At 36.1% G+C, this 143,813-nt stretch overlaps 2 protein-coding genes across 5 annotated transcripts in view; both read right to left on the bottom strand.

The window, feature by feature from the left end:
* Positions 1-23,523: 23,523 nt before the first annotated feature.
* LOC107283778 (integrin alpha-9) lies at positions 23,524-91,572 on the bottom strand. Its single transcript, XM_029283294.1, has 16 exons — positions 91,181-91,572; positions 81,627-81,754; positions 80,675-80,781; positions 76,660-76,783; positions 70,549-70,616; positions 65,051-65,180; positions 62,996-63,081; positions 56,809-56,877; positions 51,894-52,031; positions 46,248-46,353; positions 45,399-45,493; positions 41,493-41,583; positions 40,764-40,809; positions 32,806-32,960; positions 23,756-23,916; positions 23,524-23,529 (listed from the first exon to the last, which is right to left on the bottom strand). The coding sequence occupies exons 1-16, from the start codon at positions 91,357-91,359 to the stop codon at positions 23,524-23,526; spliced, it is 1,689 nt and encodes a 562-aa protein (XP_029139127.1). The 5' UTR covers positions 91,360-91,572.
* A 20,150-nt stretch (positions 91,573-111,722) lies between these two features.
* The window catches only part of GOLGA4 (golgin A4), a 76,061-nt gene continuing 43,970 nt past the window's right edge, over positions 111,723-143,813 (bottom strand). The window contains exons 10-21 of one of the 4 annotated variants that reach the window (XM_015811739.1): positions 142,832-142,987; positions 138,154-142,286; positions 137,330-137,451; positions 133,283-133,413; positions 128,583-128,696; positions 126,852-126,872; positions 126,476-126,544; positions 125,845-125,920; positions 123,388-123,491; positions 117,145-117,231; positions 115,430-115,493; positions 111,723-112,331 (exon numbers count right to left, since the gene is read on the bottom strand). In XM_015811739.1, the coding sequence (XP_015667225.1) occupies positions 115,461-115,493; positions 117,145-117,231; positions 123,388-123,491; positions 125,845-125,920; positions 126,476-126,544; positions 126,852-126,872; positions 128,583-128,696; positions 133,283-133,413; positions 137,330-137,451; positions 138,154-142,286; positions 142,832-142,987 (5,046 nt within the window). In that variant the 3' untranslated portion in view covers positions 111,723-112,331; positions 115,430-115,460. The remainder of the gene's footprint in view (positions 112,332-115,429; positions 115,494-117,144; positions 117,232-123,387; positions 123,492-125,844; positions 125,921-126,475; positions 126,545-126,851; positions 126,873-128,582; positions 128,697-133,282; positions 133,414-137,329; positions 137,452-138,153; positions 142,287-142,831; positions 142,988-143,813) is intronic. The other 3 variants (XM_015811740.1, XM_015811741.1, XR_001548800.1) reach the window with 3 other exon arrangements.

The following is a 143,813-nucleotide window of genomic DNA, read 5'->3' as shown; positions in this document are numbered from 1 at the left end:
ATGACGCGATGAGCGAGGAATAGTAGTTAGCCCTAGCCACCCTCATCGCCACTAGGTAGGATCTAACATGTATCCTAACCCGTGTTCGGTCGGGTTCGGTTCGGCTGGCCCTCCAACATCTCTCTAGGCATCTTTTCCGACGTTTCATCTCTCTCAGCTCCTCGGCAAACCAGGGAGCCAATCGAGATCTACGTCGGGTTAAAGAGGAAGGGGGGAAATTAAGATGGATACTATTGATAGAAGGGTGAAAGTTATAATTCAATTTTTTTTATTTTCTTCTCTTTTTCTTGTTTTACTTTCTTCTGTTAACAACTTTATTTTATTTAACAGTTCTAATAAAAATAGAAAATATAGAAGCTGGACAGAGGAAAGCATTGTCAATAATGTACTACCAGTTTATTTCTGAATCTCATATTTATTTCTTCTTAAAACAGTACTTAATTCTATAGAATTAATCAATTGCCAGGTTTAAAGACAAGCATATTAGTGCAAAAGTATTCCCCGTGCTACATTAACATACCAATGAATGTGCACATTTATCATATAGGTATCCTGATAGCTTGATGATGAGCTTATGTAGATGACCCATAAAAATACTTTCTGAATGTCAGGGGAACTTACAGCAATGGGTCAAAGAAAAAGACTGGAACATTTCTGAGGCCCACAACAGAGAGACAATAAAAGTCTAGAGAAATTAAGACAGAATTATTTAACCCTCTAAAAATGTGAAAAAGTGGCCTAGACACATGTTGCCCATTACGAGCATGGTGTAATGTAATCCCTTATGGTTACTGCAATTCTGCAAAGGAACATGATAAGTTCTCAAAATACAGCACATTACCACCCCTGAAATTCATATCCTTAGTAAAATTTATAGAGTAGCATAGGCAGACCATGAATGAAGACTGAGTAATTTCCCCAGAGAATTTGTTTGCTTTGAAAAATGATTCATGAAATGTTGCTTTTGCAGCTGTAAAGAAAAGTGGATCCACTACAAAGTTATGACTGTGTGAGTGAAATGCCTCTGTCATTTGTTTGTTTATTGATCTGAAATATATAAGATCTCTTCAAGGAAATCCTGCCAAGATGGTATAAAGGTGTTTTTTTAAAACACACACACACACACACGTACCCTAAAACGTTAAAAAAAAATAAAAAAAAATAGCCCTGGTATCTGTAGGTACCAAAATAAAATACTAAGCCTTTGAGTCACCTTTAAGGTATATAACTGATAGGACCCAAAAAATATCAACTGGGACAGAGTTCATTAAGCAAAGAAAATTCCCAAGAAAGATTCATACCTAACTACACAAAAAAGGCAGGCATTTACATAGGACATATGATGCTAATCTCTGAGTAGGTATTCAGGAAGATAATCTGACTTGGATTCAGAAATAAGTGGAATTATAATATGCTTATTATGTAGAAAAAGACAGAACCAAATTAGTGACTTCAGATTGGACTCTATAAAATACTACTATTTAAGTCATGGTCCATTATTTTTTTAATATTATTGAAATTAATATATTAGTATTACTAGATGCTGCTACTATCCAAACATTTTCAATTAGTGTCAAATCTAAGAAAATAATTATTTATTCTGTATGTTGCAAACTGACTGGTAGTCAACATTCGAAGAAATTGAGTTCTCTACATATAGAATTTTACTCTTTTACTCTCATTAGTTCCATGATTGATCCCAAGCATTTGTTATAACATTTCTATGCTCTCCCAGGGATTATAAAATGGAAATGAAAGGTAGAACCAAATGTCATTTACATGTTATGATCAGGCCACTAATATAATTGACATATGTATTAAACCTAAGATTGTCTAGCATTCTATGATAGCAATAGCAGTAGCATTTAGACTTATATACTGCTTCACAATGCTTTACAGCCCTTTCTAAGCAGTTTACAGAGTCAGCATATTGCCCCCAACAATCTGGGTCCTCATTTTACCGATCTCAGAAGGATGGAAGACTGAGTCAACCTTGAGCGGGTGAGAATTGAACTGCCAAACCGCAGGCAGTCAGCAGAAGTAGCCTGCAGTGCTGCATTCTAATCACTGCACCACCACAGCTCATAAGCTAATGGCTACAATTAAAGGAATTATTACTCAGAACCTCCCTTCTAAGATTGATACTTCAGGAAGACCTTAAACTACTATTACCTTTAAATCCAAATTAAGATGAAAATTCCTGGAAGTTACTATGCTTGGGAATACAGAAAAAAAGATTCATTCTATATAAACTTTATGTTCCAGATGAGATCATGGCCAGGACAAGCAAGCAAATTCCTGGGTCATTTCCTCCTGATTACTGGTGTCTGTATACTGGATCGATTTTTGGTATTTTCTGTATATAACAGAAACTCATCCTATATTTTCTGCAAATATTCCTTTTTTCTCATACAAAGTCTGATAGAATCAGAATATAGTACAATAGATTTTAAAATAATCAAATAGGATGACAGAAGGGATTCCAAAGAATATATTTAAAAAAAGGACTCTGCAAAAGCATTCACTGAAAGATGTGGGAAAATCCCCTGAATTTGGGGACACAAACACAGGGATTATGTGGATCTTGTACACATCTTTGCAGAGAGAATAAAAACTGTGTTGAAAGCCAGAGGTACTTTCTAGCATTAACCAAAAAGAAACAGCATTTAAAAGTCTGTTTCCAGTTCAAATGGTATATTAATACACCTTTTTCATCTGATTATCAGGTAGGTGGCTGCTTCTTGAAAATTGAGACTGGATAAGTATAATGCAAATGCAAGTAAATAAGCTTATAAATGTGAAAGCCTGGATAAACACAGCTGCTACTAAGCCAACTCAATCCTTTCCAAAGAAAATGTCACCAAGGCAGTATTCCCCAGGCACTTTCTAACATTAAGGGAAAAATGTGAGCTATGCATTCTTGAAAAAGTTTTGGACCACAGAGGATGAAAATGACATGTTTCTGTACACATATGCTTATCTTGCTGGGAATATAGCAGTCCTTGGATAACATATTACAGTAAAGCTGGGGGTGGGATTGGGGAACAACTCCAATTTTCTAATACGCAAAACAATGTACAGGAGTAGACTTGGTCTGGGAAAACAAGTGATCTTCAAATACTAGGAAGAATAATATGAGCCATCACAAATATTTAAATTGGTTATGTAAAATTTAAAAATAGACCCTGGTTTTCATCCAAGTTCCTAAAACAACAAATCTAAACCAGCCGTTCTTTCCCCCACCCTTTGGAAATACTTGCAATGATTATTGGGTCAAAGGACCTGTAAATGTTATATATCTATTGCTTTGGAAAATATTCCAGCATATTCTGGCATGTCTGGTGGGCAGAGCATTATAGAAATAAACAATGTGGGCACAGGAGTGCCTTCTTATTATCTATCCTGAAATTCAGTAAAGATTCCCAAATTCCATAAATTACATAACGTATTTTCAAGAGCCACCTCCTTTCCTGTTCTGCTGAAACACTCCACTCACCACAGGCATTCATGCTGGATTTTAACTTTCAAGCCTAGTTTTACCAAGCCCCCCCTGAAAGGAGATTCATATTTCCCTCTCAAGAGTCCTCTCTGTGCCTTTAATAATCACACAACAGACAGCCTGTGAAAGAACCTTGCAATTTTAAAGAGGTAGACACCCACTCCAGACTGGCAAATTACTGTAACAGCAGGAGTCAAACACCTCCCATCATCCATAAGAAGACATTTGTAGCATCTACTGTAGACAGGGAATTTGAGTCATTTAACAAATTTTTAAGCCTAATCATGTCTCTGGCTCCTTCTGGCTGCAGATAGTTCCTTCTTCTGACATAATTAGCAAACTCTTATTATAAGGGAAGTGAGAATATTTTCACACAATTTCCAACGGTGGAAGCCTAATAGCAGATGCAGCATTCCATGGGTGACAAAAGTCAAGTAACCAACTTCAATTGTTTTTGTAATCAAAGATATGATAGTACACTTTGATTGATGCATAATTCCAAAGAATAAACCACAAGGCAGTCTACTAACTTCTAATGAACATGTTTCATAAGAGATTAGTTTATCACTATGAAAATCACCTGTTTTCATTCCACTTAAAATGTGGAAAGTATTTTAAAATCACCATAGTAATATTACTTCAGTAATTTGAGTGTTTCTTCTTGCAAGACAGCATTAAAGTGTTCTTTTTATGAATCAGAAAAAGAGTAGCAAAAACATGCATTAGACTGCAAAATTGGGAATACAATACATAAAAATATCATCTCTCAATCACAGAACTTTATTGTTATTAGTTCAGAAACTTGATTCTCATTTCAAGCAAAAAGTTTCTAGTACACATATGACCCAGAAAATATATGGATAAATAGTACAAGATTGATGATCCAATTCTCACCATATAAAGTTAAAAATCCGTAATATAAACTACCTTTATCCTTGACACTTATACACGTTTGTATAAGCACACACAAGCTATGTTCAAATATTTGCTAGTTGTTCATATAACCTTAACCACAATTGGTTGAACTGTGAGCTACTGACTAAACCACACTTGTCTGGGAATACATAGTATGCTAATTTATATCAAGGTGTATAATTCATAACGGCCAAGGGATAGAATTAGGGAGGAAAATGTAAACATCATCACAATATCACAATGCAAACTCTGCCTTTTGCATACTTGAAGGCAGTGTCACAATGCACCATGAAAAGGAAGAGCTTGTGACAACATCACAGAGCACATTTCACCATTTTGGTATCACTGTGGCTAACTTAATCCTCTGATCCAACTTGGTAAACTGAAAGCTAAAAGCTGTGGCTCTATAGTATGTTACGCCAATCACTTTGCTTCTGAATACTCAGTGAATGAAAAAAGGATGCTCATATGCTGAAGTGGACTTGATTTGTTAACAACAGGCCAGTCACGGAAATCAGGGGAAAAGAGGGAAAAGCCATACTTTTTTATGTCTAGAAAAACAAACCTATCATGTTCTGATCCTTTCTCTTTCCTTATTTTCTTATGGACCCAAGTTAATCAAGAGAATGTGTCCTTTTTGTGCAATTTGAGCTACCCTACTCAGAATCAAACTGCAGCCCTTGTACTTGCCCTGCTCCTGGTTACTTTCCAGTTGGTTGCTTGTGGTAGGTGATCATCAGATAAAGCAGGGGTGTCAAACTGCCGGCCCACGGACCGGTTTCATCATACCGGAGCCATGCCCACCCCATTTCCGGCAATGGCAAAAAAGCTCAGATACGTTGCGCGACATCACATGACATCGCGGGTTTGACATGTCTGAGATAAAGGAACTTTCTTCTAGATACCCTAAGCTAAAGCATAGCTGATTTAGTTATCACTTCCTAATATGCTATACTGACCCAGCCACTATGGCTTAATCCACTTAATCCATGGCTCTTTATGACACGTTGCACAAAAATCAGCTTAGTGACTTAGCCTCATATGTGAACCCAGTTTGTCATCAATAGTATTGCTGAGTTCCTCAGCAAACAAAATGTTGTTGCACTAGAGTTTGAAGCTTTAGCTGGAAATAAATTCAGAGTAAGAATTTATACCATATGAGAGCCAGCAAGTCTACCTTTTCCCAGCTTTCAACTAGACTCTAGTTTAGGAAGATGTCTGTAGTTTTTTTAACATTTATATAGCTGAATAATTATCAATGAACTGAGTTTTTAACTGTCCTGGAGATTACAATGGTAACACTCAAGAATTAACTTGAGAACAAGGTGGCGAGGGAAAAAGGCTAGGATTTCTAATCCAATAGGTGCCATATTTGGGTCTGAAGGCTCTTCTGAATTATTAGAGTTCAGGAATCTCTGTGAAGGATCCTGGTTTTCTTTCAGGAGCTTCCAGATTTCAGGCTTCCTATAGCAGACATTGCTATAGAACAAGGGTCTCCAAGCTTGGCAACTTTATGACTTGTAGACTTCAACTCCCAGAATTCCTCAACCAGCATAGGAGCTGAAGTCTTAAAACTGCCAAGTTTAGAGAATCTACTATAGAATGTTGTCCAAACAAAATCAATTGCCTATTTTCATTTGATTATAAATTAGTTGCTCTATGTCTAGCAGAATCAGAACTACTGTATGAAAAATACAAAACTAGCAAAATAGAAAAAATGCATACTTTATATGATCTTTTTTTTTCTGTGATGAATTTCATTCCTAGCTTGATTAAAGGAAAATTAAGCAGGCATGGATACCATCCTTCAGTTTAAGATCATTGCCAATTGCATCAGAACTGTGATAAACTAGATTTTCAATCCCGAAAGAATTTAGAAAAACAAAGGTTTGGCAAGATACTGATAGTATTGGATAGTGCTTAGGATCAGGAGTTTTGATTGTTTGCAGTAGGTCAGCCAAGAAATAGACAGTCCAAAAGTAACTCATCAGTGCATCAGAAAATGTATATCATTCATGCCAAGTCCATCAGAACAATCAAGCCAAACTCTCTTTATAGCTTTCACTAAGTCGTCTTTGCAGGTTCTTTGGGGGTCTTAGAAATGTCTTCCTTTCTTCTCAATCTTTGTGGCCAAAGATTGATTCTGACTTCAAAGTAATTACCTACAGACAATGTTTAAAAAGCCTTTCATTGTTTGAGAAGAAAAAGAGACATTGAACTTATTAAGTCAAGAGAACAAAAACAGAACGTGAACACCAAGCAATCTGTATATGACCCAAAGCATGAAATGATGTTGAAGACAGGCTCTATAAGTGAAGGACACTCTCACTGGCATCTCCTGGCTAGCACATCCCTTTGCACCCAAGAATGAAGCAGATGCTGTCTTCTCACCACAACTGAAGGAAGAGTCCGGGATTTATGTAACCAGAAGACCAGAGTAATATTTTAATAATAAATTAATTAAACCCTGCAAGTTCATTGCTGATTCTGCAGCTGGAATTGAAGGGGGAGAATCATCTTGTCCGATTTAGACAAAGACGAAAGTTTCTTCAGTTGATCTTGGCTGTATTCATAAATGCAAATTCTGCTTAGCCAGAAACATATTGGTAGACTAATAAAATTTTCTTTTTGGAAGTGAGCCAGAAACCACATCCTTTACCAACTAATTGTTTTCTTTTTAAGCAGAAAAAAAAGCCCTCCCTTGCCTGAGGTGCCTCTAGCATTTCCTGCTGATATGTGCTTGTTACAATTTTGCAAACACATGCAAAAAGGAAAATGTGATAATTTTAGACAATTTTGGACAGGAAAAACTAATTGAATTTGTGCACTGGTGTCTGGGATCATCACCCCTATTATATTTCTACATCATTATAAACAGGAAAACTAGCAGCAATAAGATGTAGAGAGAAGCAGCTGTAAGTTTTCTTCTCCTTCCATATGTATTGAGATTACACCTCCAATAATTCTCACCAGCCATGGTCAATAGAATATAGGAAGAAATTGCTTGAGTGCAGATAATTATATATTAAAACCAAGTGAAAATAAGCCAACTGTGAACACAGAAAAGGTATATAAATGGAAACTATCTTGTTTTATTTCATTTTTATGTATTGGGTTTTTATGATGTTTTATATTGTGAGCCAGCTGGAATTAGGCAATTCCTAACTGAATCAAATAAATAAAATCTAATTGCTTCTTAGCATGCTAGGAAGATTGTATATTAATAATTATTGGCACAACCAATAGTTTTCCATAATATCATTTTGACATTATTCTTCATGTCCATGGAAGAGTTGTACTAGGCCAGTGTATGAATTCTGGGACATTTTTACCTTTAAAACCTAATAACAAGACCATTCAGCATAAGCAAAGAATATGCCTACATATGTTCAGAATCAGTCTTCCATTTTTCAGTGCCAGAGAGATTTATAATCAACTAGTCTAGAGACCAGGATGCTGCAGTCATTTTCTGCTATTTTTTGGAAAGATGCAATTCTCAGAAACTGTGCAGTTTGGAGAAGGAGGAGTTGGAGGTTTGTGTGCACATTTGTAACTCTCTCTAAACCAAGAAACTTAGCTCATCACTATCAGAAAAAAACAAGTAATAGCTTCCCAAATTTGCTTCTAAATTTTTTTTTTAGTGAAACCTGTAGTATTAAAAACATAGGAAATAAGCAAAAGAATTCATTCCAGCTACTTAAATTAATCTAAATTTAATTAAAACCCCATGTAGCATTCATTCTGTCCCTGTCCATTGTTTTTGGCTTCCTCTCCCTCTCTACCCTGGCATGCCACACAAAGGTTGAATGACTGGGGAACTGCTGATCTGGGTTTTTAAGGGAATAACTTTCATCCTGCTGATAGCATTTGCCCTCTTCCATTTGAAGATTATTCTAAATCCAAGTGCATTCCTTGGGGCTCTAAAATTCTTGGGTAAGGGTGGAATTGGCATATGGTTTCAATTATTACTTCTGATAAGAAAAGAAATGGAAATGCTTCTTGTCCCAAACAGACCTGGCAGCTGTGTTACAAATTTCCATAACCTGCTAGTAAAATATATTCTATGGGCAAAGCAGCCCCCCCCCAACTGAAAAAGAAACTTGGTTGCCTGAACTGCTTCTTAGACTGACTCAGCCCTGTTCTAAAGGAAATATAAGATTAGTTTCTAAGATGCATGTTCACATTGCAGTTAATGTTACGAAAGCTCAACAATGAATCTCCAAGCGTTTTTAAACTCTATACAACAGTTAAAAATGGAACAAAGCATAAACAGTTACACATATAAGCAATCACTAGCACAATCCCAACTGGTAGATTTGCATTAGTAACTAACCCATAAACACATACGCCACTGTAATGGCGTATATTTTCTCTTAACCTTGACATTTTAACCTCAAAAATTGAAGAGTGCTATAAAAGCAGTGAAAAGGGTTCTGCTGCTAAGAAGATACATTATTTGATTAACTTAATTCAACCTGGCACTCTCCAAACAGGTTAGGTTACAGCTTCCATGTTGGGTGAGAATACATAACATATATTCATAGTACCAAGATGGCAAAGATATCAGTTAATCAGCTTTTAATAGTAGTGTGAACCCTAGGTTTAATCCAAGGATTGCCCCTGAGGTTTTCTAGCTAGTCCCTGATCATTGCTACAAGTTACTTTAAGCCAAAATTTAGAGATATGCAATCACAATACAATATCCAGTACTCAATCTGCAATATACTCCCTCTTTTATGGAAGCAGATATACAAAGACATTTTAGCAGGAGAGCTGAACTGAGACTTATAGTTAATTGTACCACCCATATCATAATCCACTTTAAACTAACTTTAAATCTTGACTTGTTTAGGCAAAACCTTAAAGCCATTCTATTCCAACTCCACTAAGTTTGTTTGCACAAAGCAACTGTAAATAGACTATGCAGACCAGCGCAAGCATGTTCATATTGCGATTCAATGACACGGGTTTTCAGGCTTGAACTGATAGGTCCATTATTTCTCAGCTCCACCCTAGATCCTTAGCCCAGCTCTGGGGACACTGTGAAAATAACAGTAGATACCCAGAACAAATTTCTTGGATATAAATTGAACTTATGGACAAAGACATTAAATAATATCAGAATATCAGGGAAACGTATGTTTTAGAAGTGGCCCATGGAAATGGGTATACATTTTCACACAAACGTTTGTACAGTGGTACCTTGGTACTCAACTGCTTTGAAACTCACCAAATTTAGTACTCAGTGCATTTTGATGTGAAAATTTTAACTAGGTGCTGGTCATTTGTTTGGTACTCAATGCACAAGCTAGAACTTTTCTGTGTTGACTCCCTTGTGACTTACTACATTACTCCTTATGGGAAAAATCTGTTTGGTACTCAGTGTTTTTGGTACTCAGCGTATCTCCTAGAACCAATTAACAATAAGTACCGAGATACCACTGTCTCACATTACAAAGAATTTTAAAATATATATTTTATACAATTAAGGTAGCAGGACAAAACTAATGCTAGATTGTCCTTTTTTCCCTAAGATTACAATATTTGGTTATGTTGCTATTAATAAACCTAATCAATAAACATAGCTAATTCATTTGTCACTGATTTACCATCTAATTTGATTAAATAAATTTGACATAGTGTAGTATTAATTTGGTTAATGCTATTCTAGTTATTTGTCAAACTTAAATACAGAATCACATTATAAATCATAAAAAGAGGAGAATAAAATATGGTTATAAATATATTCATGTTCTAAAGCCCATTCCTAAACTTCCCTCTGCTCATGACCAAAAAATTAATTACTACAATGTTGTTATCAGACAATTGTGATTTTTCTACTGGAATGGCAAATGTTGAACTTCTCAAGCCAATTATAGAGACAGGAACCTAAAATTATATAATAGCTCCACAGAAAAGTAAATTTAAGAAATAAACTTAAAATATCCACAAAATTAAAAAGAGTGACAGAAGCAATAATTTTTTTAAGTCATACTTTTTGGGTTTAATGATTTACAAGGATTTTAAGAGTTTTAAGCATTGATACTATTAAGGAAGCATATAGAAAGACACTTAACTATTCTCAATATAATGAATTTAGGCTGACTTTAGCTAACATCCCCAAAAATCCAAACCGATCATAATAAATAGAGATCATGATTTTAGGCTAACCTGCTAGTTATGTGTCAAACTAAGGAAAAATGGAAGAGTCTATTTACAGGGCAGGTAGAAACTGAAAGGAAAAAGTCGACCTATAAAATGAAGTGTACAACAGTATTACTGCCAGCAGGATTCTCAAATCTTTTCTCTCACCTACAGAAGAAGCAAAATAACAGTGTAAGAGCAGATACTGTAGGAGATACAGCTATATCTAATGTATTATGGCTACAAAATCTGTAATACAAACTTTTTATACTAGATAATTTTCTTCTTCTTTTTACCAAGCATAGTGGGTACGGCAAAGTTAAACAAAAACTTGGATTCTACCTTTTTACAGCAGTCATAGAAAACTTTCCCTATATGTGATAACAATACATTATTACAGCAAAAGCCTGTGTAATCCACCATTCTATTACCATGATGGTCAATGAAATGTACATAAGGGGGGGGGGGGTGAGTGCAACAGTGTCTTCCAATTTACCTTCTCCAGCAACTGGGACTATAATTGTTAGGCTACTGAGCACCTTCTTTCTGCAATATCTTCCTCTCTTGAAAATATGATACTTTAAAAATGAAGTAGGAGGTAAATGAAAAGGCTGAAGAGGAATGACAAACAGCTTAAGATCTAACAGCCCACAAAAATTCATTGGCATCGCTGAGCACTTTAGCCATAGTCATTAGTGCTTCCACTGCTTTTAAAACTTGGGCTAACCAAAGTGTCACTTTCTATCCTGCTTCAGATATATTAGCCAAAGCATGGTTTGGCTTTCATAGACGGTATTTCATGGAGAGCATAGCCCCTCCCTACTCTTACAGACATTAATTGGTTATTTCAATTCAGAGATTATGGCAAAAGATGTTTATTCAAAACCTGATGGGTATTTCTTGGACACAAAAAGAGAAAAGGAAAAGCATGCAAAGCTTAAAACAACACTAATGGCCAAACTTCAGCTTCATGATATCTGAGCCAGACACTTTCATGTAACAGACAAGAGACATGATTTTAAAGTTGCTGAGGTTGAGAAGTACAGGACTGACTATTCTAATACAGAAAGGCAGCTCTCTCCCCACCCCTTGGCTCTCAATCCTTAATCAAGGGAAAGAATCCAGCTTCACACTCACTGACTGCACAGTCATTCCTGGCTAACTTACCTCTCTAGAGAGAGCTGAACTCTTCACATCATTCTGAGGGGATGGAAAATGCCATGTTTGTTTAGTTAAGTTTTATAGCCGCTCAGGCCCAGCTAAGTGGGACATTAGATGAAATGAACTCCCAGCACGTTCTGCACACTGATCTGAGAGCAGAGACATCCAAGATGTACCAAAATAGCATTTGTGTAAATTAAGCTGCTCAGAAAGAAAAATAACAGAGTACTCCCAGCATTTCCTGAAGCACATACAAAATGTTTATTGGACATTGAAATAAAAATGTTCGAAAGATTAAACCAAAAACAAAACAATCTCATCCTCCAAAACTTGAGTTGCCACTCCTGGCAAGACCATTCTGTGGCTTTGATGTTTGAGACTGCATTTTTTGAAATTTAGCTCAGATTTAGTAGATTCTTCTACTCCTCCCTGGATGCTTCATAATCTCAAATATTACAATAGTTTTGATATTCTTGACTGGACCAAGAAGGAAAGTCAAAGAAATAGGTACTGTTCAAATTCCTTTATGGCTGAACTACCAAAAGAACAGCTGGCCTACTTTAGTAGGATTGTTCTCCTCTGAGAATTATCAAATAATTATAATAGATGACTGCTCTGGGCTAAGTATGTACAATGGCCCAAGTGCCTTCCAGATTTAACTCTCAGAATAGTCAGCAATAGCAATGTTTTCTGGGAAATTCTTTTATGTAAATGGAGGACATCAAGCAAAAAAAGCTGACATGACAGGAATCCAAATACTAACTCATACAGAGACTTGCTGGCTGAATTCTCACACAAAGCTGTGCCACTGTGCATAGTATCATGGATTATGCATAGTAAATAAAACAGTGGTTTAATTTTCCTCTGAACCACAAAGCAGCAGAAATTTACACTGCTGATGCTCAGATATTCTAATTTGTTAACAATCCCATTTCTTAGTGGGCAGAAAAGGGTGCTGCTGAAAAGCCATAATAAGTTTGAAGCCCTGACCAGTTCAGATGTGTGCATTTCAGTTTATTAATCTGAGTATAGATGTGTTCCTTCCTTCCTTGATGCATTTCTGAATTGTTTCATCATAATTTCTTTCCAGGAAAGCCATAATCATGGATTATAAATTACAATGTCTAGATTTATCCAATACTATAATCTACAAACCAAATCAATTTTGATCACACATGGAACACCATATGATATGATCACTGTTTCTAAATCTTGGGAAATTTAAGATGTGTGGACTTCAAGTCCCAGAATTCCCCAGTCAGCATGTCCACACATCTTAAAATTCCCTAGGATGAGAAACACTGATTCAGATTCATACATCCTTCTTCCTTTAGATTGATATATCCTTTACTGAACACCTGGGCTTTATCTGATTGCCCTGATCAAATGCTAACAAGTCTCTTGGTTCTCCTTCTCTGTCATGCAGGCCTCTTCCTCACCCACAGTTACTCTTGGCCAGTCACCTATTTCAGTCAAAAGCAACAGAAATTAAAGCCATATCATTTATTACATGTACTTGAAAACCTGGTGTCTTAACATTCTAGTTTGTATTTGAAATATTTTGTGACCTGCCCCGGAACTGAAATTAAGAATAGAACAGAATACAGGGTTGGAAGGGACCTTGGAGATCTTCTTGTCCAACCCTCTGCTCAAGCAGGAGACTATATAATTTCAGGCAAATGGCTGTCCAATCGCTTCTTAAAAACCTCCGGTGTTGGAGCATCCAAATTTCTGGAGACAACTCGTTCCATTGATTAGTTGCTCTAACTGTCAGAAAATTTCTCCTTAGTTTTAGGTTGGTTCTCTCCTTGATTAGTTTCCATCTACTATTTCTTTCCCTGCTTTCTGGTGCTTTGGAAAATAGGTTGACACCCCCCCTCAAATGCTGGAAACGTCGCAACCCCTCAAATATTGAAATATTGCTATCCTTCTTTTCACTACACTAGACCTACTTAATTCCTACAACTATTCTTCATGTTTTAGCCCTCGACCTCTTTGTTGCTCTTCTCTATAATCTTTTCAGTATTCCAAGTGTGCATTATTCCAAGTGTGGCATTACCAAGGCATTGTAAAGCGGTATTAACACTTCATGTGATCTTGATTATATCCCTCTGTTAAGGCAGCCTATGATTGTGTTGCAGTATTCCAAGTGTGGCATTACCAAGGCATTGTAAAGCGGTACTAACACTTCATGTGATCTTGATTATATCCCTCTGTTAAGGCAGCCTATGATTGTGTTGGCTTTTTTGGCAGCTGCAGCACACTGCTGGCTCATATTTAAGTGATTGTCCACTAGGACTCCAACATTCCTTTCTCAGTCGCTGCTGTTGAACCAGGTACCTGTACATTTGGTTTTCTTGTCTAAGTGTAAAACCTTTTCTAACTATTGAATTTCATTTTGTTAAGACCCCGTGTCAAGATCTTGAGCCTATCTTTTGGGGGTTTAGTTATTTCTGCCAGCTTGATGTCATCTGCAAATTTGATAGAGTCTTTTTATATTAATACTAAATACATGGCTACAAGAAACACAGACAGCAGCCCATGAGCTCGATGCGTCATACACAGGCCACGCCCACCCTGGCTCCACAAAGGCAAAAAACATCATGATATGTCACAATACACTACGTGACATGATCGAGTGACACACATGGTTTAGCACATCTATATAGCTGTTAGTTGTTGTTTGCACATTTTATTTTTATTTGTTAAATTTATTTGGTGCCTATCTCACCATGAGACTACTCTAGACGGTTTACAATAATGTGGCTTTTAGAGAACACAGAACAGCTGGTTCTGTTTCTTTAAATTCTAGCAAGTATAATGACAGTGATAAAACCAAAAATGCACATTCTTGGTTTTATCCCACTACTGGTAAAAGGAAAAAAAGATATAGCTCAGATTTACTCACCCCACTCTCAAAACTCTCCATTGCAAAATGCAAAGAGGTAATTTTAGCAGAATTCAATTGGCTGTATTTAAGCACATACCAACTCTTGCATTACCTAGATGACATGTTTCTGATTTCAATGACAATTTGTTTCAAAGCTGCAATCCACTCTGGGACTGCCTTTATTTATTTGTATTTCACATTTTTGAATCACCCATCTTCCTCAGCAAACTACTTCTTACCTTGAAAAAAGTGGTAACAATATCATCAGACAACTGGATTGGAAGAACATATGCTCACTAAATTGGAACTGCATCGTTGCCACTAAATACTTCCACCTCTTTTCTCTTGTGCCTGAACATAATTTCCAAATGCGCAATGCCAACCAAACAGACCTTGCCTTTTACTGGGCATACAGCCTGCATCCCAATTCCAATGTAACCAAGTTTGGCAAGTGCCACAAAAAACATTTTCAACATTTATATTCCTCTGAGTTAGAACTAATTGCCTTAATTGCCTTTTAATTCCAAGCTATTTACAAGGCCTAGTGCTAAAAGTGACTAATAAGAAAGAGAAAAATGACAAACTATTATAAAGAGAGAAACCAATCAGAAATGTCTTCTTAAAGTAGACTACAAACACGATCAGTGTATTTAGCAGGCATCCCTAAAGGTCTGGTTATCTATCATATTATCTTTCCCCTACAATTTTTCTATAAGTTTAAACCAACTGCCAATGGAAAGAGGCAAATTACCCTCATTTCATGTACTTCCTTCTCCAGAATTTGGATCTGAATGTTGCCAAAAAATCAGATTATTATATTTGAAGTGCAAAAACAAAAATGTTATTAGATGTCAACAAAGAGATGTATATTCAGTCTTTGCAGCTTAGATGTTGTAGTCCTATCACAGAATCTCTTAAAAAATGATCAAAGGCCTGGAGACTAAAACATATGAAGAATGGCTGCAGGACTTGGGTTTGGCTAGTCTAAAGAAAAGAAGAAATAGGGGTGACATGATAGCAGTATTCCAGTATCTGAGAAGCTGCCACAAGAAGAGGGTGTCAAACTATTCTCCAAAGCACCAGAGGGTAAGACAAGAAACAATGGTTGGAAACTGATCAAAGAGAGAAGCAACCCGGAATTAAGGAGAAACTTCCTAATAGTGAGGACAATTAACCAGTGGAACAGCTTGCCTTCAAAAATCGTGAGTGCTCCATCACTGGAGATTTTTAAGAAGAGACTGGACAATCACTTGTCTGAGATGGTATAGGTTCTCCTGATTGAGCAGGGGGCTGGACTAGAAGACCTCCAAGGTCCCTTCCAGCTCTATTCTATTCTATTCTATTATATTCTATTCTATATTCTAAAAATGGGCTCTTCTAAGAGGCCCCCAAGCTTTGGAGAGAGATGGGTTGAAATATACCAACAGTAGACTTTTGACATTTGCTTATTACTGTGTTTCCCCCAAAGTAAGACCTATCCCAAAAATAAGCCCTAGTTTGATTTTTAGGGGGTGGGCCTAATATAAGCCCTAACCCAAAAATAAGTCCTAATTTTGGGGTGAGGACCAATCAAGTTAGGGCAGGGGTGGGGGGATGGAGCTGCCCACGTGCCCTGCAGCTGCTTCCAGCTGTAGCCAGGCCTCCCATGCCCTAACACCTGCCTCGCCTCACCAGCCCACGTCTTCTGTGGCTGCTGGCTGCCGCTCGCACACGTCACCCCCAACCTCCATTTCACCATCAGAGGCCTTCAGGAAATGCCTCTCAGCTGAGAATGGAGCTCCAGATTAATACGTGTGGCACCCCCCAGCCTGCATTTTGCCATCAGAGGCCTTGCGGAAAGCTCTCTGCAGCAGAGAACCAAGCTACAGATTGAATCCGTATTCAATTGAGTGAATACAGATTGAATGCATGAAGCCTCAGGATCTGTATTTTTTTCATCCTTAGTTCTGGATGGGGTTGCACTATCCTGCATGCTTCATCACCAAGAACACTGCACAGAAGTATCCATGAATTCAGCAGAGTTGACTCCAGCTCCAAAGAGACTTTACTTAAATATTTAACACATAGATAAATAAGCTTATATCACAAATACTTTCTTCTGCAAAATCCCCTATATTGGCTCAAAGTTGACATGAAGAGGTGCTGTGGTCTCATGTCCAAATTTGTCTGGTCAGAGTTCTACAAGTCACATAGGGATTTTGGTGGGGGACAACAGATTTCGAGTAGATCCTGGCAAGACTAAGTGGCTTTGGCTGCATGAAGCCTCAGGATCTGTATTTTTGTCATCCTTAGTCCTGGATGGGGTTGCATTATCCTGTTCAGACCCTAGGAGAACTTTTGCACATCTTGTACACCAGATGAGACTTTTCCTGAATCATGACTCCCTGTGCTCAGTTATTCAAGCCTTAGCCTTCTGGACTACTGCAATGCCCTCTACATGGTGCTACCTTGAAATCTGTTCGAAAGAGATGCAGCAGTGGGAGCAGTCTTTGGGGTTCCTAGGATGTCCCATATTACACCTCCACAAATTTTACTGCTACAGGTCTGCTTCCGAGTGCAATTCAAGGTGTTAGTTATAACTTTTAAAGCCCTCGATGGCATAAGTCCGGGCTACCTGATGAACCGTCTCATCTTGCCGGGACAAGCCCATCCTATTTGGGATCCAGAAGAAAAGCTTTCTCAGCCTCAGCAGCCTCCTTTTGGAACGTCCTACCCTCCATGGTAAGACCTGCCCCCACCTTCCTATTCTTCCACAAGAACCTGAAGACCTGGCTCTGCAGACCAAATGGGGGAGTTCCACCCTGGAGGTGGCTGCTGGACTGATGGCAGACTCCATCTTCCCCTTTGCTTCCTGATCTCCATCTTTTTGTTATTGTATTGATGTATTTCATTGTTTTCTTTTTCATGTTTTCTTTTATTGTTCTATTATTTTTCTTCTGTTTTGTTTACATTCTTTTCATTTCTTCCTTTTTATTGTTGTAAGTCACCTAGATAGCCTCATGGTGATATAGGTGGCAAATAAATTAACAATCAAATAAATAAAAATAAATATTGCATTCTCAGTCAAAGGATAATCCATATAAAGAGGAGCCATGCACAATCATGCTTACTCCAGAAGACAGGATGGTTTATGATGCCAATGTTTAGAACTAAGTATATCTGATTGGTTAAGTTATTTATTTTATGTTCCCAGCAGCTGTGAGCAGCATCAAGAGAGAGTGAACATTAACGATATCACAGGCTTATATAACACAAACTACAGAGATAAACATATGTGGAAAACATAAGGAGGGGCCTGACTTAACTGCAGATATGCAGATAAAGCTGTTACAAAGGCCTGGCATTCAACAATCACAAGTTACAGTGATAATTTACGTATAACAAATCCAGGATTACATTGTCATTAAAAGATGATAATCTACCTTGTGTTTGAAAGAAAAAGGACTATCTATAAATTCAGTAAAACAACTATTCATTCTATTCCTAATTTAATTCATAACTGGCATTATAATTAACATGATAATGCAAAGAGAAATAAGCTTTATTTTCCTCTGCTATTTTCAATTTAAAACAATTTACACTTTACTACCTTCACTTAGGAATAAGCAACTGTAACTTTCATAGTTGAAAACAAATTACAAATATATATATATGTATTTCTGTGTTCCGAATCTATGAAACAGAATCTTTTGTTCCCCAACTTCTAAAAGACCTAACAATTATTTTGTTTTTGTAACGCTTTTAAAATTAATTCACTCTTAATGTTAGATATATAAAAGTTTGAGAAGAACCAGAACTGTTTGTGTAGGGGAGATCAAAGCAAAAAGAAAATCACAATGCTTGTCATGACCAGGTGATCAAAGCCACACTGTTGTTTTTTTTACGTGATCCAAGCCCCCGTTTCTATAATAGAATTCTCAGTGCTACCTAAAGTTCTTTTTTTTCCCCCAAAGGAAAAAAAACTGGCTTCTTTCCTAATAAGTTGAAATGACCACTTGTTATTTTTATACTTGCTAGTAATGCCATTGCAAATTATTGAAAAACTAGAAGATGTTTATTAGTAAACATCTTAACTCTTTTGAGCACATGGAGTTGGCTAGAAAAATAGCAATAGGTCTGAATTTTGCTTTGGATTGAAATATCAATGAAAAATATATTAACACTGTATGCTTCTGAAAGCGAGTCTATGCTGCACTGCAATACCTTGTAATTATAAAGTATTGCAATTGTCTATTGCTTACATTTATATCCCACTCTTACTTTGTACTATTTAAAGCACTGTATTTAATACTCCATGTTTAATCATTGATGATTTTATACATCAAAGGCAAATAAAGGTTTATGCACAAACAAACAAGGCAATCTAGCCTAAAAATTATATAATACAGAAGGAAAAAGAATGGTGTGAGAACAAGGGACAAGCAAACTCAGTCACCAGCTTTTAAACTTACAAAAGTCATTGTATATGTACTGAAAAGAAAGCTGATATCATATCAAGTCTTACAGCCCCCTCCCCCCCCCACCGGCCCTATAACTACCCCTTATTCAGAGGGAATTAGGGAGATCCACACTCATGAAACAATGCAGCAACTGGAACAGAGCCAAAATCATCTTTGAAAGTCTACTCTTGGGAGCAAGTAAATGTGCAAAGAAGCAGCTGTTGTATTCTTGCTACTGACTTAAAACAGTTTGGAAAGTAAAGAGACAGAACCACCATCTTAAAATGATTTTAATTAGAAAGAAAAATGCCTTGTTTGGAGATAAGATTGTAAAAACTTGGACATAATATTTTTTTTAAAAAAAAACACAATAATCTGCTAAGGGAATGGCTAGCTATTTGTTAAACTTATAACTGTTTTTCAGTAATAGTTGAAATGTATTATATTGCTTCTGAGTGGCTAAATATTGTTCAAGCCCCCAAAATTAACAGTTCAGCAACAACTTTATTACTCTACCCTTATTGTGTCTGTGGAATGTCGCCTGGCAACCCTGTTGTGGACCAGTTCAGATTCAGACTCCGTTATGGGACAGAAACAGCATTGGTCTCCCTTGTAGACAATCTCCGGAAAAAGCGGGATGGGGGTACAATCAGGGAGTAGCCCATTCCACTCATGCCAACAGAGGAGGCATGCTGCGGAGCCCATTGGTTAGGGAATTCCAGCTGGCAGGGTCCAGGAGAAGAGCCTACTCTGCCCTTGCCCTCTGGAATGTCTTGCTCCGAGAATGAGACTGGTTCCCACCCTCCTGACTTTCCAGAAAAGCCTTAAGACCTGGCTTTCCCAGATGGCTTGAGGCCCCAAAGGAGTACTACTACACTGGAGGTAGTTGACGGACCAATAGCAGATCCCAGCTCCCTCCTGGTCATCTTACTCCTTCCCTCCCCATCTTTTAATCATAATTTGTAATTTGTATTTGTACTGCAGTTAAATATTTGTGTTTCCACGGTTTTACTACTGATAGCAGCAAAATGAATGACAAGTATATTTAATAAATAAATAAATAAATAAACAACTACACAATAGGATTCTCATGTTTGATTCCCAGACCCATTTCTTCAATATAGGGCTTGACACATGATAGACCCTTGTGACATCTGCAAGACTAACTAACGAATATTGTTAGAAATGATTTCCTATAGCACCCAGAGATAAGACTAATTTTTGAAAATTTAAAACATAAGAAGATTGTAAGATTGTTTAAAGGACTTAAGGTTGTTCTTCTTTTATGTAGTATGATGACTACTCTTCTGCATCTTAATATCAAGTTCCTATTTGACCTTGGAATTCCTTAGATGACTTTAAACTACTCTTTCATCTAAAACTTTCTCAGAGGCTTACTGTTTGGATTATAATATAAAGATGGATCCTTCTCTTCTCTTTCCATTTACTGCACTTTCAGGCCCCAAAATAAAGGCCAGGTATGACTTTAATAAATAAATAACTTGGACAACATTCCTCAGAAAAGCCCAATGATTATTCTTTTGTCTTGCAAAGAGTCCTGTCCCAGTTAGCATGATGAATGGGAATTTTAGGAACTGCAGTTTTAGCAAATTTAGAAAGTACTAGAAAGGCTAGGCTGAATTAGAGTATGAAGTCACAAAAAAGCTCCTAAGTGAAAAGGAAAAAAAATATTAGTTTTTTTAGAGTTTTAGATTTCCCAGTTCCAAGTACAGTCTTGTTTTCATAAAACCTGTTTTTTTTCTTATAGAATTAGAACTGATGTTTGATATTATCCAATAAAAATACATATAAGCTGATTAGAAGAAAACCCTTTTTAAAGAATTAAGTAGCAGCAGTCCCAGATATTTAAAACATTAGAAAATGGAAAAATGTTGATCATTTTTTTCCAGAATAGCAATTACTACACAATCAGTGATGGCTATACGAAATCTGAACAAAAGTTCTGTGACTCAGAAGTTACCTTATAGATTGAAAATACCATTAAAGAATCAGGAAAATAATGAACCTAATAAAATTATTAGATCTAACAACAAAAATGTGAAGGAAATAAAATGTATTATATTTTGAAATTGTAACATTTGTAATACCCTCTCTTAAAACAATTGGTTTTATGTTGAAGCTCAAATCTTAGAAAAGTCAGATTTCTAATTTTGCTAAATAATCACTCATTAAAGAGTTGGTAGAATATTATCCACATTTACATATATTACTGATAGGTCAATTTACTTATTTAAATATAATAGAAAATATTAAGTTAAGAAAATATAATACAAGTAGTACTGGATGAAATTTGTGCTGTTAAACAAGAAACTTGTTTAGTGAGTTTGCCCCATTTTACAACCTTTCTTGCCACAGTTGTTGAGTGAATCACTGCAGTTGTTAAGTTAGTAACATGGTTTTAAGCGAATCTGGTTTCCCCAGACTTCACTTGTGAGAAGGTCGCAAAAGATGAACACATGACCCTGGGAACCAGCATTTGTCATAAATATGAGCCAGCTGCCAAGCATCCAAACTTTAATCCTGTGACCATGAAGATGCTACAATGGTCATAATGTGAAAATGGTCACAACACACTTTTTTCAGTGCTGTTGTAACTTTGAACAGTCACTAAACAAATGGTTGTAAGTTGAGGACTATCTGTAGCTGGATTCAAAGGAGGTTATTTTCCTTTATTGCCTACAATCTCTTAATCTACTTTAGCAGAGAAAATTCATTAAAAAAATCCCAGTTCTTTGGCCTCTACTGCAATCTGGTTCTGCTTGGAAAATATGTAGTCCAAAGATATATTTTCAACAAAGATAGTAATGTCAAAATTTTTTTTTTTGCTAATATATCTTAAACCAACGGAGATTGTTGCAGATATGCATAAAAAAGAAGCTAAACTTCATGCTGAAAATGCTTCAAAGAGGAGAGAACAGTAGAGGGAATTTAAAGAATACAAGATACTTGGGAGAACCTTTATCGAATCTGAGCTTCTACTCTTCTGAGCTTTCGGACTCATGCTGGAGCCCATCTTCAGGGAACCTCTCTCTACTGGAATACGTGCTTTGGGCTATTTATGAGTTGTGTTTATGTGGTGCCTTCCTACTGGCTGATTGGTGTATTGACAGTTGGTGTGTTGACACCAATCAGCCAATAGGAGGACGCTACATAAATACAAATAGTCAGACTAGCCCAAAGCACATATTCCAATAGAGAATAGAATCCGACCCAGTTTCAATCTTGCAACTTTTATTGTCTTTGAAAAATCAAAATAGATGTTCCACAAATATTTATCTCTTTGACTTATTAAAAACATACCCAGAGAAATATCTTTTTCATCTCACTCATTTGCATTTTCAAGAATACTTCCATGCTTCCTACATTGGTTCCTTTCACTGATACACAGACTAAGCAAAATGCCCATCCCTATCATTTTACCAGTTGCCTACCATACCATTTTAATCACAAGAGAAAAAATAAAGCTAATGCTCTGTAAGAAAAGCACCATGCACAGCTCCCCCCACAAATGATATGAAAATGCATCCTCTTTGCTTTCTGGTATAATTGATGATTCCCTTCTTGAAATAGATACTCATTAACTAATGCAGGGCGTATAACCTATGGCCCTCAGTTCACATCATGCAGTCCCAAACTTTATGTAAAACATCATCTAAACTTGGCAGAGAAGCTGACAGCCAGCAGATGGATTCTTTTCTCTTTCTGCATCTTGGAAAATCCCTTCTTGAAAGAGTTGGATTGTCTGCAATTGTCCCCATGAAGTGATTATGTTTGTATTTCTGATCCTGCCATATAAGATGCCAAATATTTGAAAGTGAATTAAAGCCAGGATATTTGTTGAGCAAAATCAGCCAAGAATAGCCAAAAGCAGAACTGAATCATGTCATCGTCTTTCAGGATACCTTCTTTTATATAAAGGAATGCTCTAGTCCAGTGATGGCGAACCTTTTAGACACCGAGTGCCCCAAAACTGCCCTGTCCCCTGCCCAACCAACTGCAGGGCCACCTACCGCCTCCATGGCCTGCCTCAGACCACTCACGTGGCCCTGCACCATGGTGGCCATGTACTCTGCCTGTGCCCCACAGCATCATCTGCATGCGACAGGGCACAAGGGTGGGGTCTTTTCCCTGCTGCCCGGCTGCCATGTCCTTCGCTGCACTGCTCTGTGTGGACCGCGCCCGGGGATGACTCTCTTCCGGGGGGACTGCTGGTGAGGAGGGAGCTGCGGGAGGAGGCGGGACTGGGGCGATGGCACGCGTTCCCAGAGAGAGGGCTCTGCGTGCTGCCTCTGGCACGCGTGCCATAGGTTCGCCACCATTGCTCTAGCCTTTTGAGAGAATCCAAAATCTTTTGGGCTTCTTTTAGTTCATCTACATTCTACATTTCCAGGGTAGAGACAAACTTTTTTCTTTCTTATCACAAGAATACCTGATGTGGAGACATTCCTTTATCCCTATACCTGTAAAATATTTTAAATAACCATACAGAAACTTCCATATTTTTAAAAACACAATCTTACACCTTTTCGTGTATTCAGAGGTATTTGTCCTTAGCCTTACTAATGTTTCAGAAATAGAAAGCTGAATGCATTCCACATCCATTTTCATCCAAGGATAATCTCAGGCCTAGTTTAGAGTAAGTGACAATATAAAAGTATATATAACATGAGTCAAACATGGACCAACCTTTACAAACGCTAAGTAGTTTGAGCATTTCTTCTGCATATAGGAGAGCTGCAATTGTTCTGTGATCTGGCCCGCTGCTTCTCCAGAAGAGATGAAGTAAACCCTGATTGGGTATCCTTTTTCTTTCTTTGCCACATCTGCTGTCAAATTATAATTCAAATCTAGGCAAAAAAAAAGAGATTATTTTCCGCTGCTAACATATCACAGGTTTTTCACGATCATTATTGTGATTTAGGATTACTGTATTTTAATATATTTAGAGGTAGGTCACTTCTGCACTATGTTCACCTCTACCTTCTAGCAACAAATCTCAATTTCAGAAAGAAGATTTGCAAATGTGGATAAATGCCAACGTTCTAGAGCAAACTAGCACAACTGTGAAGGCAGCTAATCAGCCATATAAGAGGTCCTCCTTAGTGCTTCAGTTTCCTGGTTCTATAGATCATAAGAACTGAGAAATGCAAGTTATATTCCATTTACTCAATATTAACTTCTACGGGCTCATTCTACAACAAAAAGACAGACAGACAGACTATAATTTCTCTATATCCATTAGTAGGACTGCCTAAACAAACAAACATCACCTAGCTTTTTTTTCACACTAATCTTAAATACTCAATGTCACTGATTCTATTCTATCACCTCCAGACACATCAGCAAAGCTGATACAGGGAACACCATTTAATATGAAGCAGATTTCTAGGGTTCCCTACGTTCCCCAAAACCTGAATTGAATAATATAAAATCTAGCACTTCACTATCACAGTTCCATTATGACCAACAAAGGGAGACAGGAAAGTTCCAGTAGTAAGAATAAAATTAAATTGTACAACTGGTAACAGTAGCAACAGTTTCTCATGCCACTGACATAAATAACATAATCAGAATGCATTCTGGATGATGCAGATGTATTTTAATTAACTGTTCCACTGGTCTATTTTGTCTCATTTTGTTTTCCCATTTTAGTCAAGTTCTCATATCATCTAGCCCAGGCATGTCAAACTTGCGATGCGATGTATCAGGACTTTTTCCCCATTGCCAGCAATGTGGTGGGCATGGTTTCGGCGCGAAATGGTGTAGGGTTCCTGCCTGGGCAGGGGGTTGGACTCGATGACCTCCAAGGTCCCTTCCAACTTTATTATTATTATTATTATTATTATTATTATTATTATTATTATTATTATTATTATTATTATTATTATTATTATTATTATTATTATATAAACAACTAATACATACTAGTTTTAAACTCAGCTCTTTCAGGTTAGAGGAGAGGTCAGACACCAGATGCAGAAAGAATATAGAAAAGGTAGAGAAATATCCTGAGTGATACTGTACTTGACAGGTGAAATAATAACATATATATAACTGTTTGAGACAGGAGCTGAGACGCTCTTCATTAGGTCATCATTATATACTTGAACAATAGGAATTACAGGGCAGTGTCACAGGAGTGTCTAACTGGGATCTGATTTCAAAACTCTTCTCAACATAAAGCACTTGTTTAGTTACCTTCATCCAGTCCTTATTTCTAAGTTTATTCTGCTTTATTTACTACTATGAGAATTAAAGGCTTATTTGGCTATACAAATAAATATATCCCCTTAAACAAAAACATATTCCAAGCCCTTCTGGAGGTTGATTGCCATACCATTGTGCTATCTGCAGCTTCAGATTTTTATAATGTATTATTTATTAGTAAACTATTTTAATAGAATACTCAAGATAAAATCTGGGTGGCTACAAAGTAAAATTCAAGCATCCTCAAAACTGTATCTTCCCTCCATGAAATCAGCAGAAGAAATAACCTTAAGGATTACATGGAAAAGCCACAACCAAAACTACAGCAGGTAAAAACTGCCCAATGTCACCTCGCAACAAGATGGATGGGAAACAAAATTAATTAATAAATAAAAGAAATCTGAGTCTGAGATAGAACTGTAATCTAAATATCTCAAACAAAACCCTTCCTCCCTTTATCTTAATTAGAACTAGGAGGGTCTTGTTTGAGATGCTTACCTGAGTTACAGTTCTGGCCCAGACTCAGATTTCTTTTATATGCCATTGCCTTGGTTGCAGCTCTTTCTCCTGCTCCTCAAAGTTATTCATTTTCCCCTCACATTATCCACTGGAAAAAAAGAAGCATTTTCAGCAAAAAAAAGTGTGATGCACCTTTACACATGGAACATTCTACAATGCCTTCTAGCCCATACTATTGTCACCTTTCAAGAGGACAGAGCCTTAACAGGCCCTTGCTAGATGGTTTCACAGGAGATGCAAAATCTTTCTGAGTAAGAAGGTTCTTAATAAACTCAGTGTTCACCATTGGCTTTATAGATAATAATCAGCAATTTGAATGGCTGGGAAGCTTGCTGCGAAGCAATGCAGTTGCTGCAGAATAGATATATGGGCTTAACTACAACAATGTAATTGCTATGCTCTGGAGTAGTTGTAGCTCTTAAAAGGCAGCTTCACATGAGAGTGAGATGCAATGATCAAGACCTGTGGCATTCAGAGAACAAGGCAACATCACCAAGGCTTCCAGTATTTGAAACAGCATCTCTTGCCACTTCATCTTGCTCTTGTATACCCAAGACTGATTCAACACACTCATTTGGACTTCTGGTCCTTAGATTGTTCCTTGATGACACTTGACATACAGTCCTGTGGACATTAGGGACATCCTCTGTTATCATGACTTTTGCTCTGGATAGTAATGAAACTCTAGTCCAAAAATCATTGTAACAAATGATGTTATTTGACTATATTCCTCTTATCATTAATATCATACTTGATGACCTATTTGATGTGCTCCTTGGCTAGGACAGCTGGGACAGAATACCTTGATACAATATACTTCTGATTTTGCTGGCTCTTTAGAACTGCATAAATAAAGGACTCCTAAAATGACAAGCAAACCATGACAGTCAACTCCGTAAGTAATAAATTGTGCATTACAGGCACTTTACAGGGGGTTATATCATTTAGCTCCCTCCACATGGTAGCGGTCATCATGCAGTGAGCTGTCAACATGTGCTGTGGTTCACCATGCAAACACGGCCACTTGCAAAAAAAACATACAGAATCCATCCAATGTGTGAGGCAACTGGCTATATACAAAATGACTTGGAAAATCGTGACCACAGCCCTCTTATGCAGCAAGTCAAAACATCCCTATGCAACTGTCATAACATGTGCACTAACCCTCAAAAAGAACAGAAAATTATCCCGAAACCACTCCTCTGTAGTCATGGCCACGTTCTTTCTGAGCAATAGTTGACATTTCTGAATAGGTTCAGTAGTATATTAAACATCTTTCTCCACTTTGCTTTTGGCATGCATGACTAAAAATGTAGAATTACATTCTGACTCACGTTATTCAGGGAGGTCTAGGTCAGATCTGTTCCTATTAGAATATCTGAGACTAAGCATCCATATGTTTAGGCTATCCAAGTCTGATTTTCATATAAATGCAAGCACATTTATTTTATTAAAATGTTAAAATTTATTTTTCTGTCTAAAGAGTGGTCAATGTAACACATCCTTTCTACAGCAAGTATAAAGTTGTTTGCTGTTTGCCCATCTTCTTGATAAAAAAAATGCTAATCTTTACTATGAGAAGGCAGTTCAATATTTAAGTTTTAGCATATTTCCATTAAGTACACGGAATCTGTAATGCACTCTACAAACTATGCTACCTAACTAAGCAAAGATACATATATCACAGTTTAAAAAATGCAAACTATTTGCATGAGCACTACCAATGGCCCATTTATTAGCACAGCAATAATAATAATCCATGTCTCAATTTAAATTTACCAAAACAAAATGACAGTTTAAAGGGAGATATGCCTTTCATAACTTAGAATTGAAAGACATTGCTATTTTAAATCATGAAATAAATAGCCATTTATCAAAATTGATCCCAAATTCTTTCTGGTTTATGGAAGAAGAGGAGAAAGCTTTGTACATTCCAAATTTTCCTTCTAAACATGCAGTTTTCAATGACACAATTGTGCAAGTAGCTTACCATAATTTACCATAACAAGCTCATTATAACAAGGCCATTTTGAACTTCTAAATGTTGCAGCAAAAAACTAACATTTTTCAGCCAGAGTGAAAAATGATAGATATATTTGTTTAATTTGCATTTGTATATAAATGCAATACTTGGAATGTTTGTTATTTGAAAAAGAACTTAAGATAAAGACAAGAGAACAATTAGTAAGTGAAGGTGTTGTTTGTTACTGGTTTAATTATTATAGAATTTTTGAAGATTTAAACTGGATAAAAAAGTTTTAGTTTCACAAGAGTTAAATCTGAATTGGATATCAATTTATGTTCTGGAGATGACCACTTGATTGCTAATGTATATAAAATGTTACTCAAGATGAACCTGGAAGACCAATATGTAGAAGATTGCGTGGTAAAATGGGCAAAAAAAAATGGGTATAATACTAGATAAATGGGAGAATGTATGGACTGATGGATTAAAATTTACTTTGAATTATAGTTTGAAAGAATTTTTTTATAAAATGATGTATCATTGGTATTTTAATCCAGACAGATTAGCAAAAATGTATTGAAGGACTTCTAAGAAATGTAATCAAAATCCAGGTACATTTTATCATGTGTGGTGGTCCTGCAAGTATGTGAAAACATTCTGGATAAACATTATTATGATAATGCAGAAAATACTTAAGATACAAATATTAATAAAAACTGAAGCTTTTCTTTTAGGAATTATGGATAAATCAATTGCAAAAACAATTTGGGACCCTATTTCTTTACACGGTGACCGCTGTGAGGATTGTACTTACTAAGCACTAGAAAGAAAGGAGATGCCGGCTATTGAAGAATGGATTTTAAAACTGATTGAATCAGCAGATATGGCGGAATTAACTGCCTTGATTAGAGATAATGGACTAGACAGCTTTATAAGAGACAGGGAGCCATTTGTGGACTTTCTACCTGTTAAATACATAACAGATGTTTCACAGAGGGATTTGAAACTAGTGTAGTATTGAGCTAACCTGTTGACTGTTGTTGTTTTTTTTTGTTTTTTTCTATCATTTTTTTTTATATATTACATGTTGGGTTGATGCATTTGAAATATTTGTTAATATAATATATTTGTCTTGAAAAAGGATAAGAAAATTTATAACTATATGCAGGTTTTTTATTTTTATTTTCAGCATCCAGTTAGGGTGATTTTTTTCTGTTTCATGTTGGATTTATTTGATGTTTGGGTCATTTTTTTTCTCTCCCCCCCCTTTTTTTGGTACACAATTTTTTTTTCTTTTATTCTTACTTTGGTTTTATGTTTTTTTCTGATTTTTTTTGTTTTGTATTTAATTCCCATTGATAAAAATAATAAATATATATTAAATAAAAATGTCTATATTAAAATAATATAGACCATTATATTGTGGAAAAATAGGAACAAAATGAAGGTGTTAAAATGAATAACTATGCACACACATACCAAACATTTCAATTAATGAAAACTCAATGGAAAAATGAATGTTACTGATTCATTCATGTCCACTGTAGTGCTTAGAACAATTGAGAGCAAAGCATAATGACTAAGAAATTAGAATATAGGTCAGTAATTATTAGGTTCCAGTTTCTCTTCTGCTTTAATGTGGTCCTACAAAAATACTTCACTCATTCATATGCAGTACTAAGCAATAATGTTATTTGCTTGTGTTTGGTTTAGCATTTGCAGACTGGCAGCAATGGCTTTGTTTTGTACACAAACAGCCACCAGACTGTTGAAAATTGGATGCAATTTTCATTTATAGGACTTATAGGTATATTTATAGGACTTATTTCCCCCAAAAGGACAAATACTGGAAGTACTCTTTGATCCTCAGTACACTGAAATTGCAGGTGTAGCTTAGGGACATATATAGATATCTTTACATAATTATACTTAGTTTTCCTTCCTTAGCTAATCCATTTAGACAGAGATTGTGCACACTACCTATATCCTTCCTTACCTTCTGCAGCTCATCTGTGTTGGGCTACTCTGAAAAGTGCATGAAAATCTGGAGTCAGCATGAACTGCTAACCAAAGTATAGTTTGGGATCAGACATCAGGCTAGAAACCAGGATGCTGAATTCTAGTCCCACTTTGGGTCAGTCACTATATCTCAGCCCTAGGAAGGAGACAATGGCAAACCACTTCTGAAAAACTTTGCAAAGAAAACTACAAAGACTAGTCTAGGCAGTCTCCGAAGATTGGACACGCTTGAGTAATTGAATCTTCCTAGCTGCTAAAATCTGCAGGATGAGGGGCCTCCTTAAACATGCTCCAAACATCACAAGCACTCCATTTTTCTCCTGCATTGCTCCCAGTCCACAAATATGCTTTCTCGGGAGCCTGCATTTGGCCACCACTTCCAACATTTAGAAAACCCATAAAAATGCCTGTGTTTTATAAGGCATTTATTAACTGAATTCTTTCAGTATGTATTTTATTTTAAAATGTGGGAGGGGGGGTTGCATTCTGCTATTATAAAAAACTTTGTTAACCACCATATTCCCTAGAACAGAAAACTAAGGTATAAATTAACTAAACAAATCAATACATAAACCAAACTTTCAGTCTCAGTCTGCAGCACCAACATGATGTAACCAAAAAACAAGATGGCTAAAATTAATACTGGAAAAAATGATGTAAAATGTTCTAACTTTGAAATGTATACAATACATATTAAATAATTATTATTCCTAGGATGATTAATCATGATATAGCATTGCTAAATGACAGAAGATAACTATCAGATGAATTTGTTCATTTCACTCTGTGACCTCTTCCATAACAATTTTATTTCCTTTCTTCCCCTCCCTTCCTTTAGGAGCCATTCACAGACAGACATTCGTTTACTAATATGATTTCTCTTGCTGTCATTTGCCACATTTCAGTAAGGAAACCCAAGAGATCCTACAATGTCACTGTCCTATTAGTCATCTTTTATCTGAATGAATAATATGGGAAGACAGGTACAACCAGGACCTTATGAAAACTCCATATCTATTTTTTAATATTGTTATTTAAATCAGATATATTTTCAAAAAAGGTAATATCTATAAATGGAGGGATAACTATTGAAGTTACACAACTAATGCTCAATATTACATTAATAAAAGAATCCAATAGAGTATATTGAATTTCTTTCATGATATAAAAAGTATATTTTTGGAGTATAATCTCAAAATCTCTACTATATCATTAATTATAAAAGGTGAAAAAGAAACACCCTTAAATAAAATATAAATGTTTGATTCCCAACTTCTCCTTCTTTGTATTGCAACTGATTTGCAGTAGTATTGGCATAAACTTCAGAAACCAGATTCTATTTGTATTTATCTTAGTGTGTAATAATATATAATATAAAAGTAGTCCTTATTTAGATTTCACTCATTCAGTAACTGCTTGAAATTAATGCAAGGGAACATATGACATGTCTTTGAAGCTGCAGCCATCAGAGCATACCTGTGGTCATGGGGCCATGATTTGGGAGGTTAGCAACTGATGCAAAATTATAACAATCACAGTCATTTCATTGCCATTTGTATCATTCACTGCCGGCTTCTGACAAAGTCAGTGGAAAAGCTGGCAAGAGGCCACAAGAGGCAGTCAGGTGTCATCTTGCTTAAATGCTACATGGGATTCACTTAATGACTGCAGTTCTGACTGGAACTGTTAGAACTGCAGCCATAAGTCAACACAATGTCAGTCTAAGTAATCCGGACAAAAAACACAAGATGAGCTAATTCTACTTTATTACAAGGCTACATTAACAGAAATTTACAAGTCCGAAAGTATAAATCCCTCCTGTCTCTTTTTACCACCTAATAAGTTAGGGCGGGTCCTTTCTAAGTTTCTTTCTCTGCTTGTTACTCAGTTACTGGCTCCTCCCTCTTCTATCTGATCTTTCCCTAGGCAGTATCTCTTCCTTCTGCCTTCCAAGGTCATTCTCACATTCCACTGTAGGCAATCACATGATTTTCCACTTTGTAATTGCACTGCCTAGTGACAGAGTACCCAGTGACAATTATCTTTGTTGACTTGGGACTACCTGTATATGGAAGCCATTCCTGCTCAAATTTAATTAAATTTCTGTTATGCATATGTGCAATGTGCAAACTTTGTCCTTGTGGCTATATGCATACTTAATAAATAATGGTATTTTTTACTGATATGATTTGGAAATATATCTAATTTAACTAGGTGCAATTCCTTTCAATTTTGATGTCTTAAGATTTTCTGAATAGTGCTATGTATATCTTAACAATTCTTTGGGGGTTTTCTGCAAGTCCACCACATATAGAATGTAGAATGGTTCTTCTATCTGACGGGATTTCCAGTCAAATGATAGTTTGGGGTAAATTCTATAGATATGCCCCTTAGTTCTTCTCATAGGTATGTTGGGGTTGTTTCTTTAGGGTTTTCAAACAGATTTGATTCTTCATAAAAACAAGCCTTAAAGGGAAACTGAGGTTCACTGATACTGATATTGATCCATTGTTTTCACTTAATACTGAGATTTCAAAGGAAAAATGTGATAATCAAAAAGTGCCTGATCTGTATAGATAAGCACAGAATTCTAGTTCAGGTACTTAAAATGACAAAGTTATTTGCTAATTCTCTTAAGTACTGCATACTTCAGAGCTAGCAAGATTTGATGCTCTCTCATCAGCTATCTTATAAGGAAACTATGACAAAATACTATTATTTTGTAAATGTAAATGGGCTTGTGGTATGGGCATCATTTTTACCACAATACTCTGAGTAAATTAATAGTAAATTAATAACTTGGTGAAAGTTTCCAAAAAGCTCAGACCCCACTGCTTAAACATTCATAACGTACAGATGAGTTATCAAATAAATCAGGCATGAAGGCAAGAATTTGCTCCTCTTCCTGAATTAACTATAGTATATTTAATTAACTGGTTACTGACCATAATGTATTCTTCTTCCTAGCATAGGAATATTGTTTTAGAATTGATAAAAAGCAACAGATATCAAGACAGTAGCTCACCTATCAGTCCTGGAACATGTCTGCCTTTGAACCTAAAGCAGGCAGTGACATTTAGACAATTCACTTGTTGTAAGTCATCATGGCACTGAGGAGCTGTGATGTCAATGGACGCTGGCAGGAAAATTGAAATGTCCAACGTAATGACAGGCCGTGATCTTAAAACAATAAGAAAAAAGAGACACTACATTATTTTCCATACTTCTATAGATCTTTTTAAGTTTAGGCCAAAATAGCTCTTATTTAATTAACTTAAGGGAACTCTTAGTTAAGCTTGCTTAGGATATCAGCTTTAATACTAGTCCTGGAAATAATCAGTTATTCCTCAATTATTCCAGCTCCAAAACAAATACTGTCATATAATAATTAAAAAAGAAAGAGGGGGAGAGAGAAGGGGAGGGGAGGACAGGACAGGACTTTGGATACACCACTATCATTAAGATGCATTACTAGAATTAAAAAATTGAAATAATGCAATAACCTTGTCTATTAGATAATTAATAATTATAGGTAAAAGGTAAAGGCAAAGGAGTCCTTGCAAATTTTACTCCACTAGTTGTTGCCGACTATAGGGAGTGGTGCTCATCTCCATTTCAAGGCCATTGAGCCAGTGCTGTCCAAAGATATTTCTGGGTCATGTGGCCAGCATGACATCTTAGACCACTGTTACCTTCACACCAAAGTGGTACTTATTTATCTACTCACATTTGCATGTTTTTGAACTGCTAGATTGGCAGGAGCTGGGCAAGGATGGGAGTTCATCCCATTGCATGGCATTTGGGTCTCAAACCTGGACTGCTGGCTTTCCAACTGAAAAGCCCAGCATCTTAACTGTTGAGCCACCACATATATTTTTATGACAATAATTATAGGACAAATGAAAAAAATACCCATATGAAAACATGCTATCCAAACAAAAACTAGATGTAGAAGCCCAAATAATTCAATTAGACTAAAACATATGAAGAACATTACAGGAATTATGTATATCTAGACTAATGAAAAGAAGGACTAGAGGTATCATGATAGCAGTATTCCAATATCTAAGGGGCTGCCACAAAGAAGAAGAGGTCAACCTATTTCCCAAAGCACCTGAAGACAGAATAAGAAGCAATGGATGAAAACTAATCAAAGAGAAAATCAACCTAGAACTAAAGAAAAATTTCCTGACGGTAAAAATAATCAGTGGGACGACCTGCCTCCAGAAGTTGTGGGTGCTCCAATACTGGAAGTTTTTAACAAGAGATTAGACAATCATTTGTCTGAAATGTTATAGGGTTTCCTGCTTGAGCAGGAGGTTGGACTAGAAGGCTTAAGGTCCCTTCCAACTCTGTTTTATTCTGTTAATTATGTGCAACAGTTGTAAGAGAGGATACGAGAGACAAGACAGCTACATCTAAAGATATAAACTGTACTCCATGACTGGAAAATCCAATCATATAAACCTATTGGAAAAAGAATCACTATATCATGTTATTTCTCATTGCCTTAAAAAAAAAGTTGGTTTTGGACATAGCTGTACTCATAGAAAATCCATTGAAATTTTGATAGGACTTACTGTGCGTCCTCTGATTATACTTAAGCTGAATTCAACCCATTAAGTTTTTCAGTCTTTTTATATGCTGGTTGTCAAGCAGAAAGAAAAGGCATCAACATTTAAAATAACTTAAGAGAGAACTAGCTCAGATACTTTCAGCAGGCAATCTGAGTCCTGTGGGAAACATCTCACAAGTTGTCCACACTCAAGATGCCATTAATTGACATTTAAAAAAATAACTTCCTAACAGACTCCAAGCAATTTACTTTCAGAATTGACATACATTTTCCACCGAGAAGTGAGACCTGGAAATATTAAATTATTTTATAAAGGTATTAAAATATAGTTAAAATATCAATGTTACCTCAATATTATACCTACAATATACAAAGCAACTTATCAGCAGCATAGAGCTGTCCATGGTCTAATTGATTATACTATTAACAAATATATAAAATTTAAACAGTTATTCTTTTAAATGTCATTTTCCACATTTCTGCCATAGTAAAAGTTCATTTTTTAGAACACTATATATTTACTGTCAAACTTCCAGTATATAATTTTCCTAAATTTAGTAAAATGACACTCCATTTTGGCAAAGTTTAAGCAATTATTCTTTTTCAAAACTCCTTTACTTTTTTGAAATGAAATATTATCTCAATGTTTCACTATAATTGTTTTACTACGCCATGTAGTAATACCACTAGCAGTATTTTGAGAGAAAAATGCATTTCCCTTTTTGCTATCTAGGAACTGTTGTAGGCTTTTTCACTGCTGCTTTTCTTAATTGGAATCAGATGGTTATTTTCATATTAAATTCAGAAATTGAACAGTGAGTCCTTTTTCCATATGAAGCGATACAATGAGTTTCACATTACAGGTAGTCCTTGAGGTATGACGGAGCACTTAACGAACATTTGAAGTTCTACATATGTCCCAAAACTACAATGGTTGCAGGGGCCCCTTATAACCTAACCATGGGGTCACTGCAGCACACCCCACCTCTCTCCCCATCCCTTCCCGCCCTGTGCTTGGGCCTCCTCCCCATGTCTCTTGGCAGCCAAACAGGCAGCAGAAACCTTTCCAAACTCTTTGCTGTCTGACTCCCTTTAGAATCCAGTTCATTTAACATTTGTCATATCTTCCAGCCATAATGGATAGACTCCATTACAGTTGTAACTCACCTATATGTAATCAGCTGAACATTCACTACATTTTAAGAAAAATATCATGTATATAAGTATGAACATAAAATCACAAGTACATGATTTCTACAATTAGTAATAGTCAGTTGCTTCTTTAAAATCTATAGTGTGCTCTAAGAACTGTTTCCTGTAGTATGCCTTTTAAGGAAACATAACCAAACATGGTCTCAGATTTGCTTCATGAAGTGATTGTGAGAGAGTTGAAATCGAATTCCTTTTTTTTTTTTAAATGCAGGATTGGATCAGCATATTTCATGGAAAAGACCTGGGATTAGGAACCACCTGAACAAGTGCAACAAACAGAAAAAAATAGTAAAAGCAAAATGCATATTTCTGCAAAATTATTTTAAAGTCAATTACAAAAATTATTAATCAACAATACAAACAGATTCTAAAAGAAATACAGTACATCCAGCTGGCACAGGGATATCCATCTAACCCATGACTCCAACTTCAGGACTTATTGCTTGCTTCTCAGCAAATCAACACCTGTTCTGGCATCCCAGTTTCTGGGTATTATCTCCTGCAGCCTCTCCTTTCCTTCCTCATGGTTCCAGTCAATCCACCCAAATTTCCACTCAACACCTTAAATATCTGTCCATCTGTAACAGGATACAGTTGCTTCCTGAATTATATATATATTCATCTCTTTCTCCATGCCAAGTTAGGTTAGAATAGCAAAACACACGCACACACACTCCTATACAAACCTCCAGTAACATTCATTGTGATATTTATATTTTTGTATTTTTCTATCTTGCCTTCAAACTTTTTTTAAAAAAACAGTGAGATATAATAAGCTTACAAACCAAAAGGGTAAGAGACATGAGGCATCAAAATACAGGACAAAATAAAAGAGAACTATCCGTTTTTCAAGGCCATAATCAGGTGGCCTTGAAAGATTCTATAAGACAGAATCTTTAGATTGTGATGAAAATTCTTTACAGTTTTACAAATAATAGTGCCCTGAATGAATAGGCCACTAAATCATTTATAAATTAATATTATTTTCAGTTCAAGTCAACTTTTTGCTTGTATTGTTATATGAAGAAGATGGAACAGACTGAATTTGTTACCCCATTAAACATTTTGCTTAAAGCAGTGAAGGCTGATATGCTGATTTAGGTGGCCACTATTATCAGGGCACTATTATTTATAAAACTGTGTAAAGAATTTTCATCACAATTGTTGATTTAAAGATTTTATCTCATAAAAAGGAGAGGAATTTTTTGTTGATTCTCTTTAGCTCCATCTTCTCTTTGTTAGAAGAAATCAGGTGCCCATGTAAATGCAACCCTGTGGCCTGAAGAAGTTTAAAGAATATGTCAATGCGGATTTATTTATTAGATTTATATCCTGCCTTTCATTCAGGATATCCTGCTGAGTGTACATGGCAGTCCGTTCTCTCCTCCTCCCACAAAAATAAATTCATAAAGTGGGTTGATCTGTGAGAGGCTGACCTCCCCCAATTATCCTTTGAGCTTTCATGGCTGAGGTGAACTTAAATTTAGATTTCTTACTCATGGTCCAACATCTTCACCACTACATCTCACTGTTTCTCTGATATTTATAACTAAGCTACATCACATTATGTCTTAATAAGGTTCCATTTTGACTTGAAGTATGAGACTTCATTCACTGTGTTTTACATGGTTTGAGATACAGTGAATATAATATGTGAATGCACCTATTATATCAAACTATATTTAAACAACACCAAGAAAAACTATGAAATTCAGCAATTTCCAAAAAGACCAGTTAGCTCATTTTGGAAAAAAATGGAAAGATATAGTGTATTTTTCATATAGCTCTCTAGGAAATATATATTAATAGCCAATTCATAACGCAATAACCATCTTTTATAGTATTTTTCAGATTCAAATCATGATTACCTATTTCCTCCATGCTTGATTATAATGAAAGCTTAACATTGAAATATGCTACACTTTAAGAATCATTGCTAAAGTGGAGCAATGATTTAAAATTATTGAAGGTTGTCAGTCAGAAGAAGGGTACAAAAAACTTTCCAAGTCATTGGATATACCATGAAATATAGTGAAGACAGTCATGAATAAGTGGAGAAATTATGGCACAAGTGACAATATGAAGAACTGGATGTCCCTCCAAAATTGATGAAAAAAACAAGAAAAAAATTGGTTGGAGAGCTGCCAAGAGACCCACAGCAACATTAAAGGAACCGAAGGAATTTCTGGCAAGTACTGGATGTATACTACATGTGACAACAATCTCCCATGTTCTTCATATGTCTGGGCTGTGGGATAGGGTGGCAAAATGGAAGGTTTTTCTTACAAAGGAAAACATCCAAGTCCAGCTATATTTTTCAAAACATACACCAAATTTGATAAAAACATGTGGATAAATATGTTATTGTTTGATGAAACTAAGATTGATCTTTTTGGCCATAATTCCAAAAAGTATGTTTGGACAAAAACAACAATGTACATCACCAAAAGAAAACCATACCCACAGTGAAGCATGGTGGTGAGAGCATTATGCTTTGGGGCTGCTTTTCTTCAGCTAGAACTGGTACATTGGTCAAAGTGGAAGGAATTATGAACAGTTCCAAATATTAGTCAATTTTGGCACAAAACCTTCAAGACTCTGCTAAAATGCTGCAGGGGAAGAGGAATTTCACCTTTCAACACAACAACTCAAACATACCTCCAAAAGAACAAAAGAATGGCTTCACCAGAAGAAGATCAAAGTTTTGGAATGGCCCAGCCAGAGCCCAGACCTGAATCCAATTGAAAATTTGTGGGGTGACCTGAAGAAGGCAGTGCACAGGAGATGTTCTCATAATCACAGAGATGTGGAGCACTTTTGCAAAGAAGAGTGGGCAAACTTTCCCAAGGCAAGAGGGACTGAATGTTGTCATAAAATCAAAAGGTGTTTCAACAAAGTATTAGTTTAAGGATGTGCACACTTATACAAACAAGTTATTATAATTTTTCCTCTTAAAGAGTTCAGTTTGTTTTTCAACTGAATTCTACAGCTTATATGTTATATTAAAGTGGAAAAAAATCTGAAGTGATTTATCTTGGTCTGATTATTTTACATCTCAAAAACCTGGCATCATAAAAGGGGTGTGTAGACTTTTTATATCCACTGCAGATAAGTTTGTTACATCCCTACAAAATAATTATATTCATATTAATTTTATCTTAATATTGTGAAATCCACAGTATTTTACATTATTATAAAAATGACACAAATTGACATAAGTAGTGCATGTTCATATTTAATGAGCAATTAGAATGACATATACCTCATTATTCAGGTTTTACCATCTTAAACTTAATCTATAAAGTAAATTCTTTTTCTATTTACCTAAGCTTTACTCTCTTGGGAGAGGAAAGATCAGAAAACGGATGCCTCCTTATTTATTTTAGGGAAATATAAGTTTCCCATCATGTGGAAATCAAACCCTCATTTAAGAAAAAAACAAATCCAGAGTCTGTGGTAACTTCTACAAAACAAATTTAATGTTTTTGACTCGCTTGTTCAATTGGGCTCTCTTTATTTAATTTTAGAACTTGTGTGGAGAACAGATCATGTTTTAATTGATATTTATGCAGAAATTTTTAATTGAAACAAGTTCAAAAAATTTTAAGCACCATTGTTCATATAAATATAGGACCAAATTTATGAAATTGCTTGTTGTAGAAAAGTGTCAAAAATAAGAAACCATGTCTAAAAATGTTCAAACAGATCAAGATAATAGCAATTTTCTATCGATCAGTTCAAACATGACAGTCAGTGGAGATTGGACATATCGAAGGAAAAAAATGTCACTTCATTTTTTTCCCCAGCATTCACTATCAACCTACTTTGATTATTTTCTGGCCATGTTACTACAGCTGTTTCCTCTAATCAGATAATCTGCATACAACTTCTCTTAAAATCTGCCTCACTGGATACAGATGGTTTTTTTGTTGTTTTAGAAAAAACATAACTGCTGCCTTTCCTAATTCTGCAATCTCAAACCATCTATTTAACTAGACAAAATTGATGAGTTGCTTTAAAGAATGCCTTAATATAGAGGTTCCCAACCTATGGGCCGGGCCCACTACCGGGCCGCAGGAGTGGCTGGCCACTGCATGCACGCATGTGTGCTCGCTCACCCCGTTCTTGCATCGGCGCTAGCCAAGCTGCGAATCTCGCACTGGTGCTAGCTGACCCGCGACCTGCAAGCTGGCGCTAGAACCGCGCACTGGCGCTAGCAGCCCCATTTGCGGAGCGCGCATGCTCATGGCCCCGTTCACACACATGTACATGCAGCCACATTTCTGTGTGCGCACATAAAGGTGCCTGTCCCTCCCTTTCCCAGTGGGCTGCCAACCCAGAAAGGTTGGCGACCCCTGCCTTAACAGAAATAATCTTATTTGTTCATATTTCTTCAATACTTCTTATGCACTACTACCAGAGCTGTTTACAAGCTGTAAATAAGCAGGATTTTACTGTATATGGGACCTTGTGTATCATTTGAAAGCATTATGATGGAATATTAAGTCATGAAAAGCCTGTCTTACAGGAACCAAATACAAACTTCCAGATGAGAATTTTCTTGTACAAGCCTACTGCCTTATTCAGAAAATTTAAGGGGGAGCCAGATGATGTCACCCTCAGCTTAGTAAACTTCCAGTATTTTCCTACCATTGCTTTTTCTCTTTTTCTTCTCACTGAAAATCCATTAAAAGGAAAGAGATAGAGAGAGGGATGGACAGACAGGCAATAGATGTACAGTGCCTCTTATTGGGAATACTAGATGTTGTGGGTCTAGAACAGACATATCAAACTTGCGACATCACGTGATGTCATGTGAAGTATCGGAGCTTTTTTCCCATTGCTGGCAATGAGGTGAGTGCAGTTTCCTGGTGACGCGTCCGGCCCGCGGGCTGGCAGTTTGACACCCTTGGTCTAGAAGTATATGAACAAGCAATGTACCCTGAGCTACAGTTGTTTGCATACTATGATATACCAGTACCACTGCCTAACCTGTTTGAGAGTAAAAGTATTAACAAACAATCACTTCTATCAGCTCCATTGTTTATGCAAGCAGTAACAAATTTATTCAATTCAATTTGGAATTCAGTTTGAAAATGTAATTAGGGATACAGCGCTTACGAGAATTTTGTTTCTTCTAAAGCCAAGCAAGGGACAGCAAGTACAGTACAAGAAACAAGATAAATAGCACTCACCTTAGAAGAACTACATTGTTTGACACAAAGGCACCAATTGTCACATCTGGAAAAAAAGTTGATAGCATTTAGAACAAGCATGATTCCTGACCTCCACAAATTTAAATGAATAAAAGCAATTCAATGTTTTTAGGATCTTCTCCTGAAATATAATTTTCCAGGACAATACATTCCTGAACATTCTCCTTATATCAGTATGTAAGATATATTTTCATTACAAAATGCCCGTCTTGACTCATGTCAAGAAAGGAATAAAGGAATAATCAAATAATGTTTGGTTATTCCTTTATTCCTTTCTTGACATGAGTCAAGACAGGCATTTTGTAATGAAAATATATCTTACATACTGATATAAGGAGAATGTTCAGGAATGTTTGGTTATTAAGTTTATCATAGTTTAATTCACCATCCAGTTACTAAGCTGCACTATGAATAGTTTCTATATTTCTCAGAATTGATCCCAGGAGACCAAGTTTCATGATTTGTGAATATACAATTATTGTTTATCTTATAAAAGTTCATATCATTTATATTCCTTGATTTCTAGCATCTATTTCAAACTTAGAATAGTCCAACCAATCCCCACCCCCTTTGCCTTAAATTCATTGAAAACATGTTTTTATATAAAGTAGACAGATTTTAACAAAAACAATGGACATATGAATCCTTGACTCTTTACTCCTTCCATTAATTTTATCAATTTATTTGCATTAAACTGTCAAAGCCTACCTGGATAACCATTTCCATCCATATCAATTCCTCCAGAAATGGACTGGCCAAACATCTGCAACCTTGGACTTAACTTCCTTCCAGATATTTTCTGCAACAAACAATTCAGAACTGAAATCAATCAAATCAAACAAAAGCACAATGTTTATGTTTTATATATTTGATAAGATTCACTGCAAAATTATCACATTTTGATAGAATTGAGCTGACTGGTTGTGAAACATATATTATCTCCAAGTTATATAAATGAGAAAGATGTATATATGTATGAGCATATATGCAGGCATGTATATATGCTCATATACTGATGTCAATATTATCATACAGATTTTATTTATTTAATTTATATGCTACCCATCTCGGTGTCAAGCAATTCTGGTGGCTTACAGCATTATAAAGCCAAAATATTAAAACATTAAAACATTCAACATTAAAAATGAACAAAGTTAAGTTTGGGACCAGAATACAAATAAAGTGGAGCTGGGATCTTCATTAACAACCTCTCCATTAACCACATCTAGGAAGATGCCCCCATCAGTCTGTCCCAAAAGTGCTTTTTCAAAAGGCAACTGGACTTTCTTGGTTTTTTCCCCTGAAAAAATTCACTCTTATCCAAGAAGTTTCTTCAGTTCTCACTTTATGGATGAGAAGTGAAACATTTTCAAGGAAAAAAACCAAGAAAATCCAGTTGTCTTTTGAAAAAGCACCTTTGGAACAAAGATGACCTGGATGATTGAGAATCTCCACAGATAGGATTTGAGGCTCTTTCAGACGGTCAAGAGGGTAAGGATGGATCTCATCTTGAGGGGCACGATATTCCAAACAGTGGGAGCCATGGGGGAAAAAGCCTCTTCTCCTGGAGCCACCAACCAGAATTCCTTGACCGATGGGGTCAAAATGCAAGATTTTCCACTCTCAATTAAGGCATCATCACTGGATCTAATGTACTGATACTAAGCCTCTGCTGTTTGAGAAGCAATAGGGTTTTTTTCTTTCAGAGAAAACATATACTGGCTTTATTATATTGCTTAAATCAGAAAAAGATGAGGGCATATTCCATTGAACAAATTGTTGACTCTTCTTCCCTACTTGTCCAATGGAGATGATTCACAGTTCATCATTACATCTATAATATTACAATTAATGGGCTTGTTAGATTATACAGGCTACTGTTATGCTGAAAAAATAGTAGTAGTGCCTTGCTACAGGGTTGGAACAAATAAGGACAATTAATATATCTTTAAATTTAAACATGCAGGAACTATCTTTGCAAGGAAGTCATTATGTCTCTGACTCCTGTTGATCCAAAATTTGCAATGCAGATGTTCATCAGGTGTAATGAGCCTCTGCTCATCCACAGAACAAATTCAATGTTTAACTAAGAAACCTTATTGGAGAACATTGTCCATTCTATAGGAGATTGGTATTTCTTCGTAAGAGATGGGAATGCAACATTCTGCATTTTTATTTTAGTTTAACCATTTTCTACGGGCAAAATGGAATTCTAAATAAAAATAGCCCTGTCCCATTGTCAGATGGGAGAAATGAGGAAAAACTGCATATATAAAAGAGGGAGAAGGAGCTTTTAAATCTTCTGTTTCAAAAAAAAGGTTATAAAGAAAATGTTGCCACTTTTGGAAATGAAGGCAAAAGAAAGCAGCTGGACTCCTCAAATTACATTTACACAAGAGAATGTGGCTTGGATTTTGCGGGGGGTCCCCGTTAGGGTGGTAAATACAGAGCTATACAATACATATCCCACAGACATCTGCAGGCTATTAGGATATAAAAGTTGGAGAATAATTCTACACAGTTTGGAGAGCTGTAAATGAAAGCAAGGGCTGCAAAACTCAGCTTGATAGTATTTATTTAATAGAGACAATTATTTGCCAACTTCTTAAGGTACTTCAGGTATGCCAGTATTTTTCTGTATCAGACGGTTCTAAAATTTTATCACAGCATCTATAACTAAATGCCCTCTCATCAAACAGTTGTGTATTATGTGTGTAAGAGAAAGAGGGAGAGGGAAAGAGAGAGGGAAAGAGAGAGAGAAAGAAAGAGAGAATGAGAATGTTTTACAAAATCCACAGCATCTGGATGGTTCAGAAACCAGGCCCAAAGCCCTTTACCCTAAGTTTACTGGTTCAAATAGAGGCCAGGTAGGCAGATGTTACAAATTAAACATCTGAAAGTGTTTGATGGATTTGTGAGGCAAATAAATGGCTGACCTACAGCCCTGGTCTATGTGAACATGGCAAAGCAATATAATACAACCATTAGAAGCCTGAAGCAAAAAAGAGAGAAAGAAAAAGAATGAGATCAAAGACAAAAATAGGAAATTATGGAGAAGAACTTTTCCTAAAAATCCAAAAGATTCAGCAGTTATTTTAACTATGCCAATATTAATGTCCCTTTGTATAAACTCCAATATTGTCTCATATGTGCGTGGGGGGGGCAGATATTCAGATATCCCCAACCAAGCTAACGGTATGCATCTGAATCAGTTCTGATGTTCCCACTCTCCTCCCTATGGACATAAATAATTGTCCATGCATCACAAATTATCACTTTCACAAACGATCATAAAAAGGGATTTAGCATATGTTATTGTGTTTCAAAGGAGAGTTAATGCATTCTAAAACAGTCAGCAAACAGCAGAACTAATCATCTACAGATTTCTCAAATGATCTCAGAGGCAATCACTAAACTCTGACTTAGCATCCCTCATAAACCCCCACCCAGCAACAAAGAAAAATATTTAGATCAGTACTTTAAACAGCTGAAGGATAAAAAAAAATACTTTTTTTCCATAAGCCCTTTCTAAAGAAAAAATGTAACACAAACCAGCTTGGGGCAAAAGGCTCATGATATGATCTAGTAACACATATTTATTAAAAGAAGGAGAATTGACTTTTGACTTCCACTATTACAGCCAAGAATCTAAGATGAAGTCAACAGGAAAACATTTTAGAAAGAGACTCATTGAAAAATAATAATGGAATAGATATTAAATTAAGCTGTTGTTTCCTTATTGTAACCTACAAAATCTTGTTATGGCATGTTATTTATTTTTAATTATTTATAACCCACCTTCATTATTTTTTACAAATAACTCAAGGTGGCAAACATATATAACACACCTTCCTCCTCCAATTGTCCCCACAACAACAAGCCTGTGCGGTGGGTTGGATTGAGAAAGAGCGATTGGCTCTAAGTCACCCAGCTGACTTTCATACTAAGGCAGGATTTGAATTAATTACTCTCCCACTTTCTAGATGGGTGCTAAGGACCTGAAGATAAAGCATGAGATTTTAAGATGAAATTAAAATAAAAAACAATGTGATTATTTTGGCCTTGGGAGTATGGTTTTTTTTTTTTTACTTTATTTCTGCATAATAAAGAAAAGTCATTATTTTTCCCCCCACGGTAAGTCTTGAAATTAAAACTTGAAATACCAGCTTAAATTATATAAACATGTGATGAATATTTTCAATGACTATCTAGTGTTGGGAGTATCAAGAGGGGAGGAACTATTACAAACCACTAAGTGGTTTCAATGTTGATGGCAAATTATTGACAACAGCCCCTCAAGTACATAATTTGAAGCCCTATTTCACATTTTATTGTGGGAGAAAGACTGGCAAAGCCAAGTGAAAGGGTAAAAGAGGGATCAGAGGAGAATCACTATTGTAGCCACAAATGAACAACGTCCCACCTTGATTGCTGATGACACTTATCTAACTCTGAGCAGGTTCTGACCATTCCTTGAGAATATTCCTGTGCATAGGCTTTTAGCAATAACTCAGTTAAATCGAACCTTCATGTGTGGACCTGGTCTTTTAAGCAATAGGCTACTTCCTAACTTTTGCTCTATTCTTACAAATTCTTGTAACATTTGGTACTTACCATGGAATATCGAGGAATGATGCCCCCAATGTATCCATGATAAATATATACTGCTCCTGCATAGTCATCTTCTTTAGGAGCACCAATGGCAACATCTACAAAAGGCCAAACAACATAAGAAGTGATTGTTTTTTAGTTATGAAGCTACAGCTACCTTCTTTAACACAAAGATAGGAGTAACTGCCTTAATGGCAATCTAATTTGCAGAATATTACTTCATTTCATAAGCACTGGCTATTTAAAAACAAATAAACCCTTGGATGTGTATTTCACCTAATAAAAACATGTGTTTAGGTTCTATGAATACAAATTATGCATAGGAGAATACTTATCCATCTTGGCTTGCTTTATTAATATCAAGGGAGATCTTAGGTAACTGTAGATGAATCTATGAGTTGCACAGAGAATACAATTCCATACCACAGAGAAATCTTTTCAAAATGTTCAGGTCTTTAAAACACTATGATAATGCAAATTAATTGAGGTGTGGGATTCAACAGCCAATCTATAACTGTATGGTTTTTGTTGTTTTATTTTGTCTAGGCAACATACAATTAGATCATTTAAGTTAGTTCAGATTGTATTTATTTACACATTGTGAAGCTGCTTAAAAATCACAACTGGAAATTTTAATCATTAGAAAAAAACTACCTTTAATTTATCTAGCAGGACCCAATACTACTCTTAAGCCAAAAATACACCCCAGTGCACCTGTCTCTTCATTATATCAACAAATTATATACATATAATTGTGATAGTTCAATATTATTATATGTACTCTGTAAATACCAGATTTATCTTGCTAAAGCAAGAAAGAACAAGGCCCGGTGCAAAAGAAAATATACTGACCTGGAAATCCATCATCATCAATGTCCCCAAGGGATGCGATGCTTTCCCCAAAGTGTGCGTTGTAGGCATTATCACCATTCAGAACACGTTGCTCTTCCATAACTCCCTAGCAAACAGGAAATAGCCAGGCTAAGAAAAATAGAGGCTAGTGTTGAAAGATGCATGACCTCTGGTGCTGGAAGAATCTCATATATATATATGTCCTTCAGGAAACACCTGGAACATATCTGGGGTAAGATTCCTGAACTTCTGACCATATGCTTCAGTCAGTGCAACTACTCAGATATGATAGAGATGAAATCAGTGTAAATTTAAAAAGCACTCAATTGTTCCTGAAAACAGAATCACTGGTCTGGATATCACTGCAAAGACCAATACATGGCAAATCTAATTTCTCAAACTCCAAAACACAAAAAAATCTCATGCATGTCAAGTCCTCCATATGTGTTACAGCAAAAAGCCAAACAGCTAATGAAGTATATAGCTTCTATTCTGTTCAAATGAACAGCTGGAAGGAAATTTTAGAATACAGGATATTCAGCAAAATTAACCCATAATCATTGGAACTGGGACAGATAAATCAGTTCAATTAGTGTTAAAATAACTGAATTAAACATGTTGATCCATCAACAGCACACACAAAAAATGTGTATTTTTTTTTCTTTATCCACCAATGAACCATACTGATGTCACAATAGGATTGTTTTAGAAGAAATATTCCCTCTTCTGTATAAGAAAACAGGGAATACCTCTTCTGTAATATTAACTGCAGCAATCTCTGCATAAATAATTAGAAAACAAAATGAACTAGTAATAGGTATGCAACTATATAAGAATAGAGTTAATCAGGATTTCTTTAACTGTGAAGGCCTTGAAAATAGACTGCTCTCTTTAGTATACCAAAAAGTGTAAACACCAACTGGCAGATCCATACATAGAATATAAACAATATTGTATCTTTGGCAAAGCCTCAGATGCAAAATGCCAAAATACTTAGCATCACAAAGAACAAGCAAAACACAAAGCCCAAGAAATAATCCAGTTGATTCAAATAACAGAAGAGAGATTTTGACTGAACAGTAGCATGAAATTTATAATTTGCCAGGGGAAGTAGTCTGGAAGGCCAACTACTGGTAGTTGTAAATTTCCCTTAAAAACAGGGGTTGAACCAAATGACCTTTGTAATCCCCTTCAGTTCTAGGATTCTATATATAATAAATGCAATACATAGTTTTTGGAAGCGTGTTCCACTAATCTATATTTTCCAAACCATGCACTTAATCTGAACTTCTATCATGGTTAAAGCATGTTTCACTACAGTCTCTAACTTGTAGTATAGGTGCCACTTGTGATGGGCAAATTCCCCTGGTTTCAATCTGGAACTGAGCATAGAAAATTAAGTTAGTAAATAGCTGTCCCATTCTAAATCTGAAAAATCCTGTCATCAGGTATAACAATGGGCTTAAATATTAAATATATCCAATCTTGTAATTCCCCCAGTCCCACTGAGAACCTACAGGACTTGCTCTACCTATAAATTTCCCAAATACCAGCAGGAAAAGAGGCCTCTTTGAAATTTTTTGTGGGAATTGACATCCACCCCCACTCTCTCTAATATGGTACCCAGACATTCTGAAGGCCCTGGGAATCCCTCTGGAGCGCCTGGCATTTTCAGATTTCCTATTATTGTCATGTACTAGGAAAGAAAAGTTCACATAGGCTTCCAGTGAAAAGTAACAAGGAGCAAGTGTCAGGAAACAGGAGGGAGGAAGACAATTCAGACCTGCATTCAACTTGGAGAAGTCTATTGTGATGTAATAGTGCCTGAAATTGTCTACTACAGAGTCATACATGTCACATTGCTTGTTTTGCAACCTGCATGTAGATCAGGGGTCCCCAACCCCCGGTCCGTGGACCAGTACCAGGCTACAGCATGCCAACAACCGGGCCACACAAACAAGCAAAGCCTAATCCGCAAGATGCAGGTAGCACACAAAACCACGCACCTTCCAGTCTGCAGAAAAACCTCTCTGCACGGAACCAGTCCCTGGTGCCCAAAAGGTTGGTGACCTCTGATGTAGATGGTGCAACATTGGCTGATTCTTTGACTTGGACATAGTTGCCCATAATTATATAAGTGCTTTCCTCCGGGAATCGGTTTCAAAATCAATTTTCAAAAAAATTAGGACTCCAAGGAGTTGTGGGAGGCAAAGTATGATGGGAATGAAGTGAAGTTCCTCAGGGAGGATTTTTCAATCTTTATTGTTTTTTCAAGACTTAACCCTGAAGAGGTGCAGTGTGCCAAACACACTATTTCAACCACTATTTTGGTCTTATTTGGTTTAAAACATAGAAATGAAAACTCCCCCAAGTTGACATTTTCTTTCACCAAATACTGTTTCGGAGAGGGGGAGAGAGAGGGGGTATGTTCTTTGGTGGCTACAGGATCAACATGTAATCTGTGATTTGATCAAACAACTTTGCCTGGCACTCTCCAAATGCATTCCCAGCACTGACTAGGAACCTTCTCCAAAAGATGGAGAAATAATCACAGAAGGGAAGCATTAGATCAAAATGAAAATGATAAATGCATATTCTTCATGTTCTTCAGAACTAAAAAGCTTGCTCTATCAGAGTTCTCATTCAGGGATAGGATGTTAAACATTCTCACCAAAGCCTACACAGAATCCTCCTTCAGACTTTACCATTAGTTGCAAAAGAGTCAGGAATAAAGATAACCTCACTAAAATAATTCCTTTAAATTATGTTTTAAAAAAGGTAGTGATAAATTTAATGCTTACTTTCTAATGCAAAGAGTTAATTGTTCCCAGGGTAGTCCACAGTTAATATATGCTTTAATGCTCTTTGTTTTCGAGACTTATTGATTTCAAGAGTTAATACTTTCATTGCATGCTTGTTATATTGTTTTTAGATTCTAGACAGTTCCCTCACAATTAATTAGGAGATTGAGTTCAAGTGTTGGCCTAGCTATGAAATTTGAGCAAAACATCTATTAGCAGGCTAATGGCCTTTGTGACATTATTAAGAGAATGGTTCCACTTAGAACTATCATAGGAAAGAGCAAAATCCATTAATCAATAATCAAGATAGAGCTTAATTTATAAATGAGATACTAAAGCTCAGATAATATAACTAACTGGAGACAAATAATTCTGCAATCTAAACTATGTCTGGATGTATCTCTATAACATTCCATACTGAAGGCCCAGCTTGAAACTCAATGATAGGCTCAAGATCCAGATGGATTTTGACAAACTTGAACATTGGGCCCTACCCAACAAAATGAAATTTAACATAGAGAAAAGTAAGGTTTACACTTAGATAAGAAAAAACAAAAGTACAGGTACAGATTAGGTAAAACCTGGCTCAAAAGCAGAACTGTGAGAGGAATCTTGGAATCCTAGTGGACAATCACTTAAATATGAGCCAGCAGTGTACAGCAACAGCCAACAAAGCCAATGCAGTCTTTGGTTGCATAAACAGAGGGATAGAATCAAGGTCATGTGAAGTTTTAGTACTGCTTTATAAAATCTTAGTAAGACCACACCTGGAATACTACATCCAGTTTTTGTCGCCACATTATAAAAAAAATATTGAGACTTTGAAAAGAATGCAGAGAAGAGCAACTAAGATGATTCAGGGCCTAGAGACTAAAACATATGAAGAATGGTTACAGGAATTGGATATGGCTAGTCTAGTGAAAAGAAGGATTAGCATGATAGCAGGAAACTTTCCAGGCAAGATTCAAGCTTATGGCAAGCTACTGTGCCCATCTGACCTCAAATGACCCCAAATGTCATGACTTATGACCCATTTGTTTTAAAACCAAAGCACAGAAAGCATTTATTTGGGATGGAAGACTTTTTTTGCAAACAGAAGCATCTCTGAGAAAGCCCATATGGCTCATCCTTCTTCCAAACAATCTGTGGTCATCTCAGACGACAGGAAACTGATGTTGATTATTTCCCTAGGCAACCTCTGGGCCACACAGTTGTGCAATGTACTCATTTGAAATGAAAAATCTTCTCCTGAGAACTAACTGTTGGGGAGAAGGGTGTTTCAGCAGAGTCAAAATAAAAGCCATTTCCTGTCGTCTCTTTTCACAGGGGTTCACTTCTTAAAATTTGGCATGAAGATAAAACAGTACTAATTCAGTCTCCCAAGGAATACTATGGCTGGTCATAAAGTTGCCATATTTAAACAAAAAGAAAAGTACTGAATCAGAGTCATTAAGTGGAATGATCCTGCTGAGCATATCTTGAAAATAACTCCCTATATGAACAGTACTGGCATGTTAGCACATAATACAAGCCAAAATATGAACAGCAAAATAGTTATAAATTCTGGTTTTCGGGAGCATATTTTGTATCAATTTTGGAATCAAATGCCATACAAGCTTAACTTATATACTCTCAAGTCAAATATTTGCTATCACAATGCATCTTAATAACTTGCAATTCTCCCAGATACATCTTAATAATTTCTTTGATCTCATCCATCTATCTCTGAATGACTTACTTCCTATGAATGGCAAAACAAACAAGTTACTAATAGGCTACCAATACCAATACTTATTAACTCTGCAGCTGGTCAGATATACTTTCTACAGCTTTCTTAATCATAGCAAATACTGGCTGCAATGAAAGTCTAGGCCTACTAAGGCCATGTATATATACAACTGTAGATCTGAAGTATGTGATCCAAAGTTTCTGGAATTAATAAATTCACCTGGAAAGGCTGAAGTACAACAAAGAACTGACTTTGCTCATCTGGCCAAGACAAATCTAGGCTTCTACATAACACTGGCTCAGTTCCTAACTCTGTAATTTGCTATATTTTGCTACATATCTTCTAATGCACAATCTTCATGATGGGTTCCTTCATTTGTTCTAAACCTCATGTCCCAGTTCAAACATCAGAATCCTTGATAACAAGAATGAAACTGGACTACGCAGAAACTGAAAGCCTTCAGAGACTTTCTTTCTCTCTTTCTCTCTTTCTCTGCATATATATGTGTTTGTGTGTATATATAGTACACACATACACACACACACACACACACACACACACACAAGACCTCTAAAAACCTTCTTATTATTTCCTCTCACAGTAAGTCTGCTTGGCTCCATCTTTGTTTTTCAGCGTGTTCTAAACTTTTCAGTGCTTTTTAAGGATACTTTCATGAAGACAGAATATATTGCTTTGCTTTTCCATACAGGTTTATGGCGTTTTAGAAACTGCTTGGGGTTTTTTTTTTTTTTATGAAAAGTGTAGTAATAAAGGGTCAAAAGTATTAAAAATAAGAATAATCTAGGCTGTAGATCTGAGAAATGAAACTTTTCTGTGAAACATGTTTCCATAATAAATCAGAGACATCCCAGTATTCTCTCGTTTGTGTTATAACAGATTTGTCCACTCTTGCACAAGAAGGAATTCAAACAGACTTTATAATATTCTAAGAGATAATAAAAACACATGCATCTCGTTTTATTAAAACTGAAATTGGAAAACTGCAATCCCACATTTGCTTAATTCCTAAAACCAAATTCACATAATACAGTACAATTGGGATCAGTATTACAAAGACTTCTACAAGCTGTTAGCTGGGTTCATTCATATACTTACATTTCCTCTGCTGAGGAAGACAGTGACTTGACCTTCATCCCGAATCTCAGAGAACATGGGTGCTCCCACCAGGAGGTCTGAAAGTCCATCAGAATTCAGATCAACTGCACATAAGGAGGAGCCAAAGTAAGAGCCCATCTGCAACCAAGCCGAGTCACAACAAAGCATTCAGTATATTGCCCACACACAAGAGGAAATCACACAAACTTTTTTTTTCCAAGTGAAAAAACAACTTACTGATCCATCTCACAACCAGCAGCTGTAAATACCAGTTGCAAGAGTTTTCTAAAATCAGCTGGATAGGGCAGCTGCTCTTTTTGTTATAGACTGGATTTGACATTTTTATCCACCATTTTTATCAAGACTGAGGATAGGCAGTTGTTTGATGGTGTTAAAAGTATTGTTGCAAGATGTCAGCTGTTCCAAGTAAAGCTGCCTTTTGCAATTGACTGATTGTGATTATTTTTCAATACCAATGCTGTTCAAGGGGTGTACCAGTTGTTTTGGTACTACTATTGTTACTACTTTTATTTTATTTTATTTTTTGCCACAATCATTCTACTGTTATTTGCAGGCCTTTGTATTTTGTGATTTTTCTCCAGTTCTTTCTCTTCTCCTGTCTCCAGGTATTGCTTTGTCTATTATCTAGACTTTCTTATCAACAATTGTTAAGTCTATATTATTATCATCATCATTCTTATTTTTAAAAGCATCACATCTTTAATTTCTAGCTTATTTTGTCTTCTATCCCATCTTCCTTTTACAGGCCAAAGCAATACAGGTAGCCCCTTCCCCCTTCCATTTCCCCACAAGAATCACCCTTGAAGTACTGCTATGCAGCAAAAGTAATTACTTTAATTACTGGATCTCTGGCATTTAGAGAATACTGATGTGGGTCCCTCAATGTTGGCCATACTAGCTTGGGTACTGGGAATTGTTATTCTGCTTCTTCTTAAAGCTTTCCTAGTCTTGCTTTAAACATACCTGGAGTATTGAAGTGATTATGATGATTCACCTATATCTGTAAACATTTCAGGGTACATATAGGACATCTTTTTAAAAAAGAATCAAACAAATGCAGTGTAAAAAATATTTATCTGGATACTTTTTTGACCATTTTCTTGCAGATTCCAAACAACGTATGATCACCTCAATGGAGTTAAGAGAGAGAATTAAGTCAGGAAGTAGATGTCTATGGATATTCTCAGTCATCCAGATCATGGTTGTCCCAAAGATGCTTTTTTAAGAGGCAACTGGATTGTCTTGTTTTTCTTCTAAGATGTTTTGTTTTGAACTGAAGAAGCTTCTTGGATGAGAAGAGAAACATCTTCAAAGAAAAACAAGGAAGTCCAGTTGAAAAAGCACCTTTGGATCAGGAAGCAGATGTGGCCTCAGCAACTGAAAAGTTCAGGTTTTTTAATAAGAAGATCAGGTCAGGAATATTAACAGAAGGAACAAAGGGATAGACCTATGGCAGGCAAATTATGCCTAAAAATGCACTGATATATAGTTCAGTAATACTGGAAACTATTATCAGCTCAAAAATTCATCCAAAGATTGAATCTATGGCAAATTACTTAATGAAGCGGTTTCAAGTTATTATAGAATAAGGGCCTTCATGGGAACCTAAAAGTCCAAGGGCAGAATGCTTGTGTGAACTCCTCAACCTTCTTCTCATTGCATCTTGTGTCAATGTAATATTTTTTTCTCCATTTCTTTTCACCCAAGCCAATGGCCCTTCAAATGGGAGGGTATGGGAAACTCAAAATACTATTTAAAAAAACACTTTGTGCAAGCACAGATAATTAGTTTTACTGCCCCGCAGTAAAAGATTCATTCCATCTAATAATTTAAATACTGAAATTTAAAGGATTTTTGAACGGTTACGCCTATTTAAAATGAGTTCAACTTGAGGACCATTCCAAAGATAAAATGGTTTGAAATACAGCTGTTGATATAGTGACCAGGTATAGTGATTTACCAACTATATAGTGATATAGTGACCAGGTATATTTGATTTATTCACAAGATATCATTTTTTCCAGGAACTGCACTGATTCCTTGCAAATGTTCAGATTCAATTTAAGATGCTAATTATTACCTATAATAACCCTAACCCATACAGCCATATAAGTATTGTCTCCAAGATACAGTCTGCTCCAAATGGAATTGCCTGTCTAATAAGAACCAATGGAGAGGGCATATTAAAATTGTCTCACCTGGAAATATAAGCAAGAAGGGGCCTAGAGAAAGCCCAATTTGCAATGTGTTCTTCTCTGAAATAACCTACCTCTAGAGACAAAGATTGCTTTGTTCCTATTGGTTATCCAGAAGTCTGTCAATAGTCTGCCTTTCTTTTCCATGCAGCTTTTGAGGGTGGAATGGAAATATAATGTTCTTAGTGGATAAGACAGTGTAGGAGATGACCAAACTGAGCCCAAGGAAGGGGTCAAATGCATCATAAGTCACGAATCTCTTCACACCAGCAAGAGATCTAAGTCCAGTCCACCTTGATTGTCTCACTTATCTTTCCCATATTTCCCTTAATGGTCAATTGGCCATAATTTTGTAGAGAGCTTAAGCTTGCAATAAATCTTTATACTCATTTGAGCTGCCTGAATCTCCTTTTTCCCGGGCGCTTGACAGAGAGTACCATCTGAGTTTATTATACTAATTTATTTTTCAAAACCTAATTGTTATAATAGACAATTGTTATTTGGACTCAAGTGACCGGACTGAAAAAAGACTCTATTTGGCAGATTTAAGACTGAAGAGACACACACCACATGACTTGATTTCAAAATTACTATGACAGCATCACATATCTATGGTAGTGGCATCAAACAGACTCTCTACATTATGAAATAATATGCTATGTATTGGAGGTACACAGGATGGAAACATTTTATGCAGTTTTCACAAGGAAACCCCGACTTAAGAAGCTGCCCTGAATTGTGAATATGCTTTGGATTTTTGCCAAGAAATGCTAAGTATCCTTCATTCATTGTGAAAATAGGACTCACTGGACCAAAATATAATTGAACTGTTTATTTCTAAATGGGCTGTGCAAATCCACTTATTGTGCTTAGTTAATAGTTCAGTGTGTTAGAGAAATCTCAGAGCTGGTTACTTCCTTAGACTATTGATTAGGTTATCATGTGTTACTGTGCTATACAATACAAGTTCTGTTTGACCTAAAAGCAAGATCATCAAATTGGGCTTTCAAAAACTATTTACTATTTATTGCTTACTGATTAAAAAGAATTGCAATTCCTCCTCCTCCTTAATTTAGCCACCAACTTTTCTTCAACTAAGCTGAGCCCATACTTCAGCCAATGGATCAGGTCAGTCATGCAGCAGCAATCCTGCCTTTCATGGTTGAATTAAAATTGACTTTTCAGTACTGAAAAGTTGTAGACACTGTTTTACAAACCACTGTAGAAAGAAACTGAAAGGCAAGGATCAGTCTGAGAACTCTAATTCTGTTTGCTTTTCTGGGTTGCTGGTCAGTCAGCATCTTACTCCCTGTGTCGATTTTTTTTCTTTGCAATTGCGTATAGCAGTGTTGTTTTAATTTCCTAGACTGTGAATGAAGAGGGAGTTAAGCTATTTTCCAAAGCGCCTGAAGGAAGGACAAGAAGCAACCTAGAACTAAGGAGAAACTTCCTGACAGAACAATTAACCAATGGAACAACCTGCCTCCAGAAGCGGTGAACTCTCCAATACTGGAAGTTTTTAAGAAGAAACTGGACAGCCTTTTGTCTGAAATGGTATAGGGTTACCTATCTGAGCAGGGGGTTGGACTTGATGACCTCCAAGGTCCCTTCCAACTTTATTATTATTATTATTATTATTATTATTATTATTATTATTATTATTATTATTATTATTATTATTATTATTATTATTATTATTATTATTATTATTATTACTATTATTATTGAATAATATGCCACTACGGATTAGAACAATTTCATGAAGGAAAAGATCTCAGCTATCTGTCATAGAATTGCCCCAAGAGAAAGCCTAATGTCATTGTGAAACTTTACATTTTTGCCATTTACATCTGACAACTTTAATTTACAATTTATTTCCAATTTTCAAAAGTCAACTAGTTCAGACCATGTGCCATCATAACAGCACTTCATTAAAAGAAAGCTCCTGGTGTTATTTTTGCAGCACAACTATATGCCACCCTGTAAGTAGCCAGAGAATGGTTTAGTAGTGTACACATCCATCAGAGGTCATCTTACTAAAAGTCTCATCTGGATGTCACATGAGAGTGTTAAGCACAGGAAACTTACAGATGTTTTTGCATAATTTTGCTTTACCCGATACCATAGGCTCTACAAATAAAGAAATATGTTCACCTTAACAGTTTAATAGCATTTGCAAAAATGGTTCCTATCAAGCTGATAAAAATCCAGCACTAAACTTATAATGCATGATTATATGGATGGATGATCCAAAACATCTGCTCCCTAAAATGTTCTCAGCTCAGAAAATTGCAGCATGAAGAAAGAAATGGAATCAAATGAGAAAACTCTTGCCCCGAGAACATTGTGCTAATGAGCAACCTAAATATAATGATTAGACAAGAACATTGTGGGTACCCTTTATTACATTTATACAAAAGTGACACATGTATTTTTTGTCATCGCTGGGTTTCAGGGTTTAGTGACCGCAGTCTGGAGAACAAATTTCCAGACATTGTTGTCAGGAACTGTGGCTGGCATTTTCAGAGCAAAGTGGTATGCTATACTGCCTTTGAAGATGCCAGCCAAGTTGCTGGTAACATGTTGGGAAATCTGTTCTCAAGACCATGGTCACTAAATCCTAAAGCCCAACTCCCCAAACACTATTAGCTGTAAAAGCTGATTGTATGGAAATGTATTTTTGCTTGAGGGTTACTCACCTTTTTACCAGAAGCCTGAAAGATTTTTATCAAAGAGCCAGAATTCCTATCTGTGCGGAATATGTACACCTACAAAGTTAAAAAAACAACAAAGTAATTGTTTTATCTCCAATATAATTAGATCAACCGACACAATTCATGCATATCAATGTGCCTATCATGCAACACTCTTTTGAGATAAGCAGTGTTATATAAAGTGCAAAAAGGCATAAAATATAGGAAGCCAAAAGAATTAAAGCATGAGATTAAGAGAGAGGGGGGGGAGAGAGAGAGAAGCAATAAAGCAAGTTTATACCAAACATTCATATTGCACTCCATACTATTTTATCCTTATAAACCATCGTTCTTTTCACCATGCCCACATCACTGCTTCATTGCTTCATACATTGCCTTTTGTTCTTAAGTGGCTTTTTCTTTGATGAATCAATCACAACTGTCTCAGGCATCCTCTTTTCCATTCATTTTTTTTTCATATAATTTTTGGGAATTCAATCTTTTATCTCAATGAACTTTTTTACTGGTCACTCATTTTACTATTCAATCCATATTCATTCAGCCTTCATTCATATTATCCTGTTTAAATACATCGTTCTGAATATATTTAACTTGATTTTATGTTTTTCCTGATATATTTAACTTTCATACATGAAAACGACGACACCATTTTATTTGGAGCCATTTTTGTCTATCTCACCATTCATTCTTTGCTGTAGTCCATCCACAAACTACTACATACTATCATTTCACCAGATTTAAATTCTTAAAATCCCTCCCCCCAGTTTCTCATTTCCAACATAAATAAATTCTTCTACTTCCACTACTTTAATATTGATGTACAATTTTCATTCATTTGCTCAGTTTTTCCTGAAAACCACAAGTACTTTACTTTTCATATCATTTTCCTCTCTGTGTTGTACAGTCTAATATTTGCTGCATATCATTCAGGATTATGGTTAAAACAAGGCATCATGACCCAATCTGATAGAGCTCTAATGTCATCACAATCATGCCTTACACGTTTATCCATAAATATTTTGAGCAGCCAAAGAAGATGTCATGTTTGCTGCACTACCTGTTCAATATAGAACAGATGACTTCTTGGCTGCCCTACATACAAAGAAAGGATTCTTTTAAAGTTTCCTTATCAAAATTTATTCAAAGACGATAGGATAAAATTACTGAAATCTCAATCAGATTATTTTCCCATTTATAATTCAATTTATCTCCCAGCTTTCTAAGGTAGAGATGTCCTACACTGGATATTTTTTATTCATGGTTCCTGTCAAAAATGAAGATGATATTATCCTAACTGATAATAGAGGAATGTCCAGCTGGTTAGAATCTGAAATTCTCTTAATAGCTGAATCATTCACTAAGTGTTATATTTATTTTCATAGCTGTCTTTTCCATCATATATTGCTCTTATTAAGCAATCTATTTTAATTCTGTGTTTGAGTAAAACATTTCATACTACCAAAATATTTTTATCACTAATTTATTTCTCAGAGAAAAGGGATATATATCTATTTTTATAGATGTAGATATAATGTATTTATTTATATACATATATAATTATATAATTATATGTTTACAGTATATATTTTTATAATTTATTTATAATTGTATATTTATATATATAATTATATATTTATAAATTTATATACATATATCAGAGAAAGAAATGGAAACTTATCAAGGAGAAATCCAACTTAGAACTAAGGAGAAATTTCCTGATAGTGAGAAAAATTAATTAATGGAACGGCTTCCTTCCAAAAGTTGTAGGTACTCCATCACTGGAGGTTTTTAAGATAAGACCGGGCAGCCATTCGTTCAGAATCGCATAAGCAGGGAGTTGTACTAGAAGACCTCCAAGGTCCCTTCCAATTGTTATTCCATAATCTGTAGAGATGAAAAATTGGTTTGCACGGATCACTCCTGCCATACAGTTTTAATCCCTATCACTTCCTGCACCCTTTAATTAGAATTTTGCCAAACTCATTCCCAGGTACATTTAACAAACTATGTCACGTGGTTTTACATTTACTCTTGTTAGTTTCCCTTTTCCCTAAGGCAGTAATGGCGAACCTTTTAGAGACCGAGTGCCCAAACTGCAACCTAAAACCCACTTATTTATTGCAACGTGCCAGGGCTGCATCAGCATTGTAGTGCTCTCAGGCAGAGCGTGGGAGCGTGGCCCACTGGGTGGGCATGGCCTCTGGGTGGGCATAGCTGTGGTGATCACAGCTGCAGTGGTCACAGCAGACTGGGTGGGCGTGGCCGGGGTGGGTGGGCTGGGACCAGGCTGGCAGGGACCAGTCCCTCGCCATCTCTGGGCCATCTCCAGGGGGCCAATACTTGCTTGCTCACTTCCTGCCCCATTGCTTCCAAACGCCACGTGCTTGCTACTCTGGCGAACTATGCTGGGGCGACGGCATGCATGCCCACAGAGAGGGCTCTGAGTGCCGCCTCTGGCACACATGCCAGAGGTTCGCCACCACTGCCCTAAGGGAAAAGTGATGGCATTCTTCCAACCATCATATATAAATGAACTCATCATGCACACATTAAACAAGTTACTCAGCCTCTTCATAAGCAATTATTATGGCAATCCAAGTTATTAATTCTGATTCAAGATCAGAAACAGTCTGGTAGCATATTTTCCAATTAACAAATTTTGTTAAAACCATAAATTTTTATGAATTGCAGCTCACTTTCTCAGATGCATTCAGATAACAAAGTAAGAACAAAATATCACAAAAGTTTATGTCTTTTCATAAAATTTGTTAGTCATGAAAGATGCTACCAGATGCTATAAGCAAATTATATCCATATAGTCTGCTGTTTCAGTTGCACTTACATTTCTCAAAATATATGATTTCTCTTTCATTTATTTTTATTGGATACTAATACAATATATATTTCAATTCCATTCTTTAACATATCACTATTATTTTTATACTCCTTTCTATAAAAATTTCCTCATCTTAAATCAAAGAACATAGAACATCAGAGTTGAAGGGACTTTAAAGGTCTTCTAGCCAACCCCTGGCCCAAGCAGGAGACCCTATATCATTTCAGACAAATGGAAAACAATCCATTCCACTGGTTGATCTATTGTTCTCACTACCCAGAAATTTCTCCTTAGTTCTAGGTTGTATCTCTCCTTGATTAGTCTCCATCTATTGCTTCTTGGTTGATGTTTTTTTTTTTAAAATCATTTCAGCACTTTTTGTTTTTAATTTTGTCTCCTTGTTTAGTCCTTTTCATCCACTGCCATTTTTTAAAATGTCCATCACACTTGCTTTGCATATTTCCTCCTCTTTTAAGTGTTCCTTCCTTTCATTGAGTATTCACTATAATTCTATTTTTCACTCTATATACTTTATAAAATACCTTTCATTTTTACAGCAATCTTTCTCTTATATAATTCCTCAACCACTTCTTTTTAGTTTTCTGTACTATCATTCTTTCCAATCTGTTCCCAACAGTTTCTACAGGCTCTTTCACTTTCCATTCAGTCTCTTGGTAAATCTATTTATTTTCTAATCGTTTTTCCCACACCCATTATGAACTTTTTCCCCTTGCAGCCATTTTACTGCCATTCTTTTTGTTTTTCATTTCTTCCACAATCATTTCTCCTCAAATCTATCCTTGAAACTACCAAATAAATAAGTTACAATTTCTCATTACTTGTCTCCTTCACAAATTCACTTAATCTTTCATCACAAACAAGCCAATTAATCATAGTTTTTCATTCATGCATATATACTTGGAAAAGTATATATGTGTGAATAGTATCATGCTCACATTTTTTTCAATAAACATTTTTTAACAGAATGCACACTATATATTATTAATTCTTGAGACTCTTTAGTGGACCACTCACTAAAGTATGCTCTGCTCTTTTCCTTATGCATCTATCCATGAAACCAACAGAATTTTTTCCCTCTAGATCTGAGGCATTTAGAATGTTACACAATTTTTTCTCAGACTCTGGCTCTTTTTTTATAATCATTCACTCAAGAACAATATGCAGCCATTGCTTTGTGAAGGATTCTTATTTCATATATATCCACAACCTAGAAGACATCAAATCATATGTTGTCAAACATTTTAGCGCTTTTATTCATAAACATATTTTATTTCTATACATGTATTCTTTAATTCCAAAGGTTTGACCACTTTCATTCAGATTTATTAGATCATTGTCATTTTTAGTTTCATAGTTATATGCTGTCTACTTTTCCTTAACTCATTTCATTCAGTAATTTGTATTTTTTATGATTTACTCCTCTTACATACCAAGTCATAGTCTTCCAAATTACGACTAGCAGATAAGCCTACATATATTAATCTCTAACACCCATCATGACACTGGTTAATTAAAACTTTCACAAAATGTATTTTAGTAAGATGGAGAAGGTTTAGATTAAGTTACTGGGCTTAGTCATTTCCATGCGCCATGCAGCATTCCCTGTTAACAGTAAACACAGTCAAGTTTTATCACAAGCACAACCACATTATATTATGCAAGTTGGAATTCTAATTAAGAGACTATCTTCCATGCCAGGATACTCTTTTTCATATCCCACCAACAAGGAGGTACCTGTAGTGCACTGATACTCACTCAGGATACTAATTACAAAAGTGAGGTGTATTTAAAGACTAAGAATATACTAAACACATTGCATGACTAAGTTTATACATAAGGAGACTGTCTTTCTGGTGTAATGTTGGTAATAATTATTTGTCATATATAAAATATTTTTCTCCAGAAAGCTTTAGCCCCTGAAATATCCTGCTGGTTTATAGATCTAATTGTTAAAAGTACAAAGTAAAAATTACAATTTAAAAAACTGTGATTCACATTTCATAGTAGTCAAATTAGGTGGATTTATGTAGCAATCATATTTCAGGATAGTAACAGCAATCTACTTTACAAGTTGCTGGGTAGACTGTGTTCAAGAAGTAATGATCTTATGCGAGACATATATGAGAGATGTCCACTCAGCAGCAGTTGGGCTATTTGCCCATTAAAGTAAGCCAGAACTTCATATACTGGCCTACTGATCAGCACTTGCTCTTGACCTACAAGATATGCTACTAGATCCTCACAACTATCTTGCTTAATGTTGTAGAGCAGCAATTATACAGTTAGTCCTCCATACCTGGCTGATAAACAGCATTCCTATCCTGGGTCATATATTGCAGTGCACTATATTAAAGATCAAATTCCTTCCTAGACTTGGGGGAACATGTGGCTGACAAAGCCATAACATAGTTTGTTTTTGGCTCTGGATGATGTAGAAATGGAGATCCATGAATATGCCACAGTACAGCAGTAAAATCCATTAGAAAGCAAGGTTTGTGGTTAGCTTCCTGATTTCAACTGTGTACTTAATGAGATGTAAAAACATGGGCTTGTTTGTGGTTTTCCAGTTTAGTTCTATATTATTTTTCTGCCCTGTCTATCTAATTCATGAAAGCATTAAGCAATGGCAGTCAAAAAGGGAGGGGAAAAACCCAAGATCTGACCAAAGGAAACTTTGCTTTTATGCTTTGCTTATCTGCAAAAGTGATTCTGATTCGTTTCAGGCTTGTTAAAAATGATTAAAATAAATTAGAGGTTAAATGCAGTCTTTGCACAGATATAAGGAATGCATATAGTAGCAATTTTTTACACTTTGACTCACTCTAAAGGATGGAAACCTGTGGCTTATTAGGACATTCTTATCAGAAATGTGGAAGTTCCTGATTAAAAAATAAATTCTGCTATGAAAAACCATTATTAATTTGAGTAAGCAATATTGAATTGGGTAGTACAAAGATTCTCTAAACCTTTGGTCTCTTTTACCGCAAACCAAGTGGTCTTCAAATATGATTATATACATGGTAGCAACAGCTTGAATTTAAAATGAATTATGTGATTTTTAAAAAGGGAGGTTTCGCTGCTGCTGCTGCTGCTGCTGCTGCTGCTAGAAAATGGGGTGAGGAGATTCTCAGAACAATGAGAATTGGACCACAGGAGAAGGAAAGACTTGGACAAACTAGATACTATTAATTATCTTCCTTCTGTTACTGGCAGTAAATTCTTTTAAGGAGTGTTCTTCAAACTGCTGCAGCCCCAAACTTCTTGTCCATTTTCTCCTGGATAAACTATGAGCTGAAGTTTGATCAACAACCAAACCTTTCCAACGCCTCCATCCTGGGGAGCTCCTCCAACGACGTCCGTGGTCATCAGCTGAGAGAAGTGACCTGCTGCCACCGCATATCCTGAGCGGGGCATTTTTAGGGTGGACAAGCAGAGAAAAAAAAATGACCGAAAATATCAGCAAAAAAAAAAAAAAAAAAGGAAATGGGTCCTAGGTTTAGGTCATCTATCTGGATAAAGCATTTTTCCCCCTTTCTCTCAGAGTGGAAGTTAGACTCAAGCAAAACACCTTCAAATTCTATGGGAGCCTTACTTTTTTGGAAAAGGAACTCACTGTTCAAGGTTTGAAGTGACAAGCAAGTTTTACCTAACAATAAGATAGTGAAGATATAAGCAGGAGACATGGAAGAACAATAATTTAAGTCAGAAAAGATACCAGAACAGATGATAGTTATTATTAAAAAAAATTAAAAGCAAGGACAAAAAAGGGAAGAAGAGTACTAAAACTGAAAAGCAGACACAAGGTGTAAAATAGATAGTTTCTACCACATTATTAATTTGTTGAATCAACAGAGTATTGTATATAGCAAATGTCAGAAAAACAAGCAACATGTGGAATAAATGGATAATTAAAAGTTTTTCTCTACTTTCCAAAATACTATAACCCATGCTCCTCAAATGAAAATGGATTATGAGACATTAAGTTAAAAAGAAATTATTCACATAAATCCAAGTGGCATAACTCACCACTAAATATAGTGAGTTAGAAATTTGGTTGACTTTACTGAGTCATTAAACAAGTTCATAGTGGTTAATACTGTGACCTGATTCACAAAACAAAAGTTACATGGGAATCCATGTAGCTACAGCTTAAATTGTAACAGAGGTACAGGATTTTAATCACCTTGTACCTTCTGTATAAGCAATGATCCCTCTAATTTCTAATGCTGTTTGTGGAAAGAAACCATTTTTTGTACAACTTTCCGAAATCAAGTAGAAATTTGTGCACCACAATATCAGTAAATTGCAACCACATGTAATAGTGATATGTTAAAAGGTTTACATATTTCTCAGTGAAAATATATAAAATATAAAATATAATAGTATGTGGAAAAAGGGAAGGAATCCAACAAGTCAGTTTGGATTATAAACAAAATAAAACAAAATATACCTGAAAGAGGCAAAATATTTATTTCAAAATGATTTTATTTGCCACTCTAAAATGACACATTATGAGACATGAACACTCTTCAATGTTCAATTCCTTTTCCTGGTAAAACCATTACGTCATACTTGAAAGGCCCCTTGCTCTCTTCACATTGTGAATTACAGGCATTTTACCTGTATTATAAATGTTAACTTTCAATTTTTTCCAAAGAGAAAACACCTATATATTTTTTCTAATCAAAGAAACAAGCAAGCAATAGTCAACTGAAGAAAAGAGGCCCACCATCCTTTCTTAAAAGTACAGATGAGGACTTAACACACAAATAGTTAAGGAAAGCAGAGGAGCACAACTGAGAACTGGACATAAGCCATTAGAAAAATTAACATTTCTCCTGTGAAACTGACTGCATTTTTAAATAGACATTTCTAAGGATTACTAATGAATAATATCTACATTTCCCTAGTACCCTGGCATATTTTCATGAAACAATAAATTACTGAAAAATGACTTCTTTAGGTCAGGATCATTTATTCATTTTCCAAGCATGTTATAATGATTTTAAGAAAGGCCACAGGTTAAGACCAAGACCACATATATATTACAAACTAAATGACTTACCATCAATCTTAGCTTCCCTTTGGGATTTGCAGTTGTCTAAGGGTGCTAAGATTTTCCTGACAGAGACTGTTAAAGCAACTACAAATCCTTGAATCCAGGAGAAGTTACTAGATTTTTTTTTAATGTGTACTTGCAATATTATAATCAAGGCTGGGAGTGGAAGAATTCCTGAATCCAAACTTTCCAGAGTTGCAATTCCTGGAGTTTTCACCTCTTGAGAATTCCAGAGCTCATAGATTACTTATGCATGTGAGTATCAATTTACCATCAATATTCAAGACCAATAACTGTTTTGCTTTGCTTACCTAGATATATGTAACGCTTGGCTATCACAGATTCATCTTTCAGTTTGAAATATGTATTATCAGTGAGATTCAAGACTTTGATCGTTCCTGTCCAATAGTAAGACCCTGGAGCTCCCATGATAACCAACTCCTATCAAAAGAAGAGTTTTGTCTGTTAAATCTCTACAGTCAATGGAAATTAATATTTGAGATTCTGTATGCGAAACTAAATCCAAAAATAGAAAATATACTGAAGTCATAGGAATGAAAGCTCTGAAAATGTAGAAAAGAGTGAAAAGAGAATAATCTACTTCTCTACTATTCTACTCCATCCTAACAAACATCCTTATCCTGCAGGTATTTCGGAAGGCATTTAAGACCTGGCTCTTCCCTCAGGACTTTGGGCCAGAATGAGCAGAATCCGCATGAGATATTGTATACTTTGATCATTTTCACTCTTTATCATCTACTTGGTTTTAATTATATGTGCTACTTTTGTATCTGTTGGTTTTGACATTTTCTTTGTTTCTTCAAGGATTACAGGAAATCTATTTTACCTTTGTCCAGTATCGTAACAGAATTGGGAAATTCTGCCAATGATTCCCTTTGCTACATGCTGCTACAGTCTCCATGTTAGGTACTAGATTCCTCCCCCCACCACTACCTTCCACCTCTTATCAGCTCTAAAACTACAGCAACACAGAAACCACCATAATGGGCAGAAGTTTCTTTAGGATCAGGAAAATCTGCTTGTCTGCTCAGGATAGGTTATGTCTTGACATGAACTGCCCAGATCCCGATCCAGATGTGAACAAAAGAAGGATGGAGCCACCAATCCCTAAGCCAATCACCAGTTTGAACCACAGGGGAAGTGGACAGTTGTTCATCTTCAAAATTAATGCACTTATTCCAAAAAAGTCTTATACACAAACTAGAATTAAACAATTTTTTAAAAACTAAAATGCAATTTCTTGTCTTTAAATTTGTCAGTGAAAATTCACTTTGTATTAGACCAGTCAATTTTCCTTCACAATTACTCTCAATTCATGTTGACTTATTTATATTAAATTTACATGCCACCCATTTCACTATTGAACGATTCTGGGCATGTTAATTCTCTGCATATAATTAAAATGATATATGAAGTCTGTGCTCAAAGTAGCAAGTTTTGGAAGGAATACTGATTTATTTATGCAGAGTACATCATAAATACTAAGGCCTAATAGTGAGAAAAAAGAACTTTTTAAGCCATGCAGAGAGGCCGGGCGAGGCGAACCGGAGACATGACGAACCTGCCTGTGCGCGCGCAGAGGCTGAGGCGCATGCACTCACCTCTGGCTCTGTGCACGCATAGGCAGGTTTGGCATGTCGCAGGTTCGCCTCACCCAGATGCTTCGCACAGTGAGGAGAATGTGCCACTGCCTGACGAAACCAGGCTGGGGTCTGGGCAGCATAGTGCAGGAAATGTGGACTCTCCTGCTGCTCGCAGCGTCTCATCCCCCGGAGTCCACACGTGTGTGAAAAGGGCAAGAACCATTTGCTGGTCTCCTTCAGGGGATGCCTGTTTTTCTCTCTCCCTCATTACAAATATTTTCCTGCCACTCTGCTCTTAACGCTACGCGGCTCTTGTCCAGCAATTTATAGTGGCCTTTCAAGCCATGGCCACCGGCGGCACAGCCACCAGCCGTGCTGGAGGCCTGCCCCCCCTCCCCTTATTCCTTCCTGGGCACAGAGCAGGGGAGGGAGGGAGGGAGGAAAAAAGAAAGAAAGAAAGAAAAAAAGGAAGGAAGGAAGGAAGGAAGGAAGGAAGGAAGGAAGGAAGGAAGGAAGGAAGGAAGGAAGGAAGGAAGGAAGGAAGGGACAATGGGAGGGAGGGAAGGAAGGGACAAAGAGGGAGGGAAGGAAGGAATGAAGGAAGGGACAATGGGAGGAAGAGAGGGAGGGAAGGCACCCACGTCACTCCCACCCCCCTCCACCAGAGACCCACAGATTCCTCCCACATCCCCGCCCGCATCCCCCACAGGCACCCCGCAACCTGAGTGATGAGCTGGCCACACACACCCAGTCATTGACTTCGCTTGTCAAAAAGTTGCAAAAGGTGATCACATGACCCTGGGACACTGTGATCGTCATAAGTATGAATCAGTTGCCAAGCATCCTAATATAAATCACATGATCCTGGGGATGCTGCAACAGTCATAAGTATGAAAAATAGTCATAAGTTAATTTTTACAGTGCTGTTGTAGCTTCGAACAGTCACTAAGTGAATTGTTGTGAGTTGAGGACTACCTGTACTTTATAATTTTTTTCCTTTTTTTTTTTGGTCATCAAGTTTTTGACATCTTGCTAGGCAACTGGTGGTACTGGGATATTGCCTTATCCTAAAAGTGGTACAATGGGTGAAAAGGTTGAAAAGCCCTGCTCTAAGCTGTCTCTATCTCCTCTGGCAGACCAAGGGAGTAGCTGCAGGCCAGTGGGCATGCTGTTTTAATATATGTAAACACAGAAGCAATTAAATGTGCAATATTTTGGTGAGTGGCTATCAGGTACAACCTTTCTCTGAGAAGAAAACAGAATAAGCAGGACTAAGTGCTCCTATATTAGACACTTGCCTGTTTGACCCGGAGACCATTTATCTACATTTCCTGCTTATTGTTAACTGGCTAATGCTTGAGGCTGTGCACTGAAAGTTCAAAGCCACCTTCTGAATGAGGAACAGGGGGGAGAGGGGAGAGGGGGAGTTCAGAGCCTGGGAAAAGAAGCAAGCGTGATACTGCTGACAAGCCAGGAAACAGCTGCTGCTGACATTGCACTGATGATCAAACACTTCATCACAAAGATTGCCACCCATTTCAGATTAACCTAGAAAGATCCCACCAGACTGTTTTTGAACACTATGGCATAAGTTTTGTTTACCAGATCCAGAGTAATTAAACCCATCAGGCCAAATTCAAAGTTGCCTTGAAAATTAGGTATAGTTATCTCAAGAGTTAGACATTACTAAAGCCATTTGGCTGTCATTAAAAAAAAAATCAATGGCCCAGTATCTCAATTGTAATTCAAAAGACTTGTCCATCAATCCAACATATATTTTCTGACTGAGAAGAGCTGTTCAGATTTTTCATACTGAGGTTTTTATTTTTTTTAAAAAAATGATTGAATTTAGGTTGTTCTACATGTAAAATGGGCAGAGTTTCACAGAAATATAGTACTAACTAAATACAGAAGTGGGGGGGAAAAATCCCCACTCTCCACAATGGTCCAAGTTATTTTATTATCAGACTTTGATGGCATGATTTTCAGGAGGAGAGATGGAAGGGTAGGAATGGGAGCAATTTACCTCCTAGAAGTTTCTTAACCCTATTGCCATGCTCAACCCCTTACACCCAAAAGAGAAAAAGGACAAAAAAAACCACATATCCCTTTCATTGATTAAACCATACTTCTAGTGAATTCATCTATAGCCCTCCAGCTGGTGAATGTTAGGAGTAATGGAGGCCTGGCCAAAGGAAACTTAATCATCATTGTTTGTATATAAAAGTGCCAGATACAATCCTGATACATTTAGGAAGTATCCTTTTCTCATCCTTGAAATGCCACTATCACTCAGAATAAGTCATTCATGAAAAAAATGAAAAGAAGTCAAATTATTTTGCCATCATAGCTAGCTACATTATTTTCAAACTCCATTCTTTGAAGGTGGATTCTTTCCAACTATGGGAATGTAGCAACATTGCTGCTGATATCATATAAAGTCCCATCTTTCCAACTGCTTTTTTGCCATTCCTAAAAAGGTCCATTATTCACAATATTCTCAATTTTTATTATTGCCTGTTCACCGCCCTGAGTCCCGTAAGGGAGATAGGGCGGTATATAAATTTAAATAATAATAATAATAACCATCATAATTTCTGATTCTAAAACATTTTAGCTTTCCTACAGGTCCACCCAATATGATAAAAGCATCTTCAGATTGATTTCATTTCCAATATTTGTTGAGATTCTCTTATACATCTTGTACAATTTAATTGGAGTTGAATGCCATTGATACATCATTTATAAAATATATATTCATATATTTCCTCTCTGTAGGGTCAGGCCGCCTTCATTTAGATTTATCTTCATCTTTCTCTTAGTTGTGTACTCACATGATATATCTGTTTTTATTCCTCCATTTCCTCCATTAATTCACACTTTTTCCCATATATTCCTTTTGTGTACCTTCCGCTGTGTACAGGGATTGTGCTTATAGCTCAGAACTGTTTATTTTCATTTTTTGTGACTTGGAGACCACTGTAAGCTTTCTTACAAGACAAATCAACTTTTGACTTTGTGATTTGAGATTAGATTGAATTTGATTATAGAAATATTGTAGTTTTTTTAAATATAAGTTTATTTACATTTGACAATTTATTATGTGTGAGACTAGAATTAAGAACAGAATATGTTGGGAATAATTTTTTTTAGAATGTTGATTTTAAAGAGTACTATTATTTAAATAGAGAGAAAGGTTGTTGTATTGATATTATCTTTGAAATAAAAGAAAGTCAGAAGTTATTTTTGTTATAAATTTGATTTTTTTTGCCCCTTTTACTTTGTTTTGTTATTTCCTGTTCCTTTAACATAAAATTTGTATTTTAATATTTGATTCTGAACTTTAATAAAGATATTATAAAAGTTATGAATGATAGGGTTAAAATATGTATCAGAACATAATATTTGGAATCATATAGGTTGCTATAGTTTTTTATTAAGTGTGAATCCATAGGCTGGCAATAGTATGTTTTTGGCTTGCTAGAGAATGGTATTAATGCAAAAAACACATATGTTTTGCTTTAAAAAAATTGTGCAACATTCTAAATTAATGAAATTTGGGGAAATAATTAAACTGTTGTATGACAGGATTGGATGGGCAGGAATGAGATAAGAATACAGAAAAAGCTATTGGATCATTTGGAGACTGAACAATGAATGGAGACTGCTGAATATTTGTCTAGAGAAAGATCTGTTTCAGGTACATGGTTTAACTTAAGTGTTCTTTTCATACATCTACATGAGAAAGGAATTAACATAAATCTAAAAACATGACTGAAATGAGATTTTATAATGCAAGGTTGAGAAAGTTAGTGAAGAACCAAGGATTATTTTAGATTCTGAATGGGGACAGGCCATTTTTTGACACATCAAGATGGATATTGAGAGAAAGATGAGCATTATAGAAATGAAAAGAAATAAAAAAACAAGACTGAAAGCAGAATGACAGCAGCAAGAACAAGTCCTAAGAAAAGGAGATAGATTAATCTAGGAAAGAGGATGAAGAAAGCAGATGTAGAAGCTTCTTGGAAGAGTATGGAGTTCTTCCTTCTCTGTACATTGCATTGCTAACCCTGAAAGGGAACAATGTGATGGTACGTATGCAATATAATAATGTGTGTATATAATTAATCAAGTAAATCAACATTTAAAAGGCAAACAAACTTTTTATTTCATACTGAAGCCTTCTCACAATTCACACTCACCTCTGTGAAGAAACCTGCTATTCCAGCCTGACATGAACCATGTTCTTCACCATATTTTTTCTTATATTCTAAGGTAGAAAAAAGAAATGAGATGAGAAGATATAAATGCAGTCATGTCAGTCCCTACCAGAAATGTGTGATTCCCAACTCAATAGTCTCTTCCCCTTCTCTTCAATCCATATGTGCTGTCATAAACTAAGACAGTGAGGTTCACCGCAGAGCAAATTCTGGGACATTAGCAAACTTCAAGCTTCTTTGGCAGTTGTCAAACCAAATAACTTTATTCACAGAGGAAAACATGTTTTGGATTTTTTATGATAGGAGGAAGTAAAAAAGCTTTAAACATGCAGAAATACATGGGAAGCTTGATTATTTGTTTACTGAAAATTACAAAGCTAATTGGAGGCTGGCAAAAATACTCCTCAATGAGTTCTTAATGAGAAGGCTAAAATAACCACAATTTTATTGTCTAAAGTTAAAACTCTGCCACTCCTGCTTCCCTCAGTTCCTACTTATCCTCTCTACTGCAACATTTTAGACTGTATGCTTTTAGGCATAAAAAATCCATTTGTGGACTTATCTTAAACCCTACAATGTCATGAATATTGACTGTGCTGTGAATGACCAAAATTATTGCTATCATTATTACATCTTATAATATTAATACTTCTATAACCATTATATTAAACAACAGTCCATTGAACAAAGAAAGATACAAGCAAGTCTTGGGATTTATCAGGCCTGGGGAGAAGAGAAACTTCAACCAACTCTTCCAGTGTACAACACTTTCACCAAGGAACATCACTCAGGGTAACTATAATATGCCCAGTACATGGAACTAGACTCAAATGCAATAGGCTTATGACTGGATTTACCGATTGTCCAAAGCAATCCATGTTTGCTTACTTTGGCCAAATGAGATCTATGAAATTATACTGGCTGGACAACTATGGTTAACATAAGAGCTGATTACAGCCTTGGGGGTTTACTGAGCAAATCACAGCCAAGAAACCTTGGCTGACCATTTTTTTTTAACTAGGGCTACTTGCCATGCGTACCTTATAACACTATTCAGAAGTGACACTAAGCTAGTTCTCATATCTGTTGCTTCAGCACAATAATGGCTCCCAAAGCTACTTTTTACCAGTAATAGAGAACACAATGCACCAAGATAATCCAGGAATTGTATTTCTTCAAAGGCAGAAAACTGTAAATAATCTTTTCAGTTGTTTCTCCTACTCTCACAGTATTATAATCACAACAGTTGTTTGAAGAAAATGAAAATATGTCAAACAATATAAAACCAGTTTTACTGTGTATCTTAGATGCACCATAACAATCTCATGCTTTATTGCTCACAGTCTCAACCAGCGATTTAAATTGGTCTGAGCAGCTTCTGGACTTCATTTTCACATCCCCCAAATAATGTGCTTTTTTGGGAGGGGAGGAAAGCTCACTTCCTGCTTCTTGCAATATGCTCCCAAGGATATGTATGAATTCAGAGAAATGTCAGTGCTTTGGTTTCTGAAAATAGCCACCATGTAACCTAGTAACTCTCTGAAACTGCTAACCACCAACCCACTGCTAAATTTCAAGGAATGAACAGGGAATTACTTGGCAAATTGTCCTATGGGGAACTCAATCTATTCCTTTAGGCAGGACAGACCATAAGAATAATAAATCTCAATTCAGAAACTCTCTGTTCAAAAGGAAAAAAATAGTAAATGGACTGTCAGTACTTCCTTAAATTGGATAAAATATCTTTTAAAAAAGAAAGACCTATTCATTCTACTAAAATCTACAAACTAAAAACCAGTTTAATGTGTATAAGCCAACTTTCCATAAGCTGGAACGCAATAAACCAAAATATCCCAGAAATTATGTAAGTCTGTCAAGGCAGAAAACTGCAAATAATCTTTTCAATTATTTTTCTCACTCTCTCTCACATTATAATCACATTTAATTGGAGAAATGCTCTCAAGATGTGCTGCATCACAAAAATGCAATTAACAGATACTGATGTATGGTTATATTTATCATAAACATTAAATAATCTTAATGTGATTACCAAACCTAAATGTAAATGTTTTTAAAGGTTTCTGTCTCCTATCACCATATGTTAAAGCATACACATTTTAATTACAGTTAAGACCAGCCATACTAAATACACTCAGTGGTTCTCAACCTTTTTAATGCCGCGACCCCAACCGGTCGTAAGTCGAGGACTAAACCGGTCGTAAGTCGAGGACTAAATTGGTCGTAAGTCGAGGACTACCCAACCGGTCATATGTCGAGGATTTTCCCTGCCCGGGAGCGCCGCGCATGCGTGGTTCCGCCCCCTGCGCCGGCCGAGGCGTAGCTTGCAAGCGGCAGAGACGGAGCAGGCCGACCACCAGCTGGCCCAGCCCAAGGGAGGTAAGGCACCAGCCGGAAAAGGGAAAAAAATGGCAGACAAAAAAAAATGGCAGAAAAAAAATGGCGGACAGCCTTGCTTGGCGACCCCCATGAAATGGTCGATCGACCCCAAATGGGGTCCCGACCCACAGGTTGAGAACCACTGCTCCAGAGCTTATTTAGGCATTCAAAGAAGAATGCCAGAATGTTGTAGTGAATAAGGTATTGAACCAGAGAACCATGTTCTAGCCTACCCTCAGTCATAATTCACTTGCTCCCATGCCAACCTATCATGTAAGGTTGTTTGCAGAAAGAGCAAAATAAGAAAAAGGAAACGTTAAACATGCCATTGATATGCATGCAATCAAGATATAAATAAATTGTATCTACACCCACACACCTTCCTGTCCTCTTAAATAGCTCTTTAAAAAACTGTAAAATTAAGATTTGAAATGATTCTGCAACTATTTCCTTCCAACAGAAGGAAGGTGTTGAAGATGGGAGTAGTGCTAGCTCACCTGATTATTCTCATCTTTTTATGCAACATTTAAATGAATTCTGATGCTATTTTAGAAAGTGTAATCATTTAAAAAAAAGACTGTAGCTGGTCTTGTACATTGCATTAAGCCAAAACTTTGTTTGTTGAATTAACCACAATTAATAGCTTACATAACATACAAAGCCATTAGTTATGATTTACAAATTACAATTACATTTATGCATCTCCTCCAGGTATGATATGTATCTGAGTTTAAAAAATAGGAATGTTTCCCACTGAAAGCCCAATTTTTAATCAGGGTTAAGAATGATCTATCAGTTTACATTCTTCTTTCCCTATCTTTTGCCATGTTTGGATGCAAATTGAATCAAATCTCTTATATTGGGATTATCTATGATACAGATGTATGACTACATCTATATCAATGCTTGGTCATTCTAATTTAATCCTTTCTAGGGTTAACATTATCTAATACTGTGACATGGTTAACTCTGATGGAGGAAACAAAAAAGTTCCCTGAGAAATTTCTATAGTGAGCTCTCCATTTCGAAATATTATCAGTACAGAAGAAAATACCATGAGGAATGCTGCAGTGTTGATTGGGGGGCTTTATGCTAATACAGTATATGATTTTGTTTTTGCTGAAAGTAATTCATACAAACTTGCCTTGTTCAGAAAATAATGTTCAACAAACATTGAATATCAACGCTCATGGTATTTTTTCAGTTTCTATCCCCCTCTCAATTTCTACATTTCTTTAATTGTAGTCTCTAGGCCAAGGTACTCAGTTAGTTTCTTAAAGTAGATGAAAAAGGATTATCATAGGAAGGCAGGATCTATTGAATTTAAAACACAACTCTTCTGAGCAATTTATTACATCCATGTCTCTAGAAGATATAGCTAATAAAGCTGAATGTTATTGTATTCTCCCAAAGCATACTTGGCCATTCTCTGTGATGGGTCAGTTTAGCAACTGAGACACATGCCTAGTCCCCAATTTTCTGCCCAGATTCCAGCACAATAAATTGCATGCTAGCCATGCCAAATCTGTCAATTTTCCACTCACTGCTTTAAAGATCTTGAGTCAACCCACTACTATTTTTATAAATATTTCTGGTTGATACCTTTTCAAATTAAGAGTGAGTTACTGGGTTATTTTTCTCAAAAAAAAAACACCTGCATACTAATCATGGGCACATCTACACATATTTGTGCTCACCTCTATCTCTGATATTGCATTTGTAATACAAATTTATACTATATAATCCTTAAAGCAGATCCAATTAAAAGAAGGAAATACTAATCAAGAGAGTCTTCCAAGTGGGAGAATTTTATAATTTTCTTTACTTTTATTAAAGATGAGCTGAATTCATTGCTCCAAACATGGAACTAAAAGCAGACAATTATATTCCACAATGTTGTCTGCAAACAGTGTGCTAATCATCAAAAATATAAAAGGTTACAAATTCTAGGCATATGGTTTCCCTTCTATTTTTCTAGCTTAACTAACTGGCATATGTAAAGAAAGAAAAGTTAACTTATAATGTGTAACATCAATTACCAATTGCAAAATCCAATATAGCTCAGTTCTTGCCAAAAAAAATTCTGAAGCTTTTTATTTCACCACTGTCTCAGATCACATTATGGATTTGGAGAAGAAGCAATCACTGGAAAATCACAGTGCATTAAGGATATAGTCATTCCTAAGCTCTATCCAAAATAAATCCAGTCAGTTTCATTTCCTGTCATAAGGAACGAGAGATTTTTCAAAGGATCTCCAGCTCAGACTACATAGGAAAAGAAGAATTGATCAAGACATTTGTGGAGGAGGGATTTTTCTTGCTGCACTAAATCATGATTTGTTAAATACTCTACAAAAGGAGTTATACATCACATGATGCCATAAATTACGTGAGCACGACTGATATATACATCAAGCTAAGCTAAATCCAAGCAAACCACAGTTTGAGTTAATGCAATCCAGCCCACAATGGATACCTTTTTTTTTTCAAACTAGTCAACTAGTCTTGTCTCTTGATACTCAAGAGACTGGGGGTAAATCACTTCATTTCAATGTTCTTCTCTTCAACTTCTAACTCTCCCAAAGAGGAAGGCAATAAAAAGTACTTTAAAAAATCCCAAATATCCCAGAAAGTATATTCCAGAATTTTTTTCTAATTTGTTAGTCTAGACAGACACCCATTTTCCTTAACTGACCTATCAGATGTCTTGCATTATGAAGTACATAATGCAAGAGTCAAGAGTCACCTAGAACCATAAGATGGGCTTCTTATAAATTTCATAAAATAAATAAATAATTGATGAATTATTCCTTTGTTAATACATAATGAGCAAGGTATGTGACGTTAATTAGACAGTAATATTCAAAACGCAAAAGAGAAGGGTCCTGATAAAATGTATAGTGTGGCCCAAGGAGATCAAGATGGCAAGGGAAATGAGGAGGAAGAGAAGGAGAAGAGGATGAACAGAACCAAAGCAAGGACTGCTTGGTTTGGCAGTTAGACTGCAGTTCTCTGGTGATAAAGCATAAGCTGGTTTTGTATACAGAGTTGAATGGGAAGGATTTCAGACACAACTGAAAAAGCCTGCAGCTGTTTAGTATACAGTTCTTCATTCGGTGGGCAGAGGGATTCGCTTCACTGCCTATGGAATTCAAAACAGCAGTGTCCATGCCACATTAAGAAAATCACTGATTCAAGTCAGACAACTGGCCCTATTTAACAGGTGGTGCAACACTATACATTTACACAAAATATAGAATGGAGGAAAATATACCCTTTAAAATCTGAACATGTAGTGCCTTTTTTTAAACACAATCATTCAAACTCTTGCTCAGGATTTGAACTCAAAAGTCAAATACTGATCTTGCCTTCCAAGGAAGTTGAAGCCCAGCCTTTAACACACTGGAACAGTTGGACAGCAATTACTGTATTGGCCTTCCCCATCCCAGTGCCTCCAGATGTTCTTGGAATTACAATCCCAACATATCTGGAAAGCACAAGTAAACTAAAATTGTCCTCTATTTTTATATTGTAACAGGATAGTAGTACTACAGTTACGTCATAATTTAATTTACAGGATAAAGAGAGCATTCTAAAAGTACTGATTGCCACAACTATAATTAATAGGGGGAATGTAATTATAAAATCCATCACAAGTACTAGCATAGATAATAAAAAATAAATATGCCACCTTACCTTCATAACAAGGCATTAACTTTTTACCATTCAATCCAAGGTTTGGAGGGATGATGTTGCAAAAACCATGAGGAAGGATGTACTCAGTTTCATAGTAGACATTTTTCCAACGATGGGCACAAGCCTAAAGAAAGAGAGAAAACACTTTAAAAATTTTGTTAGTGGTTGGAAATTGTTTTCCAGAAAGTAGTAGGATAAATATCTAGCTAACTGGCAACACCTACATTAATTAAGCCAATCTTGAATTGCAAAGTTAGACCTGATTATTTCTTGGATGTAAACCACAAAGAAATCCCAAAGATTAATTATAAATTGGAGAGAAAGCAATAACAAACTATTTGCATATTGCTGCCAAAAGAACCCTACGCAGATGTGCTCATAAAGTCAGCAGGATTTTAACTAGTCTCTGAAGAAAATTTACATGAGTATGCTTTCTTTATACTATGATTGGGCAAACTTTTTCTCAGATGTGGGCTGAATAGCAGGATTATGAGTAGGTCCATAGTTAAAAGTGGATCCAAACTTTCCTTCTCTTTTACTCCTACAATGCAAAAAAAAAAAGAATGAAACTCTCTTATCAGAAATCACAACCCTTGATCCACAATTTGCTCATTCCAGCAACAGACCATGAATTTCAGGTTCAGTTTGTTGCTCTATTCAACAATCTAATTTTATTTACTGATCTGAGATTAATCCCACAATCCTCCTGATACCCTTAATCCTATATAAAGAACTTTTATGGCAGAATATGGAATACTAAAATGAATTTTTATATAGCTCTCTCCTTTGATAGATAGATGTACATAAGCAACCTTAGAAGAAACTGAACTTGGTTTTTTGCTCTGCCTAACCCAGTTATGATATTTTATTTCATTTTTAATTCCATATATTTGCTATATTTATATATTTTTTTTAAAAATCATCAAATATTTATATTTTTAATGTTCAGTAAGTAGCTCTTTTTCTTAAGTATTGGCACTATAAATGCAAAATACAAACAAACTTTCTCCTGGAAGATGGCATTCCATAGGCAACATACAACATTAAGGTCAAATTTCTACAAATCTCCAGAGGAAACTGGACAAACAAACATATTTGAAGAAAAAAAGGAATATTTAATACAAGAAAAATATAGTTAGCATAAGCCATAGCAATAAAAAGTTCCTTTAAAACAAAATAAAGTAAATAAAGCTTCCCAATGCTACAATTTCTAAAATATTTACTTGTTTCTATATCCAGAGAAAATGCCACTCACCTCTACCAATAACATAACTTAAATACTGATCAAGAAGGACATCTATGGCATACAAACCATTTGGATAAGTTGATTCAGCATATTAAGCCAAAACCACAAGAATGTGTGAATGCTACTAATGAATCAGTTCACTAATTAAATATATTTCAGATTACAGGATAAGAGGACACATGGCTAATATTTATCAAGCAAGGGTACATCTGATCTCAAAAACAGGCCTTCATAGATTTCAAGTCAATTCATTCATTAGGTTTTCCTCATGCAATACAACATGCCATAATTTGGTTTATTTGATTTTGGCTTAGTATACTGAGCCCAGCCACTATGATTTGCAAATCACAGTTTACAGCTATCACTATGTATCAATTCAGTTTATTGTGTTTATTCAATATATCGCACTGAAGTAAGTCAAATGAGTCATGCCACAATATAAAATATAACCAAATGGATAAGGAAATGATCCCGAAGTCTCGATCACAGATATCTACCTTGTAAGTTCTGTTACAAGTTACAATGTCAAAACAATGACATGTGCTTGATCACACAAGTGATGCAATTATTCAGTTTGCCTCCTAATGCCCAATGGAAAATATACAAGTTGGATTACTTGTGATTATATCAGAGATGTCATCATTTGCTCCCTGCCCTCAGCAAATGCTCAGGTCTGTAATCCTACTTCAATGTCCTTGAGAACACAGGATAGAAACAAATGAATTTGTGCTTTTACTCATTCTTTAATTGTTTCAGAAGAGGGTAGCAGCAGAGGGAAGAAACAAATTTCATAATAAATATAATAAATGCATGGTATAGCAAAATTAAGACAGGTGGTTCTTCTCCAAGTTCTAATGACTGTCCCCAAGTAGCACTTTTCCACCATTAGCATTGGATGAACTTTTCCTCTCTTTTTGAAACACTTAAGTTAAAGCAAACACCAATCCTCAGGTTGATACTTCAAAATCCAAATCGCTTACCAAAATTATATTTGAAATATATGTTGTCAGCAATTTATCAATCACTGGCCTTCCATTTAGTCTTCAAACTGATATTTAACAGATCCATGATTTAATATGGCATAGCCAGTCATGTTTCAGATAAAACATGTCAATAAAAGAACCAAAGTTTCATCATGAAAAAAATAATTTCTTTAAACACAGCACTAAAATCACACCATTTGCTGTCCAAATCTAATTTAGTCTTGATTCATACATATCAATGCTAGCAATGGTTTTCATCAGGTGAGGAACTATGTGAAGTTACCTCTTTCTACATTAAAACAACATACTCTGCATTAAGGTCCATTAAGGCTGAAACATCCTTTGTATAATGTCTCCATATTCACATTTTTGTGGTAGAAGATATACATAGGTACAGTTACTGGCGAGAGAGAGAGAGAGAGACAGAGAAGTAGGTTTAAAGAGCTGTTGAGACATTCTTTAAAGTATTTTTGGAATACCAAAGGTATTCCAAAGTTTTATTTCAAATAATTGCAACTCAGCTTTCCTAGATCATAGTAAGTTATACATGTAACAAAGCATGTTGAAAAAGGCTGCAATTCATCAGAATATGTGCATTCTGGTAATAGAAAAATCCTCATTACCACAATATGTCTATGCGTGTTTGAAAGAGGCTACACAAGGGTACTGAAAGAGGAAAACCTTTTTATTGGAGAATTTTCATCAAGTTTCCAATAAATGATCTTCAGCAAAGTACCTGGCTGTGCATAAAGAGTCTTCAGCTGAGATTTTTCCTGGCTGAGATTAAATGAAGTTAGAGAGTATTTGGGGATGCAAATGGCCTTGGACCTCCCAGCAGGTTCTGATAAACCTCTGAAGAACTTCTTGTGCAATGAACCATAGTATTCTTTGTTGATATCTTTAAAGAATGCAGCTTGGGGATATAATGGTTTAAATCCCAACTGAAAGGGCAGCTTCAGAAAGCTATTGACTTTTGGTTCCATCAAAGTTTTACTTGTCTTGCTATATATTTAATGTGTATTTTAAATAATATGGAAAGTCATTTAAGATTTAAGTTTGATACATGATTGGGATCTGACTCTATCTCTTCTTTCCACCACATTCCAGTGAGATTACTGAAATCCTGAATCATTGCCTGGAGGCAGGAGTAAAATCAACTGGTACAATAAACTGAAAGTGAATCCAGATGAGACAAACCATTCACAATTCAACCTTGACTATTCTGCAGAACTGTAATTCTGAGCCATCAAGAACAGCACACTTCATCATTGTAAAATGCTATTTTTCATTGTTGAAAAATTTACCTTCCACTGACTTCTTGGTTACTAATTACAAAAAGACCATCCATAAAAATGTGTAGGAATATCAATATTCACTTATTTCATTTTTAGCTTAAACATAAAGCAGGAAATATAAAATTATGAAACATGGCCTAAAATATTATTAAGTCTGCACACATGCATAACATCTATGCATATTTTTTAAAAGGAAATAAAGAGAGCAGGCTTATTCACAGAAACACAAGGTGACATTCATTCTGTTCCAAGTGCTAAATCTACAATTTGAAAAGGAAGCCCTGGGGATGACAGAAGCAGGTGTAATTGCTTTGAAGATGCCTTTCTAGATGCAAGCTTTGTCCTCAGGATGCAATTTACCTTCCTCCCAAAGGAAGCAGAGAATTAACTGAATTCTCATCAGTCTCTGGCACAACATAATTGTTCCCACACGTTTTATGTCAATGTCAATATGACATTTCCCACTTCAATGAGATCAAGAGAAAACTTACCAATATACTTCCTCCAACCGTTGGCTGTCTTGCCAAACTGACACCCATCCATTCATCATCTCTGTCTTCTTTACATGTCTTTCCACAGAATGTTCCTCGAATATTAGCTATAACAAATGCAGGAAGAAGAGTGGGAATTTAGAAATGATGAGGATGGCAATAAAGTATCTCTAGTGGAAATGGCACTACAGATAACTGACCACTATTTTTTCCATCTGGTGGATTCAGAATTATTAATCTTAGCATAGTACACTTATCAATAAAGGAAATATTTCTTTAAAAATGTTTACCAAGTTCATCAGAGACCGGCAATTCTTGGTCAATCCTGGTATTAGACATTCCACTGAAAACCTATATGAAATCATTATTAAAATATTGGCTAAGAAGAGTTACTTTCTAAAATGTTACAGTGGGGATTATATCAAGAAAGAAAGGATCTAATCTCTCTTAGCCAACTGAGTCATTTTTTGCAAATTCCCACCAGCTGTCATTCATAGACACTCAGGTTGTGCTATCACAGAGGGTAGCAGGAAACATGTAGAGCAAATCATTCCAGAAATGGCAGGTCTAATGTTTTTTTTCTATCATCAACTTCAGAAAACTATTAGATCAAAGCACTAAGAGCCCTTTGAGGTCATAAAAGAGAGGACAAAGGGGGAAAAACCGGGAAAATACTGACATCTGAGGCAGAAATGCCTATTTCCATGTTACTTTGGTTCTTCAAGCTAACAGAAAATAAAAGCAGATAAGAAGGACCATATTCCGCCCAATGATTCTAATTCCAATGCCCTCCCATACTATACTGTTTCTACTTTTAAGAAGGCCATTTCCTGTACATCAACTTGTAGATGAAGCATAGTCAGATTTTTATGTGGAAGGTTCTATGTTTCTTTGGAAGAAAAAAAATGTATTCAAAACAAATAAAGTGAAAGGGTTGTACACTCGTGCATACCTCGACCCATATCCAGCTCTGTGCACCTCTTATCAGGGTTAGTGTGAACCCGACATTTGAATACAGCTCCTGGGGACTTAAGAGAAGCACTGTACTTAGAATCTGCCTTTGGGGCACCAACCAAGACCCTGAAAATCAAGAGCAAATAAATGTTTAATATCAGGAGAAGCAAATATACAAGTTTCACAGTGGCAACTCTCTTTTTCATTTCCTGTTTTCCCTCCAGCCATGTGAATCAACAATCCCCCAAAGCAGTAAGATAAGACAAAGTCTTTCCTTCAGTAAATCCATGAAATATTTGAAGGAGTAGAAAACCCCAAAATAATGGCAAACTGAAAATGTTTCTAAGTAATATGTTCTCATTCCCCAAAATAAACTGCTACAAAAGAACAAGAACAAAAGTTATAGCTTGGCCTTTTGATATAGTGATATGATGGGAAAGCCATAATTTAAAGCAGGAAAATTTGTCATTTGCCCCTAGATCCAGAAGACTGTAGGCAGTAAATTCTGACCTTACTTATCAGCTAAGAGATTTCATTGCTTTAAACAAGAACTAATCAAGAAACAATCATTCCAGCCTGAAATGAACAGAAAAATTGGTTTGAATCAAGACACATTTTATTTCAGCCTACTGCAACATATAAACCCAGTCATTGTAGTTCTAAGTTTATAAATTAGTATATTCCATTAACTCAACCTATTGTTGTTCATTCAATAAATAAAGCAGACAATATGAATTATGCATATGCCATACAGTGTGTGAATTACCAACAAACACAAGAATTCTACCATTCAGAAAAGTCCATGCCTCTTCCATTTATCCAAAACTGATTTCTGGAATAAACACACTAGAACACAAGTTCTACTATAGATTTATATTCCCTTTCTCCCACCCACCCCAACCCTTCCCACAAGGTTCTTCTCAGGTCTGCAGCATGCTTGCTAAAAGAAAAGAAGTTCCCTTAAAACAGGACTGGGCAACATTTGGAATACAGACTCCACACCTTCCTAAAAGCTATGGGATACTATCTATTAACACTATGATAACACTAAAAGGGCCAGGGGTAAGTTTTTTAACTATTTGTTTTTAGAGATTTATGTTGGAATGGGTACAAGTAGTCTCTCACTCCCACACTTAAAATCTCTAAGATATCTGAATGCCCCCCAAATTATATAATTTTGCTATCACAATTTGGAACTGCTGGGGACTAAAAATAGTTCACTCCTATCTTATGGGTACATCATATAATTAATTTACAGTGCTAATTACCTCTTCTTTACTAGCTTTGTACATTAATAAAACTGGGAGGATAGACAGATAGATAGAAATATACACCTAGAAAAATAAGACAAGAATGTGTTTGCTGGTTTTTTGGCTATAACTGGCTTCACCAAAACCCAGAAAACTACATACTGAAACTTAAACAAACATTAGACCAGGGGTGTCAAACTGCCGGCCCGCTGCCCAGTTTCATCATACCGGAGCCGCGGCCATCCCATTGCCGGCAATGGCGAAAAAGCTCCGATACGTTGCGCGACGTCATGTGACATCGCGAGTTTGACATGTCTGCATTAGAGGAACGGTGGTGATGGTGACTATATTAACAGTTTAATTTCTCCTGAGTTTCGGAGGCTAAACCATTAAATTATATGATTCTAACAAAGGCTATCTTCTAACTAACAATCTTTTTACAAGTGAGAATAATTAATAATCCAAATTCTTAAATTACAGAAAATTACAAAGTCAACAAACTTTGCTGCTTCCATCTGACTAAAATGCCAAATAGCTCACCTGCACATCTGTATGACTATGTTTCATTCTTTTAACAGACTGATTGTCTGAACTCAGAAAAGTCATGAACAGCCATTCATTTAAAAAAATGTCAATTTACAGCACCTCGTAAGCAATTATAAGCAACTGGTAAGAAAAAATGCAGAAATTACAAGATGGCACATGCAGTTATATTTTAGCTTTTTATGAATTCATTTCCGTGTTTCATCATAGCAAAATATACAAAAAGTGCTTTTTCAAGAAGGCAACTGGCCTTTCTTGGCTTTTTCTTTGAAAACGTTTTGCTTCTCATCCAAGAAGCTTCTTCAATAGAATAGAACTGAAGACATTTCCTTGGATGTGAAGTGAAACGTTTTCAAAAAAAAACCCAAGAAAGTCCAGTTGCCTTTTGGGAAAAGCACTTTTGGGATCTCCATGACTAGGATCATTGAGAATCTCCACAGACATCATGGCAAAAAAATAAAAATCAGATGTTATGAACAGATTTCTGGTGTTAGTTTTTGTTTATTGAATGAAATGGTTTGGTTTTATATAACAGAGTTGAAAAGTTCTATTATTGTTTTATTATTGAACATAAAGATTGAATATAATTATTTAAAGAACCATGTATGTTTCTTGCCAAACACAATATTAATTTTAGTCACAGGATTGATCACACAAATTCATTTTATCATTTCAAGGAGGCATAGTATCTAAAACGTAAGAATTTCTGGCATAAAGTTTAATGTATCTTGATTTAGTGAGAGAATCCCATTTAAAGATGATGTGGAGACAAGAAGCCTTCTTAAAATGGCTCAATTCTAGCTAGTGGGAAAGAAATCTATAGTGTAGGAAAAGAAATCGACTGATCACTTTACTTTAAGTGGTAAAACAATTGGTCTAGCACAAGTAATCTTTTGAAAACATTTAGCACACTTGTAAAATAATTCTGTCTGTTCTTGGTCTGAGTAAGAGCAGAAAATGTTATCTTGCAAATGTGCCAATTATTTCCAGAAGGCTACTTGTGTTAAGTTAAATAAAAAGAAAGTAACCTTGATCTTGGGACTATATTATATTTTATCTAATGAAAATAATCATAGCAATATCCACAAAGCACAACGACTATGCGTTAGTATTCCTCCAACAAAATGCTCTTTTGTGAACAAACTATGTATGATCTATGGCAAAGCCATAGCTGGGATTTCTGCTTGTGGCTGACTTAAATTAATAGAAGCACATAATGCAGAAATCAATATGTTATTAATCTGAGGTATGATCCCAACTTAAATATATTAAAATCCTACTACTGTACATTTAAGAATTAAGCACTTTGTTAAATACCCTCCAATGAAATCAAATGGAATGGAATATTTCTTCAATGCCATTTTTGCATTCATCTCTGCAAAATGCAATAGTTTCCACTGCTGAGTTAATTTAAATAATTTAATTGGTTTAAGCAATCAAGCTTCATGGCAAAGTAAGATACTGCAACCAATATCAGTTTCAAAAGAGAATCTTCAATTTATTTTCCATGTAATTGAACCAATCCCATGTAGCCAAATCTTTATAAAATTTATTTACACAAGTTTTGACCTGGCCACAATATATGGTAGAAAATTATTTTGTTAATTATATGGGAAAATATATAAAACAGGAAAAGCAAGGTTGTTGGTTTTGTTTTGTTTTGATTACATCATGTCCAGCCTAATGGCTCAGTGTTAACATCAATGGGATTTCCAGATAACCCTCCTGCCCATGGATTCTCTGTTTGCAAGTATTACTTGCTCATTGCTAAGAATCCTCTTTGGAAACCTAAATGTATGGTATCTATAAGAAGAGGCACACTTTAAAGTGTGACTAATGTCACAGAGCAGACAAAAATGTCAGTCCTCTGCACCTGGAATTGAGGAGTGCTCTGAAAGCATGTAATAAGGGTTATTTGCTTAACTCAGACATGTCAAATTCGCGACATCACATGACATAGTGCGACGTATCGGAATTTTTTCCCCATTGCCGGCAATGGAGTGGGTGCAATTTCCTCACGACGCATCCAACCTGCGGGCCGGCAGTTTGACATCCCTGGCTTAACTAGATGAATTCCCTAAAACTAAGACACCCAAGACAAACAGATAGTATCCAGTCTATCTGTTTGTAACTTTAAAATACTTGAAACAGTGCGTTTCAGGGCAACAATCTTTGAATCAAAGTGCCTTGAATCTTCTAAGTTAAAGAACGCATGGAAAATTTGGGACCTATTATTACCATGTGATTGGAAGTGTCAAAGATTTTACACCAGTTGTATTCACAAAGTTGTGGTTTCAGAAGTACCACTGCAGTCAGCCAATCATGATTTCCAATGCTCCCCATCATTTCCTCACAAGCAAAGTCAATAGGGAAACTAGCAGGAAGTCATACATCATTCCACTCCCATTGCTCTTTTACCCACATCTGGTAATTGTGGTTATTCTTTAGGTAAGTAAATACTGAAAAGGGAACAGGTTATTTAGTTAATAGGTTATTAAGTTAATAATAATTAATCACGATGAATAATAATTATTATTACTGTATTATTTTCAGTACAGTAGGCAGTGAATCACCAAATATTAACTTGTAAGAAAGTAATAATGAAAGAGAATTCTGCCATTGATAATTTGTTGATGGGATTTCTAAACTAAGAGGCATCTAGTTGGCAATGGAGGACAATGAAATGCTAATCAAGAAACAGCTAGATCCAACAGAATCATCAGAAACTTCTTTAGAACATAAGATCTAGAGTCTGCAGTATAAAGGTTAAACTTTTACACACATTTAGTAAGGCAACCTCCTAACCAACCTCACATATGTTAGCCCTTTGAGGTAGTCCAGGCAAGAAGAATAACTATGAATATTAATGTTACCTTTATTAGGTACAGGATTATATTAACAGAATATTGAAAGTCTGAAAATACGTCTCTCCTCATCTCCTTTTACTCTCCAGAAAACTAGAGAAGACCCCTTCTGAAACGCTTCTCACACACAACCCTCCTTCTGTGGACCAAGATATCTTTTACATGATGTTTGTCTAGTCTGCAGCACTTCCTTCTGTCTCCCAAGGTCATTCTTACATACCATTATACATATGATACCAGATTCCTAAATAGTTTTTTCTAAAAGAGCATCAATAGTGTAGTCTGTGTGCATACACACTCATACATGCAATTCCTATCAGCACAATTTATGCTATGAAAATCTTCACTAATGGCATCTTTTACCAGCATATAAAACACTAAGTTTCTTCAATCAATGGGTGTTAGTGAATAATTTTTAGCTTCATGGTTCCTGTCTCTTGTGGCTATCCCACTTTTAAAAACAAGAGCCGCATATATACCATGAAATAGTAAGAAAGAGGTCTTTCAATCTCTTTCAGTCAATTTCTTGCCCAATATTATTTGAGCAGCTCCATATCAGTAAACACTCAAAAGGAAGTTGACAAGCAAAGTCCAAATGTCCCTGTGTATCAAAGACATGACAGTCATTCATTTTAGGGGCTGACTCTAAAGTTGAATGCATCTATTGATATCACAATGTGCTACAGTTCCAAGGCTACTGGTTTAAGAAATAGAGCACCATCTATCAGAAAGAAATACAGGCAAGCATTTTGAACATTTGCAGGAAGGCTGGCAAATGAGTCCTACCTTCATTCAAAGGTTTCCAGGTAAATTTAGCTTCATTTGATCTAGAGAGTTAAATTACAGAGAATGCATATTACAAGAAGAAAAATGCATATACATTCTTTTCCCCCACAGCTGTTTGGATTTACATATAATAAACATCTCCCCAATAAAAACCAAAATAGGGAGAAAGCTGCTGTGGGTGGCATAATTTTTAATCACTGCTTAAAGTTTTTCTCTTTGTTCTGTCATGGTCTTGTATGCCAATAGTTGTTTACAGAAGGCTGCATTCAGCTCTTTAACTGTTGAAACTGCAAGCAGCATGAAAAGAATGTACCCTTGCCAAGCCTGCTGAAAGTGTGATGATCTACAATTATTCTTCTTCAATACAACTAGAGTGATTAAGGCAAATACTCAAACTATCTACTGCACAGATTATGGGCTCTTGAGTGATTCCCAAGACACAGCTGAGAATGAAGATGATCAAATGACACAGAAGCGCCACTTTATGAGGCCTAAAGATACAATTGCTCCACTAGCTAAGTCTAGACTCTGATTGTGAAGGAGAACCCTGGATGAAATGTCGGTGATATTCATTCATTCATTCAACATATGGGATCAATCATAGGAACACTGAGAATCTGGGTTCACTAAGCCAATCCGTGGGACCATCTTATTTTTGAAGGATATATTCGTGGAATGATACAACCTAAATTCTCTGGATGTTAGGGCTCAGCAGAAATTAGGTGGAGATTTTGGTGGTTTAACACCACACATACTGTTCCAGGGGAGTGGGGAAAGCCACAATAGTTGATGCATTGGTGCATAATGGACAGGGACATTCACTGTGATTCATTGTGAGAGAATGGTCTTATCTTTATCTTTAAGACTTTTTTTTAGATCTTGCATTAGAGTTATCATGCCTTTTTATTCCATGTGCATCCAGTTCATCATCCCTATGCCTACCAATAACAAGAAAGAATACTTTCACATACAAAAAAAGTGAAAAGCTGGCACTTTACAATGTTATTTATATCCATCCACCACTTTCAACAGCAAAGAAAAAAAAGAATTGTGCAGTTGCACTGAGGAAGCTGATAAATTAAAATTCAGCAATAGTTTCTCAAATCAACTGAGAAACAGCACAGTATTAATTTTAGTCAATGGCTAGGTAATAAATGACTATAGTACATATTGTGCTGGTTTGTTTTTTTTAAGTAAGCACTGTTTCTAAATGTTTAATTTGCAGTTTCTAGGAACAGTCCATACTTGTTCCATTTCACTATACCCAGAATGGAAGAAGGTTACTTTAACACAGTGGTTCTCAACCTTTTTAATGCCGCGACCCCAACCAGTCGTAAGTCGAGGACTAAACCAGTCGTAAGTCGAGGACTAAACCGGTCGTAAGTCGAGGACTAAACCGGTCGTAAGTTGAGGACTACCCAACCGGTCATAAGTCGAGGACTTTCCCTGCCCGGGAGCGCCGCGCCGGCCAAGGCGTAGCTGGCAAGCGGCAGAGACGGAGCAGGCCGACCACCAGCTGGCCCAGCCCAAGGGAGGTAAGACACCCGCCGGAAAAGGGGGAAAAAATGGCAGACAAAAAAAATGGCGGACAAAAAAAATGGCAGACAGCCTTGCTTGGCGACCCCCATGAAATGGTCGATCGACCCCAAATGGGGTCCCGACCCACAGGTTGAGAACCACTGCTTTAACAGTTGGAAACAAATGGCCTTGGTAGTACTAGAGTCTAATTAAGCACAACTATGGCCTCTTCCTGTGGATCTTCTGTAGGAGCAAATACACAAAGACTTAAAAACAAATTCATAGTACTATTGTTGTGAGAGATAGCATTTTTGCTCAAACACAAATATAAGTTATACAATAGATATACATTTCTTCAACTGAAAATATTCACTCATTCATATAATAATATGACTAATACTACTTAATTCATAAACTGGCCTCTGCCAGTCAAGGAACCTCCAAGTGTGGACCGTAAATCTCAGAATTTTCCACCAGATTTCAGTCTTGCAGGCAAGGAAATTCTGGGAGCTGTAGTCCCAATTTATCTGAGACTGCCTAATAAGGGAAAACTAACCGAAGGCAAGGATTCTCAAATTGTAAATTATGAAAACTGCTTCCTGCCTCCTGTGAATAAGACAATTTTATTAAGCAAAAAATAAATATATCACTAACTTTAAATATAAATCTAGATACCTGTTTGGGATGCAAACTTTGATCATATTTCTTTTTTAAAAATGCAAAACCTCGAGGTAGTTATGATCCCTGGGGGATTGTGATGTTCTGTATGATAATTATTACTCTAAAATATTAAGATTGGAAACTGATGCTAGACTTAATGGGCTGGTTCAGGATAGTAGCTCTTCAATTCTTACATTACACTGAGTTGCCAAATGCTATTTTCGGTTTTAAAGATATCCTAGCTCTTAACCCCAGATATTTGCAAGACTCGAACAGATTCAGTTACTAGCATGTTTGCTCCTAGCTGCTAACCTCCCATCAAAACAATTTCCTGTGTACTTTCTTAAAACTCAACAGATAAGGAGACTAACCCATTTCTTCACTCAATTCACTTTTGCTAAGACTTCTCACAAAATGATGTGTTTGGTTGACATATTTATCCATGATCAACTCCATTAACCCAGTTTTCTGGATTGGCACAACATATCAAATTATGAACAAACTACATGGGCAAAATTTGTGTAGCATTTCTGCTCAACTAAAACATGGCTATCTACTCTAATCGGTAACTCAGTGAGCTTAGTGAACCACAACACCATCTAAAGCACAAATACAGAACACAAAATGGTTCCTTATTATTAGATTGCTATCCATTCCCACAATCTACCTGAACCAATTTAAGGATCTTCTCTCTCATGAAGTTCACACATTACACTATCCCCAACACTCAATTCTTAGCACGCACACACATGCACATACAGACAAAGTAAAGTAAGACCACCAGTGGTCATTTCATTAGAAAATTGCATCATCTTTAATATATGAATACTGTCTTATACATATATGCATGTACTGGGGCAAAAATGTTTAGAGGAAGCTAACAATCCATTTCCCTTCCAGATACTAAAAGGCAGCCAAACAATATTATTCCCTCATGCCTATGAGAGGAAGGACCACCTGGCTGCAGAATTCTTACAGTATATTAACCATTTTTTCTCCTTCATGCAATCAATAGCACTCAAGATGTCCCAAATTTAATTTGAAACTCATTTGACTGAGTAAAACAGGGAATTGGTTTAAAAGCATTCCTTAAATATATCTATTGTAAATCATAACACAGATGCCCAAAGTATAGTGCTTCCCTGGATTGGACTTGATTCCACAGATTTAAAGCACAAGATGGCAAATTGAGAAACAACAGTATGATAAAGGAACCAATGTCTCCAAGGAATTGTGGGTTCTTCCTTGGAAGTTTTCAGAAGGAAGCTGCATAAGATCCATTTATTGGAGATGCTCAGTCTCTCATTTCTGAGAGCAAAATTTAACGGTCCACAAGACCATAAGGTAGCTTTTTATTGTGCAATCATATTCACAATTCCCTCATCTTATTCCCGAGATTTCCCAAAGAATCCAGACTTTGCTGGCTTTCCTTGTAATTCTCCATATTTTCTACCACACCTTCTGTCTAGTTGCTATCCCCAAAATTGTCTTTAATGAAAAGCAAGAAAGAGAATAGCTCAGGGTGCTGGATTTGCAGGCAACTTAGCAGCATAAGCCTGGATTCTTAGACAGCTGTGCTTAACTAGCCCTTTATTTACTTACTGGCATTGCATAACATTCTGGACTATCAAAAAGTAATCAAAACAAAGTTGGATAGTTTGTAGCTGAAAGAGTCGAGGAAACACCGGTTCGTCTTTGCGCATGTCTAGATCGGTTCTAACCAGGGCTTTCATGGAAGCAACTGGTTCGTAAAAGTGGAGTTGGCTCATCGGAAGATTATATTTAAAACGAACTTTTTAGCCTTTTTCTTTTACAAGAAGGGGGGGAGGAAGGGTTAAGATATATAAATTCGGCAAATTCACAGAAAGGCTGAATACGGAAAAGGCGTGTTCATCTCTCTCTCTCTCTCTTGGAAATGATCTGATACTCACCATCGGGTATTGTCGTAGTAATGCTCTAGCACCGAGTATCCGAAGAAAGAGTTATTGGGTCCTTGATAAATCACGGGATGATCCAGATCGATGTTATAGGAATAAACCAAGGCCACGGAGAGCGTCGCGACTAGGACTTTAAATCCACCCCGCTTGCCCTCCCAGGGAAATCCAGCCATTCTCTAGGTTTCAAAGAGCGCCTTCGCACGCCGACTAAGAAAAGCCCTTTCGGGCGGTTGTTGGCTTTGGAGAAGCGGAAAGTTTGCGTGGCCGCCTGCCTGCCGCCTTCCCTTCGGCTTTGAGAAGGCAGGGTAGGCAGCAGAGAACAAAACGTCGCCGCAGCAGCAGCTTGTAGCATTCAAACAGCTCTTCGTCACAAACAATAAAAAAGGGAGGGGGAGCGATTAAGCCAAAGTCTCCGAGTCCCCGTCGTCTCGAGTAGCAGCGAAAAGCGCAGCTAGCGAGAGTTTAGGCTCCTTCTGAATCCAGAGCGCTACTTCACGCCAACCCCAACCCAGGTCGCGTGGGGCCACCGTCCTCCTGCTCTGAGACGCAGCCGTCCAACAAAACGCCGTAGCCGTGGCGCCCTCTGGCGCCCGGCCTAAGAGGCTGAGTAAGGTAACTCCTCCTGGAGCGTCGGCATTCCGCTTTTCTTGGCCGGTTGCGGATGAAGTTTTAAATTCCACACTGCGTGGCTGTACTCGCGTAACCACACGGCGGTGTACAAAGGATTTGGAGAATATACAGCGCAATACGTTATACAAAGGCACTCGGTTGTGCAGATGAAGGCAGTTGGGTTTAACAAACCATAACTTAGTTAACTACGGTAGGACTGAATGATGGGAGGAATGTATATTTCCTATTTTTTAGCAGACCATAAACCCACTATTATCCATGGTATTGCCAAATATTCCCTTGCTGCTACAAGAATGAAGCAAAAAATGTCCAATAAAATTATATTTCTTTTTTGCTGTTGCAATACCTCATGGTCACGTGTTCATGATTTGATACTTTTCCTGCTGGCTTCCCACAAGCAAATTGGAAGCCTGCAGGAAGTTAGTAGTGAGTCACATGAAATCCTCACTTAACAACCCATGTCCTCAATGACAGTAATAGCCTGCCATTGTTATGCAGAAAACTTGTATGACATATTTTACAACCACATTGCTTAATGATGGAAATTCCAGTACCAATTACTGTAGCTAAGCGAGAATTACTCACAAAAGCATAGATAAAGAAGCTGCTGAAATAGACTATTTTGTCTTAAGCTTTTAAACTGTTTGATTTTATAGACTTTGGTTATACACAGTTGGAATGGCCCCAGATAGTAATGAAAAAACAGCACTGGGATTCATAGGCCAGCCAACTTTAAGCAGCAAAATTATTATTTTTTTGCCATTGTTTTGTATTTAGTGATTTTTTAAAATATTTTGCATTCTGGACCATAAGTTCTCTTAAATCTGTCAAGCTGCTCTAAGGGTTCTTTATTAGTGACTTCTTTGCTTATTATCCTACAACCACTCAAGAATCTTAGAAATCTTTCAATAAAACATATACATAAACATAAATATATACATGGAAGATTTGGCAGAGTCCAGAATGTATTGACACCCTTAAAAATAAAATAAGATGCAGCCTTATTTTATGGACTGGTTAGTAATAGTAGTAGTCTTAGTCAGAACAAAAGATTATATATTGTAGGGAAAGCACTCTCTCCTCTCACCTTCCTTTAGCATTTGAAATTTAACTGGAAGTTTACACACACATTTGCAGTTTATATTTTAATAAAGAAGAACAATAAATACATGAAGCTAAAGGAGATATTTTAAAATAAAATGTTTTCAGAAGGCCTTTAATCTAGATCAGATGAATCCTGTTGAAGGAACTACAGTGTGGGCACAATTATTAGTCACTGTTGTATTTTGGAGGATTACTTTTCTTATTGAACAACTACAGTGCTCTCGGTCAATCCAAAATGTTAATAAACCCCAAACCCGAATATTTAAGAAAATAAAAGTGAGGTTTTGGCTTTCTTAGGAGAATATCTATATGTGCACAATTATTGGGCAACTGTTAGTGTGCAAAATTAGTATGCATCTAAATGAAAAACAAAAATTCACCCATCTCACTTGTTTATTTGCATCTGTTAAAGTGAAAATAAACAAACAACTCAAAATGTACAAATAAACATTTCTGACATTTCAACAAAAAAAATCAGTGACCAATATAGCCACCCTTCTTTTCAATAACAGCCATAAGCCTTCCATTCATGGAGTCTATCAGTTTCTTGATCTGTTTGGCGATCAGTGTTTTGTGCAGCAGCAACCACAGCCTCCCCGACACTGTTCAGAGAGGTGTACTGTTTTCCTTCAAGAAGGACCCATAAATTCTCAATAGGGTTTAGGTCAAATGAAGAAGGGGGCCATATCATTATTCTTTCATCTTTAAGGTCTTTACTGGTTAGCCATACAGTGGAGTACTGCCATGGAACATTGTCCTATATAAAAATCATGGTCTTCTTGAAAGATGCACTTTTTCCTTTACCACATTTTGAAGAAAGTGTCTTCTAAAAACTGGCAGTAGGTTTGGAAGTTGATTTTTGAGTCTATCTTCAATCTGAAAAGGTCCAACTAGCTCATCTTTAATAATACCAGTCCATGCCAGTACCCCACCCACAGCTTGCTGGTTTCTGAGTCAAAGTGGTGCTCTGTGCCCGTTACTGGTCCATCAATCGGCCCATCTATCTTAACTCATCAAGAGTTACTCTCCTCAGATAAAAGACCGGAAATATAAATTACAGGCTTTCGCAGATGACTTGGTTTTTATTTTGGAGGAGCCACTGGAAACAGCCACTAAACTTCTGCAGAAAATAGAGAAATTTGGAGAAGTGGCGGGGCTAAAAATAAACAGAGAAAAGACTAAAGTATTAACAAAAAACTTAACAGACAATCAAAAAATCCAACTTGCTAAAAACACAAATCTTCAAATAACTAAAAAAGTTAAATATTTAGGTATCCATTTAACATCAAAATATACAACGGTAAAAGAGGACAACTATAAGAGACTACTAAAACAAATAAAAGCGGATTTGGAGAAATGGAAAAATCTTCAACTATCATTGCTAGGAAGGATAGTGACCGTCAAGATGAACATCTTACCTAAGCTAATTTTTCTATTTCAAACGGTCACTGTTAAATTGAGTCAGAAATGTTTTGATGAATTAAATGCCACTATGAGATTTATATGGCAAGGAAAAAAAGCAAGAATTAAAATTAAATTATTACAAGATTCCAAAGACGGAGGGGGCTTTGGGCTCCCGGACTGGAGACTTTATTACCAGGCAGCCATTTTTCTTTGGCTTAAAGAATGGATCACACTGAGAAATAAACGCCTTTATCTAGAGGGACATGATTTGCAATTGAGTTGGCATGCGTTTTTGTGGTATGAGAAAAATAAAGTACATAAAAAATCACGCCATAAGGAATGTATTGCTTTCAGAGTGGGAAAGAATTAAACATAAAATCTACATGAAAATACCTGAGTGGCTTTCGACAATGGAAGCTTTTGCTTATCCAAATTTAATTAATTATGACAAACTTGTTATCTATAAAGATATTTTGGACAAAGATGGAAAACTTAAAGACAGACAAGTTCTTCAGCAACATGGTATTGACTTAACATGGTGGTCTTATTTGCAAATTCAGACAAGATATGAAAAAGACGCAAAATCTACGGGATTTTACAAAGAACAGACACCATTAGATAAAATACTGCTAAAAACAGACGAAAACTTGATTAAAAAACTTTATAAATTTTTGTTAAGATGGAAGATGGAAGAAGAACAAGTAAAAGAAACAATGATAGTATGGGCAAAGAATTTTGGATATTCTATAGATTTAGAAGATTGACAAAAACATTGGGATCGAAATATCAAACTTACAAACGCAGCTGCATATAAGGAGAATTTATATAAAATGTTTTATAGATGGCATATGACACCAGTTAGATTAGAGAAAATGTTTAAAAATGTATCAAATACTTGTTGGAAATGTAAACAAAAACCAGGGACTTATTATCATGTCTGGTGGATATGCCCTAATGCAAAGAAATATTGGTTTAAGATTCATATATGGTTAGAAAAGATGACTAAAATGCAGATAGAATTTAAACCCGAACTGTTTCTACTAGGAATACTAGGATCTAACTATGGAAAAGAGAATGAATACCTAATATTACATGTATTAACAGCTGCAAGAATAATATTTGCCCAATTTTGGAAAAATGAAAAGCTACCACCTGATCAGATTATTATCACAAAAATATTGGAATGTGCAGAAATGGATAGATTAACCTTAGAAATTAAGGAGAAAGAAGACATAATTTATTTTAAAACATGGGAAAAATTCTATCAATGGTTAGCAATATGGCAGAATGGGAAAAGGTTATGAAACTAAATAGGATAAATGATACTTTCTATTCAACTTTTATGTTATTTGATTGTTGTGAATACTTTAATATTTCCGATTTTACCTATAAGTAATTATAATTAATAAGCACTATATCAGTATTTATAAGTAATTATATTCAATTAGTAATATATTTTAATAGTATATTAATTATTGTTATTCGTAAAATGAATGATATATATTGGTTAATTCCTGGTGCCCAAAAGGTTGGGAACCTCTGGTATAGGCTCTTCATCTTTTAATACAGAACCAGGGACAAAACATTGTTTATCTTCTTCCACTTTTGCTGTAGAGCTCTCAGATAATAATAATAATAATAATAATAATAATAATAATAATAATAATGATGATGATGATGATGATGATGATGATGATGATGATGATGATGATGATGATGATGATGATTGATGTTGGAAGGGACCTTGGAGGTCATCTAATCCAACCCCCTATACCATTTTGGGCAAAATATAAGTACAATTGAATTTTAAAAGCTTTATTTTAAAAACATATTCTGTAGTCAACCCGTTCTATGTTTGTCATCAATTGGTCTGATGTTATGATAAAATATCCATTGCTGCATAAACAATGAGTGGAAAGTTAGCTAACCAGTTGCTAACTGGTTGAGATATTTTGGAGTCTCCCTCCCACATTCTTTTCCCGTTGACAATTCAGAGTGGAACTCATTAGATTTGAGGTTACAGATTTTTGGAAAACTTCATGTGGCTTGCAGAGCAATTAAATAATACACACTTAAAAATAGTAGATATCCCAAAACATCCAGTTAGGCATCTGCTGAGAGGAAAGATCTCTGTTTAGATTCTGAAAAATTGTTGCCAAATTTCAGCTACTGAGCAGACCACACAGGAACAGGACATTATATAAGGCCTCTTAATGTAGTCATAATCTTTTCAAAAAATTTTATTTTATTCTTCAGATCATGTCATCACTTGTCAGCTTCTATAAAATGTCATATGAAATAGTAATGGAGCAACTAAAGCTACTTTGGATCCTGAGATCTTTTAAATTACAAAGATCGAGAACCAAGGCTACAGTCTCCTATACAGAAAGTCTGTAGTCATGGCCAGGAACACTGTACATTTCTTTATTTCTATTCTGCTATTCTACCCTATTACATTCACAGTCATTTAGCAACTCTGCCCAAATATTTTTTTTAAAAAATTAAATATACAAAACAAATGTTGCTAAAAGAAATAGAAAAAAAATCACACACTTTTGATTAAGAATTTTTTACTGCCATGCATATTGTATCTGCAGTTTGACAAAAGTGAATGAATTCATTACTCCCCAAACTATGAAATAATTCCATTTAGAAGAAAAATCAATATAAAGTGATTTGACAAATTCCATAGACAACAATACAATCCATTAAGAATGTGCCTATGCCAAAGACTTTGCATCAGGAAGGACTGAGGTTTTCAAATTAAATCCCCAAACACTGACTAAAGCAAACAAAGCTTTCCAAACAAATTAAAGAAAATGGGAACTGATACATGCACAGCTCGAATAAAACAATAAAACATAAAACAATATGAAAAGACATCTCCAGTGGATACAGAATCTACATACCCTCGTTAAAATCCCAAGTTTTGAGATGTAAAATAATCAGACCAAGATAAGTCATTTCTCCCTTAATATATCATATAAGCTGTACAATTCAACTGAAAAACAAACTGAAACTTTTAGGGAGAAAATAATAATAAAAAACTAGGAAAATGTGGCTAAATAAGTGTATACTCTCTCAAACTAACACTTTCTTGAAGCACCTTTATAACAGCATTCAGTCTTTTGGGGTAGGAGTCTATCAGCATGCCTTGGGAATCTTTGCCCACCCTCCTTGCAAAAGTGCCCCAAATCTGTGTGATTATGAGAGCATCTCCTGTGCACAGCCCTCTTCATGCAATATTGTAATTCAACATTATGCAAGCACAAGCAATAGAACATAGTCAAACTTGAATCTTGGACTTTAAGAGAGCTAATTTCAATAAACTTAGAGCTTGGGAAGGATTCCATGGATAAGAATCCTCAAGGGGAAGACAACTCAAGAAGCTTGTGAAATTTTGAAAAGTGAGATTATAAAAGCCAAGTCTAGCACAATACCAATGAAGAAGAAAAATAACAGCTCTCAAAATAAACCAGCATGGCTGCATAAAGAAATCTCTGATAAATTGAAAGACAAAAGGGACAAGTATAAAAAGTGGAAAGAGGGGCACATAACTAAGGCAGAATATCAGCAAATATTCTGCAAAGATCCTGCAAACATTAAGTGAGGAAAGCTAAGGCTCAAAACGAACTAAGGCTTGCAACAAATGTCAAAAATAACAAACAAACAAAAAGATTTCAACTTGTAAAAATAAGAAAAAAGTCAAGGAAATGATTTGTCCATTAGTGGGAGAAAGTGGCAAGGTGACAGGCAACAGGGAGAAAGCAGAACTACTCAACTTGTTTTTTGCATCTGTCTTTACACAAAGGGAAAAAACAGTCCAAAATATCAAAAAGAGAACCATAAAAAACAGATTAGAAACACAAGTTAAGATAGGCAAGACAATGGTAAGTGAGCACCTGTCCACTCTAGACGAGTTCAAAACACCAGGACAGATGGGCTACACCCCAAGGTTCTCAAGGAACTGGCAGATGTGATCTCAGAACCACTGAACTATATCTTTCAAAGATCCGGAGCACTAGGAACTACCAAAGGACTGGAAAAGAGCTGATGTAGTTCCCATCTTCAAAACAGGGAAAAAAATAGATCCAGGAAACTACAGACCTATCAGCCTGACCTCAATACCTGAGATTCTGGAAAAGATAATCAAGCAACAAATCAGTGGACACCTAGAGGCAAACAAAGTCATAGCCAAAAGCCAACATGGGTTTGTCAAAAACAGATCACACCAGCCAAATCTTATTGCATTCTTTGATCAGGTGACAAAATTAGTGGACCAGAGGAATGCTGTGGATATCATTTACTTGGACCTCAGTAAGCATTTGATAAAATAGACCACAATCTACTACTAGATAAGAGAGAAAAATGTGGGTTAGACAGCATTAACACCAGATGGATTTGTAACTGGCTGACCAACTACACTCAATGTGTAGACCTCAATGGAACTGCATCTACATGGAGGAAAGTATACAGTGGGGTAATCCCAAGGCTCTGTTTTAGGCCCAGTGCTCTTCAACATCTTCATCAGTAGTTTGGATGAGAGGATGGATGGGGAACTAATCAAATTTGCATATGACACCAAGCTGGCAGGAATAGCCAACACTCCAGAAGATAGGCTTAAGGCTCAGAAGGACCTTGACAGACTTGAACATTGGGCGCTATCTAACAAAATGAAATTCAATGGTGAAAAAAGTAAGGTTCTACATTTAGGCAAGAAAAACCAAATGCACAGGTACAGTATAGGTGGTACTTCGCTCAATAGTATTAACTGTGAGAGGGATCTTGGAGTCCTAGTGAACCATCATTTAAATATGAGCCAGCAGTATGCTGCAGCTGCCAAAAAAGCTAACATAGTTCTAGGCTGGATTAATAGAGGTATAGAATCAAGATCACATGAAGTGTTATACCACTTTACACTGTGTAAGGAAGTGATATTCACTAATCAAGGAGAGAAGCAACCTAGAACTACGAAAAAAATTCCTGACAGAACAGTCAGTGAATCAACTTGCTTCCAGAAGCTGTGAATGCTCCAACACTGGAAGTATTTAAGAAGAGATTGGACAACCATTTGTCTGAAATGGTTTCCTGCCTAAGCAGGGAATTGGACTAGAAGACCTCCAAGGTCCCTTCCAACTTTGATTATTCTATTCTATTCTATTCTATTCTATTCTATTCTATTCTATATGTTTCACTGTGCATATGGTGTACATTTGGTGATGCACTGTGTTCATTTTTGTGCCAAATATACTTTTTGGAATAATGTTCAAAAATTTCATATTTCATTTCACCAGACCATAACACATTTTCCCATAAGCTTTTGTCAGATTGGATGTAAGTTTATGCAAAATCTAGCCACACTTGAATTTTTTCTTGGTAAGAAAAGGCTTCATTTTTACCCTATCCCACAATCCAGACACATGAAGAAAAAAGATTGTTGTACATGTAGTACGCAACCAGAAATTCCTGCAGCTCCTTTAATGTTGCTTGTAAGCATCTTGGCAGCCTCTTGAATCAGTTTTCTTCTTGTTTTTTCATCAATTTTGGAGGGATATCAAGTTCTTGGTAATATCATTGTTGTGCCATATTTTTTCCACTTGTTGATGACTATCTTCACTGTGTTCCATGATATATCCAATGCTATGGGAAAAAATTTGTATCCTTTTCTTGACTGATACTTTCCAACAATGAGACCCTTTTAATGCTTTGTAAACTCATGGCTTTTTGCTGTAAGAAGCAACTGAGTAAATATCAGAAAAATCCTACTTAGAACAACTGAATCATATATGGGCTTGATCACTTTAACTAATGGCAGGTATGTACTGATTACTAATTACCATCAGTTTCCTTTCTACACAGTGTGTCTGGATTTCATTCTAATTTGTTCCTGCACAATTTCAGCTTGAATTAGGACACTGTTTTGACATGTCACACCTCTCCTCTCTAGGCTGCATTGGTTGCTAGTTTGTTTCCATATCCAGTTAAGACTGATGATCATAAAGTCCTTTATGGTATGAGACTGGGATTTCTTAGCCATGTGTTGTAGTAATGCTATTATACAAACCTTTTAAAAATATCATATATCATATATCAAGAATATAAAATATCATATATCCAGACCATACAGGCACATGTATTGCATATTCACAGAATAAAAATTAATGGAACAGAGCTTCTTTAGATCTTAACAAAACATAAAGTATTGTACATTATTTTCAGTGTATATTGGATTTCTACATATGTTTCTATGTATTAAGGGATTCGTCTGAACTTTTAGAGGCTGGAGAAATAAATATGGCTCTCTAGAGTATAAACTCCACAATATATAGATTTGATTCATGCCCTTTCTGGTTTCTGGATTCAAGAAGTGATCAATACTTCTTTGAGGGACAGAGATATATAATCTATCTTGGAGGGGACGCTTCTGAATGGAGCATTTCTCAACCCAACCATATTAGAAACCTTCTTTCCAATCTTCAATATTCTCTTTTTGAAGGGAAAAAATAAAAAAGGGGATATTGCTTCAGCTACAGAGGATCCCAGAATAACAGATTATCTAAAGTATTTTTTTAGTTAGGATTCAAATCTAGGAATGCAAAAGAGATGAAAACAAATACTCATTACTCTCATTGATAACCATCGTCAGTACCTGATTGAACGAGAATGTCCCACTAGTAGATCTTTCTGTAGATTCAGTACCACTAATTATGGTATCTTTCTGGAAGGTTTGAGGTGGCAGGCACCATTTTATAGTAGTTTTATTCCTTCCTAGGCAGATGTTTCCCATCAGTATACATGAGAGAAGGCTAGAGCTTCTCACTTCTCAGGGCACTCAGGACTTTCTCACATTGTGTTCAACATCCATAGAAAATTGCTGGGAGAAGTTATCTGTCAATTTCAGATGACCTACTATCAATACTCTGATGATACTCAATTTGATATCACCTTCCCAGGCTAGCTGAGGATGATGCAGAGATTCTGACTGTCTAGAGGAAGAGGAGAATTAGATGAATCAAAGCAAGCTCAAATTAAATTCCTGTAAGGTAAAGTTCTTTTACCTTGAGAAATCTGATTTGATCATGGTTCCCCTATTGATTCTAGATGAGATCATACTCTACCTGAAACAGTAGATATGTAACCTAAAGATCCTAGCTTAGTAAAGTGCTACATTTTGAAGCAATTTAAGCCTCTGTGTCATTTTCACAAGTAGTTTCATGTAAAGTGTGTTGTAGTATCTAGTCACAAGATGAGGCCAGCATGAGCCACATTAGAAGGGTATCCTAGTCCACAAAGACCATCATGGTGCACAATCTGTATAAGCTTTGATTATTCAAGGATGAGATAAATGTAGGCAGAAATAAATTAATATGTTGGGTCTAACCCCTTTAATTAGCTTAATTGTAAATAATTTCAATATACAGAGATAACACCTGTCAAGATTCCGACAGACAGAGATGAGTAAAGCAGAACTCCGAGGCTTGTAAATTCCTCAAAGAGCATGTTTATTAGTTACAAAGTATTGGCATGGTCAAGAGTGAAACCAAATCTGGATACACAAGTAACAATTTCCCAACAAAAAGTTAAATGATCCACCCACAAAAGCTATGCAAGCAACTATATCCCCCAATATGATTATTTGGGGGGCTTTTTATGCAACACCCAGTTCCTAGTCTCGGGAGCAGCCGAAGACCTTGGTTCCCATGGGACAAACGATTATTTTGATTAGCGAAGCACCTGGACAATGCCCCCTATGTGGCAACCTAGAATGAGAAGGAAAATGGCTGCAGCCATGCTCATTTCTAGAGTTGACAGTCGGCCCCTTTCAAAAAGAAAGTCTCCTATAGGGGAAACAAAAAGCAGGTTAAGTACTTCCTTGAGGCTTGTGAGGATATTTATCGTAGAACTTCTATCTGCTTTCATATTGGTACATTTCACCCATGTAGCTTCTGACAGGGGGCAGCCTTTCCACTGAACGAAGTACTGTAACTTTTCCTTGTACAGCCTAGAATCAAGAATTTGTTTTATTATATAATGGGTCTCCTCCTCAACCACTACTAGACCCGGCGGCTTCTTTGGGATAGGTCTCAAAGAGGATTCTGACACAGGTATCATTAGACTACAATGAAATGCAGGGTGAACTTTTCCCAACAATCTCGGAAGTTCCAAATCCACTGTAACAGGGTTTATGGTCTTAGTGATGGGAAAGAGACCAAGGAACTTTGGCCCCAATTTTCTGCTGAGTAACTTTAACCTTAAATACTTTGTTGAAAGATAAACCAATTGTACAACATGAAAAAGGTTTCTGAGGGGAGCATTGTTTATCTGCTTGGTCCTTGTAAACCTTGATGGCCTTGGTCAATGTTTTCTTCGTATTCACCCAACCCCCCTGGAAGGATGTCACCCATTGATCCAAAGTCTGGGAAGTAGGAGCCTCCTGGGGGTACTCAGACATAGGCACAAAATATCGACCCATTACTATTTTAAATGGGGTGAGTCCAGTGCTACTATACACAGTATTATTGTAGGCTACCTCTGAGAAAGGCAGATCAGCCCAATTAGTCTGTTGGTAATTTACCTAACACCTGAGATACAGTTCTTTTTCAGCAGCTCCATTAGTACTCAGATGAAAAGCCGATGAAAGCCCCTGGGTGGACCCAATCAGTTTAATCAACTCCCTCCAGAACTTTGCAGTAAACTGGACCCATCAGAAATAATCCATTTTGGGGCTCCAAGGAGTCGATATATGTGTTTCAAAAACAGCTTGGTTAGCTTCTGCGCAGTGGGAAGTCCTGAGCAAGTGATGAAATGCACTTGTTTGGAAAATAGATCAATCACAATCTATATTACAGTGTTTCCCTTGCTCTCAGGCAACTCCACTATAAAATCCATGGCTATTTCCTCCCAAGGCTGGGAAGAATCAGCAACTTGTTGCAGCAATCCTGGTGGTTTTCCAGGATGTCTCTTCATGGCAGCACAGGTGGCACAACTCTTAACATAACTCTCAATGTCTTTTTTCATTCCTGGCCACCAGAATTGCCTCCACACCAGATGCAATATCTTCAAAAATCCAAAGTGACTTGCCTGCTTAGCATCACACCGCTGCTGAAGTGCTTGGAGTCTGAGGCCATCTGGGAGGTATAATTTAGAGCTCTTCCAGGCTAGTCCTCCCCACTTAGAGTTAAAAGAGATTTGTTGTCTTTGAACCAGGCATCAGTCTCTTAACTTCTTTAGTTCCTTCAGTAAGCAGTCATCAGGACCAGCAGGTAATCTCTGTGTTTGCGATCTGATTATTATTTGAGAAGCGGATTGTAGCAGAGAAATAATGGAGTTAATTACTTCCTCTCGATCTCTCTTGAATTGGGGCATTCTAAATAAGATGTCAGTCAAAAAATTCTTACCCTCTGGAAAATACTTTAAGGTGAAATTAAAATAGTTGAAATACTGAGCCCACCAAACTTGTTTCAGGGACAATTTGTGGGGTTTTTTTTACAGCGTCCAAATTTTTGTGATTAGTCCACACCTCAAAAGATATTTCCCCCCCTTCCAAGAAATGACGCCATGTCAGCAATGCCCAACAAACTGTAAAAGCCTCTTTCTCCCAAACTGCCCTCCTCCTCTTGGTGTCAGTTAATTTTCGGGAAGTGTAAGCACGGGGTTGTAATTACCCCCTGTGGTTTCTTTGAAAGAGAACGGCATCCACGGCCACCTCACTCACATCAGCTTGAATGATGAATTGTTGTTGAGGGTCAGGGTGCATAAGGATTGGTTCAGTTACAAAGAGTCTCCTTGGGTTTCCTGCCCGGGCAGGGGGTTGACTTGGTGGCCTCCAAGGTCCCTTCCAATTTTATTATTATTATTATTATTATTGTTATTATTATTATTATTATTATTATTATTATTATTATTATTTTCTCGAATACAGCTTGGCACTCTAACGACCATTGCAATGGCTGACAAGGTTGGGGTTTTCCATCTCCTTTTCCTGTTTTGAGTAAATCAGTGATTGGCATGGCTATCTTTGTGAAAAAAGGAATAAATTGACAGTAAAAGTTGGCAAAAACCAGAAAGCTTTGAAGCTTACAGGTGCCTGGGGGTTGCCATTCTAGCACAGCTTTTACTTTGGTGGGATCCATCTCTAACCCCTCATTTGAAATCTGATACCCCAGATAATCAAGGCATGTCTGGTGAAATTCATTTTGACAGCTTTGCATACAGTTCAGCTTTTAACAGTCTCTTTAACACCTCATGGACCAATTTGATGTGTTCTTCCATTGTTTCGGTGTAAATAAGGATGTCATCAAGATAAACCAAAAACCACGTATAAAAGATCATGGAGCACTTGATTTAATGTCAAGATTCCGACAGACCGAGATGAATAAATCTGAACTTCAAGGTTTGCAAATTCCTCAAAGAACATGTTTATTAGTTACAAAGCATTGGCACGGTCAAGAGTGAAACCAAGTCTGGATACACAAATAACAATTTCCCAATACAAAGTTAAATGTCCCACCCCACAAAAGCTATGCAAGCAACTATGTTCCCCAATATGATTATTTGGCGGGCTTTTTATGCAAAGCTCAGTCCCTAGTCTCGGGAATAGCCAATGATCTTGGTTCCCACGGGACAAAAGATTATTTTGACTAGCAAAGCACTTGGGCAACCCCCTCCCTCCGTTCTATGTGGCAACCTAGAATGAGAAGGAAAATGGCTGCAGCCATGCTCATTTGTAGAGTTGACAGCACCGTGATATACTATGGGTATAAATCAAACATAGATTAATACTGGTATGTAATGCCATCAACCTAGCAGTATACTCCAATATGTTTTCATTTCACTTAGCAGAATCAGCTGCTTTGATTGAACAGGCCATATTGTGGTATTTAAATATTGGAACTTCAGTTATCTGTCTTTGAGTAGTTGCTCCCTTATTAGGTTTCAATTAATTACAATTTCCAAATATTTTTCTTCTCAAGTTCAAAGCAAAGTCAAATGTTAAATAAAACAGAGGTAAACATTTAAAGGATATCTCCTTTTCCTTTTAAATTTTTCTAATGCTTTCAGAAGCATTTCTCTACATTCCAACTCAACCATAAATCACACCTGCTTTTTTAATGTATTCTATTTAAGGATTTGCAGCCTCACTGAAAGATTGTAACTCTTCATTCAGCACAGTTTAAGGGCTATGGAAATGCAGATGTTCTTGTTCATAGATTGGGGATTTATTGTCCTTTTCTTCTCTTCAGCCAAATATGCATATAGCCAGCCACAAAATTGTTCAAGTACTGATTCATAGAAGAACCAGCTGAATCATAAGGAGCCACAGCAGAATGTACTGAAGTACCAGACATGGATCCTTATACCAAGACTAAATAATGTAAATTTTATTTCATCCCATTTATCAATACATTCATTTAGGGTTTTATTTAGCACACAAATGTGCACTGTGTCCCAAACCACAGTAGAAGCCCATACAAAATTGGAGTAGTGCATATTATTTAAATCATACTAGGGTAATAGAACCTGAATTTAATTTGAAAAAGGAAAACTATCACGGGAATCATTGGAATACAAGATCTGAAGTCTCCTTGGCTGTAGGTAATCACATAACTTGCTTCTTATTGCAAGTTCAATAAGTACAGAAAAGCAACAGAATGCTAGATTCTAGTATAGATTTTAATTTTAGGTATATAGAAAAGGTAGCTGGAGGCAATGGTCCACCCTAACACGTTGGATATAAGCAAAATGCCCAGATATTTGAAAATTTTAGACAAACAGGGGAAGCTTAAAAATAGTCAGTTACTAAAAGAACAGGGAATAACTATTGATTGGTGGCCATACTTACAATTGCAATCTAGATATAAGAAGGATGTGGAAGATTATGGAATTGACATGGAATTAAAACAATTAGACAAATTATTGATAGGCCCTGAAGGAAAATTAATATCCAAAATATATAACTATTTATTAGAATTTGATAGAGTAGAGGAGATAGTGAAAGAACCAATGATTGCATAGGCAAAAAACATAGGGCACAATATAGAATTAGAAGATTGGGAAAGAATTTGGAATAAAAATCACAAAATCACAAAATGCATATAAGGAAAATCAATATAAAATGCTATATCGTTGGCACCTAGCCCCTGCAAGATTAGCCAAAATGTATCCGAACCAAAGCCCAAATTGTTGGAAATGTAATTATCGTCAAGGTACCTTCTTTCATGCTTGGTGGCTATGCCCTGAAGCGAAAAAATATTGGATTAAAATACAAGGGTGGCTACAAAACTTAACAAAATGTCAAATCGAATTAAATCCGGAAACATTTCTCCTGGGAATACTTAAAAAGAAATTTGATAAGAAAATAAGATATCTGATTTTACATATACTAACTGCGGCAAGAATTGCATTCACGCAATATTGTAAGGAACGTAATATACCACCAGAGGGGTTGATTATTCAGAAAATTTATGAATGTGCCGAGATGGACAAACTCACTTTAGAATTAAAAGAAAAAGATGATTCGGAATTTTATGCGGTTTGGGAAAATTGGTATATTTGGATAGACAATAGAAACAAAAATTGGAAATATACATAAGGTTATTATGCAAATTAGGTTATTGTGGGTTAGATTGAATGTACAGTGTATATATTGTATAGAATGTAGATCCATAGTATATAAAAATGACATAGTCTGCTGAATATGTACTGTACAAAGGAAAATGTTAATAAAATTATTTTTAAAAAAAAGGTAGCTCAAGGAGCTGCCTAACATCAGTGTTTCTACACAGCAACTGCAGGTATCAATGTTCTTAGCATTCATATTTTTTTTAAAAAAACCTTCATTTTAAAAAAATAAATTGGAAGTTGGAATGCTACTGTCATTTTTTCCCCAATAATGCCGTTGGGCCCTACATATGACATAGACATGATAATTGAACCCCAATATTTTTAACTGTTTGATCACCCACTCAGAAAAAAAAAGACAAATGAAAGGTAAGGTCTGTGAAGGAACCCCCTAAGGACTTATTTTGAAGAGGCATATACTCAAGTGTATATTGTTTATAAATGTGCTTTACTAAATATTTTTCTGGGAAGGAAAATGAATGGATGGGGGGGATTTCACTGAGCATCATCACATTTACTTTCTGGCCAAGTCATTTTCTTTGCCTTTCAAAAAATGGGTTTAGTGCCTGGTCACTAGACAGTCATGTCAAATCAGCTTTGGAATTGAATTTTTTCTGCTGAGAAAATGGGAGTCTGTATAAATAAACAATTTCATACACAGGCAAGCATGCCCTATAGCCATGGTTGCAAACCTATGGTATGCATGCCACAGGCAGCACACAGAGCTGTCCCTGTGGGCACATGCGCCATCGCCCCAGAGGGATGTGGAGCCGGGCAGCTCCTCTCGCCCTTTCCACGTGCGCCTGCACTCTTGCTCTCTTTCTCTCTGCACTGGGAGTCAGGGAGCAGCTGCAAGAGCTGGGTGGATCTTGGCTGGATGGTGGAGGCAGGCCTTTTTTTCTCATACAACACAGGCACCTTTTTTTGAACGGAAGCTGCCAGCACGAGTCAAGGTATGCCTGCAGAGCGATTTTGCAGACTGCCAGCAGCCCGATCCAGGCTCTGGAGGCCTTTTCGAAGCCTCCAGAGCTGGGATCCATGGCCACGGAGCGATTTTGCAGCCCTCCAGCAGCCCGATCCGGGCTCCAGAGGCCTTTTCGAAGCAGCAACGATGGCAGGGCGATCCGTGCAGGGAGTAGGGGGGAAACGGCGAAGGCAGGGCTATCCGTGCGGGGGTGGAGTGGGAAACAGTGGTGACAGCAGGGCGATCCATGCGGCTGGTGGGGAGGGAAACCTGCCCCACTTGTTCCATGGCCGCTTTCGGCTGAGCCACATTGCAGCAGCATTGGGCACAATACGCGAGGCAGCAAACAGCTGCATCACATCGAAACCGGCCATTTGCCCACTCTTGCTATCTAATACTCAGGGCTTTTTTTCAGCCGGAACGCGGCGGAACCGCGTTCCGGCACCTTTTTCCGGGCCGGCCGCACCGGAAATAGCCCCTCCCACACCGGAAATAGCCCCTCCCAAATTTTACTTGCATTCCTGTTCTCTAAAGGGGCGGTCCTAGGGTTTGATGAGGGCGTGGCCAGGTTTGAGTTCCGCCACCTTTTCTCCGAGAAAAAAAGCCCTGCTAATACTTTACTTTCTTAATTGTCACATTTTTACTAACAGTCCTTATTCTTATTTGTTCTGGACTCCTGCCAAACCTTCCCCAATATTTGGCTGTGGCTCAGCTCCAACAAGATTAGAAGGAAGTTCCAGAAGAGATGACCTCCTTATGTCCAGAGCTATACAGAACACTACATATCTATGATAGTTTCTTCAGTTGTGTGATGTTAATGTGTCTATTCCTAGTTTAAACTAGTACTTATGACCAGTTTGAGAGAAGAGGTTCTTCCTGCTGGCTGGAAAAAAAAATAGCAAGTGTGTACGTGATTCTGCAGAAGCCAACCATATATCCTCATAAAACTAGAGCAATACTGACATCCCTTAAGAGAAAAAATTGGCATTCCCCCAGAGATTATATGGGTAGTATATTTTTAATGAACTGACAGGGATTCTTAGGATTTGTCTTATTTGTAAAGTATAGTTTTATAGTTTGTTCTAATTATTGTTTTGTAAAGTTTCTCATGGTTCTGTAAACTTAACAGAGTTTATAATGGTAACGAAGTGCTGGAAAGACCATTCTCCTGAATATTTCCCTACTACTACTACTACTTATTCATGTAAAGATGTATTTGCTTTAGAAATCTTATCAAAAGAGAAGAGAGAAATGCTCATGCTGATATGCAGAATTCTCTCTTTTAGTTACAGGAAAACCAAGATTTGTGTGACTCTCTTGCCTGTCATCATGCAATCCTTTCTCCCATCAACTTCAGCCTTCTTGGCTTGAATCAATACTCAAAAGAAGATATCATGAGGAAAATCTTTCTGCTAGGCTTTTTGAGTAAAACAGAATTATTGTTAAAAACATTTCTTTTTCTTGAAGAAAGAGTCAGAAAGATTCTTCATTCAATTTCCTCTGCCCACAAATTTGATGAAGTTTTATCAAAAGTCCCAGATATTTTAAATTTTGATACAAACCTGGGGAAGTGCTACACAAGCAGGCAGCTAATTCCAGATCTAGAGAGGTTTATTAAATTTCTCATCTATGTGACTGAGTGGTTTACAACAACATAGTGAAACAATATAAACACATTACCAAAGAGTATTGTTAAAAATAGAATCTGGAAACAGGGTATGGAAAATAATAACCAAAATGGTCCCTATGATGGTAGGAGGACATGGGCTGTGACTCCTAAGCTGGGAGAGTGGCTCAATAGATCTCAGAAACACCAGAGCTCTCTGTCCAGAAGTGCTAGGAAAAGTTAAGATATCATACAGAACCCTCCCAAATCCAACTCCCAGGCCTCTAGTAGAGGACTCAAAATTGAGAAAGACATATCACCTATAGAGATGAGGAATAGTTTTTAAAAAAATCCTATGAAACTATCTTAATTTATATTTAATAAAATCTCTTTGGTGTTCATCTTAGTTTGGCCCTATTCTCTTCAAATCCCAGAACGTATTGGCTATTAGCTGGCCATGGTGAAACCCTCACATTCTCTTTAGATATTAGGGTCTATTTTTTTTAGCAGTCAAACTTTTTTCTGGTAGTCAATTATTTTCTGAACTTACCTTAAAATCTTTCTTCTATATTACTGGCTCATGGGATTTCCCCCCCAACTTTCATTCAATATAATTCAATTCAAAGCATCACTTTGCAAGTGTTAATGAATAAATTCCATTAGCAATATAGACACCGCTAGAATTTTGTTTAGTCTTCTATTTTAATATGATTATCTAGCTCATTCTTCTATTTTAATATGATTATTCAGCAGCTGTGATGATAACACTATGAATATAAAAATAGCCATTGTACAATAGAGTTTTGAGCACTACAGCAAGGAATTTATCAAACATTTACTTCTGATTAACTGGCCCATTGTTTTTTGTTTTGCTTTCAAGTGTTAACTCTAATTCATTACTTGCATGAAGTATTCATAAATAGTAATGATTTGCAATGTTTCAAATCCAAATAAGTATTCAAGTTCAGCTGTGGGATATAAATTGATCATGCTGAATTTAATAATAAAAGGCTGTTACCTTTGGAATGCCATATTTCAGCTTATGGGCCTGTTTCTGAAGTCCTTCAAATGGCTTGAGAAGTGGCTCAATTAATAGAAAAGTGATATCTATTACACATGCATCTGGGCTTATTTTTCAGTCTTCTCCTTTCATTCATTTTTTTGTCCCAATCTTTTGGACATCTTCAAAAGAAGTATTCTGTGACACAAGAGAAACTGCCTAGACACATTAAAGACAATCATAAAAATGTGGGAAAGTGCTTTGCACATGAGTCAAATACAAATATTGTTTTTGAAAAAATATTGAGTTCTGATTCCTTTTGGTGCAGTAGAATAAGGTAATAATATAGTCTCAATTTTTTACTGTTGCATTATAATATATATTAATCATAACACAAACCTATTTAATCACAAAATAAAGTTTCATGTTTCAATCACAAAGTCCAGAAGTGGTTTCCAAGTAGAAACAAAACTAATTGTATTCTTTTCTTTTAATTGAAGCAGTCAATTTAGCCACCTCTGCTAAATTCGTCAACTTTTGCAGCCATACGTCCATTGTGGGAATCAAAGTATCCTGCCATTTTTGTGCATAGAGTGTTCTTGATGCTGTTAGCATATATAATATCAAAGTTTTAAATTTTCTGCATTATTTTTTTATATTGCATCGCTATTGGATACAGCTTCCCTGTAATTATTATTAAAATAATTTAATAGTATTATTATTTTGGTGCACTAAGGTGGAGAGGATGGGAAAAGGAGGAGAAATCCAATTAAAGCGACAAGTTAAAAACTAAACTTAAAATACATTTAAAATATCAGCTGAAACATTTTTGTTCTGTGCAATTTAACATCCAACTTTAGAATTACAATTCTAAAGAGGAATTGAGGGATGGCTGGTTTTATTTCCTATGATCTGAGAAACATTCCCTGTATGTTCTAAGAATTATTCATTGCAAACATCAATGACTGATACTCAGTTCAGTAAATGTCCAATGATCAAATAATTGCCCCAAACTAACTGATATCCTGCTTTAATGTATTATATTGTGGGTCAGCCAAGGAACTGTTTTATTCATATCTATATCTATAAAAGCATCATTCCCATTATACACATTTAAAAGCAAAATCTTATCCCTTTGCACACAAAGCAATTAGCAATCAAGTCCTGACTTTTGAAAAGGCATCAGCTGCAACATTGTACAGTAAATAAAGTTTTATTTTCTTCCAGCTCTGCAAGATTAGTGTTTCCAACAATCAAAGATCAACTTATAATACAAGTAAATAGTATCTATTTACAAATTATAGAAGTGTAAATTTATTTCTCACAAAATATAGTACAAAAGCTATATATTAATAAGTGAAGACTTGCAATCTGGATTCATTATAAGCAAAAGCTTAAAAATAGAGGTTTTTAATGAACAATAGAAGGAAAATAGTTAGCCAAATCCCTATTCAGAATGTATTGCAAAATTATTTCAGACAATATGTAATTATATGAAACAAAATCCACAATACAATAAATAGAATCATTCATTTTTGTGACAGCTCTTTTGAAGAAAAAAACTTCGATTCCTTAAACTGAAAATTGTATCCAAGTGAAGCACACAGCAATTGATGAATAATCTTTCTTAAAGGCAAAAAGTTAACCATATTCATAGTCCCAATTGTCAATCTTTCCTTCCTTGCTGTATTCCTTTCAAAGCTATTCTCCATACTTCAAAGAGCTAATTTGAGAATATGATCTGATTTCCAAGTTGTGTAATCCGTTACAAAGTGCATACGTTGCAAGTTCTTCAACATAAGGATCAAAACCAGAGCTAGAAAAGAATTGGAGAGAAAAGGGGGAAGGGGGAAGAGACAGATAAGAAATGTTATAAATTGTACGAATGCATAGCATGCAAATATTTGTAAATATACTGCTAACTAATTATAAGACAAATACAGACAAATAATCATCAGTGCCACTAATATGTCGGCAAACAATTATTTTTCAGAGTGGCAGTGGGAGTTAAGGGAGACAGCATATGAAAGGAAAAGTCACAATAAAACAGTGAAAAGGCAGCCAGACATCTTGATTTGGCAACACACAACACATTACAAGGGAGGGAGGTGTCTATTACCAGGGATGTAAGTGACATGCAGCCTATAACTGACTGTATTTTCTTTTTGTACTTTATGTCCTTCTGAAGTTTAATATGAATTGCGGCATTTGCTTTAATAACTTTTGTGTGTGCAAATGTGACAGTGCTGGTATCGGCTTCTAGTCAGTGTTGATTCTTGACAGTGTGGACAAGTTCCTGCAGTTTGTGTCCTTCATAGAGCTGAGAGAAAATGACTGGCAAGTTACCCAGTTGGCTTTATATCTAGGGCAGGACTATTACTCAAGTCTCCAAGTTTTAATCTGGTGCCTTAATCATTACAGCAAACTGGATCTCTGTATTAGCTTAAAGTTATTAATAATTTTAAAATAATAGCTTTCATGTTATAAAATAATTCCATGTATTTTTCCTACAAGTATAATCTGTTATCACTGCCCTTCTGCTTTTTGAATTGCGACTGTAAATTGCAATGGCTTCTACCGTGTTCCACCGAAAATACAACCTACCAAGAAAATAAGACCCAGATTAATTTTTGAGGTTGGGCCTAATATAAGCCCTACCTCAAAAAGTAAGCCCTACTTAAGACTCCACCCACTCTGTCCCACCGTAGGTTTTTTGGCAAACCAGATCACATACCTCTCCCCCCCACCACCTGCTGCTAGTGCCGCCGCTGCGAGGTGGCCTGAATGTTAAGAGAGCTGGAGCCTGAGGCAAGCAGAGGCTGCCTCCTTTCTATCCCTGCCCTGCACTGGGGAATCCAGCAGGCAGATGAGGGTGGGGACTGGCCGGGGCCTCAACCAGCAGCTTCTCTCTTTCACCCTCACCCTGAAGCAGCCTCTGGAGGTGGCCTGCACTGCCCTGTGGGCTTTGCCGGCTTTCTCTTCCTCTGCAGAAGGGCGGGAAAGAAAGCTGGGCATCCTGAGACATCCCACTCTGGGAGGCGACTCAGGTTTCCCTCGGTGAGGGAGGAAGCCTTTGGAAACTGCCTTTTCATTTACATTCATCATCAATATAATCCAGGTATGTCAAACTGCCAGCCCATGGGCCAGACATATCATGCAGAAGCCGCGCCCACCCCATTGCCGGCAATGGCAAAACAGTCCCGATATGTCACGTGCGATGTCATGTGACGTCGCGAGTTTGACATGTCTGTGGTAATCGATCCCTTTATTTTTCCAAAAAATGATTTGTATTTATCATGATTAGCTTCCTTGATCGCCAACAGGAAAGTGTGGTGTGAATTCTGTGCATGAGCTGGGGAAATACAGACACACGTACTCTCAAAGCTCACGCCGCTTGCTCACTCGGGGTGCACCACTGCTTTATGTGAGCGTTCAACTTTGTGGCTCAGCTAAACTCTTCAACTGCAGCAGACCACAGTTCCCATCAGCTTCTGGAAGCCTGGGCAATGGAAACCTTAGGCCAATCTCCTTGCAGCTGAAGCAATCTGGCTCGCCCGGGGTCAGGTTGGCCATTGCGAGAAGCGTCGCCTATCCCCTTTCTCCAGCTCCGCCGCACATGTGGAACGAGCCTCCCATGATGGCTAACCTGACCCTGGGTGAGCTTACAGGAAGAGGCTACGCATTGCAGGAGGACAACTGCAAAGGGCATGTGCAGATCCCTGCAGCTCCTGGAGGCTCTGAGTGCTGGTTTTGGTGCCACATCTGTGTGTGCGTCTGCCTCACTGTTTTAGGCAGCACTTCAGATCAGCTGCAGCGTGCCATGGAGAGGATGGCTGAGGTTTGGGGGATGGTCTATTCCCATTCGTAGCGTGGCCACCTTCCAATCGCCACGACGCTATTCGGGAGGGCAGTGTCAGCTTCCAATGCAGTGGCGAGAAAGGCGGAAGGCAATCTCCCCCACCAGATCAGCCTGGCCCGGGGGGGGGGGAAATGAGTGGCCCCAAAAACAGCGCTCGGAGCCTCCAAGAGCTGCAGGGATCTATGTGCGCCCTTTGCAGTCATCCTGCTGCAACGCAACAGCCTCTTCCAGGGTCAGGTTGGCTGCCGCAGGAGGCTTATCCCGCATGTGCAACAGAGCTGGAGGATGGGGATGGGCCATGCCTCTGGCGATGGCCAACCTGACCCCGGGCAAGCCGTCTTGCTTCAGCTGCAAGGAGTCTGGCCTAAGGTTTCCATCGCCCAGGCTTCCCGAAGCTGATGGGAACTGCAGCCTGCCGCAGCTTAAGAGTTTAGCTAAGCCACAAAGTTGAACGCTCACATAAAGCAGTGGTGCGCCCCAAGTGAGGAAGTGGTGTGTCAAAGTGTGTGTGTCTGTATTTCCCCGGCTCATGCACAAAATTCACACCGCGCCTTCCCATTGGCAATCAAGGAGGCTAATCGTGGTAAATACAAAACTTTTTTTTTAAAAAAAAAATAAAGGAACAGATTACAATATTGATGATGAATGTAAATGAAAAGGCAGTTTCCAAAGCCTTCCTCCCCCACAGAGGGAAACCTGAGTCACCTAATGGGGTGGGACTCCAGCCGGGTTGGGCCTTGTGGTAAAAAAAATAAGACATCCTCCAAAAATAAGCCCTAATGGATCTTTTGGACCAAAAATAAATATAAGACCCGGGCTTATTTTCGGGAAACACGGTAACTAATTAGTGCAATTTTCATTTTTAGAGCATGCTTTCTTTTGATCTTATGCTGCAGGTATGTACAAATTCCACTGGTATAAAGGAGTTAAAGTTCGTTAGGAAAGTTATTTTAGAAAACAAAAATAGTAAGAATGAAGCATGATCACTAAGGCATGAAGAAATTACTACTGTTTTAGTGAAAGAAAAGGAAAAACAAATATTATGTAACACTCACCTACGTACTAACTAAAGCACTGATTGATGATTTATTCAGAAGATACCACTGGAGGTGAAGTGAACTATAAAGCCAGAAGAACAGCTTATTGGGTTAGTGTGTTAATTGAAGCAGATGTGACTACAGAAAGAGCATATTTATTTCTAGCTATGGCTATTGGTCAAGACAAATACTATTCTTGACATTAAGCGCATTATGTCTATGTTCTGCATAACATCCAGCATACTGCTGAAGTTAATTCCAGGCAATCAAAGATACTTAATTTCAAAGGCAGTTTTGTGTAACACACCAGTGTTGCATTTAAATCTGCACAAGCTTTCTAGATAAGAATACCTAACAGTGATTTTGATCTCTCTGTTGTGCTCAACAATTCTCTGATAAGTGTGCTAATATACAAATGAGATTATAAAATAAAAGTTTTGCTTTTTCCAAATAAATAATCCCATTTTGGATTATTTCAAAATGAAATGTTGCATCCAATATTGTACTCCTAACACATTCAAATGGAAAATTAAAAAGGATGAAGACCTAAATGGTCTACAAATGTTTGGAATAGAAAGGAAATCCCAGGATTATTAGTGTGGAAGTGGGAAAACGGGCTGTAGAATAGATTGGGAAGTTGAAACATATCTATGACGAAACAGTGGCAAATGACTTCTATACAATTGTCAGATAACTTAATAGCTATGTCCACAAATGTTTTAACGGTCAATGTTTTTAATGGTCTGTTTTGTATTCTTATTTTATGATTCTGTAAGCCACCCAGAGTTGCTTGATAGTGAGATAGGGAAATTTAATAAATAAATGAATAAATAAAGTTACAGAGAATACAACTCATAGAATACTTCCTCTTTTTTAAATAGACATCAATACGTCAAGATCTGATTTCACCTCTGCAGTTGACAAACACCTATTCTTTTGTGCAAAATAAGAAAACTACATCATTCATTTCAGTTTGTTCAGTATAAAAAAATAAGAAAATATGGAAGACATGGAATTAAATATAAATTGTTCATTTAGCACAAATTTTCATAAAATTTCTTTTTCCCAATTTTACTGGATTTCTTCACATTTAGGTTGTGTAGATTTCCTCAGACTCTCTGTTTAACTGTGAGACAGGCATATCAAATACATATATGCTGATATAGACATCACATATTTTTATCATCATATTCACTAAAAATATTATACGTTAATGTCTGTTATATTTGTCACTTCTATAACAGGAAAATTCCAATACTGTCCAAATTGTTAATGTACTCCTTTATTTATGACCTATTGCTTAATGACCATTTGAAGTTACAATAGACTTTTAAAAGCTACTTATGGCCTGTCCACGAAGTTACAACTGCATCTTTTTGCCTGTCAAGTGATAATATGTTGGTTGCTTGGCAACTTACTCACATGTATACCCAGTTGCAGCATTCTGTTGTCATATGACCATGATTTGCAACAATTTTTGCCTGTTTCTGGCATTTTTTTTCTTGTTTTCCAGCAAAAAAATCTCATTGGATATGCTGGATTCACTTAACAGCATCTGTTTTCTTAATAACTGTGGTGACTCACTTTACAACTGTTGCAAAAACTATCATAAAATCATGGTCAGTTACATAGTGTGGCTGCTTGTTGATAATAACTTAAGATCAAAATTCTGGGTTCGCTATGGTAGTAAATTGAGGACTACCTGTGCTCTAAATCCTCTTATCAATCCTTACCAATGTCCGAGCATTTTCTCGTTCTAAGATCTTCTGAGTTTGATCAGGAGGAAATTTCAGCACTGAAGTTATAACCTTTGCCATTGTCTAAAACGTAAACAAAGGAAATAGTGTTCAAACACCCAAGTCTATTTCTTTATGAAATGTTATACATTAGTCTTAGTAATACTAATGGAAGCATGGTAAAAAAAAAATAGAAGCATGTATTTGTTTCTTATTCCATGATAATTTGTAATCTAATTTTTGTGTTCACATGAATCAAAGGAATGATATTTACTTATTAAGACTAAACAATTCAAACTACACATTCCATACTGAAACTCAGTGAAAAGAATTGTTGGGGGTCAAGAAGACAGAATAATTTATAGACAATGCATCTTCTCTTCTACTAAATTAAAAAAATAGAAATTTAATCAATTAAAAGATGTTCAGCCTAAATTTATGCATATATTGTTCAAAATATTCCATTCCATAATCCTGGAATTACCTCTCAAATTAGTATAGGTTTTCAGCCACATTTTGCTGGATTATGTTCAGTAATATTGTCCTATAAATGTTCATATTTATAGTGGTATATGATCTGTTATTTTATTTGTTGTACTGATTCAGTATTGCCTGACAATATAAAATATGAAGGCCTTAGATTGTAGAAATCAAAGTAGGTTGTTTTGGAAGATTGTATCAAGATTAGAGATTCTAGTTTGCATAAATTAGTATAAACATGTTTGGGGTAAAACCCAGATTACAGTATACAGGTTAAAATATATGCAGACAAATTTGTTCAACACCTGATAAACAAAATCACTCAGATTCATTCCCAGTTGGAACCTGTCTGTGGTGCAGGGCCATGTGAGATGCTTGGGGAAAGATCTTGCCCAATTATCTGGGAACTATTTGATCCTGTTGATCTATTGAAGTAGACATGACCCTCAACATTGTCAGTGCAACCACCTGTCAATTAGATCCCTTTCCCGTTTTGGTTTGTAAAAGCTGCTAGGATGGTAACTGCCAGGTGCGCTCAGGAAGTGATAAATTCTTCACTGCAGGATGAGGCATTCCTGGAATCTTTTAAGGAGGTCCTCATTTGCCCCATCCTCCAAAAACCATTGCTTGATCCCACCTGCTTGAATAATTTTCATCCATTTTTCCATCTCCCCTTTATAGAGAAGGTGCTAGAAAATTGCTTGGCAGCTCTAGAGGGTCCTGGATGAAACGGATTATGTGAACCCTTCCAGTCAGGAGTTATGAGACAGAGGCAGCATTAGGTTCATTTGTTGATGCTGAAAGCAGGATAGAAATAGTGCAACTATCCTTGCCCACTTTGCCCTGTCAGCAGCCTTTGATATCATTGACCATGATATCCTTTTGGACCAGCTACAGAATCTGGGGCTAGGGAACGAGAGATCCACCCACGATTACTCCTTTGTAGCATGCTGCAGGGCTTCGTACTTTCTCCATTCTTTTTTAACAGAAGAGATGGACAGCAAGTAAATCAAATAAACAAATAAATATTGTCAAAGACAGCAGAGTTATAGCATGTGATATAAGCACATCTAAGGCTTTTTGTCTATTAAAAGTATTAGCCTTAAGTAATCAAAACCATGTTGGGTGAAGGAAAGTCTAAGAGTCCACTTAGTAATGAATCTGGCAAATAAAAAATTGTAATTTGGAATGTAAGGGAAAGGATATAAGAATAAAACAAGTATAGTGTTTTGGCACATTTCTTTAATTGAGTTCTCTTTATTTGATTTTAGGCCTTTGTGTAGAGAACAGATCATTGTTATATAGAAATATTAAAAATTCACAAACTTTTAAACTTAAGGTAATCTGATGTGGAGTGGACTTGATAAAATCAAGTGTGTTATTGAACATATAGGTCAAATGATGGATGACATGACTAAAGTAAATGACACAATGCATGATCTTTGTACATTTGTCAAATGCATGTTAACTTTCATCATAAAATGGTAATGGAAGGAACTATTGGAAATGAAGAACACTTACCAAGAAATAACTCAATTTAGAGAAATATAGCTGTCAAGATTTTTGAAATTAATACTAAAAGTCTACCAACTGTACACTTTTGCTTTACTTAGGAAGAATATAGTTTCTTGCTATTTTAATTGTTGATTCTTTTAACCATGAAAGCAAAGTTAGCATGGTCAATTCTACATGCAACAAACACACAATAGCTCTCCTTATACCCCACAAGTTATTCTCCAAATGGTGTCTTAGGAAAGAAAGCCCAGTATTCTTTCTCTTGTCCGTGTTAATCAGGAATGGCCATGCCAGTTTTAATCAGGGTCTAGGTGAAGAAATAGATTGGAAACACCCCACAGCATATGAATTCTATTAATATAGAGCTCCTGTGGCAAAGTACTCACTGGTCCAAGAAACCTATCCTGAATAAAAGTGTATTTCCTAAAACAAGTATGTACAGAAGCTTAAGTATGATGATAGGCTTTATACCTTTTTCTTTCTTCAATGGGCACATCTTTTGAAGCTATTCTTAAATGAGGGCAGTTTTACTTTAAACATAGTAATAAAAATATCCCTTGATTATTAGGATATGTTCTTCCTGGGGCTGCCCTTAAGCATTGATTCAAAGTTATGGCTACTATAACAATGAAGCCATGGTTTATAGCTTCCGTTCAAGGTATCTGCATAGAGGCTGGGGTGAGGAATGATCACACATATCTGATGACATTGCACAAATACAGTAACTTGTATACTTCTTACCTCATGCAAATGCTGTGGTTTATTTTGTATAAATAATTTACATATAAGTATGTAATTGTAGCATTTGTGTGATGTCACCTTCTATGTCAGTTTGATATCACTGTAGTTTCTTGCAAATGCCACTGCACTGAAACTACTGCCTCACTTGATGGAATTGCAATGACTACTAATTTCTACTAGGCCAGGTTTAAGATTCTGCTATCTTAACTGCTTAGTTTTACAGCTTTTATAAGTTTTATATAGTAATTAGAAGAAAAATAACAGCTCTCAAAAGAAATCAGCATGGCTGCATAAAGAACTCTCTGATAAATTGAAAGATAAAAAGGAAAAGTATAAAAAGTGGAAAGAGGGGCAGATAACTAAGGCAAAATATCAGCAAATAGCCTGAGCCTGCAAACATGAAGTGAGGAAAGCTAAGGCTCAAAATGAATTAAGGCTTGCGACCAAATAACAAAAAAACAAAAACCTTCTTTCAACATGTAAAAAACAAGAAAAAAGTGAAGAAAATGATTGGCCCATTAGTGGGAGAAAGTGGCAAAAAGATGACAAGCAACAGGGAAAAAGCAGAACTATTTAACTCATTTTTTGCATTTGTTTTTATTTATTTTATTTATTTTATTTTATTAAACTTATATGCCGCACACAAAGGGAAAAAACAGACCAACCTATCAAAACTAGTGCCATAAGAAACAGAATAGAAACACAAGATAGGCAAAAAAATGGTAGGTGAGCACCTATCCAGCCTAGACGAGTTCAAATCACCAGGATTACACTCCACGGTTCTTAAGGAACTGGCAGGTGTGATCTCAGAACCACTGAACTATGTTTTTCAAAGATCCTGGAGCACTGGGGAACTACCAGAAAACTGGAAAAGAGCTGATGTAGTTCCCATCTTCAAAAAAAGGGAAAAAATGGATCCAGGAAATTACAGACCTATCAGCCTGACCTCAATACCTGAGAAGATTCTGGAAAAAATAATCAAACAACGAATCAGCGAACACCTAGAGGCAAACAAGGTCATTATTAAAAGCCAACATGGGTTTGTCAAAAACAGATCATGCCAGACAAATCTTATTGCATTCTTTGACCAAGTGACAAAATTAGTGGATCAGAGGATGCTGTGGATATAATTTACTTGGACTTCAGTAAGGCATTCGATAAAGTAGACCACAATCTACTACTTGACAAGACAGAAAAATGTGGGTTAGACAGTATCACCAACAGATGGATTCGTAGCTGGCTGACCGACCGTACTCAGCATGTGGTCCTCAATGGAACTGAATCCACATGGAGGGAAGTGTGTAGTGGGGTGCCCCAGGGCTCTGTTCTAGGCCCAGTGCTCTTCAGCATCTTCATCAACGATTTAGACGAGGGGATAGATGGGGAACTCATCAAATTTGCAGACGACACCAAGCTGGCAGGAATAGCCAACACTCCAGAAGACAGGCTTAAGATACAGAAGGATCTGGACAGACTTGAACATTGGGCGCTATCCAACAAAATGAAATTCAATGGTGAAAAAAGTAAGGTTCTACATTTAGGCAAGAAAAACCAAATGTACAGGTATAGTATAGAGGATAACTTGCTCAATAGTAGTAACTGTGAGAGGGATCTCGGAGTCCTAGTGGACAATCACTTAAATATGAGCCAGCAGTGTGCTGCAGCTGCCAAAAATGCCAACACAGTGCTAGGCTGCATTAACAGAGGAATAGAATCAAGATCACGTGAAGTATTAATATCACTTTACAATGCCTTGGTAAGGCCACACTTGGAATACTGCATCCAGTTTTGGTCACCACGATGTAAAAAAGATGTTGAGATTCTAGAAAGAGTACAAAGAAGAGCAACAAAAATTATTAGGGGACTGGAGGCTAAAACATATAAGGAACAGTTGCTGGAATTAGGTATGTCTAGTTTAATGAAGAGAAGGACGAGGGGGGACATGACAGCAGTGTTCCAATATCTCAGAGGCTGCCACAAAGAAGAGGGAGTCAAGCTATTTTCCAAAGCGCCTGAAGACAGGACAAGAAGCAACAGATGGAAACTAATCAAGGAGAGAAGCAACCTAGAACTAAGGAGAAACTTCCTGACAATTAGAACAATTAATAAGTGGAACAACCTGCCTCCAGAAGCGGTGAACTCTCCAACACTGGAAGTTTTTAAGAAGAGACTGGACAGCCATTTGTCCAAAATGGTATAGGGTTTCCTGCCTGAGCAGGGGGTTGGATTAGATGACCTCCAAGGGACCTTCCAACTTTATTTTTATTATTTTTATTATTATTATGGATCATCGCAGAGTCAGCCAGATGTTCAGACTGGATTTGGCATTTTGTCTACCTATCGAGTCCTTACCAAGGACCTGGGATAGGCAGATGTGGATGTTTGATGGTATTACAGATATCATCGCAGGATGGAAGCAGTTCCTAGTAAGGCTGCCTTTTGCAATTGACTAATGGCGAATTTGTCAATGCCAATGGTGTTCAAGTGGTGCTCCAGTTGTTTTGGGATTGCACCCAAGGCGCCTATTACTATTGGTACTACCCTTGCTTACTTTTGCCACAGTCCTTCTATATCTATTTGTAGGTCATTGTATTTTGTGATCTTCTCCAGTTCTTTCTTGTCTATTCTGCTGTTTCCAGGCACTGCCACGTCCACTATCCAGACTTTTTTTAGTAGTAGTAGTAGTAGTAGTAGTAGTAGTAGTAGTAGTAGTAGTATATAATGTTGTAGACTGCTTAAATAAATAATTTTGTCAAAAGCTGCCAGAAACCATTGGGTAGACCAGACATGTCAAACACAAGGCCAGGGGGCCGGATGCGGCCCGCAAAGTGGTTTCATGTGGCCCGCGAAGCCATCCTAGAAACAGTGAGGGAACGGCCCTGCTGCCTTGGCCCTGGCCCAGGCCAGCCGGGAGCCAATGTACAATTTTGTGATGGCCATCTATGCTGAAACGCATTCAGTCTTAGCTCCACAAGGCCATCTAGAAACAACGAGGAACCAGCCTTTGCTGTGTTGGCCCCACCCTCTGGGTGCATGCTGGGGAGGTGTCACCCTTTGTGAGGAATGAAGAAATGGACCATGCCTTGGTGCTTGCCCCGGTCCCACCCCCTTCTGCCAGAGACCTTCAGATCTGTCCCACTCCTGCCCAGGCCTCCACAGGCACCCTTGACGCAAACAATGTAGTGCTGGCCATGCCCACCCAGTAGGCCATGCCCACTCCATCCACGCCCACCCAGTAGGCCGCACACATCCTGGCCACACCCACCCGGCCCCCCGAGGGCAACCACAATGCTGATGCGGCCCTCAATGAAATTGAGTTTGACACCCCTAGGGTAGACCATTTATCTCCTTCCTAAGGCTTGTTTGAAAGTTCAATCTGCCCATCATTCTTCCTCTGTTCAAGTATGTCATTTCTGGCCTCCTCTTCTGATGGCATCATAATATTGCAACCATTCTCAGAAGTATTGGCATCATCACTCAGGAGCTCTTAAATATGAAGAATACCTTTGTTTCACGGCCCATCATATATTCGAAAACCACCTTCCTCAAGTATTCAAACTCAGTTGGTTCACCAAAAAGAGAAACATCTGAATGGCAAAGATTCCCATCTGCATAGAAAAAAAGTGGGAGTTTATACCGATCTCTGTTACTGCAAGCTTATTGAAAAATTATAGAAATTACTTTAGTAATTTTTTTTACAAAATATTTTGAATTTGTACTTTTGAATCCAGGAAGACTCTAATTTACTACCTTTATCCATCATAAGCATCCACAGAATATTTCAATCTTGGCATAAAGCACTTTTTTTACTTTATTAACAGGTAGATTCTAAACATTTATACCTATACACTCTTTGCACTTAGCACACATTTCAAGTAATTATAGAAGAGCTTACTTCAAATATTTGAGGAATGTTAAAATAAAACATCTTCCTTAGATATAAGGTCTATATCAGGCCTAAAAGTTTGGGGGACAGCAAACAAAACAGGTTCTTCTTCATAAATTAACTTCTAACTTCTGCTGTATAAAATTAGGGGAGCAGGCAGACTCCCCATACAAGCTTTCTACGTCTATTCTTTGCCATGCTACCACAAAAACAAATTTATTATTCATGCTTTTTAACAGAGATTGCTTGAAAACAGCCACATTTCAATTTTATCTAATCTCGTAACTGCAAGAATTATATTATGAAATGTTGTCTAGTAGTTAAATATATTATTTCTGATACTGCTCTAATGCTTTTATATAACTAGGCTCTCACTTTATCAGGCATGTTCATATTACATTAATTACATTAATTTTAAATTAATATGTTAATTTTTCAAGAAAGATAAAATTGAAGTCATAATTTAATATTAAAGCACAAGTACACATTTAATAACATGAGATCTGTAATATTAAAATTTGTATTAATTTCCTTTATTTGAGTGCATGAAATTTAAATGGCAGAAAACATTCCCTTATATAACCCAGTGTTAGTAAGGAGCAAGATGTCCAGCCTTTGACCACTCCTTTGTGGGTGCCAAAGGGCACAATACTTTCTCTGCTCCTTTTTAACATATACATGAAATTGCTGGGTGAGATTATCTGATACCCTGAGATAAGATATGATCTGTATTCTGATGACATACAGCTTTACATCTCCATCTCTGGTGATCCAAGCGATGCTGTGACTGCCCTTTCTTAGTGCCTGGAGGCTGTAAGGGTCTGGGTGGGGGATAACAAGCTTCAGTTGAACCCTGACAAGATGGAATGGCTGTGGGTGCAAAGGATCTCTGGATCTGGTGGTTTATCATCATTATTTCAGAATGAGGTTGCATTACCCCAGATAGATCTTGGGGCCTTCTTGAAGACCAGATGGTAGTCATGGCTAGGAGGACCTTTGCAGAACTTCACATTATGTACCAATGCTCTTACCTTGGATCCTGAGGCCCTGTACATGGTCACTCATGCCCCAGTTATCTCTTGGCGGGATTACTGCAACATGCTCTACATAAGGCAACCTTGGAAGAATATATGGAAGCTGCAGCTGGTGCAGAATGCACCATTACTGCACGAGCTGCACTACTTACCAGTTTGCTTCCGGATCCAATTCAAAATGTTAAGACATTACCTTTAAAGCCATACATGGCATAGGTCCAGGGACAAGTCTGCCTCACTCATGTAGCAGAAGAGGCTTACTACAGATCTCATCTGCTAAGGAATTGAAGCAGATGGATCAAAGAAAAGACCCTTTTCTGCTGTAGTCCTATTCCTACAGAATATTCTTCCACAGGAGGTAATAACTGCCCCCTCCATTTGGCCTTCTCGAAGGGTATAAAAACGTGGCTTTGCTGGTTGGCCTGGACCCAGATGAGGGCACTTCCCATTGGACGCCCCATCCGTCTTTTGGTTCTTGAAGGTGTGGGTTTAGTGTAGTTTTTAATAGTATGTTTACATAAATGTGTTAGTAACAATCCCAGTATTTTCTCAAACAAGGAATGTACATACATTAACTACATACAAAATATTAATGCAAGTAGGTTTCTGCTCTTAAAGAGATCAGATTTCTATGTATATTTACAGACCTCACAAATCTATGACAACATAACTATTTGCAATATTTCTACAATTTTTTTAAACTACTAAATGTAAGTTACTAAGTTTCTTTAGTATCTTTTGGTATATACATATTTTGGGGATTCTATAAAAAAAACCTACTGTAAAATTACTGGCAAAAAGGCAAAATAAATGTGTATTCTTATTACAAATGCTTAAATGGCTTTCTGCTATTGAAACAGAAAATCTATATATAAATTACCTGTTTCATAAACAATCTACTATTTTAACAATTAATATTCCAATCATTTATTCTCAGTTTAATTTCCATATAATCGTGCACAGAATTTCAATCTGAATTACGCTTCCAAATATTTCCTTAAATTTTATATTCTATTTTTCAGTGTCAAGACAATTACTCACCTCTATAAGGTGTTTTAACTGTTGTGACATATACAGCCTTCTCATAATTTTTCAACTTATCTTGTAGTATGTGAATCTAAAAATAGAGTGAGTCAGGAAGTACAATAATCATTAACCAAGATTAATGATCTTGGTTTAGAATAAGAATGATAAGTTATGGAATGCTGGAAACCTTAAAAACAACCACAGCAGTATTCCTAATGTTAAAATAGTGGATATTAAAAATATACATTATCCATGCCTTTCAAATCTGCTATAATGCCAATTGCATTACTTGTGCTAATTTATACTAGCAAAGGTGGAAGCATTACTTCATCAAAGTTGGTTGCACATATTTAATTAAAAGCAGTGAACTGTAATTTTGAAAAAGAAAAAAAAAAGAATAGTATCCTTTCTTCACAAGTAGAATTTATATTCCAAACATGAAAATTTGTGATCTGAACTTGATTTTAATGGAGTTAGTAACTAGAATTTGAAAGCTGCAGAGGAAAGCAACAGAAAGGGGAGGGGGTAAGAAAATCATCAGCATTATGTAGCATTTGATCAAACTTTCAAATTATCGTTACAAACGTGTATGAATTTTAGAGCTAAAACTAAATTTATCCCTTTTCTCCCAAAAGTAGTTTCTTACCTGTTCTCTGAACTCCTGTTCTTTCAATTTTGAATCATTAACAAGTGTTGTCTTTTGGGCTAGCTGAGCCTGAAATACAATACAGACACACTCTTTAGGAAAACATGCACATGAAAATTTTAACAGCAAAATTTAATCTTCTTGTTATTTATTACTATTGTAAGCATTAGAGGAAAATGCTTAACTGACTTGCTACATTAAAAAGGAATAATAATAATAATAATAATAATAATAATAATAATAATAATAATAATAATAATAATAATAATAATAATAATAAGTTGGAAGGGACCTTGGAGGTCATCTGGTCCAACCCCCTGCTCAGGCAGGAAACCCTATACCATTTCAGACAAATGGCCATCCAGTCTCTTCTTACCTGAAGTTCTGCTATTTTTTCCTAGGGAGGACCAAAAGACAAAATTTATTAAACATTTTTTTCTGTTTAATACAACAAACAATATTGCACAAATATCTTGCACCCACATTTATGCCATTTCTTTCATAAAGTGGTTAGTATTTGATATCTTATGTCAAGAACATATAGAAAAGCAATACTAATAATGTATGGTCCCATGCTTTTAGCAGTTTTACTTCTGAAAAATCATTTATGTAAAATTATGAACCCAGCATATAGCGGAGACCAACACTTTGATGCTTTTTCATTGTATAAACTGCAGTTCCACTGCATACCCAATTCCAAATTTTATAATATAAATTAACTATAATTTCATCTGCAATTTCTTGCTAAAGAATATTTCATCTGCAATTTCTTGCTAAAATCTAAAAAATATTTGTGGCACATCTGAAAATTAACTTTCTCTCATATCTATAAAATATATAAAAACCTGTTAAAAACTTGCAAGATTTTCTTGTAATGATATAAGTGGTCAGGATACAAAATCTGACTTCCGTATTGTCTCAGAAAAAACACAATGCTATAATAATGAAGGAGTAGTAGATACTGTTTTTTTATACTTCTTCTTAGCATAAATTTATTTTGTAATAGATGAAGCTGTAGTTTAATGGATGAAGCTGTTTATTATTATTTGGAAGTACAAGAATGAGGGAGTGTTAATATCCATAGTTAAAGTTAGTACCCATAAAATCAATTGGATTTAAGATTTGAGTAACTGTTCCTATTAATATAAAGGGAAACTAAATTAAATAACTTAATCTTCTTCAAACTCTAGCATACAACACTAATCTTCTTCAAACTTCCTGCATATAACACTAGGCAACTAAAGATAATTCTGTTTCTGAGATATTGAAACAATAAAGAAAAACTATTTTGCTAAAAATTGACAATTAAATTAATTTAACAAAATTAGTTAACAATAATGATTGAACAGAAAAAAGAACCCTGTAACTTGCACTGATTCAAAATAGAAGTGAAGCTCCTGACCTGTTTTACTATCACTATGCCAAGGATGACAAATAATAGATATGACTAGAGTTAAATGAGGCAGTGTCAATACTGTTTGATTTCAATACATGTAATATAACTGCTATGTCAGCATTGGCTGCCAGTGTACTTCTAGATGCAATTCAAGGTGCTGGTTATCACCTTTAAAGTCCTTCATAGACTGGGGCTAGAATGCCCAAGGGAGCATCTCTTTCCAGTTGTTTCCACCTATCCAACTCAATCTGCCAGGTTGGGTGTGTTACAGGTCTCTCAGCCAAAAAATATTGGCTGGCAGTGACTAGGAGATGTGCCTTCTCTGTAGCATCTGCCTTCTGGAACATTCGTCGTCAGACGTCAGGATGACCTGGCCTTTCATAAGGCCATGAATTTGGTTGCGTGCCCAGACATGGACACCTGAGTGTGCTAAGGGCCCCATTTCTTGGTTATATTAATATCCATGGTAATAGTTCTACTCAGCAACTATATATATTTATTTTGTATTCTTTTAATTCTTTTCAATTTGTTTTTGCATTTTTATGACACCCAGAGTCACTTGCTGAGATGGCAAATATAGCAATCAAACCAACCAACCAATCAACCAACAAAAAAATTATAATGAGCAAACTGTGATGAACGAGACTGCAATAAAACCAAATATAAAAATATAAAGCAAAATTAGGAACCCCAATATGTTTACCAACTTACTTCATCACCATTCCAACTTTCTTCATATGCCAATCTTTTTTTGTGGTCTTCTTTTAACTGCACCAGCTGTTCCTCCAATTTATTTACTTTTTTGGTCATTTCCTCTTCTCTGGCCTTCAGAATAAATATTAATGAATCCATCATGTATATCTTGTTACAATACAGTATAGTGAAATTTGGCTTCCAATCAGCTTCAATATTAAATGTTCTATTGATTTGTTATTGTTTTAACAGAAGTTTATTGTATTTTTAATATCTTATCATTTAAATACTATTTCAAATTTTAGAAAATCTTTGATGAACACATTTAAAAAGCCATTTAAAAAATCTATATTCTACACCAAGAATTCATATTCTACACCAGGACTAACTTTCATTTATCATTTATTAAAATGAATACTAGGCATACTATGATTTGAATTACTATGTCATTAGCTTAAATCAATAAAATATGTTATTTATTTATCTTATTTATGCATCCGCAATTTAGCAATATTGTTGAATATCACTAAAGCTAAATTTAGAGCAAATGAAAGAATGCACACTGCAGTGGCTTTTCGGATATAACATTTTTCATTCTAGTGAAATGCCATTATGTCAAGAATTTCATAGTGTAGAAAGTTATGAAAGAGCTATAAAAGAAAGGTAGAAGTACAAACATATTACACACATGCACATACAAACGTATACAAACATACACAGAGGGATAAAAAAATTCATTTGTCATTCCTATGAAGTTTAATTCGAAAACTTCCATTTCACATTAATCAAAAGCATGATTCTTGGAAGGTACTGTAATATAGTGTAGTGCAGTGCAGTACAGTATAAAGTAAAACAAAAATGCTCTCTCTCAACCCAACTCACCTCCCAGGGTATTTGTTGTGTGCAAAATAGGAGGAGGAAAATATGTTGAATATGTTTGCTGTCTCGAATTATTTATAAAAATAATAAAGGCAGGATTAAAAAAACTAATCAAAGTTTAAATAATGTCATAAAAACAAGAGATACTTTAAAGCAGGCATGTCAAACTCGCGACGTCATGTGACGTCGCGCGACGTATCAGAGCTTTTTCTCCATTGCCGGCAATGAGGTGGGCGCGGTTTTGGGATGACGCATCCGGCCCATGGGCCAGCAGTTTGACACCCCTGCTTTAAAGGTATTTTGGCTTCAAAACACACATAATAATGTGTTAAAACAAAAATGTTTTGTCAAACATACAATTGTCAAAATGAAGGAAGAATAGTACTTGGTTATGGTATTATCTAATTTATATTCAATAAACTGATTTAATGTAATGTGAAACAAAAAATGGACCAGTAAGGCTAAAAGCTAAAACATTTGCAAAACTATATAGAACATATCATATTCTCTCAACTTTACATTATTAAATCCAATGTAGCAGTGATTCCAATAATTCGTGTAGTCATAGGTACTGAATTTTGGCAATCACATTGCAAATATTCAATTAAGCTACAAATATATACTGCATTCTTATAGTTATGCACACGAGCAACAGTACAGAAATATATTTTCTTAATCTGTTTAAGAGAGCATTATTTAAGTTCTTGTTCCTTTTCTGGAAGATATGGCCTTAACTTCTCTAAGGAGGTAGGAATTTATCTTTCAGTCTTTATTGGATATAATCTGTTATTTCTGTTGATATAATTGATGCAGTACTAAGTGAATTCACAGCTATACCTCAAAGCTATATCCAAAAGAAAGCATTTTGCTTTTTTGCAAACCAAGTGCTGTCTGCTTTCAACAGTATATCTCACATGATACCATAGTTGGATTTTAAAGTTTGCTGAACCAAACTTCCACTATAGGCCTATTGTTTCTGAGCAAGACTGCTATTTGTGAGCCACACTGTCTTCCTAATTCCACTCAAAACTTTTAAAGCCTTAAAGCATTTGGTTACCAAGTCATTTCCTCCCCTCTAAATCTGCAGATATCAAAATCATCTTTCTCTTCAAAGAAATAGTATACTATTAATATCTAATCAGGGGCATGAGTTTACTTTCATTGGTCATTATTGACCAATATCTTTACTTAGTATTGCATTTAAAAATTGCTTTCTACAATTTTGTCACAAAGGTTGAAAGTAATATTCAGGATTTTACTCATGAAGATCTATGTGGGGTTTGAATATTCTGGAATGTTTGGAGCCAAAGAATGAAAACTAAACTGTATTGGTATTCTTAAATGCAGAGAAATCCTTCGACAATTTGAACTGGATTATTTTTTTTAAGAATTCTGGAACATATGAAACTTTGAGTTAAATTTATTAAATGTGTAAAATCTATTTTTACTCTGAGAGAGAACAAATTGTTAATGAAGAACTAATTACAACCTTGTGAGATTCAAAAAGAGACAAGGCAAGGATTGTCTCCAATATTGTCTCCATATTTATTTATTTTGGTTATTGAGATATTGAAATAAAGATATAAATCAAGATCAGAAAATCAAAGAAGGGAAGATTGAACAAGAATCTTAAAAAGCAATTACAGATGACGTGTTAATTTTAGAAAACCCACTAGAGGGAGCAGGAGCATTAATGGGAAATTTATATACCGTACATTATCAGATTTCAAAATAAATAAACAAAAGACAAAGATGTTACAAAAATATGCAAACAAAACATCAAAGAGAATTGATGGAAAAAGTGGTTTTAAGACTGATAAAAAATTAAAATAATTGGGTATTATTATCGCAAATATGAACTGTATTTTATTTGAAAATGATTATGTTAAAACATGGGCCAAACTTAAGAAAGACATGTTAAGATTGGTGAATTTAAAACTATAATTGTTGGGAAAAATTTCTATGATGAAAATGAATGTTTTGCCAAGAATGATGTTTTTATTTCAGACATCATACCTATCTTGACAATGGATATACTTTTTAAACAATGGCAAAAAGATATATCTAAAATCATATAGCAGAAGGAAAAAAACAAGAATTGGTTTTACTCGATTTAAAATTGCATTTTGCTGCTTGTTCTTTGGTCAGGTTGGAAGAATGGATGTTACTGAGAAATAAGAAAACTTCCACAGGTTTGAGGTTTGGATTGCATGGGCATTTATCGTATGATAAAGTTAAAGTCAATGTGGACTTTAAAAATCATTTTATTAGATGTGTCACACTGAGAATATGGAATAGATATCTAGAGTGTTTCCCATAAATACCTTTATGGATCTCAGCTCAAGAAGCATATTATAGAAAAGAAATGGCAAATAAAGATAAATGGTTGACGTACAGGGATCTGTTGGAAAATTATCGAGGGGAATTTAAAATAAAAAAAGAAAATTAATAGCAGAAAAATATAATAATCAATGATTTCCATATTTACATTATGTAAAATGAATAAAAAGACTCATGGAGCAAAGTTAGAACTTTAAGTACAACTGTGTATTGATGATGAACATGCAATTGATAAAATGTACAAAATGTTGAAATCTGAGACAGAAGAACAGATTAAAGAAAGTATGATAAAATGGGCTAAGAATTTGATGATAATATACAGATGGATCAGTAGGAAAATATATTGTTAAAGAGGTTGAAATTTATAAAGTGTTATGATCTCAGAATTTTATAAAATGAAATTGTCTACAATGTTTTAAGGCACCTGAAATATAAGTTGGACATGCGAACAGCATGAAGGGACATTTTATCATATTTGGTGAACATGTATAAAAGCTAAAGTATAGATACTTTGATACAGAGGATCTTAAAGATCAATACTCAGAACTGTTCATTTCAGGATTAATGAATAAACAGTTTGAAAGCATTCCTGGAAGATTATTTCAACTTATGATCACATGAGTTTATTGCATGTATAGAGATGAAAAATTTAACCATAGAGAATTGATTGATGAAATTAATAGATTTTGCTGAAATGGACAAATTAATTTCTTTCATTAGAAGACATTATCTACATTTATTCCTGACTGGAATCCTACCTGGATTCGTTATATAATTTTTTTTAAAAAAATCAACTGGTGACTTTCAGTTTTGATGATCAGATGGAATAATTATAAAAATAAGAGTAATATGATATAACAAGAAAGAGATCGAGATCAAAATATATTTGTACCGCTGTGAAGAATATTGGAAACCACTTCATATTTTCCCCTTTTTCTGTTTTTCCTTGGGGTTTTTTTCCTGTTTAGGACCTTTTGCTTTTCCTTTGGTTTTATTCTTTTTTATCTTCCTCACTTTGTGTTAGTTTGTATTACCTTTATCTTCTAGTTTAAAAGTTTTAATAAAAATATACAAAAAGATCATCTTCTGAGGACTTTGACCTGGTGCCCTTGCCAAATGGAATGAGATAAGATCAATGCTAAGAGGAGGGTTTTGGTAGGTTACTCTAATTCTGGAATGGTGTTTGGAAAGAATAAGCTTTCTAAATATGTTTTTTGCATATAACACAAAGAGAAGAAGAATTAAGCAACAGAAAAAGAAAGCAATGCAATAGCATTGATATCTGTTCATAAAATGCACTTTGCATTTTATTCATATTGGCTCACTATGATGATTTCATTTCTATGCAGGAACTGAATTACCATACTAAATATAGTTTATGTACAAATATCACAGTTGTATGTACCAGTCTATAGTTGTGTACAACTCTCAAATGTGTAACAACTTTTCATTATATTTAGATTTTAAGAACACAAACATTATTCAATACAAATATATACCTCAAGTATATCTTCATACTTTTTCACTGTTCTTTGTAGATCATCATCCTTTTCCGAAATCTTTTTATGCAGTTGAACTGTCTCTGTATGGTGACTTTCTATCAATTCAGATTCCACTTCCTGGGCTTTACCTATTTAAAAATATGTAACAATATTACTATGACTAGGTTAATACAACTAGCTTTCTATTTTAAACCTTTATCTATCAGCAATGGCTAAAAAGTAAATAGCAACTACTCAATCTGAAGAAATTTAAAAAAGAAAATTTAAAAGAAAACAAGTCAAATAGGTATTCTTTGCAAACAAGTCTGTGATTAAGCTGTTTGCAAGGTATTAAAATAGCTTCAAGCTTTATTTTATTTTATAGCTATTTAACAACTATTAGCAAAGAGTTAAAGGCTGCTTTCTTCAATGCTTCCCATTCAAAGGGCTTTAACAAACAACCTTACATTTTTCCAAATGACTACATGATAGGACTTCCTGAACAAGACAATACTTTGCATTATTTACTTTTTGCTTATAAAGGACCACTTCTGCTCCAGGAAATGAGCTATAGACTATTTCCAAAGGATGATAGCAACTAGGAAAGGCATGTGGATTTATTAGAGAAAGACTGTTTTATTAGAAAAGATAGACATATAATAAATATCATGCACAACAAACAATGTTGGGATTTCATATTTTAAGTGTTATGTTACATTATATTATTTAATTGATCAGTATCTATGCTGCCCATCACACCTGTGTGACTCTGGATGTTTAAAAAAAATAATATAAAAGCTATAATCAAAAATAGAGAATTAAAAAATATAAAAGCCAAAACACAGATGGAACACACTAACCATTCCCAGGATTACATGATACATTTAGACTCCAATGCCAGTTGACAGAGTTAAGTCTTGATGCTCTTTCAAAATGTTAGGAAAGTGAGGGCGACCCTCATCTCCAGGGACAAAATGTTCATAGGATGAGAGCAATGGCAGAAAAGATTTTCTTCCTAGACAACAGCAGTCAAAGTTCTTTAATGATGGGGTCTGCAATATCTGCAACTGGCAGATGACCTGAATTACTGTAGGTTTGAGAGGAAACCACTGTCAACTATCACCAACATCTCAGCCAAGCCTCCCACAACTGACCCCTCCCTTCTGGTGATCACAGAAAAAGATGTACAAGATCTATTTCATAGATAAAAGCCTGGAAAAGTACCAGGCCCAAACAAAATAACTCCTTCTTGCTTGAAAGCTTGTGCTGATTAATTGGCCCCCATCTTCACCTGCATCTTTAATTAATTACTAGAGATATGTTATGTTCCTTCTTGCTTCAAACGCTCTACTATCATCACGTTGCTGAAGAAACCCTCCATCAAGGAGCTGAACGACTATAGACCAATTCCTTTGACAGCCATAGTTATGAAAACCTTTAAAAGGTTACTGCTGGCCCACCTGAAAACCAGCCCAGATCCGCTGTTAAACCCCTTGCAATTAGCCTACTGAGCAAATAGATCGGCAGATGATGCTATTAATATGGCTCTGCACTACATCCTACAACATCTTAAAACTCCAAGGACTATGCAAGGGTCCTTTTTGTAGACTTCAGCTCAGCATTCAATACATCATTCCAGATTTTCTTCTAACTAAACTGATTCAGCTAGCCTGACCACACTTGTAAATAGATCATAAGCTTTCTAACAGACAGGAAGCAGCAGGTGAAGCTAGGCAAAATTACATCAGATACCTGTACAATTAGCACAAGGGCTCCTCAGGGCTGCAAGCTCTCTCCACTTCTCTTCTCTCTATATATCAATGATTGCATCTCAAAGGATCCCTCTGTTAAAGTACTGAAGTTTACTGATGATACAACAGTGATTGGTCTCATTCGAGACAATGATGAATCTGCATACAAACAGGAAGTTGAACACCTAGCCTTGTAGTGCGGCCGGAACAATCTTGAATTGAACACACTCAAAACTGTGGAAATGATAGTATATTTTAAGAGAAGCCCTCATTTTCTACTACCTCTTACAATACTAGACAACAGTAGAGACCTTCTAGTTTCTAGATTCTATAATATCTCAAGACTTAAAATGGACACACCTAACATCAAAAATGTCATCAAAAAAGCACAACAAAAAATATTCTTCCTGTGCCAGCTCAGAAAGTTCAGACTGCGCAAGGACCTGCTGATACAGTTCTACAAAGGAATTATTGGGTCTGTCATTTACACCTCCTTAACTGTCTGCTTTGGCACTGCAATCAAGCAAGACAGACACAGATTCAATGGATAGTTAGAATTGCAGAAAAAACAATAGCTACTAGCCTGCCTTCCACTGAGGTTCTGTATACTGCACAAGCCAGAAAGAGGGCTGTGAAAATATCTACAGACCCCCTCACATTCTGGGCACAAACATAAACCTGGGTATAAACAACTTCTTTCCTCAAGACAACACTATAAGGCATTGCACGCCAAAACAACTAGATATAAGGAGAGTTTTTTACCACATGCCATCACTTGCTAAACAACTAATTCCCACAACACTGTCAAACTACCTAATAGAGCTATATTACTATTATCCTTCTCATCTTTTCTATTACCTATTCCTTATCTTCTTATGACTATAACTTTGTTGCTTGTATTTTATAATTTATATTGTTTTACTTAGTACCCTAGTATGATTTATGTTGCTTATTTAGTATCCCATGACTATCACTGAGTGTTGTATCTTATGATTTATGATTAATGTATTTGATGATTATAATCATGATTTAAATTTAATTGAAAAACTTGTTGGTTGTATGTACACTGAGAGCTTATGCACCGGAGACCAATTCCTTATGTGTCCAATCACACTTGGCCAATAAAGTATTCTATTCTGTTCTGTTCTGTTCTGTTCTGTTCTGTTCTGTTCTGTTCCGCTCCACTCCATGTTATCCTTGCATGATTGGGTGGGATGAATCAATGATATAAGGATGAGAATTCCTCAGACAACCAGATCCTATGCCATGAAAGACTTTGAAGGTGATAACAAACACTTTGGATTGGTCCTAGAAGCAAACTGGTACCAAATGCAGCTCATATAGCAGGTGTTACATGTGCAACCCTCATCTGCACCACCACATTGTGCACTTGCTGCCTTTTTTGGACACTTTTCAAGGGTAGCCCCAAGTAATGTATATTGCAGTAGGCCATGTGGGAGATGGCCAGGGAATGAATGACTGAAAGAAGGGTTAGTTTTTACTTTGGAGTGGTTTCATTAATATCTTTTTATGCTTGAACCTCTATAATTGTTCTTTTACTTTATTGCTCTTCCTACCTTAGCAAGACTGCTGATTTTTACTTCTTGACTGTGTTATTATTTTACTCCTAGGTTTTATTATTTAATATCCCTTCCTCTCCAGAGTCACTGGCTTTTTTGGTGCCTTTTTCTTAAGTTCTGACTGAGTTCACAGTCATTAACTCCTGTCTTCTTTGTTTGGAGTTTCTCCAGGACAGGTATTGAAAGTCTTCTCATTTTGAAGCAATGCCATTTGAACTAGGCATTTTTCAGCTACTCCTCCATTCCTTCTTCATTCTCTAGTTTCCTGATAGCTGCAACCATTTTGAACTCTGATTCAAAGGGAAGTAAGGTGCTGATGATGATACTGTTCAAGTCTTGCCCTCACATAGTCTTACTCAATCTGCTTGTTTGTCATGGAACTTTTCTGCATTATTGACTTACACACACACACACACACACACACACACACACACTTTTCTTTCCTGCTTCTCCCAGTTTCCTACCAACTTTCTTTCTCCGCACTAGAGACATCTCATCTTCTCTCTTATGGATTTATCTGGTCTTTTAGGTGCTTACATTCTTTGAATTCTACTTTTTTCCTTTTCTTCCTCAGTTGCCAAGTGAGGAATAAACTGGTGATGGGTGATACCATTTGCAGTCCATCATGTCATTTGCAGAGCATCATGTCAAAAATGCTACCCAAAATTCTCTGAAAAAAATGTATTTGACATTTGTGGCATTTCAGATGTGCAAAGTATATCACTGTAACTTACTGATAGTTTCTTTTACAGCCATTTCTAATTCCTGGTCCTTTTGTGCCAGTTGGGTATTGAATTCCCTCATTAGCTGCTTTAATGTGGAATTGTGCTTTAGTTCAATGTCTTCCTGTTCATATCTATTAAGATATAAGAAATTAAGAAATTAAAATTTTTTAGCTCAAACATCCTGGTAAAAAACAAACAGGATTATATTGGGTAACAAAGTGGTTAAAATAATTAATTTTATTATTTTTCCATACAGTACTTATAAAAATGACATCTGATCTTTAGATTTTTACCATAATGAAAATTTAGGAAAATACTTGAATAATGAATGTAAAAACATATTATATTCATATGTACATAGTTCAAAAAAGGTGACAATCTAGGAAAAATATAATTAGATTATAACTTGTAGGTAAAAATATTTAGGTGTGAACTATAAATTGATATCCAACAATCTTAAATATAGCATCTTAAACATACATCTTAAATAATTAATTACTTAAAACAGACTATACATGCACTCATTACATTCCTACTATCATATCTTAGCTCATAAGCTGAAGGTTGAATTAGTCTTTTACTTCCTTATGTGCTTCTTTATATAGTATGAATTAGAAATATATTTTTAAATAACCATAATTTCTGGTTTTTATCTGAACGTGAAGTTCAAAATTTTGACCTGATCTAAAGCAAATAGACAGTTCTGATTTGCATGAAATGGGAATATATATATCCATTTTTGGAAAATAATGTTGATCATAAACTTTATTTTATTCACTATTACTCTACATACATTTTATTAAAGAGTTAACAGTTACTTAATGATAACTTACTTTATTTTTTGTTCCATTTCTTCTCTAGATTCTTTCTTCATAATTTCCAGCTCTTGCTGATGTTCTTTTCGCAAGGTTCGCAAATCCTTCTGAAGCTTAATCAGATCTCTGTGCTGTTCCTGTTTCTCTTGCTCCGTCTGTTTCAGTGTAGCTTGTAAGTCTTTCTGTTGCATCTGCATCTCATTAACCATCTTTTGAAGTTCAAAGACTGATTTAGTTTTTTCTTCTATATTTCCTTCCAGAGTTTTTATAAGGCCACTTCCTTCATCTAACTGCTCTTGCAGACTGTTTAATTTCTCATTATATTCTGAAATCCTATTTTCCATCTCAGTCCTTTGTTGTTCTCTCTCTTTCATAAAATCCTCGCCAAAAGACTGTCCTTTTTCCTCCTTTTCTTGAAGCTTTTTTTCTAAGTCTTTAATTGCAATCTCCATATTTTGTTCTTTTTGTTCTTTATTTTTCAATTCGACTTTGATATTTCTTAATTCACTCTCATACTTGGTATGTTGTTCATGTAATGAAGCCTGTTTCTTGATTTGTTCCTCAAGTTCTCGTTGAAGATTTTTAATTCTATTTTTATCTTCTTGAGACCTTTTAAGAAGTTCCTCTTGTTGCTCCTGAGCCTTCATCTTTGAAATATTACATGTATTTGCTTCCTCACTATACTTCTCAAGTAATCTCTCTTTATCCAACAAATCCTTTTTTAAAATATCAATTTTTATATCATACATCTGTTGCATATTCTCTAAAGCAATGACTTTATCTTTCTCTGCAGAAACCTTTATTGTTTCTACTTTCTTTATCAACTCTTTTTCTAAATCTGAGTCTATTGACTTATTTTGCTGCTCTTTCTCTTCCATCTGAGTCGTCAACTGTCTTTTAATAGAAGCAATTTTGTGTTCAGCCTTTTTTTTCAGATCTGCTATTTTAGAAGTTGCTTCTGAAATAAGTCTTTCTTCTAAAGCCTTTAATTCTTCTTCTTTTGTTTTCAATAGAGCCAGTTTTATTCCTTCAAATTCTTTTGATTTTTCTTCAAGGACAATTTCCATGTCCTGCATTTTCTTCTCAAAAGTTAGGACATTTTGTTCCATCTCCTTCAGGTTGTCATCCTTGTCCACTAGTGCCTCCCGAGCCCGTTGAAGTTGTTGTGCCATTTCTTTTTGCCCATTGTCTTGTTCATGGTATATTTTACATTCTTCCATTAAATAATTATTTTCCTCTGTTTTCCGAGCAATATGCTCTTCTAATTCAGCAATTCTCGCTGTATGGATTTTTATCTCAGCAACCAAATCAGATTCCTGTTTTTCTTTTCTGATCTGCTTTTGTTCCATTACACATTTTAAATGTTCTAACTGTTTGGTTTGTTTATCGCGCTCGTTCTTTATTCTATTCAGTTCTTCTTCTTTTTCACTAGCTTGGTTATTACTCAGTTCAATCTTACTTTGTAATTCCTTAATAGTATTGTAATTTTGTGTAAATCTCAACTGAGCTTTCTTCTTCCATTCTGACATTTTGTTCACCCAGTGGTCTACCTGTTTCAGGGCAGTAACTTTATCTTCACTCAATGATTCAACTTTGGAAGCTAGTACTTCCATCTCATTCAGTAACTGCAGTTGGTTTTCTCTGTGTTGCTTGTTTAACATCATTGTGGCAGCTTCTTTTTCTGATATGCTCTTTTCAAGTCTGAGGTTTAATTCACTAGTAAGCTTGTTAAGATCTGTGATTTCTGCTTTTTTCTCATTTAGCTCCTCCCTCATTGAAGTAACAATATTATTATACTCAGATAATTCTTTCTTCAGCTCTGTGATACAAGATTCCTTCTCTGTTGCCGTTTGCTGCTGGAGATAACTTTCTTTTTCCAATAGTTCTTTTTCTGTTAGAAGTTTATCTACATCTGCTTTCATAGACATCATTAAATGTTCCTTTTCCTCCAAGTGTTTTTTTGACTCCTGTAAACTACTGTTTAAAGTTACATGACTCCCTGTTAATTGTTCAAGTTGAACTTTTAAGTCTGGAACTTGATCGGCTTTAATTAATATGTCTTCTTTAATTTTTATTGTCTGTTGCTGACAGTGAGCAATTTTAACTGTTATTGAAGAAATTTTTTCATTGCATTGTTTAATCAGTTCACCAATTTTTATTTTCAATAAAGCTTCTGCTTTTTGCTGGTAATCAGCCAGTTGTATAATTGTATCTCTCTTGAAATTTTCAAATTCAGCTTGTTTTTGTCGAAACTCATTTTTTTCGCTTTCTAACTTTGTCTCATAATTCTCCTGTTCTTTAAGATGTGACAGTTTTAAGGCTTGGTATTCAGCATCAGACATTTTCAATTTATCTGCCAGCTCCACAATGTCATATTTCTTTTTTTCTTCTATTAACTTTATCTCATTAAGCTGTTCCTGTACTGTTATTTTCTCTTTCAAAGAAAAACTAAGATCGGTCTCTAATTTTACAAGTTGTTTCTTTAAATCACTTTCTTTTTGTGTCAAAAGATTCACTTGTGCTAATGTCTGTTGCAGTTGTTCTTGAAGTTCATGTATAGTTTTGTCTTTCTTTGTATGTTCATCCTTTAACCAGGTAATCTCTGCATTATTCCCTTCTCTTTCAGCATCAAAGGTGGCCAGTCTTTCTTTCAGGTCTCTTATTTCCTGTTCTTTTTCTTGCAATTCTGTTTCATGTTTTTCCTCAAGTTCTTCAACCTCTTGTTTTAGTTTCTTCCCCCAAAGATGTACAACTTCATCCACTTCTTGTTTGTGAGTTTCAACCATGCTTTTTAGTTGTTCCTTCTGATTCATCTCCAGTTTTAAAATAGCATCATTTATTCCAAGTGAATTGGCATGAGTCATTTCCAGCATTTTTGAAGTGAACTGCTTCTCTTTCTGATTAAACTCCAACTGGTTGCTCTCAATCTCACTTTTTAGTTTTGCTTCTTGTTCTGAAAGTTTTTGCTTAAATTCTTCCTGCATATTTTTTATTTTTTCTATAGCTTCCTCTGTTTGTGTCTCTTGCTGCTTTAACTTGAGCTCATATTCGTCCCTTAAGGCATTGATTTCTTCTTCTTTGGTTGATAACTGCTGCTTATACTTTTCAATTTGTTGATTCAGGAGATGCTGTATTTGTCCAATTTCACTTTCCTTGCCAGTACAATGACTTTTTAACTGACTGATCTCTCCTCCAAGGTTTCTTAACTGTGATTCATAATTTTCTGTCAGAGATGAGGTTTTCTGTATATTTTTTCTCTTTTCTTCTTCTAATTCACATTTCAGATCATTTACCTGGGATGTCTGAAAATCTAACTCAGTTTTGACTTCCTTCAGCTGGGTTTCAGTTTTTACAATCTGTTCTTCAAGTTTTGACTTTTTATCCATTATAACTTCCAATTTCTCTTGCAAATTTTTAAACTTGTTTTCATAAATACTTGCATTATCTTCCCTGGACTGACATAAAACATCTGATTCTGCAGACATTCTTTTACATTGTGTCTCAGCTTTTCCTAGAGTTTCTTTCATTTCTTTCTGCTCTGATTCTTCTTCACTCTTCTCTTTTGCTTCCAAGAATTGTTTGAGTTGAATAATTTCTTCTTTAAATGATTTCTCAGTTACTTCCTGATCTTTAAAAATAGCTTCAACTTGTTCCTTATGATTATTCCTTTGCTGATCAAGTTTGGCTTCAAACTCCACCTTTGCTTTATTTGCATCCTCTTTTAACTTAGAAATATATTGTTCAAGATTTTGACGGCTATTCAGAGCATCTGATAATTCAGATGAAAGTGCTTCTAGCTCTGTTTGTTTCACATCAAGCTTTTCTAAAGTTTTTTCATTCATTTCTTCTATATGAGCATGAAATATAGCCTCTTTTTCTTTTAACAGCTTAGCCGTTTCTTCTTCATGATGTTTCCTCAGTTTCTCTATTTCTGATTGCTGCTGCTGGGTTAATATGTCAAACTGTTCTTTCCAATGTTGCTGTTCTTGCTGCTTCATGTATTCAATTTCTTTTTTATGTTTTTCAGTCATAGTAGCTATTTTTTTATTGTGCTCATTTTTGTCTGAATCTATCTGAGTAGCCAGTTCTTCCAACTGGCTTTTGTCATTCTGTGGACACTTCATAAGGGAACTTTCCAGCTCAAGAATTCTCTGTTAAGAAGATCAGTGGAAAATATAATGAATAAAATACACTGTTTTTTTTAAAAAAAATGTTTAAAATATTATCTACTTAAATGTTATGCATAACAAGATTCTAACAATTTAAATGAAAAAATTAAATATAAATTATGTTGCTTATTCTGACAAACGGCATTAAATCTAAAATCATTTAGCTTGTTAAAATGATAGCTCTATGTAGGTTTGATCTATATAAAATTAATATTTCTGGACTCAAAACCTAGGAAAATACCTAGAATTATTGCACTTTGTATAAAGTTATTATGAACTAATTATTTTCTGCAGAAGATTACTGTAAAATTCACAAACTCTACCATAGTAATTACTACAAGAAAAACTCAGAAATATGAAGGAAAAAAGCCAAAAGAATTTTCCATATGAGAAACGAAATCATCCACAGAATAAGTTTTAACATTTCTATGTGATTTAATTTCCTTCTTAAGAGACCTGATAATTTATATTTTACTTTCAAGCAAAATGTTCAAAATATTCAAAAACATTTCATGTTTTTTACTTACTGTTTGGAAAGTTTCTACTTCCAGTTGCATATCTTCAACTTTTTTGTTGCATTCTGACTGTAGAGCCTTTTTCTGCAATTCTATTTCTTCTAAAGCTAATAAATCTTGTTGTTCTTTCTCTTTCATTTCACATAGGTGATTCTTCTGGCATTTTTTCTGTATTTAAAATTAATTTTATATATATTATATATATATAGCAAAACGTGACAGCTTATACTGAAAGGTCTCTGGTGTTGCCGGTCACTAGCTTGTACCACAACTGAAATTTAGCCTCTCTTAATATTAAGCACTCAATTAAAGGGGTAAGATTTCAGTGATAAGAGTAAGAGTATATAAGAGTAGATCTTTTATTGACTGGATAGAAATTACTGTACACGTAGTCCTTAGTTAACAACTATTTGTTCAGTAACTGTTCAAAATTACAATGTGCTGAATGAAAGTACTTATGATTAGTACCTAAAGTTACAGCTATTGCAACACCCCGCGGTCATGTGATCTGGGCTCTTGGCAACCCATTTGCACTTATGACAAATTGCCACGCCTCCCCCCCATGATAGCACTAGCAATAGCACTTAGGCTTATATACAACTTCACAGTGCTTTACAGCCCTCTCTAAGCAATTTACAGAATCAGCATATTGCCCCCAGCAATCTGGGTCCTCATTTTACCAACTTCTGAAGGATGGAAGGCTGAATCAACCTTGAGCCAGTAAGGATCAAACCCTTGGCAGTCAGCAGAATTACCCTGCAATACTGCATTCTAACCACTGCGCCACCACATGATGAAGTGATTGCCATTTGAAATTCTCCCTGCTGGCTTCCTCAGAAAATCAACAGAGAAGCAGGCAAGAAGGTTGCAAGCCCTGCCACAGGACTCCCTCTGGTTCCTGAGAGCTGTCTGGAAAAGGTCCACTGGACCTCATTTCGGGACACATCTTTTTCAATCAGTCTCTTTAGACTGAAAAGGCTGCCTGTCAGATTGA

Source organism: Protobothrops mucrosquamatus, unplaced genomic scaffold (assembly GCF_001527695.2).
Source record: "Protobothrops mucrosquamatus isolate PMUCROS unplaced genomic scaffold, P.Mucros_1.0 scaffold48, whole genome shotgun sequence".
Taxonomy (NCBI): Eukaryota; Metazoa; Chordata; class Lepidosauria; order Squamata; family Viperidae; genus Protobothrops; species Protobothrops mucrosquamatus.
Note: the sequence above shows the minus strand (reverse complement) of the source record. Positions and strands in the feature narration are given on the sequence as shown.

Bases quoted from the DNA above. Each gene is read 5' to 3' on its own strand.
- LOC107283778 (XM_029283294.1), bottom strand. From the start codon at position 91,359: ATGGCTGGATTTCCCTGGGAGGGCAAGCGGGGTGGATTTAAAGTCCTA. The intron at 52,032-56,808 runs GTGAGTAACCCT...GCTTGGTTGCAG, and splicing joins TTCAGGCTTCTGGTAAAAAG to ATGGGCTCTTACTTTGGCTC. The intron at 46,354-51,893 runs GTAAGTATATGA...CCTGTTTGCTAG, and splicing joins TCTTCCTCAGCAGAGGAAAT to GGAGTTATGGAAGAGCAACG.